Below are 132,500 nucleotides of genomic sequence, written 5' to 3' on the forward strand. Positions count from 1 at the left end.
ACTGATTGACACAGGCCTCTGGCTGAGCCTGCTGGCTCAGCCCAGATACTTGGGGAGCTGAGGCAGGAGGTTTGCAAGTTTCAAAGGCCTGCCTACAGATGGAGTTCATGGGCTACCTGAATTATTTAGCAAAACAAGAGAGCCCCCACAAATATAGAACACCCCCCCAAAAAAATCCAAAGCTCAACTCTTGAATAAGGAAATAAAGTAGCACCCCACACCCACCATGTGTGAGTGACTGTTATGGGTAGAAACATGGCTGGAAGTTACCGAGACTAGCACATTCCACCGTAGAGAAGGTTGGGTAAATTTTTATGTGTTGAGACAGTGTCTCTCACTGATGTAGCCCAGGCTGGCCTTGATGTCCTGAACCCCCTGTCTCAGTCTCCTGAGTCTGGGATTACAGGTGTGAGTCACAGGCCGGGCCTTACATGAACTTTATATATTTATACTTATTTAGGAAAAATAGTTTATGAGTACACACTGCCAAAGGGCAGTGAGCTGGCCAGTAATGAGAGTCCTGTGTGATCTTGTATGTCACAGAAAAGAAGGCCTACGTAGTTATAGACGATAGAGCTGAGGTCATCAAGTTGAGGGCTACAGCAAGGTGGGAACTCTCTCGGGGTTTGGGGGTTGTCTGTTTCACGTTCTTAGCTTTGGGTGTCCAACTTAGCTACACATGCCAAAACACAAGAAGGTGTTACATCCAGAGGGAGACGGGAAATGGCTATTTAAAGAACCTGAAGCTAGCCAAGGACATTTTGGCTGTTAACCGTTGTGGCCCATCTCTCCACGCTCAACCACAATGCTCTGCTCATCCGAGATCTGCTCATGAGAGCTTAGGCAGGCTGCAGGAGCTGGGCTTCCAGAGAGCAGCAAGCTGTGTAGAAAACGCCTACAGCTGAATGATTTAGGTGTGAGGAAGAGGGAGAAATGATCCAGACTTACGCTATTGAACCTAGAAACTGAATGTTGTGCAGGGCTCCATGTACTGCGATGCTGTCCTAGATTCCATCACTGCAAATACAGTGTTTATAAAAATATACTAATAATAAGCATTTATTAACTTATCCCAGTGACAAGCATCTCTCGAGGGACCTGTTATATCCTAGAGTTTCAGAGCCAGTAAGCACGGCTTTTGTTGTCCTGGTACTTCCATGATGACCCCGGTGGGTCATCTGACTCCTATCCACTTGCAGACTGTTGCTGGTGTCCTGAATCATCACTGTCCGTTCCCCCCCCCCCACCCCCGACTATGTTCTACAGCCAATGGCATTCTGGAGACCAAACAGCTGTCACTGGTCAGTTCACCTTGATGAGAACATCTTCCAAAGCATAGCTGGTATAGGACAGAATGAACTTCTTCCAGAACGTTCTGAATGTTTCTTGCCTGTCAGCCTCCTGCCAGGGTAGATTCTTTGGAAACTTTGTGGTCAGCTGGAACTGCCATTCCTCTCTGGTTAACCCTCAAAACCCAAGCCTTACTGTTCTGTCTTCCTTCAGGTCCTCCAGCATTCAGCTGTGTTGTCTTTTCCTGTTGCTTGGCTGCCCCAGTGTTTGCCATTGAACCCATGGACACCCTACTGTGTGCCAAACAAGTGCCTATAGAAATGCATCCTTCTTCTAGAAATGTATCCTTCCTGGGGGAAGCTCCTTTCTTGCTTGGCAGACACTTCAGACTCCTTCAGGGCTTTCTGCTGCAGCTCTCTGTGCTGCCCACTTCTCAGATGCCCCCAGGTCCAGGGCCATGTGGGGGCAGGAGAGGAGCGGCTGCTAAAATCTAGTGTGAAGCCCATTAATGTTGGAGGGTAGGCGCTGTCTTGCCTTTAGACTACTTCTGGATTTCATTTCTTTATTCTTTCTTTTTAAAAGATGTATTTATTTATTTTATTGATATGAGTGCACTGTCATGTCTTTAGACACACCAGAAGAGGGCATCAGATTCCAATACAGATGGTTGTGAGCCACCATGTGCTTGCTGGGAATTAAACTGAGGACCTCTGGAAGAGCAGTCAGTGCTCTTAACCTCTGAGCCATTGGTTTCTCTTCTCTCATTCACTGAAAGATTTTGGGAAATGGGATGGTTAAGAATCTGGGCTTTGGTGCAGGTGGTGGTGGCGGTGCAGGCATTCAGGAAGCAAGTGAGTTGGAAGCCTGCCTGGTCTACAACGTGATTTCCAGGTCAGTCAAGGCTACACGGAGAAACCCTGTCTCGAAAAACTAAAAAGGAGGAGGAAGAGGAAGAAGAAGAAGGGGAAGAGGAGGGGAGAAGGGAAAGGAAAAAGAGAGGGGGAGAAGAGGGGAAAAAAGGGAGGACTGGGAAGAGGAGAAAGAGGAGGAAAAAAGATGGGTTTGGAGTTAGGTGTTCCTAAATTCTCGTCTTGGATCAGTCATTTACTAGCTAGGGGATCCTGGGCAATTGACTCAGGCTCTGGACTTTGATTTTCAGTGTCCTTTTTTTTCTCTCTCCTTTTCTCTCTCCCTTCCCCACTTCTGTCTCTCTCTTTGTTTCTTTTTTGTTACAGTAGCTCATTCTGTAGTCCTGGATATGAACTCACATCCTTGCAGTAATCTTCCTGCCTCTGCTTCTACCTCCTGTGTGCTGGGGTTCCGTGCATGCACTGCCATACATGGCTTGGATCTAGAGTTTCTCAGATGTAAAAATGGCAGAACAATCCTGAGCACCGTGGAGAGAAGGAACTCCGTCCAACACTCTCTCATTAAACTAAGAACTGAATGTGCTAAAATAGGTCTACACTGTTAGGTGATTTGGGAGGGGTTTGGGATAAAGGATGCTGGGGAGAGGGTTCAGGGAGGAGCTGAAGGGAGAGGGGGATGATCAGATGAGATGAAGCCTATAGGACGGCCCAGCACCATGCTCAGCTAAGGTCGGCGATGGTGGCAAGCGCTGTTGCTACCACCTGCTACACACAGCGGCTGGCACTGAGTCTTGTGTGCCCCGAGTATGTCCTTCACCTAGCTTGTTAGTTGACTGGCTCAACTCCATGACTTTTGTAAGGCCCCCAGGAACAGAGGACCTCACCCAAGCCTCAGGAATTCTCGGCTACCCATTAACTCACAAGACACCGAACTTGATGTAATCAGCAAGACATATATTTGGATCAACATGTTGAGGTCAAGACCCATGACCCACGCAGGGGCAGTGGGGTCTGACCCCAGGGCTTTGGAGACAGAGAAAATTTAAAGCCAAAAACCACAACTCAGGGGGGAACCACAACCCAGGAGGAGTGAAGGAGGGCTATTGGAGAGTACCTGTGGAAAGTCCCAGCCCATTACTCAGTTTGTGACAGGGTCCAAGGAACAGTCATGGGGAACATTTTGTATGGGCTATTCTCTAAGAGCCTATTAGTAATCAGCCATCTATCTTGTGGTCAGCCAAGTTCCTGAAACACAGAGCTCACGACCAAGCTGACCTGCACTCTTGGTTCTGTTCAGTCTGCTGAGAGGTTTTGAAATTTTTTAACCCTTTCACTTTCACCTCTGTTCTACCTGAGGTAACCTTCTTGATAGTTATATCTTGGGCCTTGCATTGCCTAAAACCCTATCATTTCTTAAACCATCTACTCAGGCATCTCACAGGGATCCCTCCTACAGCCGTTCTTTAGAGTTATTAGAAATGCCAGCACCTACCCCCAGCCCAGCTGCTGCCTCTCTTTCTCTACACAGTCTCCAGACTAACAAATCCTGACCACGTCTTTGGTGATTGCCTGTCCTCCTTGTCCTCCTCCTCCTTGTCCTCCTCTTCCTTCTCCTCCTTCTGTTTATTTTCTGAGACAAGCCTTCTCTCTGAAACTCCCTCTGTAGATCAGGCTGGCCTCTTAAACTCAATGATCCCCCTGCCTGAGTCTCCCAGTGCTGGGATTAAAGGTGTGCGCCACCACCACCTGGCCTCTGACTGTTCTTCTTTATCCCTTTATATGAATCTGTGTTTGATGAGATCACAAGGCCAAGGTCTGCCTCTTTCCCCTCTTCCTTCTTTTTAAGATGGAGTCTGGATAGGCAGCTTTGGAACTTTGATCCTCCTGCTTCAGCCTCCCAAGTGTTGTGATTACTGGTGGCAACCAGCACGCTCAGCTTCAATGTAGATTTGTTTGTTTGTTTGCTTGCTTGCTTGCTTGTTTTAATGTTTATTTTTATTTTGTGGCTAGAGAGGTGGATCAGTGGTTAAGAACACTGACTGCTCTTCCAGAGGTCCTGGGTTCAATTCCCAGCACCCACATAACAGCTCACACCTGTCTGTAATTTCAGTTCTAGGGTTCTGACATCTTCCCACTGATGTACATGCAGGCAAAACATCAATGAACAAACATAAAAATAATTTTTAAATATTTAGTTTTACTTTTCAAAATGATGTATTACGTATACGTAGGGGCCGGTGAGATGGCTTAGTGGGTACTTGTCACAAAAGCGTATAGGAAGTCCAACCTCGAGACACATCTAAGACCGAAAGAGAGAACCAACTCCACAGAGTTGTCTTCTGATCCCCATATTTTGCTACATGTACCCTGAGACAATGCAGCAATAGTAAATTCATTTGTAATATTGTGTTTGTGCGTGTATCTGCTTATGGTACATGCACATGAACAGAAGTGCCTACAGAAGAGGGTGCCAGACGCCCTGGAGCTTTTTTGAAAAAAAAAAAACAAAACTTTTTATGGATTCTTTGTGAGTTTCACATCATGCACCCCAGTCCTGCTCACCTCTCTGTTCCCTCATATCTACCTTTTAACTTAGCACCGATACACACACACACACACACACACACACACACCCAAACAAAAACCCAAAGCATAGAAAAACACTGTGGAAGCTGTAGTGTGTCACAGTGTGCCCCACAGTGCATCCCTCTGTCCACTGTAGTGTGTCACAGTGTGCCCCGCAGTGCACTCCTCTGTCCACTGTAGTGTGTCACAGTGTGTCCCACAGTGCATCCCTCTGTCCACTGTAATGTGTCACAGTGTGCCCCACAGTGCATCCCTCTGTCCACTGTAGTGTGTCACAGTGTGCCCCACAGTGCATCCCTCTGTCCACTGTAGTGTGTCACAGTGTGCCCCACAGTGCACTCCTCTGTCCACTGTAGTGTGTCACAGTGTGCCCCATAGTGCATCCCTCTGTCCACACATCTTCACTTGCTGATAGATGTTCCTTGTAATGAGTCACTGGTCTGGTTCTAAATCTCTGGCTTCTGTGTAACCACCAAAACTGGATGTTCACCAGGACTCCCGGTTATCCGGATGTTGCCCTGTGTCATGGAAATCCTGCAGCTTAATAGACAGGACCAGCCCTTTCACAAGTCCCAACCATTAACCGATGATACAAATTTGGGGTGGGCCAACTCAGTGCCCTGGATCTGGGCCTGTCTAGTAGTTGAACTGGTCAGCGTACTGGCTTTCCCTCATCTGTACAACCAGTGCGAGCTCTCCAGCACAGCTCCAGCTAGGTCACCCAATGCCACCGTTGGCAGGAGGCAGGGTCAGCTAGCTTACCTGTCCTCCATGTCTCCAGAGCCAGCTCCACTGTAGCATTTATTTAGTCAAGGGATGGGGCCCACTCTCCCAAGTGCTATAGCCTTTGAGGGGCTGGGCCAGATCTCCTGCTCTAATGACCCCAGGGCCAGCTGTCTGCCACAGTCGATGGCAGGGGTGGGGGCATCACCCCATTCCCATGTCACCTCATGGCAGACCATGGCAGGGGCAGCTCTCCCAAGTTCTCACCCTCAGGATAGCCTCGTCTGCACCCTGCCACCACGGTCAGCTCTACTGTGCTGTCCAGGCCAGGAGCAGGGCCCGCTAGCCTGAGGGCTGCAGCTCTCCTGTGTTCATGGCTCTGTGGGCAGCTTTCCAGACCAATGGAGGTAGTGAGGGGTGAGGGGTGGAGGTTGAGGGTGGGTGGGAGGTGGATGGGTGGTGGGGGAAGGTGGGCATCACCTCTCTGCTCATGTTACCCCATAGCACAGAGCAGCAAGATCCCTTAACTGCTGAGCCATCTCTCCAGCCCCTACTGTATGGACTTCAAGGAAATACATTGTGTAGGCATAGACTGGGTTATTTGTCCCTACCCCATGTATCAAGTTCTCTGAGAGGAAAATATGAACTCTTGGTGTTACAGATATTAATCATCAACCAGCTATCAGTTGAACTGTGTGCTTGGGTTCCTGGGCTGGAGACAATTGCTTTCAGTTATCGTAACATGCTTGAATTAATCCCGGTGACGCCAGCTTTCAGGTCCCCTCTTGGCCTAGATAACCTATGTATCAAGTCTCCTGAAGCAAATGGAAAACAGGGCTATGAGAGGAACTGGCTGAGATATTAATATGCTCTAAATCACAGGAGCAGAAGAGACTACAGATTTTCACAGAGCATCTCCACAGCAAACGGTAACCCCGAGGAAGGAACTGTAAGGCCTCATGCCCAGGGCGAACAAACAGCAGGCTTTGTGAGAACTTCACTTCCCTCCAGCCTGGGGGAAGACAGGGAGGTCAATGCATCTTCTCTCTCTCGACTGTCTCCAAGCTGCTCTTGTCTTAGGGAGAAACTGAAGCCCAGGGGTCCTGGCTTTGGAGTCCAGCCTTCTCTTATATTCAATAGATAAGAAGATGAGGGTCCAGAGTGCTGAAATAACCAGCCTAAAAATTCAGGATTCCTGATTGTTTTTTAAAAATAAATTTTCCCTGGGTGTGATAGTGCACGCCTTTAATCCCAGCACTGGGGAGGCAGAGGCAGGTGGATTTCTATGAGTTCAAAGCCAACCTGGTCTACAGAGCTAATTCTGGGATAGCCAAGGCTACACTAAGAAACCCTTTATCTCAGAAAACAAAAAGAAAGAAAACGGTTTTATTTTTTTGAGTTTGTATATAAGTGCGTTTTACCTGTATGGATATCTGTACACCATGCAGGCCGTGCCCTTGGTGGCCAGAAGCAGTCATCAGATCCCCTGGAGTACAAATCATTGTTACCCAACATATGGGTGCTGGTCCTCTGGAAGAACAGCCATAGCTCTTAACCTCTGAGCCAACTCTTTAGATCCTTTTCCCCCCGCCCCCCACTGGCCTCAAATTCTTCTTGTAGCCAAGAAGGACCATGCACTCCTGCCCTTTGTAACTCCGCCTCCCAGATGCTGTAATTACAGGCTTAAGCCAGTTCTTTCCTCTAGTTTATGTGGTACTGGGAATGAACCCTGGGCTTCATGCATGCTAGGCAAACTCTCTGCCCACTGAGTGACATCACCAACCATTAACTTGTTTTGTTTTTATGTTTTTTTTTTTCCCCCTGACTTAAATCAAGGATGCAAAAATCCCCTTTGCATTTTGCAATAGGCGAAACTTCAAGCAATCAGGCCAAGTGCAGGCAACCAAAACAAAACCCGTGGAGTCCATCCCTATTCTCCTCTGGGAAATCTCAAGGCCCCTCTACAAGCACTGCACAGAGCGCATGCGCAAACCTGATCCGGCACAGCACCCTGTCAGGCATGGAATGTACTAGTTGCAAGTCAGTGCGCCCTGGCTGGAAGCTCTCTGCTCCCTCTCTGGAAGGGTGGCATCTTGCGTCTCATAGCTGTTGCCAGGATGTGTTAGATTCTGGCAGCGCGACGAGGCAAAAGGTTATAAATAAAATCAAAGCATCCCAAAGGAACGGCGGGTTGAAAATGCAAGACAGAAACTTCATCTAAATAGAAAATGCTGTTGATTATCATATGTGGAAACCCAAACCAACCATGGTGTCTACAGAGACAAGCTAATGAATCAGAAACATGGCTTCTTAAAGCCTTTTCCAGGCCCAGCTGAAGGGACACCGGAAAAATAAAGGTGCAGATTTTTGGATTTGTATCAACAAGAAAAAAATTTCCTTTCTTCTTGGTAGATACCCCCATTCTTATTTTCAGTTGCATTTTTATTTTTAGCATTACTTACAGAACACTCTGGACTTGCTGAGCACGTAGGTCTTTTACCAAATGAGTATTCAAAGAACACGGGTGGGATGGGAGAAAAACAAGCTTTGAGGCTTAGTCTGACTACTTACCGTGGTGAGACTGAAGGCAGTTTTCTCTTCTCTGCCTCAGTTTCTTCATTCTGCTTTCTTTCTCTCTGTTTCTCTGTGTCTTTCTCTCTGTCTCTCTGTCTTTCTCTCTGTGTATCTGTGTGTCTGTCTGTCTCTGTGTGTTTTAGTTTCCTGTTCCTGTGATAAAACACCCCGCCAAAAGCAACTTAAAGGAGAAAGGGTATATTTGGCTCTCAGTGTTGGGGTACAGGAATGCCTCAGAAATCTCAGTCAGACAGGGATAGTTTATTGAGCCTCTGCTCCAGGACTGGTTGACCAGGGCCATGGTCCAAATTTAGGAACTGAACCATGACCCCAAGTTGAGATCCTACAGGGTTTTTAAGCCCAAAATCCACAGACATCTGTGCCAAGTTATTTCACTGATCAGGATTTAGAGACAGGGAATTTCCTTAGGAACATGTCTCTGTTGTACACTTTTCCTGCTCGCCTCGGTTGGGGTATTCAGCTGTGGCAGGGGACTTGCCTTGTCTAACATTCATGTCCAAACTTGTCTACCAGGATGGGACGTGTCTAACATTCATGTCTTAACTTACCAACCAGGATGGCAGTTACCCACGTACATGTCTCTTTCAGCCAGGTAGGATGTCAGTTCCCAGGGAGGTCCTGGGAACTTAAAATTTACTTGACCACTACTCAAAATGGAAGTCTCATTCCAAATAGTTTCTTATATTGGAACAGCTTATACAATAAAAGCTTATACACAGGTGCAGGAAGTGTTGTTGGGTGATTGGTTTGGATCCAAGCTCATTGTGGGTAACTATACAAAACAGTTCTATTGACTTTTATCATAAGTGGTTTCCAAGGGCACAGAATTTAACAGAATATGTAATCAGTCTTGGCATTAGAAAGTTTCCTAGTAACAGCAGAAACATATGAGAAAGACTCCTTATAATGGCAGGCTAGGCAAGCAACAATTACCTAGGCCTTAACATTCCATCTAGGCCTTAATATTTCACATAGGCCTTAACATTCAGTTCCAGGCTATAATCCACCACTGTAGGGAAATGAAGGCAGCAAAAACACAGAGGAATTGGTCAGATCACATTCACAGTCTAGAGCAGACGACAATGAATTAATGCATGCGTGTCAGTGCTCAGCTTGTTTTCTCCATAAAGTCCAGAGTCCCCAGCCTAGGGAATGTGCTACCCACAGTGGGCATCCTCTTTCTAGCTCAATTAGCATACTAAAGATAGTCTAACACAGACATGTTCAACAAAGCCAACCGAACAATCTTTCATTAAGATTCTATTCCTAGCCGGGCAGTGGTGGCGCACGCCTTTAATCCCAGCACTTGGGAGGCAGAGGCAGGCAGATTTCTGAGTTCGAGGCCAGCCTAGTCTACAGAGTGAGTTCCAGGACAGCCAAGGCTATACAGAGAAACCCTGTCTCGAAAAACCAAACCAAACCAAACCAAAACAACAACAACAACAAAAAGATTCTATTTCCAAGCAATTTTATATTGTGGTAACAATAAAATTAACCACAGTGTGTGTTCATACATGTACATGTATATGTGTGTGTTCGTTTGTGTGTACATGCCTGTGTATGTGTGCATGTGAAAGTCACAGGTCAACCTTTGGCATTGTTTCTCAGGAACAATCCACCTTGTTTTTGGAGACAGTTTTTCTCACTAGGACCCAAGTCTAACACATTAGACCAGGCTAGCTATTGAGTCCCAGGGCTCACTTGTCTTCAGCTCTAGCACTGGGATTTCGAGTGTGTACCACCTTACTCCTGATTTTTTTAATTAATCTTTCATTAAGATTCTATTTCTAGCCGGGCAGTGGCTAGATTTTTTAATTTTTTTAATGGGTTCTGGGCCCAAACTCAGGTCCTTGTGCTTCTGTAGTGAACACTTTACTATCTAAGCAATTCCCTGTATCTTTAGCATTACTGTTTCTTGAAAGGTCTCACTATGTAGCTCAGGCTGCCCTCCAACACGTGGAACATGGCTGTCTGCACCAACTACCTGTGCTGGGATTACAGCTGTATGCCATGAGACCTAGTTTCTGGAAGATCTTGCATCTATCAGTGAAAAACAAAACAAAACAACCTCTAAGCGTCTTAACAAAGAGACAGGAAATCTCTCTGTGTATGATAGCTCTGATTTATGTCCCTGTCATTCTGTACCCAGATACTAGGTAGAGTGTCATAAAAGTCATTTGTTTGGGGGATGGAACCCAGGCCTTGTGTACAGTAGGCAAGTGCTCTCAGTCTGCATCTTCAGTCCCCTGAGAGTTACTCTTGAATGTGACCGTGTGCTAAGGAATGACAACTGGGGTCTGCTTATGATCAGCTGTCCCCATAAGCTGGCTCTGTTGGGAAGCCACACTAGGGCAGAACCCAAGCGGGGTCCTTAGCTCACAACCCCTCTTTCAGTATTCACGTTAACCTGGAGGTAGAATTATTCTCATCTTCTCGACGAGAAAACCGACAGTCAGAGAAACCCCAAGTATTCACTCAGTGATGCTCCCTGTGGACCTACTATGTGCCGGGGGGCTGTTCTAGGTGGCAGAGATGGAGCATGGAAGAAAGGGACAAAAATCCCAGCCTGGAGCTGAGGGCAGCCGGGTAGCACACAAGAAGAAGCAAATACAGAGGGGTGTCAGGGGCTGTTGAGTGCAGAGAGAAAAACAGGCAGAGATGTGCCCTGGTGGTGTGTTTTCTCTTGCTGTGATAAACACCAAGACCAAAAACAACATGAGAAGTAAAGGGCCTATCTGGCTTACAGAGCAAAGTCACCACCGTTCATCACTGAGTAAAGTCTGGGCGGGGACCAGGAGACAGGAACTGAAGCAGAGGCCATGAAGGAACATTGCTAACTGGCATTCGAAGCTGTCTTTCTTATACAAGCCAGACCACTTGCCCAGGGATGGCACTGCAGATAGCGCTGGGTCCTCCCATGTCAATCACCAATTAAGAAAATGTCCCACAGGCTCAGGGTCCCTCTACCCAGAAGACGCTAGCTTGTAGCAAAGTAACCAGACACTAACCAGCATACCAAGGGGTAAGCGAAAGCTGCAGTTTTGCATAAGGTGATGGAGCAAAGACTTGGAGGTGGGGAAGTGGGTTTGTGGAAGCTTCCTAGAGGAAGGAGAGCCGTAAGGCAGGCACTGGAGTTCTTTTCTTCCCTTTCTCCTCATCTGGGATCCTCAAGTGTGCTGTAGATGGCACCAAGGGCCTTGTGCATACAAGACAAGGGAACTGCCCTTGAGCTACGCAAAACTGGAGCCTGTTCATTTCGGGCAGCCGTGCCCCAAAGTCAAGGCCGGTGAGAGTGTTTCTGCGCATGCTTGTGCCCTTCAGCCTGTCCCTTGTGCTCAGAGAGAACCCAGCCCTCTCCTCTCTACTGACACCTTCTTGAGGCTGAGGCTTCTCACCAGTGGTTTTCATGGAAAATTGGCAGCTTTTCTAGTCACCCCACCCGGAGCCCTGCACCACATTCCAGTGGCCTTATTTGTGTGCCTTGGAGCCCTGCCAGGCAGGGCCCGGGACAGGTTGCCATGGTGATCTCTGCACATTCTCCAGAGAAGTTTTCAAGGATATTGTCTTCAGGTCTGAAATAGTTTTCACTAGCAGGGCGACTGCAGGATGAATTCTGCTGTGGTGAGCAGAGCTCAGAAATCTGCCCATTTTTCCTCAGTCTTTGAATTTGCACTCTGTAATGTGGGTGAGAAAGACGGAGGGAAGGGACATCAGACCCCCCCCCCCCCCCCCCGCCCCGTGTTAGGACCGGTGGTGGCTTCACTTTGATACAAGAAGTGCTTGCTTGGAGTGGTAACTTTCAGAGTTTGCTTTAAAGAGCTTGCTAAAGCAGATTTTTAAATTTTATTTTTTATTTTGTATGTTTTTGGTTCGTCAAGACAGGGTTTCTCACACCCAGCCAGCAAACGTTTTGGTCCAGCTTGCTATGTGATTTTGTGTGTGTGTGTGTGTGTGTGTGTGTGTATGAGTGTTTGTGTATAACACACACATACTTGGGCCAGAGAACGATACCCTCTAGTGTTTGCTCTGTCATTTCTCTGCCTTACTTCCTTGAGATAATATCTCTCACTGAAGCTCCAGCTAGACTGGCAACCAGGAAGCCTCATGAATCCTGCCTGGGTGCTGGAGATCTGAATGCAAATGCTTTTACTCACTGAGCTGTTTATTTATTTAATTTTGAGACAGGGTCTCATGTAGCTCAGGTTGGCCTTGAAGTCATAATGCAGCAGGGGATGACCTTAAACTTCTGATTCTCCTGCCTCAACCTTCTGAGTACTGGAGTTACGGATATACATTACTATGCCTGGCACCAGGCCATTTTAAAAATCAAGCATTCTTGAACAATTTTATCCAAAGATGTCAGAAGCAGAGGAAGCACTGAATGCGTGTTGTTGCCATAGGCATGACTGTGTCGAAGACCCCAATGTCTCAGGCCCACAGGAGTGGTAAAGCCTTCCCTGGCAAGCCCTCCCTCTGTGTTGTATCTAAGCACAGTGAGGTTCTGGGTTGAGGAGGCAGCCATCCCCATCTGACCCCAGCTATACCACACATGTATCTGTTTTTCTTCATTCCGTGGTTCCCCAGTCAGGGTTCCAGGACCCAAGCCATGAAAGCTGAAACACAAAGATCTACTAAACTGATACCATGCTGAGGGGGTGGGGGCAGGGAATTATGAAAGTCATTATTTACTTTCTGTCTTTAAGCCATTACGTTTCCCAAAGAGCAGAAAACTTAGTACGTATCCTGCAGGTAATTACACACACAGCAGTCTCGAGTCTCAGCAGTCATGTCTCGGGCAGCATTCGTGGGTGTCGTGTGGTGCGTGGGCAAGTGCCGATGGAAGTGTCTGTGTTCTGTGTTTACAACCAAGGCTGCAGTGAAGTCTCACGGTGCCACATGGTGGAGTGAAGGCTGCCAGAAACACCTCGGGTTCATTATGTTTGATTCCGAATTATTCATTTATTTGTGGTTGAGGGATCAAAAAAACTTCTATGGTTGCCATATTTTCCAAGGCCCCCACATTCAAACACAGAAGCTCCCATGAGGTTATGACCCACAGTTTAAGAAGCTCTATGTTTAGCAGAGCATGGTAGCACACGCCTGTAATTCCACTACTCAGGAGGCAGAGGCAGCTAGATCTCCATGTGCTCAAAGCTGGCATGGTCTCCATGGTGAGTTCTAGGACAGCCAGGGCAACATAGAGATATCCTGTATTAAAAAAAAAAGAAGGAGGAGGAGGAAGAGGAGAGAGAGGACAAAGAGGAAGAGGAGGAGGAAGAGGAAGAAGAAGAGGAAGGAGGAGAAGGAGAAGGAGAAGGAGAAGGAGAAGGAGAAGGAGAAGGAGAAGGAGAAGGAGAAGGAGAAGGAGAAGGAGACGGAGACGGAGACCGGAGACCGGAGACCGGAGACCGGAGACCTGAGATGGGAGACGGGAGACGAAGACGAAGAAGAAGTTGTTTAAGGAAATTACAGTGAGCATATACATGTGTTGGAAGGTGCATGTGTGAGTGCAGTTTCCTGCAGAGTCCAGAAGAGGGCACCAGATCTCCTGGAGCTGGAGTTGTGATGCACCTGAACGTGGCTGCTGGGGACTAAATTCAGGTCCTCTGTAAGGGCAGTATGTGCTCAATCTCTGAGCCACCTCTCCAGCTCTCATTAAAAAAAAAAAAAAAAAAAAAAAAAAAAAAAAAAAAAAAAAAAAAAAAAAAAAAAAAAAAAAAGAAAAAAAAAAAAAAAAAAAAAGTGTGTGCTGTGAGCACCCATATAGAAGCCATGAGTGGGCATCAGAGCTCATACCACTGGAATTACAGCTGTTTTGTGTGTCTCCTAAGGTAGATGCTGGGATTTGAACTCACATCCTCATGACAGAGGAACAAGTGCTCAAGTGCTCTTAAGTCCTAAGCCATCTTTGGCCTAGCAGTAGCTTCTTAACTGTCTCCTAGCTCTTATACCTGGCCTCTTTTCAGTCTGGTCCCCAGGGCATCATGATTTGGAACTTTCCAGTGGCTGGCCATCTGGTATGACCTCTGGAGCTCAGAGTCTCTTGCTGGCTGGTGCCCTGGACAGCATCCTGTGGCGTCCTCCCTTGGGACATTCTCATGGGGCTGACTCTCTTGTGTTTCAAATCTCAGGCCAGAACACAGCCTCCTCCAGGCCCCTTGTAGACAACATGGCCTGAGGCCTCCTGCCTCTTTCAGAGTCTGTTCCCTCACCCATTTGCAGTGTGTTACAGACTTCAGAGTCACCAGGGTTCAACCTGATGGTTTCCATTGATTTTTAAAATATTGATAAAATACACACAACATAAAGTTTACCTAATGTAGTTGTTTTAAGGTTGCACCACTGTCTACTTATGGGAAATATTCATCATCCCAAGCAGAAACTCTAGACCCACACAGTAACTTCCCAGACCCTTCTCCCCAGAGGCTCTGGTATCCGTAGTCCTATTTTCCATTTGAATTTGCCTATTCTGGGTCCCTGATTTAAGGAGAATCATACTGTATGGTTCCTTTTGTGTCTTCTGCCTTTTAAGGTTTATCTCTATTATATAATGTGTTTGAATTATATGTTGTATATAATATTATATATTATAGAATGGACCTTTTAAAGATCCATTAATATTTGATTGTATGTATGTATGTATGTATGTATGTATGTATTTCATGAGAGTTATCCATTCATCTGTTGACAGACCAGACACTGGGATTACTTCCTCCTTCTGGCTGTTGTGAATGACACAGCTCTGTATGTTGGTATGTGAGTGTGTGATCGGCTACCTGTTCACGATTCTGAGTGTATTACTAGGTATGATGGTTAATACTGATGGTCAACTAGATGAGAGGCTCTAGGATCATCTAGCAGACAGTGCTTTGGGTGTGCCTGTGAGGGAGTTTCTACACTGGGTTACTGGAGGTGGGAAGGCCATCCTGAATGTGACATGGGGTCTGAGGCTGCACACTGAATAAAAAGGAGACAGCTTAGCACCAGTGTCCCAGGCATTCAGCTTCCAGACTGTGCCTGTCTGTCTCATGGCCCTGCCCATGCCAGGATAGATTGTGTCCTGGAACTGTGAGCAGGAAGAAACCTTTTCTTCCTTAAGTGGTTACTTAAGGTCTTTGTTCAGAGCAGGGAGACCAATAACTAAGACACTTGTAGTGGAGTTGACCTGTCTGTGTTGGTTATCTCCTCTCTCACAAGCAAACCGCAGTCAGCAGCAGGCCCTCGGGGCCCGTTCTTGGTATGAACTGAGCATGCGTTACAACAGTAGCCTTCCGCACAGTGTCCAGAGGCTCAGGCAGAGCCACTGGAGGCCCAGCATCAGGCTCTGAGGACAACAATGTCATACCTCAGCGAACCTTTAGTGAAATTCCTGCAGCTGATAACTGCTTTTGAGTGTCTGCCCCCCATTCACTGCTGTCGACAAAGATTTTTTTTTTCCTTTTCTTGCCTTTTTTACATTCTGCAATTTTCCCAGAGTGGGAAGGACACACCAGTGTCAGGGTGAGGAGGATTCTGGAGTGGGAAGGACACAAAGTGTCAGTCAGAGGGATTCCAGGCCAGCCTGGGCTACATAGTAAGTTCCAGGACAGGCTGGTTGGCACCCACAGCAGGCTCTGGATGCGAAGCCATCTACCCATAACCACAGTGTTTGGGTCGTGGAAGCATGGAGGTCATGAGTTGAGGTTCATCTTGGCTACATATGTCATTGGAGGCTAGCCTGAGCTACATCTATGTAAGAACCCATCTCAAAAAATCAAAATAGCACTATAATTTTTTATAACACATAAATGCCTAAATCCAAAAAACAATGGACCATTTAACACAGTGTGAGGTGATGGTATCCATGGGCTTCTATGTCAGAACGTAAAGAGAGGTCGGGTATCAGGATGAAATAAGCACAAGCCTGAGGTTGCACTTTCCACATCTCTTAATAGCTTAGCTTCATAAAAAACTACTGAGAGGGTGCAGAGATGACTCAGCAGTTAAAAGCCCTTGTGGCTCTGGCAAAGGATAGGACTTTTGTTTCTAGCACTGATGGTGGCTCACAACTGCCTGTAACTCTCCAGCTCTAGGGAATGTGGCGTCCTCTTCTGGCCTCAGCAGGCACCTGCATGAGTATGCATATACTCCTACACAGACACGTACTGGAACACATTATAGAAAAAAAAACTCTTAATTTTTTGAATTAAGAATTGGTTGGAGGAGCATCCTCATAGAGGCAAAGGGGAAGGGGGAGAGGAGAGATGGGGTGGGGTGGGAGGGTCTGTGGAGGAGTAACTGGGAAGGGGATATCATTTAAAGATGCAAATGAATAAAATGATTAATAAAATAATTACCTTCTACAAAATTTAGCCTCTGCTCTCGAACCAGCAAATCTGTTACTAAGGTAAGCCATGACACTATGTGCTATCTGGTAAGCACAAAGCAATCTGTTAGCTAACTATCTAATTAGCCACAATTTTAACTTCCTATTGGCATAAACAAAGGATTCAAGTGGCCGGAAGTTATATCTAGTAGGAGAAGAAAAAAAAAAAACCGCAAGGTTATTAATTAGAGCTTGCTACCTCGCCTTCAGCTGTAAGTGCCTTTCAGACTAGCATTAATTACATTTAATTAGCTGTGCATACAGGGATATACAGGCTGAGGTTTGCTCTGGAACGAATAATTATGTCAAAAATAACCTAATTATATCATAGTTCAGTTGGTCATGAAATAGTTTTCCTAAAGGTGAAAACATTTCTTGTTCTTCAAGAATCTGTCTGATGGCTGGGAAAATGGCTTAGTGGATAAAGTGCCTGCTTTGCAAGCCCGAGGATCCGAGTTCAGATCCCCAGTACTGATGTAATAAAGCTGGGTGTGGCGGCTTGAACCTGTAGTCTCAGCATTGGGAAAACAGAGACAAGATGATCTCTGGGGCTTGCTGGCCAGTGTAGGAGTGGAATTGGTGAGCTCCAGGTTCAAGAGAACCTGTCTTAAAAAATAAGGTGGACCACCATTGAGAAAGACAACTCCCAGATTGACCTCTAGCCTTCAAATGTACACCCTCATGCAAACATGTACATACATGCCACACAATATAAAAGTATATAAAATAAATAAATATAAAAAGAAATTTTAAAAGAAGTTATGTTAAACAACTTGCTAAAAGCCAGGGATTTTACTGTTTAAAGCAACAAAACAAAGTAAAATTGATAAGATGTGGGGTTCAGGCCACTTTCAATTGAGGCAGCCCTGTGCAAACATGGGGTACCTGCAGACTCTCAGAGCCTTGGTGTGTGGGTTCCAGCCTACACTCACCACTTCCATTCCCAACTATGACCCAGCTATGACAGATGCCAGGGGACAGGCACATTTTGCCTCAGCTGGAAGACTGTCTACTTCCTGTTCAGGAACAGTCTCTTTGGGGACAGCTTAGCAAGCTCCTTTACCTTCTGAGCCATCTCAGTGGCCAGGGAAGTATTTCTGATACAACAACATCTGTTAAGTATAGTTAGGACAATTGGAGAATAACAGGCTATATAAATCACAAGAGAGGAAGTCTGCACTCATGTGCCTGAAGTCAAGATCCTAAAATAGGGGTTCTCAACCTGTGGGTCTAGACCCGTTTGGGGTTGCTGATCAGATCTCCTGCCTATCAGATATTTCCATTACAATTCATAACAGCAGCGAAATTATAGTTATGAAGTAGCAACAAAATAATTTTATGATTGGGTGATCGCCACATGAGGAACTGTAGTAAAGGGTCACAGCGTTAGAAAGGTTGGGAATCACTGCTCTGAAATAATCACCAGATTTGGAAGTACTATGACTCTAGTTAGGGTTTTTTTTTTTTTCCTCCTGGGGGTTCCTTAAATTTACTATGAAAAAAATGTTGACCATAAAAAAAAAAAAAAAAAGCAAAATAGCCAGGCTGTGGTGGCACACGCCTTTAATCCCAGCACTTGGGATGTAGAGGCAGGCGGATCTCTGTGAGTTCGAGGCCAGCCTGGTCTACAGAGCAAGTTCCAGGACAGCCAGGGCTACACAGAGAAACCCTGTCTCATGAAAACCAAAATAAATAAATAAATAAATAAATAAATACATAAATATTAATATATGTACTTTTTGAGACAGGGTCTCTACTCTGTAACCTGGCCTGGAAGTCACTATGTAGCTCATACTGTCCCTACTCTCACAGAAACCCTTCTGCTTCAGCTTTCCTAGTTCCAGGATTACTGATGTGTGCCACCAAAGCCTACAAAGAAACATCACTGTTTTCCTAACTTTCGAATTTCTCTCCTTCATCTTACACCAGAGCATTTAAAGCAAAAGAGAAAACCCAGAGACTAATTTCCTCGTGAACAGTCCTCATTGGCAACGCAAAGGCCTTTGAGTTTCTTTTTCTGCAGGTCGTTTAGTAACAGGACAGGGCACTGGAAAAGGTCTGCCCAGGGCTGATGGATTTCTGGGAGGCCGGGGAGGCAGGGCACATTCCTCACCGGCTGTGTAATTTGTTTTGCCTTCACCCAAGGCCTTCCTCTGCTGAACTATCTCCAGCTTCCAGCTTCTGCTGTTCCATTTTCTCAAATATTGAAAAATCCAGCATCTGGTTTCCTCTCACTGCAGACATCGGAGGAATGCTGCTTTAGAAACGGTTTTTGGTGTGAAAATGTCACTTTGGTTGCTTAAGGCTATTTGGAAGTTTTAAACGTTAATTAACAAGGGTGGGGCAGTTAAGTTTTGCCACCTGGAACCTCAGCAAAGGCCTAGCAGTAATTATTACACAGGCTTGCTGCTTCCTGCCAGGCTGCTGTTGTACCTGGTGCTCTTCCTGTCAAATGCTGGATGCTCTGGGGCGAGGATTGCATGCTGCTTATTCTATGAAGGGTAGCATAGCTGGTGTGGGGAAAAGAGTAGCTAACGGGGAGTGTCAACGAAGGGACCCTACTGGCTGCTTCTGCTCTCTCCAGCCTGCACATCTGGCCTGGGCTTTTTGGAAGACTAACATGCAGGGAGATGCATTAGGGTGTTTTGGAGAATTTTTCCACTTATGTGCCTCTAATGGGTGCTGTCAGTTAAGAGTCAAGTCTCCTTGTTTTACAGTGTTCCACACAGGGGATCAGGAGTCAGGCTGGGTGATCTGAACTCTTCCCAGACGTTAGACCAAGAACAGTAGGAGAGGTGGATGTTTGGAATCAGCCGAGAAACAAGACGCTGGGAAGGAGCAGGCAGGAGTCAGGGGTTCTTGGAGCAGGTTGGGAAAGGAGAGTCAGGAATGGACAGACTTCCAAGCTGTTAGATATGAATGAGATTAAGTTGGGCAGTCTGTCTTCATTGGGCCATGCTACGGATGGGCCACTTACCCCAGGTTCACAGAATATAGAAGCTGGAGATGGAAAAAGCCTACAGGAGGTTGTTGGTTCATAGCCTTCAATGAGACTCTCCCCTCACCTGGGTCCTGTCCTGTGGTACTGCAGATCTCCTTAGGACTAAGTGCAAGAGGTCTGAGGGACAGTGGGAGGTCCCAGGGGCTTTGTGATGGCTAGTACTGATTGTCAATTTGATGAGCTCTAAAATGACCTGGAAGATGGGCCTCCAAGAATTAAGGGATTATCTCAACTGGGAATACTTGCCCACTGTGGGTGGCACTATTCCCTAGGCTGGAGCTCCAGTGCTGTATAAAAGGGATCTAGCTAAGCCCTGGCACACATACACTTATCCATTGCTCCCTGTTCCTCACTGCAGTGGGAAGTGACCAGCTGCTTCAAGTTGTTGCCGCCTTGCTTTCCCTGCCATGATGGACTATTCCCCTGAGGTGTGAGCTAGAATTAACCCTTTCTCCCTTAAGTTGCTTTTGTCTATCAGGGTCACAACAACCAGAAAAGAGCCTCAGACAGCTCTCCAGCCCTCACAGGGGTGGTGAGCTGTACCAGAGAACTGTTCTTCAGACCTGAGGCCTCAGTCATCCGTTCTATAAAAACATTAAAAGTTGTCACCCCTTTCTAACAATAATTAGACCCATCTGCCAGAGAAGTTGAGGTCACAGAGCATATTGCTCTCCCTCATAGTGAAAAGACAGATTGGTGAACACAGGGACTTCATGGGGACTCGGGAACCAGTGCTGGGGTCCAGATATGAGTTTCAACAGATAACTCATGGGAGACTCAGTCTATCAAGCCAGAGAGAGGACTCCAGCAGATCCAGCTCTCCAGAGGGAGGACTGCAGCAGATCCAGCCCTCTGGGAGGTCCCTGCTTTTGTGAGTTTTACCTGAAGGCACCAGGCCCTGTCCTCACAGGGAAGAGCTGAGAAAAATCCCGTCTGACTTCAATAAGAGGAGAAAAGCATAACCAGTTTTTTAGCACATGAGGCCATTCTAGTCCCATCAGGACCTGCCCCTAGGACCTGCCCCTAGGACCTGCCCCTAGGACCTGCCCCTAGGACCTGCCCCTAGGACCGCCGTCTCACCAGATCCTAATCAGCTGAGGGAAGTGAGAACACATAATCCCAGCTGAGTAGTTTTCCTATCTGACCTTGGGGAGCAAGAGAGAAACTCATGAGGGGGGCGGGTGTGTGGAGCTCAGGGACTGGGACAGGTTCTCCCCAGCTTGAGATTCAGCTCAGTTGGCAAAGTGCTTACTTAACACTCACAACGTCCTGGGTTCAATCCCCAGCACACCATAAACTGGGTATGCTTGGAAACTATGGCAGAGGTCATCCTTAGCTACATAGCCAGGTAAAGGCCAGCCTGGGCTACATGAGACTGCCCCTCCCCCAAAGCCTAAGACCCAGTCCACACACCAGATAATATTTTTCCTCCCCCATACATTACTCTCCCCTTCAGCATTAAAAGCCTGCTTATTATTTATGACAGTTATTTTGTCTTGGTCTGTCTTTTCACAGTAAAACACAAAGGCCATCTAAAAGGCAGACCGTGCATCAGAGATGGAACAGACCTAAGAGTCAGGCTCAGGGATGTCTAGGATACTGGAATGATCAGATCAGGAATTTTAAAATGGAACCCACCTTTGATTAATGTACTGCAGATACCCCAGAGCAGCAGCAGGGACCAGCTTCTGTTCCCAAACTGGTTTGTCACCTGATTAAGACACTCTCATTTCCCCCAGGATAGGCTTTCCCATATCAGCTTCTTAGAGTGCAAACCCAAACCACGTCAACAGGGGGCGCTCACAACATGTTCCAATGTGGCTAATAGACTTCACTGAACCAGTCTGTTGTTCCTAGACCCAGGAAAGCGGCGAAGATTCCTTTTAGAGCTTTCGAGTTTGTGAACAGGAGGATAGCCCAGAAGGGAACGTTTTCTTTATACCACATTTTCATGGGGAAGGAAAAGCAAAGGAGAACAGAGTTGTGCAAAGTAATAATAAAAAGAAAATTTAGTGTCTGCTGGACAGGCCCTAGAAATTGCTTTTGATAGTCTTGTTTCATGTCTGTCTGCCTGCCTAGGTATCTATTCTTGTGTGGCAGGGGATGCATGTGTACTGAGGCACACATCTGAGGTCAGATAGCAACTTTTAGCAATTAGCTCTCTCCTCCCACATCTGTCGCTGCTGCAAGGACCCTCGTCTCTACTGTCTTGTAAGCTCTACGTGATCTGGCCTGCTGCTTCTGGAAGATTCTCCTGTCTCTGCCTCCCATGTTGATGTAAAAGTTCTGGGATGACATACGGCTTCTTCACATGGCTCCCAGGATTGAGCTCAGGTTATCAGGCATGGAAGGCAAGTACTTTTATCCAACGAGTCATTTTGCTATCTCCTATTTTTATTATTTATGCATGCGTGTATGTCTGGATGGTGCATGTGGGTGTGTGCACACGTGGAGTGCAAAAGGAATATCTGTGAAGTTAGTTCTGTCTTTTCACTTTTACATGAGATCCAACTCTGGCTACCATGTTTGCCTATGGAGCACCACAGAGGGGTCTCCCTGGGCCCCTACTTTTTAAATTGATTAATTAAAAGTATTTCCGAGGGCAGGGGTGGCACACACCTTTAATCCTAGCACTTGGGAGGCAGAGGCAGGTAGATTTCTGAGTTCAAGGCCACCCTGGTCTACAGAGTGAGTTCCAGGACAGTCAGGGCTACACAGAGAAACCCTGTCTCAAAAAAAAAAAAAAAAAAAAAAGTATTTCTGAGACAGGTCTTATGTAGTTCAGGCTGGCTTTGAACTATGTAGGTGAGGATGACCTTGAACTCATGATTCTCTCGTCTCCACCTCTAAGGTTCTGGGACTACAGGCATACGTCACCTTACCCGTTGGCCTTGTTTTATAGATGGGAAACTGTGGCTCAGACAAAGGAAAGGACTTTGTAAGACTCATGGCTAGTGGACAGAGAGGTATTTGCAATCCAGCAGTATCTGCAGGTGAGTTGGCCCTTGAAGTTGATGACCTGAGTCTGACTTTCAGAGCTCACACGATGGAAGGAGAGAACTCCCACAATTGTTTCTCTAGCCTCCACATGTGTGCCATGTACCTATGTGCACACACACAAATTAAAAAGCAATAAAAAATCTGATGGTTCCCCAAATTTTCACCAGGACCTTCCTCCCATCCTCACCCCACCTCCCCTCAGCTGAGACCTCATTCATCACCATGAAGCCCAGAACTGGAGCCCCTGGGGGCTCCCGGGGCCCACTGTACTCCACTGGGTGACAAGCTGCCAGGCTAAGGACTGGTTCATTTTGTCCCTCAATTCCAAAGGCATTTCAGGAAGCACAGGTGCTGCCTCTTGATGAGAATACAGATTGTTTTTTATTTCCTCCTTTATAATTTCCAAAATCATTCAAGATTTGGCAGCTAGAATCTTATAACCCCTCCCACATCTTATTCTCAATGGAAGAAATCAGAAGGCAGAGAAATGTCCAGTTGTGTACTGAGATCCACTGAGTAAGGCCAGCCAAAGTGTCCGTCACAGGCCAAATAGGCTCCATGTTGGAAGAAGGCCTGAAGGCATCAGTTACACTGCCTGGCTTCCCAGGTCACCTAGGCAGACTCCCTTCCTCCTCACCCCTCACCATGTCCGCTCATTGAAGTGCCCTCTCATCTCCACAGCCAAACTGGATTCAGCTATCGGGGGCCCAACACTGATCCACCCGATGTGGAAGGGAGTTGCAAAGCCCTGCATCTCCCAATCATATCGGCCATTGCCCACTTCCTCTGATCAATGAAGATACTTTCCTTGTACCCATTTCGTGAACTTTATTATTTCCTGCCTTGCCTGGCGACCCCTGCACCTGAGTCCCTTTCTGAGTGGGGCCTGTGTAATGTTTATCTTTTTAGCTTTGGGGCCATCCATCCTCAGCGCTGTGTATGTTATACTTCCGAAGAGTGACAGACATACAGAAAGGTGACCGTCCTATTTTAGAAGAGAATATATTCTGTGCCATGGGAGCATCTGTGGTATTAACCCACTCAATGCCAGTAAAGACTTCCAGTTGTCACAACTAAACTCTGTTAGCCTTGCCGACTGTCCCCTGCAGAGCAAAGGTGCCTCCCTCTGTGGCCCACTGATAGAGATTGATAAGGGATTTTCATAAAGCCCCGAGGAGTGGCTAGGAATGCCCATCTGATGGATGTGAAAGGCGAGGCTTGGGAAGAGCTTCTGTGGAAACTAAGTTCTACACTCTTGCTTCTGATTTCTAAGGCCAGGGCTCACCCCACATTCTGGAGTCCTCTGAGAACCCCAGCAAAATCTTTGCTTCTCCTCTTTGGTGTATTAGATCCAGATCTGTCATTTCCCTGTCCTCTCCCCTGTCCCACCCCCATAGCCTGTGCTAGGTTATGACCCCTTGGCTGGCCTGCTGGTCGGTGTAGTGTGATCTCAGGCTGCCCCCAGCACCCCCATTACTTCTTCTTTAGCTCTTTGGGCTCCTCCCCATGTTTGAACACGCTGATGGTGACCTGGCCCGTCTCCGAGCCATACTTGTTCTTGACAAAGATTCCATAGCGCCCGCTATCTTCGCTGGTGACCTTGTCAATGGTGACGGTGACCTCTGTACCCTTCACCTCCATGTGGTATCGGTCAAAGAAGGAGACAGGCTGGTCATTCTTTAGCCAAGAGATTTCAGGGGACGGGTCTCCTGAGATGACGCAGGTCAGGCACAGGGTCTGTTGTGATGGATGGGAAGAGAACAATTTTACATCCTTGAAACCTGAACTTGACATCCACCTTTATATGCACATGGAGGGCTACTAGTCCAGGCAGCTGCTCGGCACAAAGAGTATGTGCGCATGCGTGCATTCGTGTGTGTGTGTGTGTGTGTGTGTGTGTGTGTGTGTGTGTGTGTGTGTGTGCGTGCACGCTTTAAAAACAAGGTCTTATGTATCCTAGACTGGCTTTGAACTTGATAGGTAGGTGAGGATGACCTTGAACTCCTGTCTTTCTGCCCCTACATCCTTAGGGCTGGGATGCAGGCACGCCTAGGTTATGCAGTGCTGGAGGTTGAACACAGGGCTTTGTGCACACTAGGCAAGCACTCTACCAACCGAGCCATGTCCCCAGCTCTTCCGTGTGTCCTATTGTACCCCGCAAAGGGAGACATGTTTTATTTTAACCCCACCTTCTCCAACCCTCAACTTTTTACAGAAAAAGTTCTTGGTAGAATCTTAGACAATTCTCTATTAACAATCTAGTAGTGAGTTCCAGGGCAGCCAGGGCGACACTGAGAAACCCTGTCTCAGAAACAAAACTGTGTTTGAGTGTTTGTCTGCACATATATACATATGTTTGTAATATATGTATGTATGTATGTATGTATGTATGTATGTATGTGTAAGACATATGGACATATGTGCAGTGCCTGTGGAGGCCAGAAGAGGGCGTATGTATGTATGTATGTATGTATGTATGTATTTATGTATATATGGGTAAGACATATGTGCAGTGCCTGTGGAGGCCAGAAGAGGGCGTATGTATGTATGTATGTATGTATATATGGGTAAGACATATGTGCAGTGCCTGTGGAGGCCAGAAGAGGGCGCTGGATCCCCTCAAACTGGAGTTACAGATGGTTGTGAGCCACCATGTGGGTGCTGGGAATTGAACCTGGATCCCCTGGAAGAACAGCTAATGCTCTTAATTGCTGAACCACCTCAGCCCCTAAGATTGTACTGCTTACATACACAGGTTTGTGAACCAAGTTTGGAAGTTCTTGAGTAAGGCCTAAGGATAGCACACAGCACATGATGAGCTCTGGAACTGAGCCGCTAGGATATGAACCTCAGCTCTGCCCGTCAGGTTGTGTGGCCTTCACTATTCCTTTAACACCTCTAGGTCTCAGTTTCCCCTGCTGCCAAGTGGGACTAGGATTAATACCCTAGTTCCAGAGGTTGCCCCAATGGTGGGGGTTAGTGGGCAAAATCAGTGGAGACGTGTACCAGTGCATACTGGTAGCCAGCACAAAGCAAACACCAGACAGACTTTTGAAAACACTACAGCTTTTAGGGGTCACCTAAACTCTTGTGGGAGCCAGAGTCACGGGTGGCAGGCTCCCACCAAGGCTGTCTAAAGATGGGACAGAGCCAGGTTGAGCACAGAGGTCTGACTGCAGGCTCACTGGTTTTCCTTGATACACATGTCATCACTGAGCCATGTGACCAGCTGTGGCAGGTCCAGCCTCTCTGGCCAGCCTGTCACCTTTAGCACTTGACTCCATAGCGTTCCACTATAGTATGACCTGGAAGGGGTCCTCGAGGGAACACCAGCATGGGATGGCTGGCTGTGGGCCAGGAGGAATGGTACCTTATCTTCCATGATGGTGGCCACGTCTGGGAGGCCCCTCACCACTTTAGCCCGATCTGGAATGGAAAGAAATGTCCTGAGTGGTAGAGTCCTGCCAGCTGCCCTCCTGCCCAGCAGCTTTCCTCAGAGTGGAGGGTTTGTATCAGAGAGACTTCTTTCTAGTTCCGCCCTCAGCATCTTCTCCCGAACGCCTTGTCTCCATGGGTGAAAGACATGATACATGAGCTGTTTCTGCCATTGAGGTCAATGTGATTTGTGGTACCCAGGGATTACAGTGAATGGTTTCTGTCCTCAAGAGAAAGACTGTAAATGAGATAGCTCTGAACTGGAACTAACAGATTCTGACCCACAGTGGGGGTGAGACACCAAGAGGGGACTGGGGAAAGTAGCAACCTTTGGGACTCCCTGACTCTGGTCCAAGGAGGATCCTGGTGGTCACAGGAGGACAATGTGGCTATAAATGACTAGACAGGGAGTCAAATGCATCTCTGATACTGCATCGAGGCCATGGGGAGACCTAGACTATCATGTGTCCTAGATATGCAAAAAGCTTGGTGCATAAGCTGCTGTCCAGTGTGAGGAGAAGGACCCTGACTCAGACAGGGAAGGCCTCAGGGATGGACACAGCATGGGCAGGAAGTTGCACTAGCTTTCCACAGCTGAGGAGGTGATCCAGTTCCCTCCCTGACTCCAGTTTCTCAAGTCCCAGCAACCACATGGGGTCAAGTTCAGGTTCCTTCTATTGGGAGTCCAGGATGCAAGGGGACATTTGTGCTGGACATACAATTAGGTGGTGGTGTGAGGGTCCCTCTGGCCTGAGCACACGTGAAGCTGGCTGTGTTGTCTCCCCCAAGGTTGGCTGACCCTGCAAGGTGACTTGGAACCTGGGATGGTCAGGATTACATATCCAATGCCCGTCATTTGTGTCACTTGGGGACACTTAGGGAAAGGCACCAGCAGATCTGTGTTGATGGCCATGCAGTGTCCTTGGTGCTCATAGCTAACTAGGTCCCTCCCTTGTCAGGCTGGTAAGGCTGTGGGACTCTGCTCCCTCCTCTGCCCTTCACTGAACGCCATCACTGGGCTGTGGAGACCTGAGAGCTATACTCCTAACGCTGGACTGTTCAAAGCTGGCTGGGGGAGGGGGTGAGCTCATATATAGAACAGATTTGAACATGGATTGGCGGTGGCTTTCTGGGTGCTCTGTCACATCCCCTGGCTGATTCTGGGTTAGACCCACCATCACCTCCCCCAACCCTGGAAGACTTCAGGTTCCAGGCCACCCCCTTCCTACGTCCCACTTGCACAGGCTAGCCCAGCCTCGCTCCTCTCAGGTCTCTGTCATTGGGTTCCCACCAAGGGCCGTATGCACCTGCTCGGCACCAGATCCACATCAGTCTGTCCAACTGACTTCAAGTATCCTTAGGTTCCTTTTCCATCTGTCTTTTTATGTCCAGCTCCTAGATGTCCCCGGAACCTGCCAGGAGGCTGGGGTTCTAGAGAAGTCAGCCTAGACTCAGGAACACGAGGAACAAGACAACCAGGGGACTCACTCTTCTCAATGACAGCCAAGGCCCTGAAACACAGAAAAGGGAACAGAGTGTTGCCTTCTCTCCCCGTGTGAGGTGAGGAACCAGCTAACACTCCCAGTAGAGGCCTAAAAACAGTCACTCTACCCCTGAGGGGGCCTGCGATTCACAAAGAAAGGGAGGAGAAACTTACTTCAGTCTCTGGTGCTCTGCCAGGGCATCATCAAAAGCTGTAGGACAAAGAAGACAGAACAGGGCTGAGAGGGGACTGTCATCTACAATTCCCTCCCCACTCTGGGATTCTCATAGGGCAGTTTGGAATCCAGGTTTGGAGGGAGAGAGAACCTCCCAAAAGACCTTGGGATTTTCTTTTTCTTTTCCTTTCTTTTTTCCCCAAAGCTGAGGACAGAAACCAGGGTCTTGCCTAATAAGCGCTCTACCACTGAGCTAAATCCCCACCCCCCCTTTTTTTTTTTCTATATTTTTTTTGACACAAGTTCCCACTGTTTAGCCAAGGATGATCTGCTTTGAATGTGCTATCCTCCTGCCTCCACCTCCTGCGTGTTAAGATTACAGGCATGTGGCACCCTGTCTGACCTCATTGTGGGATTTTCTTTTAAATTTTTTGATTTTGGGGAAGGACAGGAGAGATGACTAGAGGGCCATGGGAATGAATGCAAATCTGCAACTGATTTGGGGTGGGGGAGGGGCATCTCCAGGAAGATGCAGAGACCTGGGACAAGGAAGGCATCCAAGAATCAATGGGGGCGACCTTAGCTGTGACTCACTACATTGGTGACATGGAACCTGAAGAGGCCACCTCCTGTAGCCACACAGGAACCCCAATGAAGCAATAAGGACACCAACTCACCCACAAAACTTTCAACCCCAAATTTATCCAGTCTACAAGAAATGCAGGCTCAGGGGATGGAGCAGAGACTCAGGGAATGGCCAGCCAATAACCAGCCCAGCTTGAGACCCATCCCATGGACAATCACCTATCCCTAACTCTATTAAGGATACTCTGTTATGCCTGCAGACAGGATCAAGTTGTCCTCTGAGAGGCTCCACCCAGCAGCTGACTCAGACAGGTACAGACACCCACAGCCAAACAATAGAAGATGGAGCTTGGGGACTCTTATGGAAGAATAGGAGAAAAGATTCCAGGCCCTGAAGGGAATAGGAACTCTACAGAAAGACCAACAGACAACTAACCTGGACCCTAGAGGGCTCTCAGAGACTGAACAACCAACCAAAAAACATACACGGTCTGGACCTAGCACCACCACCCCACCCACCCCTGACCCCCTACCCCGCACACATGTAGCAGATGTGCAGCTTGGTGTTCATGTGGGCTGGGCTGCCTTGTCTAGCCTCACAGAGACTTGAAGTGCCAGGGTGGGGGGATACCTAGAGGGACTCCCACTTGCTCAGAGGAGATAGAGGATGGGGGGAGGGGAAGAAGGACTGTGGGAGGGGGTGATGGTGGGCAGTGAGTGGGATGTAAAGTGAATAAGTAAAAAAAAATTTAATTATATTTTTTTCCAATTTGTTGTTATTGTGTGTGGCTATGAAGGTCAGAGGACAACTTCACAGAGTCGGGTTTCCTCTTCCGGTTTTATATGAGCTCAGGGCATCAGTTTTGTATACCAAGGGCTTTCAACTCCTGAGCCTTCTTGCCACTCCTCCATCCTCTGATGTGAGGCAAGGTTCCAGGTAGTCTGGGCTGGTCTCAAACTCACTGTGTAGCTGAGGATGACCTTGAACTCCTGATTCTTCTGCCGGGGTGCCCAAGCCTCTGGGATTGTCTAGACAGAGCTCTCAGCAGACAGACTGACTGACAGACTGACAGACAGACAGACAAGAGGATGGCTCACCTTGCCCAGACAGGTCTGCTGAGAGCTGCCGCACTTCCTTCCCAGCAGTGATCTCCAGGGTGTATTTGCCCTTATCTGAGTCCTTGGGGTCCAGGATATGGAGCCAAATTTCGTCCAGGGTGGTGCCCGCCCGTACCCGATCGCCACTCTCTAGACGCTTGTCTCTGAATGCAGAGGCACAGAAGGACTAGGGCGGATTGTGGGTCTGACTCCCTGGCTACCCACCAGACACTTGCTATGGATCCACTCATCCATTCACTGTGTAGTGCTTCGTTCATCGCTGACCATCCACCCATCCATCCACTCGGCATTCAGTTACTCCTCCCTCCCTTCATCTAATCCCGTGGCAGACAAAAGCTGGGTCCATGTCTGTGGTATGCCCTGCAGGCTGGAGCAATGAGCGGAGGGCATTCTTGGAGCAGTGACCTTCCTGTTCTTGGGGGTCACGTTCCCACCTCTTCCAATCTTCCCGGTGTTTCTGCCCACCCGTCTCTCCTAACTTCAGAAACCAGAGAAGGTTCAACTCTTCCCTTCTCTTCTTAAATTTCATCCCTAAAGATAACTAGCCCATGTCCCCAGTGTTCTGTTCCCTAAGCCTATTGTCACAGGACTCAGAGACTCTGGCTGGAGAAGGGACCCTGTCTTTCTGAAGCTTCCTGTGGCCTTCGAGCTCATTACACAGATTTTCCCAACTCAGTCCGGGCTTCCCTATAGAATGGGTGTAGCCATGTCGGCTCCACAAGGCTGAGGCCTGATGGCACAAGCTCTGGGGAGATCCTGTTTTCAGGGGTGACTTGATTGAATCTTTGTAGAAACCTTCCTGATCTTCTGCCCCAGCCCTCCCACAGCTCTCTCTGGCTGGTCCTGGCCCCTGGACCTGGATACTTGGCTCTGTTGAGGCTACAGGGGCTGACAAGTGTACATCACTCTAGTGACTGGTTCTTCCTGACTCCTGCATCCCTTCCTTCCTCAGTTTGGATACCAGAATCCTTCTGTTATCATGGAGACCTCAGATAAATGGCCCTACCATCTGCAGTCCCATCTTCCCTGGGGACTCTTCTATTTCTTTCTTCCCTATGGGCAGGGCCTGTGGAAGAAGCGTCCCCTCTGCTCATCCTTTGGCACTGGGACCTGTGGGAGGACTAGGTAGTGGGGAAGAGGAGAAGACTCCTCAAGGTGCAGGTACTGGAACCTTCCAACTGGCAGGGGCTCCATGGCCAACCTACTTGTGGAACCAAGCGGTCTTCATGTAATCCACGTTGTAGTATTTGACCTTGCTGAAGAGCCGGATCCCCTCCTCAGTCCCCTGGATTTTCAATGGGGTTGCAGACAGAGCTGAGGATGCAGAGGTGAGTGTCCCTGAGAACCTGGGAGTTTGGGAGCCAGCCTGCTTGCTGCAGCTCCAGAGAAGTATGGAAGGAACACCATGCTGTGTGGGGGCAGGGCCTTCTATTTCCCTCACCAGGGCAGATGCTAGACCCATGCCTGAAACTGCTAAGGCTGTTGGGGGAATCCTCAGAGACTTGTTGGCAAAAGCCAAAGCCAAGACAAAGAGGAAGGCATGCTCACTTACCACCAATCCTGCCCAGCTCAGTGAGGACGGCATCCAGGGCTGGAAAGAGACAGATGGTCAGCTGGGTAGGTTCCCTTAGGGAGGTCAGGGCAGTGGTGGTGGCTTTGGGGAAGGGTGAGGAAGCTCAGAACCTTTTGGAGGGTGGAGACTGGAGAATGACGGGGATGGGAGGGGCTCTTGGGTGTTGAGTGATGGATGGATCAGGCATAATGCTGCCATCTGATTATCTATCTATCTATCTATCTATCTATCTATCTATCTATCTATCCATCTATTCTACGTGTAGCCCTTGCTGTCCTGGAACTTGCTCTGTAGACCAGGCTGGCCTCAACCTCAGAGATTCACCTGCTTCTGCCTCCTGAGTGTTGGGATTAAAGGTGTGCACCACCACTGCCTGGCTCCATCTAATTTTCTTGTGAGCTGTGTCAACCAGCCTCAAGAAGAGCCAGGGCCCTTTGTGGGTGGAGAATCGTCAAGCCTGGATTAACCATGGCGTACCATAGCAGCACACATATCAGGTCCCTGTCAGTGGCTAGCTGTGTAACCTTGGGCAACTCACTGAACCTCTCTGTGCCTCAGTTTCCCCAAGAGGCACAGAGATCCCACACATCTTAGGCCACATGTCACACCACAGTCTCTTGCTCCTGTGTGAGCTTCCCACAGCCCTCCTCTCATCTCTGACGTCACTAGCTCCTACCTTCACCTGTGAGGTCCAGCACAGTGTCATCCTCCCCTCGCTCGTCAGAAACCACTGCTCTGTAGACTCCCTGGTCATCTTTGGAAAACTATGGAAGAGGACGACAGTGTGTGTGAGGGGTGACAGCGAGTCAGGAGGACCCAGGTCCCCACCCTGGGCTCTGTCAGCTCTGGAGTTGGTGGGTCTAGGGGAGCATGTGCATGTGTGTCTGAGAGTGTGTGAGTATGTGTGTGAGAGTATTTATGTGCATGAGACTGTTTGTATGAGTGTGTGTATGTGTGTGAGTGCATATGAGTGTGTTTGTATGTGAGTGTGTGTGTGAGTGTAAGTGTGAATGCATGAATGTCTGTAGTGTGTGAGTGTATTGTGTGAGCATTTGAGTGCATGTAACTGATTGTGTATGTGTGTGAGAGTGTGTATAAGTGTATGCGTGAGTGCATATGAGTGAGTGTTTGTATGTGTGTGAGTGTATGCCTGAACATTTCAGTGTGTTTGACTGTGTATGCGTGTCTGAGAGTGTGTGAAAGTGTTTGTGTGTGACTGTGAGTGTATATGTGTAAGTGCATATGAGTGTGTTTGTATAAGTGTGTGTGACTGATTATGTATGTGGTTATAAGTGGATGTGTGTGTTTGTATAAGTTGTGTGTAAGTATATGTGTGAGTGTATGTATGTGAGTGTATGTGTGTGTGTTTGTATGTCTGTGAGTGTGTGTACATGAGTGTTTGTATGAATGTATGTATGTGAGTGTTTTTATGTGTGTGATCATTTGTATGAGTGTGTATGACTGGTTGTGTATATGAGTGTAGGTGTGTTGAGTGTCTGTATGAGTGTGACTGTGTATGTGTGTGAGTGCATATGAGTGGATATGATTGAGTGTGTGAGTGTGCATGTTTGAGTGTATGCGTGTGAGTATATGAGTGAATGTGTGGGTGTGAATGAGTGTGTGAGTGGACGAGTGACAGTGTGTGTGGGTGTGTGTGAGTCTGTGTGTACTGAGGGTAGAAAGAAGCACATCTGGTTTCCCAGGTGGCTCCTTAGAATGCAGCCCAGCTCAACCTGTAGAGCCTGGGCAGAGCTTGTCTGTATAGGACATGAACTCTCCAACATGCTCCCCTCCCCGAGGCTCCAACGCCAGGACCTCCTGCATTTCCCCAGAAGGAAGCATGTTTTCCTTGGCTTAGAACATGGAGTCCCTCGGCCATGGGTTTGCAGTCTTGAGTCACTGAACTGAGAACATAATTGGATTTTTGAAAATGTCTGCTGATGATGGAACCTTGGCCATCCCATGTGCTAGACAAAGCACCTACTAAGCTCAGCCTCAGCCCATGGTTGTGCTTTTGGGTCAAGAAGCAGAGGTCAGAAGTGACTTCTTATCATAAGGCAGCTCCTTCAGGGATCCTTAAAGGTCCCTCTCACCTGGGCTACTTCCACACAGTGACTTTGGGGCAAGATACAAGGCAGAGGTAAGGTTTCTTCTAAAACTTTTTTTTTTTTTTTACCCACAGGTCATAAAGTCCCAGTTATACTGGGAAGTACTAGAGAGAGAGAGCAAAGGTCCCTAGAGCAGGCATTGGGGTGGACAGAAATTTAGGCATGCCTCAGCCTTGTGGAACAGACATGGCTGCACTCACTGGGGAGTGATTTCTGACTCAACTCTAGTTTTATGTCCTTGAACTTCATGTGCCAGAGCCTCGGTTTACCCTTCCGTGGAGTAGCTCTTGTGTCCTTGCTGTCCTTCAAGGACCCAGGGATTAACACTGTGAGAGCCAGAAAGCCCCACCCCACGAGACTCCATGAATATTAAACACCCACTGAATGTCACATCCCTTTTGAGGAGCATGTCCCAAACAAGATGTGGGAGAAGACCCTTGACTTATCATTTCCTTCCTAGTAAGAACCTGTGAACAACTGCCCAGTGTCCCCAGCAGGAGGTCAGCCTTGCATTGGGAGGTCTTAGTCCTCTGGGGGTATGTGGAGGAACCTAGGAAAGAACCCAGCTCCAAGCCTGCTTTCCCTGACTTGACTCACTGGGGCACAACGTTCCTGTCCTCAACCCCAGACTGGGCAGAGACCTCACAGAGAACAGTAAGGTCGGAGAGGGTCAGTGGCTAGCCCAAGGCTGCACATGCTGGTCCAGAACCAGGCCTGGATCCTGAGGCTTGAAAACAAATCAGTAAGAAGTAATACTGGGCCTATGTTTTGAAACATTTATGTCCTGGTTTTTAATGTTAATTTTGAGTTTTAAAAATGCATAAATTAGTTTGGTTTGTTTATTTTTAATTCAATTATATATATATATATTTTGGTTGTTGTTTTGCAAGACAGAGCTTCTCTGTGTACTGAGTGTCCTGGAACTCACTTTATAGACCAGGCTGGCCTCGAACTCACAGAACTCTTCCTGCCTTTGCCTCTCCAGTGCTAGGATTAAAGGAGTGAGCTACCATGCCTGGCTTATTTATTTATTTATTTATTTATTTATTTATTTATTTATTTATTGTTTTTTTTGAGACAGGGTTTCTCTGTGTAGCCCTGGCTGTCCTGGAACTCACTCTGTAAAGCAGGCTGGCCTCGAACTCAGAAATCCACCTGCCTCTGCCTCCCAAGTGCTGGGATTAAAGCCGTGCACCACCACTGCCCGGCTTGGCTTATTTATTTATTTATCTATTTATTTATTTTTAAGACACACAGCCTAGGCTGGCCTCAAACACTGTATGTAGCTTTCACACTGCATTTCTGTGGTGCTGGGGATCAAACAGAGAGTTTTGTGGATGCTTAGCAAGCCCTCTACCAGCTAAACCACACTCCCAGGTCCTAGCATTTATCTTCTAAAAGACATTCTCTTTAACAATTTTATGTGTATGAGTGAGTGTTTGCTTACATGCATGTCTGTGCACCGTGTGGGTGTAATGCCCACGGAGGCCAGAAGAGGGCGAACTGGAGCTACAGACAGCTGTGAGCGTTGGGTGGGTGCTAAGAACTGGAATAATTTAGGTTGGCAGCAACAAGAGTTCTGAACCCTGAGCCAGGTCTCCAAACCCTGTACTTGACGGGGCTCTGGTGCTCCCATGTGCCCAGTTCTGCTCAGACTCCACCCAGCGCTCTTGGCACCATTCGGTGGGCAGCTGAGCAGGGTGAACCCCAAGTCCCACCTGCACTTACCTCCTCAATGGAGAGACCCCCATCTCCGGTCTGTGGGTTGTACTGCCCACGGGGTGCCTCTTTCTTCTGGAAGAGCCACTGAAAGCGAGTCTCCTTCTTCGTGTTGGTTACCTGAGAAGGATGGGGCATGAGGGAACTCCGTCAGACTTTCCATTTTAAAATCAAACCCATATTCTTTTACACGGCTCCTCCCACATGGCCCACCACCGAGACTCCTGGTGCACTAAAGCCAGCTGCCCCTTTCCTTATACTATGTCTCAAGTGCTGGCCTCTGGGTCCTGACTTTTGCTAATGTCACTTCCTGCCTCTTGACCTCTTTCACTGTTTTTCATGTAAATACTTAAGCCTCTTGAAGTCAGATGTTACCTCCTCCAGGAAGTCCTCCTTGAAGTACCCCATAGTGCATAGCCCTGCCTCATAATTAATGAATTTCCTGAATGTATCTGATCAAAACATGTTGTTTTTAGTAATTCTGCCTTGTACTGTGATTTCCCAGAGACCTAAAGGAACTATGAGTGTGTGTGTGTGTGTGTGTCTGTGCGTGTACTCTTTCTCCCAGGGGCCACTTCCCAGACATGGGATCAGCCAGTCACAGGAGACAGAATCTCAGGGTGGAGTTGGCAAGGGCTTGGGGACAAGTCACAGGTTACGCCTCACTGGGCTGATGGCTGAGTTGGAGGTGGGGTATAGACTTGCCTTGCATGTCAGAAGCACTTGGCAGTCCTCTGTGACCTTCCAGGTCAAAGGCTCCTGGAAATAGGGACCTGAAGGGGAAAGAACAAACCCAGGAGTCATGAGCTTTAAGCTGAACCAGGGCGCCACCTGATGGTCAGTCATGGAAAACTAGCTGGGCCGTAGACCGCCAAAGACTCTTAAGACTGGGGCAAGGACTGCGGGGGTAGGGAGCAAGGGACCTGGGGGTCTCTTTTAAGAACTTTAAGGAGTCACTGGCTGGCCCTCATGCTCGGGAAATGAAGTTTTGTTCTGTTATCAGGGCAGGACTTGTCCAGATCATGGTGAACCTCCCGGGCTGGGTTGGTATTTTTCAGCACTGATCAACGGCTTACCCTGTTTTCTCTTCCAGTCTCTTCTCTTTGCGTCTGCCTTTCTCAGAAGCTTGTCAAAATCTGTGAATACATGGGGAGGAAACAGCATGAGTGGAGAGAGCAAAGGGAACTGGGGTGGAGTCCAGGGAAGTGCTTAGCAGAGCCCAGAGCACGGGAAGGATGGGTTCAAGCTGGTGGGGCGGGGCTTCGGAGAGAAGCGGGGTGGGGAGTTGGGGGGGGGCAGGCTGACCGTCATCCACGAGGGCGAGGGTGATCTGGTTCTTGGCTTTTCCATCTTGGAGCTGGGCGGTGTAGGACCCCTTGTCATCTTCGGAAAGCTGCTGGATGATAACCTCCACCAAGCCCTTCTCTCGGTCAAAATTGATCTTGCGGTTCTGGTGAAACAAATCCCTGAGTCCCTTTTGGGTATTTCCTGTCCTGGGAGCTCTGCTGTGGGGCACACTTCAGGATATGATCAAGATTGGGGGGCTATGTGCAGAACAGTCAACCTCCAGGGTCTGGGGAGGAGTTCATGGTAGCTTTTTCCTGCTTGAATAAACTGGGAATCCCAGCATACCATGTTAATTACAATTTAATAGTAAGCTTTGGAGCTGTACTGTGTCTCATTGTTAGTTCTTTTTCAATTTAAACTTCTTTTTCAATTTAAATAAAAAAAATTATTACATTTTAATTTGAGGTGTGTGTGTGTGTGTGTGGTACGTGCATAGGCCACAGCATATGTGTTGAGTTCTGAGAACTACTTGCAGAAGTCAGTTCTGTGTTTTCTTTCTTTTTCCTTTTTTTTTCGAGACAGGGTTTCTCTCTGTGTAGCCCTGGCTGTCCTGGAACTCACTCTGTAGACCAGGCTGGCCTCGAACTCAGAAATCCGCCTGTCTCTGCCTCCCGAGTGCTGGGATTAAAGGCGTGCGCCACCACCGCCCGGCTTGTTCTCTTTCTTCTGTGTAGATGCCACCAGGCTTGGTGGCATGTGCTTTACCTCCTAGGCCATCTCTCTCCCACCCAGAGTTTTATTTTTTATTTTCTGCATACCATGCACATGCAGTAACCACGGAGGTCAGAAGAGGACATCCGATCCTCTAGAACTGGAGTTAAGGAAGACTGTGAGCTGTCATGTGGGTGCTGGGAACCAAACCTGGGTCCTTTGCTGGTGCCCCTAACCACTGAGCAATCTCTCCAGCTCCCTGGGGCCCCCATATTTTTTGAAGCAGGGTCTTATGTACCCGAGGCTGGCCTCAAACTTGCCCTGTAGCTGAGGATGACCTTGACCTCCTGAGGGATGAGGTCACAGGCTGGCTTTACCCAGCATTCCCCCTGCACTGTAACACCCTCTGTAGAACTAACAGCCATCTACATTTCGCTGCACACTAACAGTGTAAAGGTTTTACTCTCTGCGTTTCGGTCCTCACTACCCTGGCTCTATTGCATGTGTGATAATAGAAGGCAAGGAAGGACCTACCTGGCTGATGACCCAACCAATGTCCACTGAAACCTCTAGACCAATGGTTCTCAGCCTTCCTAATGCTGGGACCCTTTAATACAGTTCTTCATGTTGTTGCTACTTTATAATTGTGAGCTTGCTATTGTAATGAGTCATAATGTAAACATCTGTGTTTTCCTCTGGTCTTCAGCCACCCCTGTGAAAGGACCATTCAAGTCCTCAAAGGGGTCCAGACCCATAGGTTGAGAACCTCTGCTCTAGACCTTACAGTGCCTACAAGAATGTGCAGCAAGTTCAGTGTGTACTCTTTACGCACAGCTTTCAAATATACTCTGTGGTCTGCTCCTTCTGATCCTGGGAAAACCTGCCCTGGTGTGCAGACACAGACACAGAGATGGAGGCAGAGAGAGAGAGAGAGAGAAAGAGAGAGAGAGAGAGCGAGCGAGACAGCGAGAGAGAGCGCTCGTGTGAGACTGGGCACCCACAGGGCTGGTCATGCATTTCCTGGCATTTGTCTGATACTTCTGACCAAAACCATCATCCCTTTCTCTGGAAGATATATTCCCTCTCCCTCCCTCTCCCTTCCTTCCCCCTCTCCCCTTCCCTCTCCCTTTCTTCCCCACCTCTCTCCTCTCCCTCCTCCCCTTCTGTCCCCTCCCTCTCTTCTTCCTTCCTTCTCTGGTTCTAACTCAGGGTCTTGCCCACACCAGGCATGAGCTCTAGGACTGAGTTGCACCCCAGCCCCAATCCATGAATTCAGATGAATGCTTTACCATCCTGGAGATGAAAGTCACAAATGATAGGACACTGTCATAAGACTGGAATCCACTGATTTTCAGGTAAAAACAATTGAATGTCAATAGCCTGTTCCAACAAACCTATTTACTGTCCTTAGGCATTAGAACGAAAACACTGTAACACTCTTGTACAAATATCATTCAAAATAAAACCCCGTGTATTGGCTGTAGATTCTTGGATGCAGTGTGGTACCACTGACCTATGCTCCAGCCCCTTGTCCTGATTTGTAATGAGGGGAAAGCAAAGGTTTGGAACAGGAAGACGAACAGCACTGTGAAGCAGCTCCTACCCTCCCCGGGTGTCTGTTAGACCTGTAAGAACTGATTTATATTTACATCTACAGCGAGGTTGAGGCTTGGAAAACTGTCGGCCCCATAGGCTTTTCCCATCTTAGGGATGCTGGGAAGGACATGTGAAAATGGCAGTGGGTGTGGAAATGTCCCCGTACTGGTTAGTAACAGTCTCTCCACGTCCCACCCCTGACCCCCTACCCCTGGTACTGAAAGCCAGGCGACCTCTCCTGCACTTCCCACGGCAGGGACAGCCAAACCAGCAGCTATTACTAAAGCGATAGCTGGCCCCAGGCCCCAGCTCATGGGTGAGGCCGCCTGCTTGGGGCAGGGGAGCCTCCCAGGGACTGTGGGCACCATTTACCGGGGAGCTGAAGATCTCCTTCTCATTGAAGATGAGGTGCAGCTCTGCGGCAGGCGACAGCTTCTCCACCTCCAGCCACAGCCGCACCTCACCTTGCTCGAGGATGTCCACGTTCCAGCCAGAGATCAGCTTGATGACTGGGAGACACAGGACGAGTGTGGGTGGGAGCCCTCTCCTCTCCCCACTCCCTCGGACCTGCCCAGCCCCTCTCTGTCTGGCCACGCCCACTCAGCCTCTGAGCCCCGCCCTTCCGCACCCTGCTCTGCCTCGCAGTGAATGTGGGTGGGTGGGTGGGGAAACACTTGCAGAGTCTGGAGGCCCAGAAGCTCTCTATAGACTGAACTGATTTCAGAACCGCATTTCTTCAAGGGACCTTAAACACTGTTGTCTGGCTTCACCCTGCCCGTTCTGACTTGTCTGGAGCCTGGCCTGGGCACGGGATTTGGAAAAGTTCTCAAGGTGATTCCAATATGTGATCAAGTGTTTGACTGGGCTTAAGGATTCCACTGTCCAGGAGACAAGGCAGGGAAGCCAAGGTTTAGATGATCTAATGTTCAGATATCTCAAGAGCTGATAGGGATAGTGATGATGGTGATGGACATGGAGATGGTGATGGAGATGGTGGTGATGCCAATAGTGGTGATAGTAATGATTGTGATGATGGTGGTGGTGACAAGGACAGTGATGGTGATGATGATGGTGGTGGTGACGATGGTGGTGGTGATTGAGATGCTCATGCTGATAAGACCTGCTTTGTTTCCCTCCTTTGTACCTCTCTGGCTCCCTGCAGGCTGTTCTCAGCCTCTGGTCTCTGGTTTTCCAGTCTGTGGCTCCCCTTTCTCTTACTCTCAAGTTACATCCTTTGCTCTCTGCCTGACTCAGCTCTGCACAACACAGGTTCACAGGCCGTTAGGAACAAGGTGGCGCCTCAGTGTTTACCTGGGTTTCTGATCTCGTGACTCAACTTCTTCAGCTTGTTCAGCTCTGGGGCAGGGAGGGGCGTGGAAGGAAACAGATGCAACGTTAGGTCACAAAGTTCAAATACAGCCAGCCTAGGGCCTCCATGCTGAGACAGTGCCATCAACGAGGGGCCACATGCTCCACAGAGAGTGCTGGTAAGCACATGGGCTCTGCTCCTGGGGGGCTATGGGAGATGCAGCAGCTATTCAAGACCACCCCATGGTTGCATACCCTCCCTGTCTCCTCAGAGGAACATCTCTACAGCCCAGGCTCTGCAGGAGGGACCACATTAGTGCTCAGCTCTGGGCGGGCTGAGCCTCAATGTCCACTTGGCTTCTGTGAGCACCGGTGCTTGGGATCTGGGTCAGGATCTGTTTCCCTGAGGAGGTGTCAGGGCAGAAGGCCGTTCACTACCTTCTTCTGTCAGTGTGTGGCTAGCAGAGGTGTCTTCGTCGGCATCGGGGACCACCACTGAGTAGACGCCCAAGTCCTGAAGGTCAGGTTCTTTCAGGATGACCTTGGACCTGGCGGAGAGAGGTAAGCTGCCCTCTGAGATGGTTTGAAAACACAAGACTCCCTCACAGCCTGTGGAAGAGGCATGTGGGGAGGGGAGGGGGACAAGTTAGCAGGAAAAGTTGAGGGACAGGAGCTCTGGTGACTTGTGCCCCTTCTCAGGTCCTGGCCAAGCTAGACCCTTGCACCCCCTTGAGGGCTCCTCCAGAGTGGCAGTGTGGTACACGGTCTACAACAGAGCAGCCAGTGACTCCATGTCTGCTTCAGAGGCAGCAGAACTCATGACTGCTTATCAAAACAGAATCCCAAAGAAGGCCTCCATTTCTGCTCCTAAGGCATCCTTCCTGCTCCTCTCTGAGCTGGCAGCCAGCACCCCATGGCAGACCCCTGTGTCTCCCTAACAGTTCTGCTGCCCTTGGGTGCTGTGTCCACCCTCAAGCCCCGCCCCTCGCACCTCTGCCCCTACCCCACTCACTTGTTAATTTCGTCCTCCACCTCCACCCTCTGTGGGTCTGGTGGGCCTTTGTAATCCTTGGACCATTGAAACTCAGAGAAATCAGGAGCTTCCGGGGCTTCGAAAGCCAAGTAGATCTGGCCCTCGTCGTCCACACCAACTTCAATCTCCTGGGCGTCTGGGGTGAGATTCAGAAAGGGACAGCAGGGATTTCTCTCAGACTTCTTGTGACCTCTAAAGCCTTTCATGATTCTCAATGCAAATGCCACCTCCTCCAAGAAGTCCTTCTTGACTGACTGCCCCCCACACGCTTATTTTCCTTCCCCTTCCTCCTTTTTCTACATGCTCCTCTTAATTCTTCTCTTTGACAGAGAATTTTGCTGCATTAGCCCGGGCTGGCCTTGAATTTACTCCATAGTCCAGGCTATCCACGATTCTACAACCTTGACCTCTGGAGTGCTAGGGTTACAGGTGAGTGTCACCACACCTGGCTCCTGCCTTTAAAAATTCCTTTTCTTTCTTTTCATCTCTACAATGCTGTGACAAGATCCAGAACTAGGCAAGCCTTCCACCACTAAGGGGTATCTCTGCCTTATTCCGGGCTATCCTAAGACTTCCTCATGGACCACTTTGCTATCTGCCTTTTCTGCCCGTCCCCCCTCCCCCCACCTTCCCCTCAACAGCAGAGCTCTGCTTCCTTATCCACAGCTGTGTCCCTGGTGCCCTGGGAACCTCCTCAAGTAGCTGTTGATTGAACGCTTAGTAGACGAGTGCTTAGTAGACGAGTGTTTCATAGTCACGAGTGTGGGTGAGTCTGTTGTCTGCTGCCTGGGGGCCTTAGCGGTTTAACTGTTTTGCACTAAAAGTGGGTGCTACTTTTAGTACCCACTAAAAGTACTTTTACTGTGTGAGGGACCTAGGAGCAAAGACTGTGGATTGCATAGCAGGAGAGACCACAGGCCCTGCGAGCTCAGTAGAGGCAAAGCCACATGGAGAGACTGAGGTGGAGCTGGGTTGAAGGATATGTAAGTTCATACATAAGGCGTAGAAGGCATGGAAGACTCCCTCATGGCCGGGGGAAGATGCATGTGGGGAGGGGGAGGAGAAGCGGGAGGGAGAGAGACACAAGCTATCCGGCAAAGTTGAGATGGCAGTGGGTAGGTAGAGTGGTGGGTGGGACAGAGCCTACTGGATCCAGGCCTCCAGCTGTGCCCCCAGGCTTCCCCATCTTCCCCTGAGCTCCTCCTGCTCCCAGGCTCCCTCAGTGTAGCCTGGTCCTCCCTGGTCATCCTACCTGGCTTGTCCTCCAGGAGCACGAGGTCAGTGGGCATCGATGGTTGTCCCAGACCAGCTGAGTTCATGGCCTGCACCCTGAACATGTACTGTTTTCCGGGTTGCAAGTCAGATACCTGGGGATAGGAGAATAAAGCCTGAGGAGTGGAAAGCTGCACCCTTGCAGACACTGGCCAGAGCTGCACCCTCGTGGACACTGGCTGGAGCTGCTGGAAGCCTCCTGGGCTGGAGCAGGCCAGGAACTTGCTCTTTTCCTGGAAGCCAGGGCAGTTTTGTCTTTGTTTGGAGAAAGGGCCACTCTATGCTGCCCAGGCTGGCCTGGAGCTCATCATTCTCTTGCCTTGCCCTCTGCTCCACAGGCTAAAGGCCTGTATCATTCTTGGCTTCCCAGTTCTGATTTTTGTTTTGTTTTAAGACAGGATCTCTTGCAACTCAGGTTGACTTTGAACTTGCATCTGTGGCTGGCCTGGAACTCCCAATTCTCTTGTCTCTGCTTCCCAAGTGCAGTCAGATCCAATCTTCCTCTCCTCTCCTCTCCTCTCCTCTCCTCTCCTCTCCTCTCCTCTCCTCTCCTCTCCTCTCCTCTCCTCTCCTCTCCTCTCCTCTCCTCCCCTCCCCTCCCCTCCCCTCCCCTCCCCTCCCCTCCCCCCTACCCCTCTCCCCTCCTATCCTCCCCTGTCCTCTCTTCTCCTCTCTCTCTCTCTCTCTCTCTCTCTCTCTCTCTCTCTCTCTCTCTGTCTTTCTCTCTTTCTTTCTTTCCTTTTTTTTTCAAGACAGGGTTTCCCTGTATAGCCCTGGCTGTCCTGGAACTCTGTAGACCAGGCTGATCTTGAACTCATGAGATCCACTTGCATCTGCCTCTCAGGTGCTGGGACTAAAGTCGTGTACCGCCATTGCCCAGCAGTTCCAGTATTGGCTCTCAGCTTTATTCTCTGGGCACTGATACCTGGAGCCCAATTAAACATAACTCACTGTCTTCCCACCTAGAAAGCCCTCCTTTCCCGTATCCCTCACCTCACAGATACTGCCTTCTCTTCAGAGGCTGAGGCAAACCGGTGTTCCTTTCTTACCCCTAAACAAATCATTTCCGTTCTTCCTATCAGTGGTCCTGGGGATTGGACCCAGGCCCTCAAACACACTAAGCAAATACTCTACCATTGAGTTACATTCTTTTTTTGTTTGTTTGTTTGTTTTTTTGTTTTTTGAGACAGGATCTCTTTGTAGTCCTGGCTGTCCTAGAACTCACTCTGTAGACCAGGCTGGCCTCGAACTCAGAAATCCGCCTGCCTCTGCCTCCCAAGTGCTGGGATTAAAGGCGTGTGCCACCACTGCCTGGCTGAGTTACACTCTTAACATTAAAAAAAAAAAAAAAAAAAAAAAAAGGCTGGACGTGATGGTGCATACCTGTAGTCTTAGCACAGAGGCACAGATTTCTGTGAGTTCAAGGCCAGCCTGGTCTATATAAGTTCCAGGCCAGCTAGAGCTATACAGCAAGATCCCAACTCAAAATTAATTAAATTGATTAAATTTTGGAGGCAGTCTCATGTGACCTTGAACTCCTGATCCTTCTGCCTCTACCTCCTGGGTACTGAGATTGCAGGTGTACACTGCCATGCCTGGCTTACATGGTGCTGGGGGCCAATACAGAGCCTGTGTATCCCAGGCGGCCAGTGAGCCATATCCTCAGCTCTAAAATTTTATTTTGAATCAGGGTCCCAATAAGTTGCCCAGGCTGGTCTTGAGCATGTGCAGTAGCCTAGGCAGGCTGTGAATTTTCCTTCCCACCTTAGCCTTCTGGGAAGCTGGGATTATAGTCTGCACTGCCCAGTGTGGCTCCTTAACCCGTTTTAGAGGAGGCTTTCCTGTCCGGGTCCCAGCTGTGCTTTGATGGAGACCTGATTTCCACTCCTTTGGTTTAGTTCAACAGTTCTCTCAAAGGTGTCTCTGCTCCCTGGATCTTTCTCCAGGCTGCCTTTACCTCTGCCAATCTGACTGTACCTAAATCTTCCAGTGGCCTTCAGGGGGGCAATTTTAGGGTCTGATGCTTATGACCTAACGTCTTCCAAGGCATCTGAGCCTCTGGCCTCTTACTTATAAGTGACCAGCGCTGTGCGGCTCCCCAGGGTCCTTGGCCTCTGCCCTTGCTGAGGTCTCTGCCCAGAGCACTGTACCCCAGTTCCTTCATTGTCTAACTGACTCGCTTGGTTCCAACTGTGGCTTCCTGATTCAGCAGTAGCCTGTGAGAGGATGCTAGGGAGTGGCTCCGACTTCCCTCCCGGGGGCTCTGAGAATCCCTCCCGATTCCTCTCCGTTGTAGCATTTAACATCAAATGGTGTCACCTGTTACAAATGCCCATGGCATGTTTAGCTTGAAAGGTCTGGGACCTGCTCCAGAACTGGCACTAAGTAGGTGTCAAGAAGTGGGTAGTGAATGACTGAGTGGCAGCCAAGATCCCAAGGTGGAAACCAGAGCCAAGTTACCAGGCCATCTGCCCTGGCCTGGGCCAGCACACATGGAAGAGCAAGGCCATTGGCCGAGCGTCGTCTAGCTCTGCTGTGGGGAGACTTACCCCACTCCCCCATATGTCAACCTCCTACCAACTTATTGATCTCACCTTACATCTACACGCCTCCGCCTGGCAGACCTAACATCATCTAAACATTTCAGCTTCGAAGCCACTGTGTGGTAGGGACATTTGTTGGTATAAAAGACTTTCCCTGTACATCTTTATGTGTTCATGAGGATCTTCTTTTCTTGGTGTTTGTTAATGCAATTGTATTCCAATCAATTAATTGCACAGCCAGAAAGAAACAATTAACCTAATGTTAACTTTATTAATGGTTCATCAGCTGTCATATTAGCTCTGATTTTATCTATCTATCTATCTATCTATCTATCTATCTATCTATCTATCTATCTTTGGTTTTTCGAGACAGGGTTTCTCTGTGTAGCCCTGGCTGTCCTGGAACTCACTCTGTAGACCAGGCTGGCCTCAAACTCACCAAGATCCTCCTGCCTCTGCCTCCCCTCCTGTGTGCTGGGATCAAAGTCATGTGCCACCACCACATGGCAGGATTGTATTGAATATAGGGTTTCATCTAGCCCAGGCTGGTCTCAAACTTGCTATGTAACCTAGGCTGACCTTGAACTCTTTTTTTTTGGGGGGGGGGGGGTTGTGGTTCGAAACAAGGTTTCTTCGTATAGCTTTGGCTGTCCTGGAACTTGCTCTGTGACTAGGCTGGCCTTGAATTCACAGACATCCTCCTGCCTCTGCCTCCCAAATGCTGGGGTTAAAGGGATGTATCATCACAGTCCAGCTGAGCTTGAACTCTTGATCCTCCTGCCCCATCTCCCAAGTGCTAGCATTATAGATATTTGCTGCCATGCACAGCGTAGCATCACTTTTTGACTGCCCCCCCCCCAATATTCTGACCCATGCAGATGTTTGCAGGTCACCGTCATGGACTCCCTTTCCTTTCCTGTGTGTACAGAAGCTAAAATAGGCATGGCCACAGTGGCCAGGGCTCAGGGCACCTCAAGATCGCTAAGTTACCCAGAGGGCTGAGACCTGCAGGAGTGTTTAACCTTTTGTCTTCTCTGGCAATGCTGGATGAAGAACTATCTTGAACTATACAATAAATGCAGAGATGTGCCCACAGACTATAGGTCACATGAGCAGACATCACATGTATTTTGCGTGACACTGTGATATGACAGTCTACCCTGGGCTACTGAAATTTTGGAGTTTGCTTCTCAGGAAAACCCAGGAACATAGATTGAGTACATGCCTGTCTGTAATCCCAGCCAGAACTTTTACTCTTATTACCAAATTAATTAAAAAGCATATATGCATGTTTTCTTATTCACATGTAATCATATGACATGGTAGATACATGCCGTCTAAGCACAGTTACTTTTTATTTTTCTTCCTACATATGATATATGTTTTCACATCTATCTATCTATCTATCTATCTATCTATCTATCTATCTATCTATCTATATTGACTACACCATCACCTCTCCTGCACTGTCTTGTTGGGTTCCTCTGAAGGACACACTATGAATTAGTTCAGCACCCAAACCCCCAGTGACAGACATTAAGTCACTTCTACGACACGACTGCCGTTATAAAGAGTGCACACCACTGTCCCTGGGTCTCTGCACACATGCCTTGTTATTTCCCTTTGGCTTTAATCACAGAAGCAGATTTTGGGGGTCAAAAGATGTGTGTGTCTAAATGCTGCTATACCTGGCCGTTTCTCAGGTGAGTTTTTAGGGAAGTATCTGTCCAGCATGGAGTAGGTATTGCCACCAACCAGCCAAACCTACTACCATGTGACCCTGGGCAAGTCTGTCTGTCCGTCTGTCTGTCTGTCTGTTTGTCTGTCTGTCTCTCTCTCTCTCTTGGGTCCTCTGCTGCTATTATGTAAAATGCCTTCTGAGAACCATTTAAGTTTGCATGCTGTATGCTTCTGCCAAACGCAGTGGCAGAGAGGACAGAGGGGCAGGGACTCACCCTGAGGTGGGTGTCAGAGGTGGCATCTGCAGTGACCGGCTTCCACTCCTCAGAGCCTTTTTCCTGGAAGCTGACATGGTAGCCTTTGACTGGCCCAGCTCCTATATACAGTGGGGGCTCCCACTGTAGCATCACGGAGGTGGCCCGTACTTCAGATACCCTCACGTCATATGGGGGACCTGTGAGGGAGGAAATAGGAGCATAGATGTGAATTCTTCAGCCAGGCAACAACTAGCCAACTATCTATCTACTGGATCAGCTTTCTAGCCAGACAGATGGACAGCCAGCTCAGCAGTCAGTGTACAAGCTGGGCAGATTGTCAGCTAACACTAAGTCTGGAAGAGCCCTCTTTGGATGAATGGAACTTGGCCAGCTTTGGTTTCACGCTATTTGACTTGGACATGAAGTTTGGTTAGCTGTTTAAATTACAGTCAGCATCACCTCCTCCCAGAAGCCTCCTTGACCTTCTCCACATCCCATCTGAGACAGCATGAACCCTCCCAGACATTCATGTTGTTGGTGTGATGAGGGAGGGTAGGACAAGTCTGAGTATTGGCTCTCAGGCTCTTACCTGGCTCCGGCATTGTCCACTCTTTGCACTCAAACAGGCTGCTGGGTGCCGATAGGTCCCCAATACCGGCCCAGTTCATGGCCCGGGCTCGGAACTCATAGAAATGGCCTTCATGAAGGTTGGTGACCTGCAGAGATGGAAGGTCAGACTGCAAACTGAGGCTGGGGCAGAGAGGGGGGAGGTGCACCATGGCAGCGGGCTAGCCAGAGCAGGAGACTCGTGGTAGCTTCCAATATGGCTGTCCCAGGGGCCCCTGGGTGGCAGCGCCTGAGGAACCTAGATGCTTCCCAGGATGCTTTTCTGCACCTTGCATAGCAGTAGTGATGGAGGCTGAGACCGTTATCCAGTCTCACCTTGCACACTCGGCTTGGGATGGGCTGATGGTTGACTGGGTGCCAGTCTGACTCCTCTGAATCATGCTGGTCCACGAAGTAGCCCAGGATCTTGCCACCTCCGCGCCTCTTGGGGGGTTTCCATCCAATGACCATTTCATTCTTCCCACAGTTTAGGAGTGCAAAGTCATATGGGGCCGATGGGGTGGCTGTTGGAGGCAAGGACAGAGGAGGGGGCCCCCTGGGGTGACTGAGCTGGGCAGTGGGACCCCAGGGAGCTGATGAGCCTCCCCTGTGGGTGCCCACCCAGATCTAGGAGTCCTCTCTGAGCCAGAAGTGTCTTGCTCCCTTAAAGGGTGCCTCGGAGTCTCACCTCTGAGCCTGGGAGAGCCTTCCCCACCTAGAGACACCCAGGATCAGTATACACAGTGGCTTCAGGCCACTGTCCCTTTCTCCTTGAAGGAAAGGGTGAACAGAAAGCTTCATTTCCCTCGACAGAGGATTGGAATCAGACCTTCCAAGGCATGGCCTTGGCTCCTGCCCACGCCAGGCTTCCCTGGGCATTGCAGGTGGGTGCAGTTCTGGACTCACCTAGAGCTTGCTTGACCCTGATGGGCTGTGTTGCAGCTGAGCTGTCGCCAACCCCAGCCTCACTGACCGACCTGATGCAAAAGTCATACTCCTTCCCAGTCCTCAGTCCTGGGACTGTGAACCTGGGAGAGAAAAGTTCAGCAGTCAGGGGCATCCAGACAGCAGACATTGTCTGAGTCACCTTGTGGGATAAATGGTCGCCAGCAGGATAGGAGCAGACGGTTCCAGGCTAAAGTATTTCCCCAGTATATAGTGATATGTTATGGAATGGCACGCGGAGGATGTTGTCCTTAGGGTTGTAAAGAATACCCGTTCTTCTAGAATCTCTCACCCACATGTGAAGATGAGAGGCTGGGGGATGGCACTCTTGGAAAAGTGTGTGCCACGCATGCCTGAGGAGATGGGTTGGGTTCCTAGCACCAACACAAAAGTGGAGTGTGGCTGTGTGTATGTACAACTTCTGCTCAGGGCGTATGCGAGGGCAGGGACAGGATCCCTTCGGTCCACCGAGCAGCCAGCCTAGTCAAGTAGTCAACTCCAGGTTCATCGAGAGACCCCGCCTCAAAGAATTAGGTAAGGTGCTGGACAGAGAACTCAACCTCAACACCTAAGTTGGGTTTCTGGGATCCATACGGTAGAAAGAGAGAACTAATTCCTACAGGCTCTGATCTCAGCATGCACCCAGCTTAATAAACAAACATAATTAAAAAACATTTCTTAAAGGCTGGGCTACAGAGATGGTTCACTGGGTAAAGACCTTGCAGGCCAAACCTGAGGACCTGAGTTTAGCTCCTCAGCAGCCACACAAAGCCAGATGTGACAGTCTGAAATCCTAGTACTCCGAAGCAGGGTGGGGAGCAAGGTAGGAGAATCACCCAGGGGTCACAGGTCAGCTAGCCTGGTGTGCACAGGTGAGCTAGCCTGGTGTACACAGCAGTGAACAAGAGAGATAGCCTGGTGTACACAGCAGTGAACAACAGAGATAGCCTGGTGTACACAGCAGTGAACAAGAGACCCTGTCTCAAATGAGTTGGAAGATGAGGACTGACATTAAAGGTTGACCTCTGACCTTTAAATGTGCAGGGTGGCATGTGCGCACACACACATGAACATGCGCACATGTGAGCACACACACATACACAGATTGACTGTGGAAGACATCTGATGTTAACCTCTGGCCGCCACACTCATGTGCACAAACCTACCCGAAAGCACACACACAGGCACACACAGGCACACACAGGCACACACACAGACACACACGGAGGCGTGCGCGCGCGCACACACACACACACACACACACACACACACAGAGCTTACAGCAGTGCCCGGCCTGTGAACCGGACTTACTTGGTGTCCTGGATGGGTTTGTTGTTCACTGTCTGCCACTCTGATGCTCCTGCTTCTCGGGAGTAGATGTAATAACCCAGGAGTTCTGAGCCACCATCCACAGGCTCCCAGGTAAGGGACACAGAGGTCTGAGTGTTTCGGAAAGCTTGAACTTGAGCTGGAGGAGGGAGAGTCGCTGGAAAACAGAGGAGCAGAGGGAGGACACTGAATTATGGTTCCAATACGTGAGGAGGGGGAGGAGGAGGAGCGTGGGGCATTTGGGAGGACTTCCACAGCAGTCAAGGCAGTGGCTCGACTCCAGATCAACTACAGAGCTTTGGGACACCCACTCTCTTGTCCTACAAGCCGTCTTCGATCCTAACTCGAGCTCTAAGGCCTTCTACACTAATCTTCCCAATCAACTGCTCTCTCCCCATCTCCCACTTCCTTCTCTCTTCCTCCCTCCCTTCCTCCCTCCCTCCCTCCTTTTTTCCCATTTAACTTTTCCCAATTTGGACAGCTTTCCCCAGTCCTTAATTTCAGTCTTAAAAGCAAAACCCCTAAATAACAATTTGGTTTTCATTTCTTGAAACTTCTGTATGGATTTTTATGGTTACCAATGACCAAGTTGCTTGAGCTGGGACTTCTGTGACTTGCTAAATGGATGGACAGATGTTTATTAGTATGTGTATATGAAGGTGTAAATGCATGTATGGCAGATGGGTGAATGGCTCTGTGTGTGTGTGCATGTATGCAGGGTGGGTGAGAGGGTGTGTGTGCATGTATGCAGGGTGGGTGAGAGTGTGTGTATGTATGCATGTATGGGTGGGTGGGTGGGTGTGTGTGTGCATATATGCAGGGTGAATGAGTGTGTATGTGTGCATGTACGGGTGGGTGGGTGAGTGTGTGTGTGTGCATGTATGCAGGGTGGGTAAGAGTGTGTGTGTATGCATATAGAGATGGGTGGGTGAGTGTGTGTGTGTGCATATATGCAGGGTGAATGAGTGTGTGTGTGTGCATGTACTCGGGGTGAGTGAGTGTGTGTGTGCATGTATGGGTGGGTGAGTATGTGTGCATGTATGCGGGGTGGGTAAGAGTGTGTGTGTGTGTGCATGCATGTATGCAGGGTGAATGAGTGTGTGTGTGCATGTATGTGGGGTGGGTAAGAGTGTGTGTATGTGTGTGTGTGCATGCATGTATGCAGGGTGAATGAGTGTGTGTGTGCATGTATACAGGTGTGTGAATGTGTAGAAGCTGAGATGGATGAGTGGGTAGGAGTTGATGATCCCGGTGCTCACTATTGTGACCCCCACAGGAGGAGCCATGAGGAGAGGGGCATTTCCTCCTGGCCTCTCTTCCTTGTCTATCCCTTCTCTTTCTTCTTTACTTCTCTCTCTCTGTTTTTATACAGTAAAATCTACTTTTATGATGCAAAGAAATATCTTTTATTTTTCTCTCCCTTCTCAACTTTCTTTTCCTGAGTTGTACCAGTGTCTTGTCCTGGTGTAGCCGCTGCGGGATCTAATCACAAAACATTCCTTGGTAAGGCCCATAATCAAAGAGAAATGTTGATGAGACCAGGATCAAAGCAAAATACCAATTGCCCACTAACCCATTCACATGTGCCACGGATACATGGACTGCAGTGATTTGAATGGGAGTGGCCCCCACAGGCTTATAGAGATGAATGCTTAGTCACCAGAGAGTGGAACTGTTTGAGAAGGATTACAAGGATCGAGAGGATATATATGTGTGTGTGTGTGTGTGTGTGTGTGTGTGTGTGTGTGTGTGTGTGTAATTGAAGGAGGACAAACCCAGGGCTCTGATGCTCTCTCCAGGCAAGACCTGCAGCCACCAGACTTTTCTGGGACAGCTTTTCAAGAGATGATGGCTATTCCAGGGAGCCTGCCGATCTGATCTCCTCAAAGGATGGAGAACTGTGGAATCCAGGCTTTAGAAGAAGAGAGGCCTTGAGAAAATAGGGTAGGATGGAGCTGCCATGGGGGACTCAGGAGGAGTCAAAAGTTGGGGCGAGACAGTCACCAGGGGCCCCAGAAGACTGAGCTTGGCCATTGACCACACCAGTTCTGCCTGGAGAGCCAGTTCTCACATGGTCTGGCCACTGTGGAGGGAGCAGGAGCCTGTGTAGGAAGTCCACCTATGTAAGAGGCTCAGCAGAGACCTTAGGACTGAGAGTCACCCGCTCACACTCAGTGCCTGTGCTAAGCTCAGCTGGACTCTGTCACCTGTGAACCAGTCATCTGGGGAGAACCCCCATCTCTCCCTAAGCCTGCTGCCCAGAGAGACAGGATTTTAAAACGTCATTGGCTGGAGGCCATGGTGCTTTTCAGGTGCAGTGGCGGGGGCGCAGGCAAGGCTCCTCCCTGAAGCCTGAGTTCTGAGCCCAGGTTTGACAGTCTAGATAATTTGTCCTTGTCTGCCATGGAGCAGCGTTACTTGGTACCTGGCTTGCCCTTCAGGGCGACAGGCTCGCTGGGTTCTGAGGGATCGCTCATGCCGTACTGGTTCAAGGCTCTCACTCTGAAGACGTACGATTTCCCCTTCTCCAAGTCCAGGAGGGCGAATCTTGGGGACTTGATAGGTGTTTCTGTGCTGATGGCCTCCCAGGTTCCACTACCTATGATGGACTGGAGGGCAGGAGAGGCTGGGGTTGGCTTAGTGGCCTCTGGAGCCTGGCTGTGGGCTGGGCCCTTCCCCTGCAGGCTTCTGGAGCAGCTGTCTGCAGCTTGGATGGCCCCTGGGCACCTGATCTCTCCTTCATCTGCTTCCTCAACCTCCCCACTCTGATGCCTGCTGAGCCCCTCACCTGAGGCATGGCCAGTCCCGATTCTGGCTCCACTGTGGCTCACACAGTGCTAATGGCATTCATACCTGCTGTCACTTGGGCCCAAACCCTCAGAACGAGAGACCCCAATCTATGCATTAGCCACAAAGCCAGCTGACACCACCTTTAAAACACATTCAGGGCCTAATTCTTCACACTTCCCACTTCCCACCACACCCTTGATCCAGGCCAGCTTCTCCAGTTGCCCGAATGCCTCCTGCCTCTCCTTTCTAAGTGCTGAGATTACAGGCATGTACCACCATGCCCCGTCTTTTCTTCACTGGCTCTCAGAGGGACCTTTTATAGCCACAGGCCACTGTCTGCTCAGAACCATCCCAAGCTCCCATGTCCTTCCCACCTGTTACCAAACACATCCCTGTGACTTTCTTCCAATCTGGCCGTAATCTACTTTCCTTTATTCACTACATGTGTCTTGGGTCTTCCTGATGCCTCCAGAGGCCCAGGTCCTGTCTCCAGGCCTTTGTACTTTGCTGGAGCCTATACCAGGAATGTTCTAGAATGTTCTCGGCTCCTATAGGTTCTTACTCAGAACTGGGAAGGCCTCCAATCATACCTAAGACTTCAGAAGTCTCCTGTTTTATGTCTTATTCCTTGGTACTGCCACGAGATGATGGACTCTTGGCATCATTTTTTTTTTTTTACAGTCTCAGTTTCTCAGGCCTACCCTGCTGCCCCCGCCTTGTCTCCCCCACCCCCATATCCCCAGGGCCAGGATTGGTCTCAGTTTATGGGAGAAAGGATGACTAAGGCAATGCATTTTCAGGAAAGCCTTGCAAGGTGGATGGATGGTAATTTCCACACCAGGGAGGGAGGGTAGGTGTTGTGATTTTTTGCTAACATGTCTGAACTTACCCATTAAGCAAGACTTGGACAGGGCATGTAAACTCGGGTGTGAGAGGTACTAGCTCAGCTCACTGCTATATCAGTAGCCCAGAAGGCAACTGCTCCCAAGCCTCTGGGAAGATGGAGGGCCAACAGCCACAGTACGGACCCTCTGACCCTGCCTCCCTGGCTCTTCTCCGAGGCCCACATGGCTGTCATGGCCAAGAACACACCAAAAAATCATCACAGGCTTCAGTGGATGCTACCATGTACCCCCTGTGTGCTGGCCTATGCTCTCTGCACATACAGGTGACACACGCATCAGGTCTATAAGGTGTATATTGATTGTTATTATGCATACTGTACCAGAGGAGAAACTGAGGCACAGAAGGGTGAACACAAGGGTCATACTGTTACTGACCAGCAGAGGCAGGCTTTGAGCCCAGGCAGCCTGAACCCGAGGTCAGATCTTACTGCCCAGGAAACAAATCTCTTTTGTGCATATCTTTGTGTGTGGGGATAGCACGTGTGTAAGTGTGCCTGTGTGTGTGTGTGTGGGGGGGGGCAGCCAGATGTTGACACAGTTGTTCACATTTGTTTTCTACCTTAGTTTTTGAGACAGTCCCTTACTGAGCTTTGAGCTTATTCACTGGCTAGACTGACTGGCCAGGGAAACGCCTTCTAAACGTGCTCACCAGGTTACAGGAGCCCACCGCCATGCCTGGCTTTCTATGAGGATGCCAGGTATCCAACAGTAAGTATTTTAACTGTCTTTCCAGTTCCATAAATTTTCAATTATCTCCAGTCCTCTTGGGCCAGAGAATTAGGGCTATTTACACATTAGTTGAAGAGAGGGCCTTTCTGGAAAATCAGAGATAGTGATTCCTCCCTAGACATTTTGAATTTATGGATTCAGTTAAGTCCTTATGGCATCTACTAACTCAGACTGTGCCTTCAGGAAGGAGTGTGAGCTGCAGTTACCAGCCCTGTACCGTACACAGAGCCCTGGCTATGTGAGATAGTCTCCCCCCTCCCAACCCTGTCTGCCTCAGGCAGACTTTCCAGTCTAGGATGGAGGACACTGAGTTACTGCAGAGGTTAGGAAATGGCTCAGACTCAAACGGCAGAGCCCAGATTTGACTGAATCCCTTCAGCGCTGTCCTCTGATTGGCCTTGTGGCCTTCTGTCTCCTTCACAGTCTCTCCTGCTTTGTCTCTGTCCCTAATGTTTCCTAGAGCTAGACATGACCCACACCCCTGTCTGATAAATACAAACCTCACTTCCCACCAAATATGGCCTTGAGTGGTGGCCCCTAAGTGTGACTCTATGCCATTGACCTGGGTGTAGGGAGGTGTCCAGGAAACCAGTGGATTTCATTATTGCTACAACTGTCTGACCCTAGGGTGCAGTATTTATGAGTATCTGGACTTTCACTATAAAAAGGCCATACATATAGTTTAGCCTCCTGCCTCAAAATAAAGCTTTGCTCAGGCCCTTCCAGGCAATAAATTCCCGTCTCTGAAGACCCCAAGGCTGTTCCTGGTGTTCTCCATATTCTGTTCCTCCTCCACAGATCCCAGAGTCTGCCTATTCTGGGGCTATTCCTAATTCCCATGCATACCTTTTCCAGAGTGTAAGTCAGCGGGGCTCTGCCCCGGGGATGTGGCTCCTCCCAGCTCAAAACTGCATAGGCCTCTCTGACCTCGCTGGCGTGGACATTGGTTGGGGCTGACGGAATGGTCACAGCATCTGGAATAAAGAGCCAATCAAGGGAGAAATGAGTGGGCCCTCAAAGACCCCCTAATCTCAGCCCTGCATTCCACAGATGGTGCTAGGAGCATGGGATGGTGGGGAGGGGAGGGAGGAGATTGTCCTAATGAATCCAGCAAACCTACTTAGAGCCAGCACCAGACTCCAGTTCCCCGAGGGCTCGTCCCTACAAGCCATTTATTCTACAGAAAAGCATAGCCAGGCAGTCTACAGCACCAACCCCGCCCCCCCCCCCCCCCCCCCCCCGCTCTGCTTGGTTTCCTCTGGCTAGACCCTCCTACACCCTGAACTTGAATAGCTCCCTGCTTTGCCAGTCAATGAATACAAGTTCCAGAACCACACAGAAGCTGGCTCCAGGGGCAGTCAGAGAAGCTCACACACACCTTCAAAATCATTCTTGCTGATGGTGATCTTACTGCCCAGGTCAAAGGGAATCTCTGGGAGGCAGGATGGAACATAAGGATTAGGTCAGAAGTCAGCGGGTCACCTCAGGTTCTGTATCCTGCCTGGTCCTGCTTGGCCTGGCAGCCCCGGCCATACAGCTTTAGGTATGGGCCTTTTGAGTCTAGCTTTCATGGAGTCCAAAGTGGGTCCTGTTGCTCATGGCAGATGGAGACAGACACGGGGGCTGTGTGCTTAGACTCCATGGAGTTGGGGCAAACCCAAGCAGGGTGGCTTCCAAGGGCTGGCAGAGCTGTGTCTTCAACACCCTCAGACATGGGGCTTCTGAGGGTACCTCAAGTAGCAGCTCTGGGGCTGGAGAGATGGCTCAGTGGTTAAGAGCACCGACTGCTCTTCTAGCGGTCCTGAGTTCAATTCCCAGAAACCACATGGTGGCTCACAACCATCTGTAATGGGATCTGATGCCCTCTTCTGGTGCGTCTGAAGACAGCGACAGTGTACTCATATACATAAATGCCCCTCCCCCCCTTTAAAGTAGCAGTTCTGGTTGGAGCTTGGACAGGTGTCTGCTAGGAATGGGTCTGGTGTCTTCCACCAGACTAGCTGTTTCTTCCCTCTCTGAGGAGGGGTTCCTAAAGACAGGACTGTGCCTTCTCCTTCAGACTAAGGGTACTTAAGTGTAAGGCTGTAAGTTTTCATCACACCAGGGCTAGGCACTGTCTTCTCTGTCTGAGATTAAGGGCTTCTGGAGGTTGGCTCAGGAGTCCCTGTGATGGTTAGTGCTAGACTGTCAACTTGATTTATAACCACCATGGAAACAAACCTCTGCATGTCTGTGAGGGAGTCAAATAAAATGGACCCTTCCTAAGCATGCGTCACACCATTCTATGGGCTGGGACCCTGGACTTATGAGCTGGGGCCCTGGACTTGGTAAAAAGAAGAAACCGAGATGGCCAGTGGTGGCCATGCCTCTCTGTGGGATCCTGGGCTCACAGTTCTTCTACTGTGATGGATTGTATCCTCAAACTGGAGCCCAAACAAGCACTTCCATTCTTATGTTTTTTTTGTTTTTTTTTTTTGTTTTTTTTTTTTGTTAGGTGCTTTGCTACAGTAGTTACAAGGGGAAACCAGGCCACTTCTTCCTGACTGAGGCATTCCCTTCTGAGTGCCCTGCCTGAGTCCCTACAATGTCCCCTTAGGATCTCACCCGTCTTCTTCTGGACTGCATCATAGTCACCCGTGACAACTGCTTCTGAGGCCTTGGAAGGGAGACTGGTGCCAGCCTTGTTGATGGCTCGCACTCGGAATCGATAGCTCTGCCCTTCAGTGAGGCCTTGGATCGGGCACCGGCAGGTTCCCCCAGGGGCCTGAAGGCAGGGCACCCACTCCTCTGAGTCACCCTGGCACCTGTGGAAATAGACCCTGGCTTTGAGCCCTTCTCAGTCTGTTTTCTGTGCACAGGCTGCAGCTGCCTTATGACCACGTGAGTCTTCTTCTCCCACTTAGAAGCCTTGCTCCAGCCAAGACCTCAAGGCCCTTCACTGTCTCCTAACACCACGCTGATCAGAAGAGCTTGCTGTGTCCCCAACACCAAGATGGGGCCTTCACTTCCACTCCCGTTTTGTTCTTCCCTGTCCTTGTCAATCACTCTACAATGGGGCATTGTAGAGAGACTATCTTGTGTATTGTATGGGTGTATCACCTGTCAATTAAAAAGACTATGGCTTAGGGAGAAAGGATTCTTGGATAAAGCCAGGAAAAAGAAGATGTGAGGAGACAGACGAATGGTACCTGATCACAAGCAACCAGCCTCGTGGCAGAATGAATGTAGGTTCGAATAAATGGGTTGTCTTAAGTTATGATTCTAGTCAGAGAAGAGCCTAGCTATATGGCCAAGGTATTTGTGAATATATTTTGAATCTGAGTCTTATTTCTAGGAGCATGGGACTGGGAGGAAGAAGTGGACCCTAACTTCTACAGGACATGCATACTTAGAGAGCTAGGAAACAGAGTGCAGGCTCAGGAACACATACAGTGGTCACTGGGCCCTCTACTCTTAGGCCTGGTTTTCTCGCTAGCTCCAGCTTCAGTGTTTATAGCACATGAAGGTAGTAGTGAGGTCTGTCTCTGCCCACCCTTCCCCACTCTTAGTGCATCCCTCTCGGGCATCTGACCTAACCACCAAATGCACAGGTACCCAGGCTTCAAAGTACTTAACAGTTTGTCCCAGAATTCTAGGCATCAGTGTGAAAGAGATTTGAAAACCTGGACACCTTTGCACTGTCCCCAGACTGTTCGTTACGGACAGGCCCTTGCCCTGTCCTGAGAACCAGGGACGAATGTGGGGGGCTGGTTCTGATGCTTTGACCAGGACTCTTGTGTTACCGATGCTGAAGGTCCTCACCCCCAATTGGTTTTTGATCTATCAATTAAGATGCCAGTGACCAATGGCTAGGTAGAAAGAAAAAGGCGGGACTTCCTGCAGGTAGGAGAGAGGAAGAGAATCAAGATACTTGGAAGAGAGATGGAACAGACCAAAAGCTGCAGGGGAAACTTTCCAAAATGTAGGCAGAAAAGGAAAGCAGCCCATGGAAGGGCAGTCTGAAAACATCTTGGGCAGCAAGACCAATGGGCTCTGAAGGTAACTGAGCAGCAAAGTTAAAGGTAGATTTGGAAGGTGTGTAGGTGAGTACCAGAGGGAAGGGCACGATAGCCTAGTCGCAGGAGGCTTAGAAGTGCCCAACCATTGAGCTAAAAGCATATTAAAAATAAACTAATGTGTGTATGTATTTTATCCACAGATCTGAGATAGCTCTTGGATGGGTACGTGCCTGCAACTCATCCAGAGCTCAAAGCAGTGTAGACAAAACTACAGGCTACAAATGAGAGTCCTAGCATGGAGCTTGCCTTTTCTACCTCTTGTGCCACTCCCCCCCCACCCACCCCCCCATCCCATGAGCTGTTTGTCAGTACCCTGCCCAAGGGGCTCTGCCACACCAGAATGCAACTCACATCTCAATGGAATAGCCAGTGATGGTGCTACCCCGGGTGTCGCTGGGTGGGACCCACGTCAGGGTCAGGCAGTCTCTATGCACATTCAGACACCGGACATTTAGTGGGGAGCCTGGGGCTCCTGGTTTCTCAGCTGCAGCATCTGAATCCCAGGAGGAAAAAAAGGGTTCATCCTCAGCCTGGGCCATTTGGGAGCTAAGATGTCTGTCCCCCCGTCTGAACTCCTCCTCCCTTGAGTCCTCAGTTCTGGCCTGGAGGGCCAGTGACAGGAGACTAATCTGGCCCCCACTAGACAGCAACGGCTGGTGAGGGGCGACAGTATCATTTATTAGGTGTCTGTTTTACACCAAGCACCTGTACAGTTGACATAATTAATCTGTGAGCTCTAGAGCAACCTCCATTTTGGGGGTGGAAAACTGAGTCTCACAAAGGTACAGCAAGCAACATGTTCAGGGGGATCCAGCTCACAGAGTGACCATGCCAGAGGCCAGGGTCAAGACACCAGATATCAATAGTAAGGAGGGCCTTCCAACACTGTACAGAGCCCTCCCTCCTGGTCCCGGCTACTCCTGGTCCCCACCACATCTCTGGGAGACTGTGAAGACTTGGCTGTGTCCTTTGGATCCATAGGACGCTACTGTAGAGACCCTTAGAGACCAACCTGACATCCTCATAGTAGAGGAACCCAGGTTCCGAGAGTGCAGGGGCCTTGGATGAAGTGGTCACCTTACCTCTTATAAAGACATAGGCACTCTGCTCCTGTGGCCCAAAGGGGGAGGAAACTCGGATTGTGTAGAGCCCCTCGTCCTCCTTGTAGGCACAGGACACCTTCACGGAGGCCTGGCGGTCTGCGTAGAGTATCTGCCTGCGTGTTGAAGACCTCAGAAGCCTGCCTGTGGATGGTAAGAGGGTCCAGTGTGAGCTCATGGGGGGATCCTGGTCTCCCTCAGGAGCTCACAGAAGCTCGTGGCTTTGGGGACCCTGGAAGGGGCATGAGAAGGCTGAAGGCCAAGACTCAGTGGGTGGTGGAGGTAGGGACTTTCAGGGATCTGACCATGTGGGCTCTAAGGTCTCCTCTGAGAGATCTGAAGGACAGGATCAGGGCTCAGTGAGGGTGGGGTTGAAGGAGAGTAATGGTTTAGGAAGGTAGTTAGCAGGTGAGGAACTAGGAGGGCTGTGGGAAAGGGGAAAGAAAGTTTCTGCTCCATGTACAGAAACTCAGCAAGGAGCCTCAGCGGAGAGAAGTAGTAATTTTTTTTTTTTTTGAGATAAAGTCTCAAGTAGCCTATGTGTCCCTCTGACTTCTGCTCCTCTAGTCTCTGACTCCTGAGTCAGAGCGACAGACATACGCTTTCACGCTCCATTTATGTGGTCCTGGGGATAGAACTCGGCTTCCTGCGTGATACATAGGCAAGCACTCTATCCATGTTGGAAGTGGGCCTTACTGAGAGATGGGAGCTTAGTAAAGGGCCAGGGACTCATACAGGGAGGAGGCAGAGGGGACAGAGGTCAGCAGAGAGACCTTGAGTGGCATTCTTGGAGCGGCCTTGCCCTGAGCAGCCTTGGAGAAGGAACCTAGCTCCTCCTCCCTGTCAGCACTCTGTTCTGAATGATAGACAGGTTTGGGAAAACACATCCGTCTTGTTATTGCAGCTGTCCCTCAGGCTCCCCCACTCTACTCTCCCAGAAGGTGCCACCTTTCTGGGCTGAAGGCAAGGGCATGAGGGAGGGTTGATGGCCGTGCTTCTTGCCCGTAGGTTGTAGGGCTGGTCACAGTCAGGCTCAGAGGGCCCCCTGCTCTCACAGAGTAGCCTGCTCTAGCCCTTTTCCTGGACCATCCAGGAACTCTTTATTCTGAACATATGTTGGGGAGAGGGGCATGGCTGACCCCTGGGGTGGGGATGGATATTGTCCCTGGGTTGGGAAGGAGCCTCAGAAAGGGATGGGCTCACCATCTCTGAACCACTGAATTCTCTGCTCGGCTTCTAACACATCATCTGAGAACAAACAGGTCAGGGAGAAGGGCTCTTTCTCTTGGGCAAAGATTGGCTTCAACACCGATGTAAACTCCACATTGGGGCCGAACATAGATCCTGGGTGGGGACAGAAACATGAGATCCAGGTCTTTGAAGACACTAGCCTGTCCTTGATCTAAACGGGGACAAGGACTCTTCTGCGTTGTCCTCACTCCTCTGGTCAGGATTCAGTTTGTTGTTTTCTTTCCTTTGAGACAGGGTTTCTCTGTGTAGCTCTGGCTGTCCTGGAACTCTTTGTAGACCAGGCTGGCCTCGAAATCACAGAGTTCTAGCTACCTCTGCCTCTTGAGTGCTGGAATTAAAGGTGTGCTTTAATCACCATAGTTCTTAAAGGTACATCAGTAGGGAGAAAGTCCTGGGGTGGGATGGGGGAACCAGGAAGTCAGCATGGCAGTTGGGGTCAGCACCTGTGACAGCTTTCCAACAAAGAATAGGCTTTGAGGGGAATGGTGACTCTTCTGAGAAGAACTGTGGGGATCCCCACGCCCTGCTCCCATCCTCAGCCCACTTACGTTTAAAGATCTCTGAGTCAAAGCCAGCATCTTTTCCCAGGTAAGCTGCCAAAACAAGACAAATGCAGCTGGAGACATCTCAGACCCCACAATTCTCCTACATTTAGGGACATGGTCATGGATGTGGGCTTGAGTTCTGACTTGTCAGTGGCCCCTGCAGCAGCTCTGAGGAAACCCTTTTATTATTTATTTATTTATTTATTTATTTATTTATTTATTTTTTGGTTTTTCGAGACAGGGTTTCTCTGTGTAGCCCTGGCTGTCCTGGAACTCACTCTGTAGACCAGGCTGGCCTCGAACTCAGAAATCCACCTGCCTCTGCCTCCCAAGTGCTGGGATTAAAGGCATGCGCCACCACCACCCAGCTGAGGAAACCCTTTTATGTTCCTGTTCCTCAGTTTCTTCTTCAGCAAAATGGGAGCCGTGATTGCTCCTCAACAGTGTGGGCTGTGAACAAATTGGGTTTCATGCATAAAGCCCCTAGTCAGTGTCCAGCACACAGTAGGTGCTTTATAAATGCTGATTTTCCTCTTCTTCTGAACTTGCTGATGGGACCATACATTGCCCCCAAAGGAGACACTGGCCAGAGACTCTGGAGGTGTCACCAATGATAGGGTCAGCTGGAGGTTCAGAGGGAAGTGGACATGACCCCCAGAGCCAGCTATGAGCAGCTGCCTCTAGCTTAACTCTGTCAACCCTCACAGATGGAGGAACTGAGGCCGAGTTACCTAGGCTAGCCCCAGTAGTCTATGATGTGCTTCTGGCCCCCAGAGTGAGGTTTGGAAGGGGTACGGGTGGGTTCTAGGGGATACACAGAGCTGGTGGGAGACTCAGTATTAGAACCTGGGGTCCTGTCTCACAGCACAAGAACATGCATAGAGACCCCTATGTCGCTATGGAGACAGACAAAGCAGTGTCCTTGAGTTCATGTCTCCATCGGGGATCTTTGAATTGCTGGCCTTGATGGAGGGAGGGAAAGGCAGAGGATGATGAGGGGGGGAGGTTGGATATCGAGACGCTGTGTGTGACCTTGGGCTTCACTCTGGACACAGCCTATGGCAGCTCAAATGTCTACACGGAGATCCTGGCTGGGCGACAGGGACAGCTGCCTCCCAGGAGCTATCTCAGGAATGCACAGACCTTAGAGGACTGCAAAGGACAGTCTAACAAGATTGTGACAGGCTAGGAAGGCAAGGCTGGACAGCTGCCCTGGTTGGGCAGGTGAGACAGAGAGAGAGAGAGAGAGAGAGAGAGAGAGAGAGAGAGAGAGAGAGAGAGAGACACAGAGACACAGAGACACAGAGACACAGAGAAAAAGAAAGGCAGAGACAGAGAAGCAGATACAGAGAGATAGAGAGAGAGACAGAGAATATACCATGTAGGACCTCTCACTCCAAAGCCCTGAAGGCCAGGTATGGCATTCACAGAGGGACAAAAGACATCATTGTCTCTCAAGAGCGACATGTTAATCTTATCTGCACCATTTCACTGACCAGCTACGAGCCTCTGAGGAGGGAGCAGGACTCCATTGTAAAGTAAGCCGAACCTTCAAGAGGTTAGGGGGCTTGTCCAGGCCCCCCACAGCAGCTAAGGCAGAGACAAGAGGGGAACTCAGGTCTGGCTGGAACCTGGGTATCTGGCCAGCTGTAAGCTGTGACTTTTGAATGTTCATGAAGCAACCTCTAAGAGGATGAGGAAAACACACAGGAGAAAGCCAAGAGAGGCAGAGGGAACGGAGTAAGGACGGTGCATCCTTTGCCCTCCCGGGTCACCCTTTCGGAGGCCCTCATCTAGGCCGGCTCCAACAAGCTATGGAGATGGATGTCAAGGTCACTTGGAACAGTTGGCTAGGGTCTTCACGGCCGTCTGTTAGGGGGTAGTGAAGCCTGAAACCCAGTCTGCTCTGTCCTCCATTGTAGGACAGTCCCCCTTTCTGATCCATTTACCTAGTTCACACAAAGTTTAGTGACTGAGCCATGCCAGTTATGACTCTACAGAGCTAAGTCAAGGCCAGCATAGGACAGAGACAGACTGTATATACATGTATATGCATGTATATGCATGCATAAGGAGTGCTGAGGGGTGGGGGGATGACCCCCTTCTCCTCCTGGTGGCTCTCCATACACTCCTCAGGGACAGAGTATATATGTCATCAACTCACCTAGTTGGCCTTGCTAGTCTGAGAGAGGAGGCTCTTTCAGTCCAAAGGCCCCCAAGTCCCCAGTCTCAGCTCATGTGCCATCTTAGGTTCATGGCTATCTGCTGGCCATGGGCTTGTGGGCCCCAGCCTGTTGGGGATGGACAAACTTACTGCGGATGAGGACTTTGGCAAAGGAAGAGGCCTGGCCGTAGGCATTCTTCACCAGCACAGTGTAAGTGGCTGAGTCTTCAACTGTGCACCTGAAAAGGAGGGAGGGGGAAATCCCACAGGATGCTCAGCTCCATGAGGAACACAGCACCCCCACCCCCACCTCCTAAATATCAACCTAAACCAGCTCAAGGGAAAGGGCTTTGAAAACATCATGTACTATACTGTGTTGTTATTACTGACTGTAGAAGATCAGAGAGGTAGAGGGATTCTCCCAGAGTCACACAGCAACTGAAATTCAACCCAGTTGTCTGTGCCTCTTTCCAGGCACTGCTTCCTGCCCTACTGACATCTCCACGTCAAAAATCATGAACGGGGTTTCTTCCGCTCACACCGGGCAGCAGACTTGTTGAGGCCTAGTGCCAGTCCGTGCCAGAGCCAGGCACAATGCCCAGATCTTCTGTTTCAGACCTGGGTCTCACCACCAGCCAGAACAGCCCCGTGTGTGCCCCAAAGAAGCTTGACTGGTTCTCACCCAAGGTACCCTGATGGAGGAGGTGCCTCTCTGGCCCCATCAGCCAGCCAAGAGCCCCTTGGTGCCCTGCGTTCCCTGGCACCTCAGGCAGATCGCTCTTGCTGGATCTCAAGCTCCCCCTGGCCCCTAAGGCCTTCTGAGGATGACTAAACCAGGGTACCAGAGCTAAGTTCAAGGCCAGCATAGGAGAGAGACAGACTGTATATACATGTTTAGCCTCAGTGGTATTGGGACCCGAGTCGTGGGGGATGGGCCACGCTCTGTCTGTGCTTTTACCTCCTGATCTCCAGGGTCAGCAGCCCGTAGTTGTTGGTGATTCGGTACTTGCCGGCTGGAAAGAGACGGGGATCGATCCGGATGTCGTTCTTGTACCTGTGGAGACACAGTCTCTGTGGTAAGTCAGGGGAACGCAGAGTGTCCATGATTCCAGACTCAGCAATATGTTGCTCCCCATCTGGCTACACCTCTGGTGGAACTTTTACTGCCAGCCTCAGTTGTCCTCACCTGGAAAATAGGAGCACACAGGGCTGGCCCTGTACACAGGGTTGCCTCTACAAGGTTGCTGTGCCCCTGAGGTGGGGTAACACTTCTTTGGTCCTGCCCATTGTAGATGCTCAAAGACTCATTCCAGTCTGGGGTAGCTGCCAGAGGTGTCCCAGGGCACACCAGGGACAAGGCCTTGTGTTTGGACTCCTCTTTGAGGGGCCTGGACCAATGAAAACTCCAAATCTTTCTTTACAACTCCCCAGGGCAGATGCTTATAATTACTACTATTTATTTATTGAAGTTTTGAGATTGGGTCTCAGGTAGCCCAGGCTAGCCTTGATTTAGAAATGTAGCCAAGGATTACCACAGGCCACTAATATCCTGCCTCTGTCCCTCAAGTGCTAGGGTCACAAGTGTGCAGCTACCAAGCCTAGTTGCTGCTGCTTCCTCTTTCTCTCCTCTTCCCCCCTTCCCTGTCCTCCTCCACCCCCTCCTTCCCCAGCTCTTCCTCCATCTTCTTTGGAGACAGGTGTCACTATGTAGCTCACATGAGCCTTGGATTTGAGACTCTCGGGGCTCAGCCTTTGAATGCTGGGGTTACAGGAATGCACCCCCACATCTGGCTTTCTGTCCCTAATTTTAGCTCTTAATAAAATCACCCAAGGAAATTGAAAGGTCTTTGCCTGGAGCTGGGGTACAGGCTGGGCTGGGGACATTTGCCTAGCATGCGCCAGACCCCGGGTTGTATCAACAACACGGAAGCATAGGCAGTTGAGGTTGAAGAGAAAGATGGTCCTTCTTGCAGACAGAGGGCACCCCAGCCTCAGGCCCAGCCTTTCTTGGACCTGGCCTGTCTCTTTGGGTGTCCTGTTTATCTCCATGGCCATGGAACAGAGACACATCCACTCTGTCCCCAGGCTGTACCCATTTAGGAAAGGGGCCCAGCTAAGTCTCCTGTGGGGAGGGCAGTGTCTAATCTGGGCACACATCTCACCAGGCTCCGAGGGCCAGGCCCCTAGCCCACACCTGTCAGAAACATTCCAGACACCTCAGGCTGTCCAGGCTCTGCCTCAAGGCGCAGCAGCTGCCAGGCCCTAAGCCTTATCTTGCCTGCCCCTCCAGCCAGAGAGGCCTCAGGAAAGTGACTTACTATTTGCCTAAATTTCCCAATGTTCTCTGAGATATTGTCTCACTGGGCAGCTCAGGTCAATTTCAGACTTGTGACTTCCTGCCTCAGCCTCCGGAAGCCAGGGTTCACAGGCCTATGTCTCTATGCTTACTCTCCTGGGATATTTTGATATCCTATTCTATCTGTCTGTCTATCTATCTATCTATCTATCTATCTATCTATCTATTTATTTTTGTTTTTTTTGAGACAGGGTCTTACTATGTAGTCTTGTCCTCAAACCTTACCTTTTTTTAAATTAGAAAAAACTTACATGCAGGAGGTGTGTGGGGAATTTTGTATGTCAATGCAGAACCCAAAGGAGCCAGAGACTTTGACTTCCATTGAGCTGGAGTTACAGACAGTTGTGAGCCACCAACATGGGTGCTGGGAATTGAACTCTGGTCCTTTGGAAGAGCCGTATTCACTCTTAACCATTAAGCCATCTCTCTAGCCCATATTCTATTTTTAAGGGTATTCCCAGCAGTTGCTGTCCATCTCTTTGCCTCTCCTTGGCACCCCTCTGAGCACTGAGCTCCCCCAAATACCCAGGGGTGTTCTTGGGTTTCTTCTTGCTCATGCGCAGTTCCAGGTGTGCACCATCCTGAGAACAGATCCCCCCCCCCCCCGCCTGCACCACACAGCAAGTCCGTCCTCAGTGACTGTGACAGTACTCAGTGTGTTTGCCTCCTGAGTGGACTCTCCCAAGAAGCCTGGATCTTAAGTAGGAACACACCCTTAGAGACCAGTCTTAGGGTGCTGCTCTGGGATCATCAAGCCAGGAACCTCAGGGGTCACCAACCAGTGGGTCTGGCCTTGGCTTCTACCCTTTCAGGAATACTTGGCTCTGTGGTGCTGGAGCAGAAACCAGCCCCCCTCCTAGAGACTCCTGTGGAATGCCTTAGATGTGGGCTTAAGTGCCAGGGTGGGTGGGGCTTGGCTGCAGGTGGACAGCCAGCAGTTCTGACCCCCTCCATCCCCACCTCTGCGGACTTAGCCCAGACCTGAGTTGGAAGCAGACCTCTTACTGGGGCCAGCCGCTGGCAGGTGGCGCTGCCTTGGCCACCACAGCACCCATTGCCCAGCACACTGTCCAGTGCATGACTTTGAAAGTGTGCCAGCTGGAACTGGCCAGCCTGGAGGCCAGCTTCCTTCAGATGTCACTCGTGGCTGCGACCCGCCTCCGTTTTTTCCATCTGCAGCTACTTAGCACTTGTGTGCTTAAAGTTAAAAACAAAACTTAAAACAACAAGAGCAACCCCCAAAGACCTAACCTGCTGCTCTCTTGCTCTGTGGCTATCAGGAGAATCCCCAAATCTGAATTCTGCTCCACTTTGGCTATGTGCCCTTAACTAAGGCTCAAATGGGACAAAAGTGGCCGTCTGTGTAAAGGGGGTCCCTTTACTTTTACTTCTGTTTTTACACCATGTGATATTGACCCTCCAGCTCCCATGCTATCTCTTCTGAGAAGCCTTCCTGGACATTTCAGGCTTGGATAACCATTTCCTCTCTTCCCCTCTCTCTGTTGATCTGAGCAGGACCGTGAGAACACTTCTCCGTGGCCAGTTCTCCCTGGGCAGAGCAGTCTTTAAGGGCGAGTCCCTGACAGGGCCTGGGACAGTGATATTGGTAATGAATATTGTTGAAAGTCCTTTCTTATCCTGCAGCCTGCCTGGCAATGGTTCTAAGACCTAGTAATCAGGGACTCCATTACGTGGACAACATGGCTCCCTAGGAAGTGGCCACATACCCCATCTCCAGCACCTTGCTCAGAGCATCCCCCAGATATAAGGCTTCTGGGGTGCTGTTATGCTTCTAGAAATGTTGTCTCCTGCTTTCTCAGCTCTTCCCACTTCTGTTTCCTAGCTGTGACTCTCCTGCCTCAGTCTCTTAAGGGCTGGCTTAACACGCATGTGCAACCTTTATGCCTGCCTCTTTCCCAGCCCTTGTCAAGTTCTGAGGACTTCCTCTGTGGGGCACTAAGCCCTTAGTGTGAATCAGCTGGGTAAGGGTCTTCAGCCTATTCTCTGAGCTGGAAACAGAAGCAAACTGAGAAGCAGATCCAAGGGGTTAAGTCATCTACCTGTGGCCACACCCTGATTCAGTGGCAGGTGGAGAGAACACTAGGCCTGACTTTAGGCTCACATTCCAGACCTGAGCCCATCCTCTCAGTGGGGTCCTGCCCTCCCCACCTCTTCCCTAGCTTCTGGGCTTTCTGTTCTGACTCCCAGAACATTCTCGAGTTCTGAAGATGCCCAGCTGGGAGCAGCTGTCTTCTCAGGTCACGGAATCATATTTTTACAAGGGCTGGCTCTCCAGGGGGCTCCAGTCTTCCCCACCCAAGGCTAAGAATAACTAAGGCCCAAGCCAGCCTGAGGCTCCCAGGCAGCTGTCGTTGCTCTGTGTGTAAGGTGGGTGGAACTCAGTCTGTGGGGTATGGCCTTGCTGAGGCAGAGGAACCTTGGGTGAAGATGGGGGACCCCCAGAGAACTCCAAGAGAGATGGAGGGAGAGCAAAGACTCTACCTCCAGCCCTAAGGGCTTACCAAGTGACCTGGAATGGAGCAGAGCCCTGGATGGTGCAGGTCAGCAGTACTGCGGTGTGCTCCCAGACGGCATGTGATCGAAGTGGGATCCAGAACCAGGGGCCTCGGCCAGAGCACAGCTCAATCAGTTCCTTGGCCTCCCGGACCTTCTCCTCTGTCTGAAGGTGAAGAAGTGTGTGACTTCAAGGCGCCAGGGATGGCTTCCCCACCATGCTGCCCCCTGGCATTCAGACTCTGGCTGAGCCCTCATCTACACCATCTTGAGGCAGTGTTGCTCAGTGGTCAGGGAGTGTGCTCTAGGACCAACCACGGGATTACAGGCAGAGCCTTATTCTCCTTTCCTGTAAAATGAGGATGGTTAAGATAATTTATTTGTTCACCCCTGTAGGGGTTTTGACAGGGAGTAAGTCAATCCGTTAAGAACATGGGGGACAGGGGTTTATGTAAAGAAACCCTGTGAAGTGTGACCTGGGCAGGGGGCAGGGAAGGGACCTCAGACCCAACACAATTGTGAAGGTCTTCTAGACACTGGGAAGTCATCTACAAATCTAAGGTCATTTAATTTCTACCTCAGCACAGAGCTGCTATAACCACACCCGAGTCACACATGGGAAACTGAGGCTCAGGAACAGCCTGACCTTTTCTCAGGTTACCCAGCTGAGGATAGGGGCATCAGAATTGGAATCTAGGGCCCAGGCCTTTTCCTGGATACCTTTGGAGAAGGGGGAGGAGTAAGGATGCAGCATTGGCGGGGGTCAGATTCAAGGCTGGGGTCTCCCCAGCACCTGCCTCACCCGTTGCCGCAGCGCTTTCCAGTCTCGTCTCTGACGCAGCAGCCTCTGAGTCCGTAGAAAGGCCACCTCCATCCGCTCCAAGTCATTGCCAAAGCCTACCCGCTTCTGTCCACGCTCCTCCAGCTCCACTGCGGTGCTCTGGCACCTCAGCTTAGCTTCCCTGTAAGAACGGGACTCAGACATAGCCATAGAGGCTGGAAGAGTCCACGCCCCCAACCCCACAAGCTAGTGGTACTTGGGAGTGTGCCTTAGGCACAGCCCTGTATTCTTGTAGCTGGCAGACACACTGAAAGGCGACTGGGGTTTGGTACCATCATTGTTTCAAATGTGCCGAGCTCTTGGGTTTGATCTACAGCACCGTGTAAAACACACACTTTCAATCCCAGCACTCAGGACGCAGGAGACCAAAAGTTCAAGGCCACCTTTGGCTACGGAGCAAGCTTGAGGGCTAGCCTAGTCCACATGAAACCCTGTCTCAAAAAAGTTTGTAGGTAGCTATGTGTGTGTTGCCAGGGATGACCCTCCTATGACCAGAACTTAAAGTGTGTAGTTAGGACTGGAGAGTGAGGCTCCTTAACAGACACTTGGCCAATTTTTGATGTGTTCAGATGTGTCTCACAGGACAGGAAACCGAGGTCCAATGACTTGCTTGAGGACAGCAGGACTGTGTCCCAGACATCAAGCCCAGGGCTCTTCCCTAAAGCTGTGCTCCCTCTGGCCACACTCAGTCATGCAGGGACCTTCCCTTCCTCGTGTGAGCCTTGTGATTGTTACCAGTCTGTACCCCATGGCCAGTTCCTCTCTTACTTGTGAAACGTTGTGGTAATGAGGATGGCTGCTTGGGGACAGTCCTTTCCTGCTGTGGGGACTCATCCAGGGGGTAGTGTGAGGCTTGGCTTCACAGTGTCTGGTTTGCATTCTGCCTAGCGTTTCTGCAAAAGGAACTTTGGCCAGATCCATTGTGTGTCAGTAGGAGCCCATGGAGAGGTAGGGGACAAGAGACCAGGGACCAGGGTCAAGGTAAAAGTCCTTCTGCATCCAGTGACAGTCATGTGACTTACCAGGACAACTCTGAGGAGGCTGTCAGGGCCAGGGCAGCAGCCAGGGCGTAGTCTTCAGAGCTGAATTGATGCTCCTCTTCACTGACAGGGGAAAGGGAGGTCAAGGATCTGGGGAGATTTCCTGGGGTCCCCAAGACCATGACTGGACATTAGGGTACCAGAAGGCAACCCCAAGCTCCTCCCTCATACTGAGCCTCCTTCTCAATGTGGGGGGGGGGGCGGGGGTCTCAGAGAGCAAGGCTATCTCCCCACCCTAGACAGGGCTGTGCCTCCTGTTAGGGTCTGGATATGAGGCATCCCCTAAAGGACTTGTGTTGAAAACTCAGTCCTCAGCTGCTGGATCTACTCATTGAGAAGGGGCTGGGGCACAGGGGGCACAAGGGGCACAAGGGGCACAGGGGGCACAGGGGCCACAGGGCCACAGGGCCACAGGACCACAGGGACCCCAGGGACCACAGGACCACAGGGGCTGTGTTCTCATCATCAGAGTCAATCCATCCCCTGCTGGGTTCAGTTTGGTGGTTTTATCGGGAGCAGAAGAAACATCTAGAGGTGTAGGCAGTAGGTTACAGGGAATTTGCCTTGCTCCAGGTTCACTCCTTTTCTTCCTTTCTTTCTTCCTCCCTCAGTCCCTCCTTTCTTCTCTCTTTCCTTCTCCCTCTCTCTCTTCCTCTCCCTATCCCCCCCCCCCCCCAATCTCTCTGGCTATCTTGCCAGCATAATGTTTGTTCTGCTTCACCTCAGCCTCAAAGCAATAGAGCCAAGACTGGAATAAACCCCATAAAGGGCTAGGCAAACAAACAAACAGCAACAAAAAATCAACAAAACCAAACAAAACCAAAAACTCCACTCTTCTTCTAATGTGTTTTTCTCAGGTGCTTTGTCATGGGGACAAAAAGTCCTCAACACACTCCACGTGGGACTGTGACTCCTCTCAGACAGGGTCTGTAGAGGATTGCCCCTCGTCACTTTTATTCAGATGGGGGTCTGAGGTATCTCAGAAGGTGGGCCTGTGCTACCCGTCTAAGATGGGAGTCCCTGGACAGCTGGGCTATGCATCCCCTCCTGGGGTGGAGCCACGGTGGGGAGGGGCCTCAGGACCAGAGGTGGGGTCACAGGGCCAGGGGTGGAGCCACAGCGGGGGAGGGGCCATAGGACCAGGGGTGGAGCCACAGTGGGGAGGGGCCACAGGACCAGGGGTGGAGCCACGGTGGGGGATGGGCCACAGGGCCAGGGTACTCCCACCTGCTGCGGTAGGTTCGCCTCTGCACAGAAGAACCCATATGCAGGCTGTGCTCCCGCTGCTCTTTCTGCTCCTCCTCCTGCTTGTGCTCCAGCCTGTGGACCTGTACGGTCTGGGAGGCTTGGGGCTCCCCAGCACTTCCAGGACTGTGGGGCAGAGTCATGACTGCGAGCACAATAACCTGATAAAGCCAAGGTGTATATGGTCAGTCGTCTTACCAAGCACCCATTCTCCTTTCCTTCTGGGAGCATGCAGGAGCATTTTTTTTTTTTTTTTTTTTTCTAGAGCAGTGGTTCCACCCTTCTGGCCCTTTAATACAGTTCCTAATGTTGCGGGGACATACCCCCCACCAACCATAAAAGTATTTCACAACAACTGTAATTTTGCTGTTAGGAATTGTAATAGAAATATCTGAGATGCAGGATATCTGATATGTGACCCCCAAAGGGGTTGAGAACCACCGCACTATAGGAGCATAGGGATGGAGGCCTGAGAAGGTGAGGGACCATGGTGACAAAGGCAGAGTCTGGCTTCTCTACTGTCCCTCGTGCCTTGGGAGTGGGTGAGCAGAGACCCATTGGAGAGCAGAACCCTGGCTGCCGGCCGCAGTCCTGTTCCCTTCATCCCTTTCTCCAGGGCTTGGCTTTCCAGATGATGACAGACTGCACGCTGCTGTCCCAGGCTGGGTCTAGTGTCAGAATGGGCAGATGTCCCCTCTCTCTGTCTAGTCCTACCCATGAGCCTTTGCTGGTTTCCTCACTCCAGCTTCTCTTCCAAGCCATGTTAATTCACAATATGGGGACTGTGAGTCTGTGAACTGGTGCAATCCTACGACCCTAGTTTCTCCTTCCTGCTTCCAAGTGCGTGCTCTTGGACTTTATATCTTGGCTCTCTCATCGGTAAAGTGTGTCCACCACACTCCTGGGATGGGCGGTCATAAGGTTAACTGAGAGCCTGGAGAAGCGAGTCCCACCTAAATGTCAGACAGTCCTACCAACTTCCTCCGAAGCCTTGTAATAACACAAGAGGCCTAGAACTTTCTCCTCTTTAATCCCTTTGGTATTTTTAATCTGTACCCTATAATTTGCTACTCATTTAGAAAGTGCCCCCTCTTCCTGCTTAGTTCCTACCTGTATGTAGGCTGTGTGACTTGCTGGTGGCGTGGCTTAGCTGCTGAGGGTCAGCCATGGGCACGTATGTATTCCATTTCCTTCAAGTTTGGTTTTCTGTGCTGCCCCAGCCGTGACCATCAGGAGGTCAGTGGCTTGCAGTAATCAGCAGCCATTAAGGGCTGCTCCCAAAGGTCCCTCGGCTCCTGACAAGCATCTCAGCAGAGCCAAGAGTGGACAGTTGCCCACTTAGGCCAGGCTCTGACTCCTCCTGGCTAGATAGCATCTCTGCACGCAGAGAACTAGCCAAGCTTGTTCATGCTCTCCTTCTTCCCCAGCCCACAGGGTTGATCCGAGGAGCAAGACTCGGGCCAACAACGAGGGTTCCTGTGCTCTGACGTCAGCACTGGCCCTCTCTCTGACGCTCTGCTCTAATGAGAACAGCGGCCCACTGGCATTTGGCCTCCAGACCCCCTCCTCTGCGGTGAGCCATGGATGCTTTTTAAAGCACTGACTAAAGTGTGGGATTAAGCAGCCCAGGTTTGTGGCCTCCACTGCCCTTTCCCACAGGATGAGAAGCAGTACTGGCTGAGCGGGAGTGGGTGCTCCCTGCCCAGTGGGTTGGCACAGGCTGGGACAGGCATGGCTCCCCAGCTCCGCCAAGGCTGTGATGATCTGGCCTGGTTAGTGGAGGCTGTTCCTGTCCCAGCAGAGCCCTGTGTCCTCATTCCCTGTGCGGGATGAACCTGGCAGCCCCAGGATTTGGGACTGCAAGGTCTATGCTTTTTCTCTGCCTGTGAGGCCAAACAACCAGGACTCAGCCTGCACACTCCATCCCTGCTGGACTTGCTGGACCTGCCAGCTCAGGCTCCCTGACTGGTTGTTGCTCCACACAGCAAAGACTCTAGTTCCAAGTCTAATCCCCAAGCACCCTTTCTTTTCTTTATATTTAGCTTCCATATCAAGGAGGACTCACATCAGAACACTCAGAAAACCCAGGGCTACACAGAATAGTGAAATGAGGCAAGGGCTGGGATACCCTGTTTTCACTTGGGGTACCACCAAGCTCAAGTCTCCCAAACAAGCCACTTTCCCAACACAATTACATATATACATTACAAACACACACACACACACACGTGTACACACACATGCATACACACACATAGATATACACACACCCTACAATACACACATAAACACATACCCTACAACACACACACACATACCCTATAGCACACCAGACACATAGCCTATAACACACACACATAAACACTATACATGCACATATCATACACACCTATACATATACCCCACACACTATACTATAGACAGACATACCACTATAGTCACACAAATACATTACACAATAGACACACACACATCATAGACTTTACATGTAAACCTATGCACAGACCACCCCCCACATCATATACACATACACAAACCCATACACCACAGACACACATACACTATAGTTATGTACACTACACATGCATCATAAATACCACTCCCCATAGGTTATTCACTGTGGAAAGTTGGGGTGTCCCTTAGTAGGGCTCCCTCAGCCCGAGATCCCTACATGTGACTCACAGAAACAGCGGTGTCCACTCGGGTGTCTCTAGGACAGTAAGAAGCTCCCTGGTCTCTTCCTGCCCTCAGCTCAGTGAGGACGGGTGAAGAATGTGTTCTGGGAGCCTTGTAACCGTCTTAAATATAGCAGCGCTGAGACAGTGCGGTGACAATGGATGGGTGGAGGCAGAGGGGAGGGCTGTCTCTTCCTGCCAGCGCTGCTGGGCAGCAGCAACAGGTGGGGTGGCCCTCACCCCCTCCTGCTACTCCTCCCCCACCTCTGGCTTTTCTACCCCACCCTGCCTAGAGTAAGAACCATGCCTCGGGCTCCAGCCTGGCTTGGGGAAAGTGGACACACATGTTCTCAGCTATAGAAGTTGAATGGCAACTGTCCTTCCAGTTGCAGGGCACCCTGGGGAAGGTTTTCAGCTTTTCCAATCTGAAATCCTTCCTGGGAGACAGAGAGTGTCAGGGTACCCAGCTGGCTTCATGCAGACAGCGCAGAGAGTGTGACCTAAACTTGAGAACTTCCATTCTCTTCCGCTAAGGAGGAGATGCGTGGCTTCTTCCTGTCTATTACCCCAGCAGTTACTGGCACTGCTCCCGGTCGGCCCATGGTTGTGCGCCGTGAGACAGGGCCAGAACAGGGGCTAGGGAGCCATGAGGAAGGGACACAGCCATCCAGAGCATGTGCAGATCTGGGAAGGCTGTGCCAGCTCCAGGTCAGAGAATATGGCTTCACTACCAGCCTCTTCCTCAAAGCACAGGCACTAAGGTCAACGCTGCCAGCTGCTCTTCCTACAGCTTCGAAGGCTGCTCCCTGGGGAGAGGGAGTGAGCAGGCACTGAGCTCTCAATCCTAATCTTAATCTCCTGCCTCACTTGAAAAGCCCTTTCTAAGCTTCCCTGATTCACCTCTTCCCCAGGCCAGAGTCCTGTAGCAACTCCGGGGGAAGATGCTGGCATATTCCACTCAGTTGTTTCTTCCTTCCTTGCTTGCTTCCTTGCTTCCTCTTTCTTTCTTTCTTTCTTTCTTTCTTTCTTTCTTTCTTTCTCTTCCTTCCCTTCTCTCTCATCTCTTTCTTTCTTTCTCTTTCTTTTCTTTTTTTTTCAAGGAAAATTCACGTATATGCATGTTTTGCTTGCATATATGTATGTGCATCACATGCATGCCTAGTGACTGCAGAGGCCAGAAGAGGGCATTAGATCCCCCAGAGCTGGAGCTACAAATGGCTGTGAGCCAGATACCCTGACACACTGTCTCTCTCAGGAAGGAATTCAGATCAGAGAAGCCGAAAACTTCCCCAGGGTACCCTGCAACTGGAAGGACAGTTGCAAACAAACTTCTAAAGTTGGGAACACGAGGAGTCCACTTTCCTCAAACCAGGCTAAAGCCCAGGCAGTTCCTGGAGGCAGGGACTGGGGTGGGGAAGGCTAGAGGTGGGGTAGGACCAGCAGGAGGGGGGCCACCCCACTAGGTGAGAGGCTGGGAATCAATCTTGGGTCCTCTGGAAGAGCACCCAGTGTTCTAACACTGAAACCATCCCTGCAGCACTCAATCATACTTTTGGGGGTTGTTATTTTGAGACAAGGTTTTGTTATGTAGCCCAGGCTAACTTGCAACTGACAATCTACCTGCCCCAGTCTTGACTGCCACGATTTCAAGCATACACCCCTACCCTCCCCATTTTCTGTTATCCCTGTCAAGAAAGAGTTTCTCTGAACTCAGAAAACTGTGTGATGGCTAAGTGTGATATGCCTCTGTCCAGTAGAACACAGTCCCTTAAACAGGCCCTGGTTGTCCCTCCCTCTGAGGCAGACTAACGAGATGAACTCAGGCACATGTCAGAGTTGTGGGCACCTCAGATCCCGTTCAGGATCCCTTTCAGTCCCTGGCTTTATAGCTTAAGCAAGTCACCTTGTTGTGGTTTATCTATACTCCAGGGGACAGTAATGACTTACAGTCTTCTGGTAGGGCATGGTGCTGCAGACCTGTAATCTCAGCATCCAGGAGGCTGAGGCAGATGCATCCAAGCATCCAGACCCAGCGTAGGTTACACACTGAGACCTTGTCTCCAACTGGATCCGCTGAAAGAAAGGGTCCCAGTAGAATCCACAGCCTCCCCCACAACATCAGACATACTATAGACAGTTGATAGACCAGGGCTATACTGGGCACTCCCCAACTCTGGGGATATTGAAGGGCTTACCTCACTCCATCCATCTGGGCCTGGGGTATGCCTCAGCTGATCACGCATGGTGATGTAGCCCCATTTCACTGGGTCCTTTGTAAGTACAGTCAAACCTTAGTCAAGAAACTGAGCAGACTAAGAGGATTCAAGTAACGCAGATCTTTGCTTAGATGTTAGGCACAGGCACTGCTATTTCCAAATGAGGACCTGCTCTCCTTTCTTTATCATCATCATCATCATCATCATCATCATCATCATCATCATCATCATTTTAATTTGAGACAAGTCTCACTATATAGCCGAGGCTGGCCTCAAACCCATGATCCTCAGTACCTTGAGTGATGGGATTACAAGTGTGTGACATCAAGTTCGGCCTCCAGCCTCCCAGCCTCCATCCTGAGCCTCGGTTTCTTTAAATGTAGCCTGGAGAACGTTTTAGATATCAGGGGTGTTGACTTGTCTTGTTCTCTCTGTCCTTACCCCAAAGGAAATAATTCCTGCAATATAGCTCTGTCCTCAACTTGACTTTACAAATGAATGGAAAGCCAGGCATGGTAGTGCATGCCGCTTGGGAGGCCAAGACAGGAGGACCAGGAGTTCGAATTTTCCCTAGACTACATAACAGGGTTGAGATCAACCTGTGCTACATAAGACCCTGTCTCAAAATAAATAAATCAAAATGAGTGGATAAATACTGTCTCAATCGATTTGGTCTGGTATAGACCAGGTCATTCTTAAAGGATAACATTTTGTGCCGACAGAAGGAGGCTATCATCCTTGCAGCCATCTTGAGCCATATACCCTGGCAAGAGACTTGATTACATCAGCCTACAACAGCTGAGCACATTCTGATAACATCTTGCTTTAGATACCCAGGATCTTCCCTTGGGTGTGTGAGACTTAAAGGTGTGATTTAGAAACTTAAGGGAGTGACTTAGTGATCAGATTTAGAGATAAGACCTAAGGGCATGACTTAAGGGCATGGCTTAGAAGTGAGACATATAAAAGGCGAGAGGCAGACAGAAAAGTTGAGTACAACTTGGAGTAAGAATTAGGCATTGAAGAAGACACTTGGACTAGAGAACTCAGAAGAAATTATTAGTAGGTAGTAGGCACTTAGCACTTGGAGAAAGAACTTGGAACTTGGAGGCACTAGGGACTAGGGACTAGGAACTAGGGACTAGGAACTCAAGACTTGGGACTTGGAGAGAAAAAGAGAGACTGAAGAATAAACGGGATTGAACCACACTCTGTCTGGTCTCCATTCCCCGTGTCAGTCCTCACTCTCTCTCTTGCTGAACCCCGACCTGCAGACTGGAGCAGCTTGGGGCAGTATGAGCCGGAACAATTTAGCCCCCAAGGCTTTTGGCAGTGCGGGTTCCAACATTGACAGAGCGGTCGATCCGTGACATTTTGGCGCCTAACGTGGGGAAGCTCGGGCCGCAACATTTTGGGCCCCCAAACGTGGGCCAGAGTGGTTTTTAACAACATTTGTTACCATTCTGAAGGCACAAAAGTCCAAGGTCAAGTCTCACTTTCCATATGTCTTAGTTAGGGTTTCTGTTACTATGATGAGACACCATGGCCAAAAGCAAGTTGGGGAGGAAAGGGTTTATTCAGGTTACAGTTTCACATCCTAGTCCATCATTGAAGAAAGCCAGGACAGGAACTCAAACAGAAATCTGGAGGCAGGAGCCAATGCAGAGGCCATGGAGGGGTGCCACTTACTGGCTTGCTCAGACTGATTTTTTTAATAGAACACAGGACCACCAGCCCAGGGATGGCACCACCCACAATGGGATGGGTTCTCCCCCATCAACCACTAATTAAGAAAATGCTCTACAGGTTTGCCTACAGTCTGATCTTACAGAAGCATTTTTTCAATTGAGGCTCTCTCTTCTCAGATGACTTTAGTTTAGTAGACATGAAACTAACCAGCTCACCACACCTCAGACAGTTCTTCTGGTTGGGTCTTCATGTGACAGAAGAGCTGAAGAGGTTAGGACATGCCACCAACCCCCTCATCATGACCTAATCAGGCTATAAAGACCCCAGCGCTTGACCCAGTTGTGTTAACGGTTAAGTTTCAGCATCTGAGAGCTCTGGAGATGGTTCAGTGGGTAAACTGCTTGTAGAGCAATCTTGAGGAGCTGAGCCAGGCATGTGGCTGTAATTCCAGCATAAGGAGGCAGATACAGGAGGATTCTGGGATCTTGATGGTCAGCCAGTTTAGCCAATCAGTGAGCTCCAGGTTCAAGGAGAGACTCTCAGAAAATAAGATAGGGCATGATTGGAGAAGACACAAATGTTGACTTCTGGCCTTCTCACAGTTGCCTGTGCACACACTTATACACACACACGCACATATACACATGTGCACATGCATCACATGTGTACACACATACATACACATGCAGGGCACATGCATACACACATGACACATGCACACACATACACACATGCACACACACATGTTGGTGAACTTTTTGCACTACTTTGTTGGGTCCTTATATCTACCACCCTTATTCCACCCTAATCTCTTCCAACCTCCCAACACTAGGTAGAAGAGAAAGAAGGTTAGAGGGGAAAGGGAGAGTTGATCTCTTTTGATTACTACCTGCTGATTAGAGACATCGTGTACCTTGGGGGAAGGTTCAGTCTTAGTCATTGTAAGGATATCTACAGTTTCTTCTTCTCTTCACTTTGCTCACAATCACTTGACAAACCACAACAGGAACCAGCTGCAGTGGAAGTAACAACCTCCTCGGAGTGAGCTTAGCCCCTCTGGGGACTCTGGCATTTATACTCTCTTGAAAAGTTCCCAGAATTCCAAACATTACACACTCATAGAAAAGATCTGCAGCTGGCAAAACCACACCCTTGCTAGAGCACGAGGCAAATCATAGTCACCTGCTGTGAAGTGGTCTCTTAAGCCGTGCCTGGGATTAAAGTAAAAACACATTCACATAATATAGCTGGGTTTCTAAAAGAAACCAGAATTCTCATTACACACACACGCACACGCACACACACACACACACACACACACACACACACACGCACGCACGCAAGCGCGCACATGCATGCACACCATGGCTACTTGTCTTGCTGAATGGTTGTGAGACTAAATTGTGATCAAATGCAGGAAATGCTTGGCTCAGCCTCTCAATTCTATTTCCACCTCCCTACTCTTCCCTCCTTTGTCTTTTATTTTCTTGGTCCACAACCGATTTTTCCCAAAGAGCTGTCCATGGCTGATGGCGCCAACTTCGGGTTGCCGTGGAGACGTGCCTACTTAGATGTCTCCTTCCTGCAAGTCCTCTGAGATTCTGGGTCTACTCCAGTCTCTTCCTGTGCGTTGTAGCTCTCACTCTGGTTCATTCCAGCTGCCGTCCTCCTTTATGCAGGGGAAGCATCCTGGTCTCCTTCCTTCTTATATCCAAAGGAAAAATGGATGGAAGTAGCAGGGGACCTCATATCCTGACTCTCAACACAGTGAGGATCCAAAGGAAGCAGGGCGCCCTCCCTCCCTCCCTCCCTCCCTCCCCCCCCCCGCCCCTTTCATTATGCCTGACTCAGCTGCTGTCCTGTTTCATCCAGCCACAGATGTACCTCCTCCTGTAGTCCAGTGTATCCACTCTATGCTACACACCGCATCATTCAGTCAGACTGGCTTTGGTACTTAGTATTTGTGTTAAGTAACTTTACTGCACTTCCTACATTGCCGTTCCATTGTTTGTTTGTCCCTTCCTGCCTGCTTCACAAATTCAGCTTTATCACAGAGCAGAGCGTGTGCAGGATCGGTAGCGTCTGTGGCTTCAAAGCATCGTCTGGATGAGACACTGTCATCTTCACACTTGGAAAACCAGACAACTGCATCACCAAAACCAAACCAAACAAAACCCACAAACCATGCTGTTTTAGGTGAGTTTACCATTTATGTTGGGCTGCACTCACAGCTCTCCTTGTCTGTGCATAGGGGTCCAGGGTCTTGGAACGTTCCCTGGAGGATAAGGTTGTGGGGATGCCGAGGTCACTATTCTTTTATCCCTGGCTCTGCCTTTCCTTGCTAGGCAGGTGATTTGGAGACTCCTGGGTAGGTCAGGGCACAGCAGTCAGGACTGGAGACTTTCCAGGCTACTGGGTCAGAGTATAAGGCTCTCAGAAAAGCAGAGCTTACCATCTAGCCCTGGTGGGACTTTGACAGCCTGTCTTGTAGCAGGCAGGATCCAGCCCAGCTATGGGCCTGGGATGACAGAGGAGGGGTGTGTGTGGTGATCAATCTGAGAGAGGCCCTCAAAAGAAGGCTGCAGGGGTCCTCCTCAGACACTCCAGCTTCTCCCTCATTTACGTTATGGTTGCCACACATACATCCCTGGGAGCTGACAGCCAGTTTATAGCCTTCCATAAAAGTGCTCTGTAACCCTGGTTGTACTGACCAGGCGAGAACAGGCCAGCCATTCAGTTGTAAACAAAGTGAAGAAGGTTAACCTTTGGCCTGAGATTTGGAGTCAGTGACCTTGCAGGGAGGTTAAATATTAATGACATATAGATAAGAGACCCACCTGTCACCCTGTATCATTAAGGGGATCTGGTGGGGAAAAGAAGGGGAAACACAGGTGAACACGGCAGAAGGACACAGTGTACCTCTGGAGGACCACGATGATGCAATTAGAGGAGTCTGGTGTTACCTCTCAGAAATCTAGAGCAAGAAGGTGATGAGGAGGGCACCTATCTCTCCTTAGGGCCTCCCTACTTTGTGTTCTGCCAAACTCAACCCCTCAAAATTCAAACAGGACAGAAAGCATCCACCCTTGGCACAAAAAGCCTTGTGTTTGCCTGTAGACTCCCCAGCAGGGCCTTCCATTGGCCTGGGCCTTGGGTTCCTCCTGGTAAGTCCAATCTGAAAGCGATATGACAGATACAGCTTCCTGACAGCAGAGAGTAAAGGCTTCTTCATGCTGTATGCAGGCACAAGCCAGAGGGCCAGGGTGGTACAAAGCCAATGATGTGTCTTGAGGTGGGGCAGACAGAGGCCTGGGGCTCCCTCCAGGCAAAGAAGGCCCTGTGAGATGGCCTCTGCCCAAACAGCTTCTACCTGCAGCCTCAAAGAGAAGGCTCTGTGCCATTCATTGCTTCTCTGGGCCTGTTTCCAGAAGGCTTTGTAGAGACTCCTCTTGTCTTCCCTAGATAGTCCAGTTCTTGCCTGCAACAGTCTCTACTTCGTGAGAAAACGCCCATGAACCCATGTGAACAGAAGGAGGCCCTCCTTGTGTTTCCAGATTTAAAAAAAAAATCCCAGTGGGAGATAGCAGCCAAGTGGTGGTCCCCACCCATGTGCTGGCCGCCACAAAGCAATTCCCAGACATGAATGCCCTCCTTGGCACCGCCTCAGATGGTAAATATGATGATACCCATTTCATTGATGGGGAGGCTGAGGTCTGAGCTCATTCACTTGCTTGATGCCCTGTACATGATAGGTGAAGAGGCTGGAAATGTGAGCCCAGACAGGCTGAGACTCCAAAGCCTTTGGGTTCCAAGGTGCCATGTTCCTTTCTAATGCTTTTCTCTGGACCCCTGCCTGCAGAAAAGTTTTATGTGACATCACTCACAATCCCCCTGATGGATTGAGGAGTCACTCCTGGGTGAAGGCACCCACACCAGAGCAAAGAAGGGTTCCCTGACTGGAAGGGAGCCTCTACCACCTTCTACCCTCAAGTCTTGTCTCTGTGTGGCTACGGCTAAAGTGCCTGTTACACTTGGTTCCCCAGCTTCCAGTCCAAGATCCTTCAGAGAAGATGGACACCTCACTCTTGGTTAAACTAGATGAGGGGGCTGGATGGCTCTTCAGACTTCCCTGCATTACCCCACTGTCTGTCCTGCCAGCTGGGCTCTGTAGCACAGGCCATTTGCACATGCCACCTGCCTGTAGCTTCTTCACTAGTCTTCACCATACATTTGTATTCCCATGTGGGGCCCAAATCTTCCTCTCATTCTCTCCAGGGCACCCACCCAGGGCTGGGCCTTAGAACCTGTGGCTTAGTGGGTCTGGGGTTTTTAACTGGGTGGGGTAGAAGAAAACCTAGGCCTGATTGCTCTGATCTTCCTTCAGGATTCCCATTGCACAGTTAGGGCCAAGCCTTTGAAAAGAGAGTCCAGTTCTGTGGACTGCTCCAGGTCAGAGGCTGGAGCAATGGGGTGCATGGCTTCAGTCTCAGCCACTGAACCCTCATCCTTTGGACACACCAGGGAGTCCAGCAGGCCCCAGGGACTTGGTCCTTCATCTGCGGGGGAACATGAGAGGGAATGGGTGTTCAAAGGGAGGGAGACAGGGTGGCCCTCGATTTGCACAGAGGACAGGAGGGACAGCGTCCCCTTCAGGTACCGTGGTGTCTCTGGTTCCTCACTGTGCAGTGTGTGAAGGTCAGGGCCTCTGTCTGTGCAAAAACCCAGCGGTGGGGGGAGTGATTTTGGTCTCTGTACCTCCTCAGCACTCAAGGAGGTGACTTCCTGCAGAGAAAGGTCCCCTGGGAGACAGTTTCTAACAAGTGTGTCTTCCTGGAGCTGACATTTTGGCTTGAGGTGTTTGGGACTGGAGAGGATCCCTGGGGTGGAGTCTTTGCCAGAGTCTTCCATGCACACAGCATAGGACTCGGGCCAGCTGTCCAGAATCTCTTGCGGGTTATAGGTGGCAGGGCCAGTCTTCATCCCCTGCTGTGGTGAATAGAGCAGAGCTTTGGTATCCGAGGCTGCCTGAGGTGCATAGGAGGGGGGCTGGACCTCAGGGATAGCCTTCGGAGCGTAGGATGGTGGGGACAGTGTCTGATGAGCTGGCACATTGGTAGGCTGAAGGATGGAGACATTGGACTGTTCTACGTAGGTGAGGTCAGACAGGCTGTGTCGCCGCACAACTCCAGGTGGCTCCTTGGGCCTAGACACGACCACTTGGGAGTACTGGATGGGCTGAGGCAGACTACTGGGGCCACTGAGGTCCAAGACAGGGATCAGCACATGTTCCTGGATAAAACGCAGAGGCTGAAAAGTCAGGACACGCTGGACATTCTGTGGGGAGACAAGAATCCACCCTTTAAGACATGTTTTGTCTTCTTTCTCGCTCTCTTTCTTTTGTTTTAAAATGTACTCTGGTGTATGATGTGTGTGCTCATGGCCACGTGTACTTGAATGTATGTGCAAGCACATGTGTGTGGAAGGCAGAGACCCAGCATCTTTAACTATCTTCCATCTTATATAACAAGGCAGGGTATTGAGCATGAGTGCAGAGCTCACCAGTTTGGTTGGTGTAACTAGCCACCGTGACCCGAGAATCCCCCATCTCTGTCTTTAGGACACTGGGATTCTGGATTTGGTGCCACACCCTTCTGCCTTTTCTGTGGGTTCGGGGATCCTAACTCTGCTCCTCACGATTGTGTGGCAAGTGCTTTACCCACTAAGCCCTTTCTCCAGCTCCATGGTGGTTTTCTGCTTGTTTGTTGGATATTGATATTGGCAGGCAAGGCCTTCTGAGAAGGTTGTTGATGCATTTCGAGCTCCATTCAAGATGTACATAATGTACACACCCTTGCCCACAGACTTCCCTCCAAATGAACCCAGTCTCTGAGGCACCTGATGCAGAAGGATCTTGGTTTGGGGTCAGCATGGACTACATAATGAGACGAGGTTTTAAAAAACCGCATCAAACAAGTAATGGACATTGAGACATCTGAGGCCCAGGTTACACCAGGCAGAGCGATTTAGGGTCCACTTGTTCAGATGATTGACAGGCAGGGAGTAGAGGGCCCAGATTCTGGGCTGCCTCAAGGTTGTGGCTTGTTCTGCTTTGAGGGACCCAGGTTGGAAAGGATAAGGATATAGGGAAGGCCAGAAGAGGTTGGGAGACCATGGTAGCCAGAACTGTGGCATTATGGGTAAAGCCCTCAACCCTTCAGGTGGAGAGAGTTGTCTCCAGAGCCAAGCTGCTCAGCCTGAGGCTCTGAAGGGGACCTTGCTGCTGGGGCAGAGGCAGGGCCCATGGCTGTGTGGGGCCCGCTGATGAGACGTGTTGACTCCCTAAGGGCTTAGCGCTAAAACTAGGTGTCGGTTATCCGAATATTGGAGGTTTCACATTACTGTCTAAAGCCGGATTCTCATGAAAAAACAAACAAACAAACAAACAAACAAACAAACTGGCAGTGGGTGACCATGCATAGGGGAGTTTTGTTTGGTTTTAAATCTTGTTTTTGTTCTGAGACAGGGTCTCACTATGTAGCCCCAGCTGTCTTGGAACTTGCTATGTAGACCTGGCTGGTCTCAAACTCGCAGAGATCCTCCTACCTCTGCCTCTTGAATTCCAAGGTGTGCGCTGCCATGCCTGGCTATTTTTTGTTTGTTTGTTTAGTGTGTGTGTGTGTGTGTGTGTGTTCCAGGCTAGCTATGAACTGGATATCTAGCCAAGAATGAGCTTGTGTTCCTAATTCTCTTACCTACATCTTCCTCTATGACTGGCATCACAGTGCTGGCATCACAGTGCTGGGGTTTGTCAAACCCAGGGCTTTGTGCATGTTCGGGAATCACTCTACCCACTGAGCTGCACTGCCAGCCCTTGTTATGGTTTGTGAGACAGGCTCTCACAATGTAGCCTCCACCCTCTGAGTGCTGGAATAGCCACCACTATCCTGTGTTTTTGGTTTGCTTCCTCTTCTTCTTCCTCCTCTTCCTCCCCTCTCCTTCCTCCTTGTCCTCTTCTTCCTCTTCCTCCTCCTCCCCTTCTTTTTGTTTTTTGTTGGTGATGGGGAGGGGGTGGTGAGCTTTGTAAGACAAAAATCTCCCTATGTATCTCAGGCTTGCCTGGACCTCAAGACTCTTCTGTATCTGCCTCTAGTCTTGGGATTACACAGCCGTGCCCACGCAGTGAGTGCTGGCTTTCTAAACAAATAGGTGCTCTGCAGCCCCGTGGAGTCCCAGGGCTCAGCCCTCAATGCTCCCCAAGACCTGCATCCCCACCTGGTTCTGATGCTCTCAGGGCATCCTTGCTCAATCCCACTACCCCATCACATGCCTTCCTTCCACACCCTGGCACCTGCCAGACCACCTTGGTCACCCCAATCTGCTCTGTGTGGTACATCTTTGCACTGCTCAGACTCTCTCCTGTCTTCTAGGACTTGGAGGGTCTCTCTCCGAGATGCCCCTCTCTTGGCCCAGGTGGGTGACTCACCAGGGAGTTAGGAGGTACAGGTGGCTTGGTGATGTATTTGTAGCCCAGATAACAGAGCAAGCCAACGAGGAAACCCATGGAGAAGAGCACAGCGCCCGAGAAGGAGTAGGCCCACGTCCGATCTGCAAAAGAGGACAGAAGAAGGGCTGTGTGAGGCTTGGAGGCCTCTGGGCTCTGTCCCCAGCAAAACTGATGTGACCTACACGGGTCAGGGTGAGTTCTCCACCATCTTGAAACACAAAATGCATTGTTAGGGACGTAGCTCAGCAGGTGGTGTGCTTGCCTGACATTCACAAAGGCCCGGACTCCATAAGACACCTCATGAACAGGGTGCAGGCTTGTAGTCTCAGCACCTGGGAGGCAGAGACAGGAGGACCAGAAGCTCGAGGCAATCCTCCCCTCCCGTATGGGGTGAGGTCAAGGCTATTCCTGACTGCATGAGACACTGCCTTAAAAACAACACTGAGATAGAGTGAAGGCCTCTTGGAGGTCCTCAGAGTGGCTCCAACTCTCATAGCCAGGGGCCTTAGCTGGACACGCATGTCCCAGCCCACAAGGCTAGCTCCTTCTGACTCCACATCTGTATACTTTCTAGTCACCCTTTGGGCTCAGAACCTGCATATTAGCCAGTATCTGCCTTCAGCAGGAGGTGAGCCTGCTCAGGGAACAGGCTCTGTCATAGACATGGGGACTTCCTCTAAGTTCCTGCTATTCAGTGTGGTCTAGAAGGATCTACAACAGTGTTTCTCAACCTGTGGGTGGTGACCCCTTTAGAGGTCCAACAGCCCTTTTACAGGGGTCACCTGGGATCACATTATGATCCTAACAGTAGCAAAATTATATTTACGAAGTATCAATGAGATAGTCTTTCTGGTTGTGGGTCACCACAACCAGAGGAACTATGTCAATGGCTTACGGTGTTAGGAAGGTTGAGAACCACTGCCCAGACAGCTCTGTCACTCACTGTTGGTCGGGGCTTTTCCATCATGTGTGTCAGAGGAAGAGCTTCCGGAAGGAGGGTGGCGAGCAGGCAGGGTCCCCTGCAGCTGGGGTCTGAGGGACATCTTTCCTCCCCAACAGGGGTCAGAGGGTAGACTGAGGAGGACCTGTGCCCTCTGTGTAAGGTAAGGAGCTCAGTGTTGGGGGATACCAGAGAGCCTAGAGGGGTAACAGGCCTCTGAAAAGCAAGGAAGGCTGATACTGTGACTCTGTGGTGGGGGACTGGCACTTCTGACTCTGTGCCTCCCTGTTGTCTTGGGACAGGCTCAGAGGGTTCTTGTCATGATCTGTCCTGTCGCCAGTCTGAATGGCACTTGGGAAAGGCTTGGGAGGCAGAGCTAGTAGAGCTCCAGTGACCAGATATTTACATTATCTAGGGTCCTGCCCCCTCCCATGTTGCCTCTTTCTCTTCATGACTCCCCTGTGACCCCAGCTGGCCTCAGTGAAGGGGGTCACTGAGATCTTAGAACCCTGACCTTGAACTGCAGGGCCTTGGGGGGGGTGGTCTGGGTCAGCCTGAAGTAATGGACTGGCCCCCTGTCACTGGTACCCTTGTCATTGCTACAGCAAGAAGAATCATGTCATTTGAGTCAGGGTGGGATATGATGATGGCAACTTGAAGATAAGGAACAGGGACATCAACTCTGAGCATCTCCCTGCTGTGCATGATGGTCGAGCATCTGTAGTGACCGTTGCCTGTGGTTACTGAGCTCTTGCTGCATGCTGAGGCTCACCGAGCAAATCACCAGATCACACAAAGGGAGTGGGATGGTCTCCTCTTCCAAGCAACAAGGCTGGAGCCCAGAGAGGTTCAGTGATTTGCCAAAGGTCACACAGGTCCTCGGTGGATGAGTACAGTCCCAGAACATATCTCCACAGACAGTGTACATTCATGCCTCAGTTTCCTCAGTTGTAAAAAACGATGAAGTGAGACAACTTCAAGACCCTTTCCTCCACCAAGATGCTGGGATCATATTCTGTAACTCCCAGGCATCCTTGAAAAATTAAAGCAAGGGGTTCTGGGATCTGGAGAGAGGCAAAGCCTAGACTAAGGTCGAGGGCAGAATGATTCACTCTGGAATGGAAGCGCATGGTAAGCCTGCAGCAGAGGGGGCTAGCGGTGACCAGGCTGTAAGGTGATCGGTACAGTCTGGCTTTAGGACCAGACAAAACTAAATGGGTTTGCTGACTAGCTGTGTGGCCATGGACAAGTTACTTAACCTCTCTGAGCCAGATTTCCTCTCACATAAAATGAGGATAATGCTGCCAACCTTTTTTTTTTTTTTTTTTTTTTTTTTTTTTTTTGTTGGGGGAATTTTTTTAAAAATTAAGTATTATATGCAGTTGTGGGATGAAAGAGCTTATATAGTATCCAATATGCTGGCAACAGTGTGCTGCTAACAGCAGGGAGTGTTGGTAACATACTTCCATCTTTAGGAGAAAAAAACATCTTTAGGACAATTAGCAAGGAACTCCCAAGAAAAGCAAACTTCAGATGAAAGCAGAGGCTGTCTCAGGTGAAAGTGGTATTCGCCTGTTATCTCAGTCTTCAGGAGGCTGAGGCAGGAGGATCAGAAGCTGGAGGCTAGCCTGGGCTACAGAGGGAGAGCCTGTCTTAAAACAACGACAAAAAAAAAAAATTTCCAAACCCAAACAAAACCTGTGTGACGATTCAGGCCAGCTCTCGAGAGGTCAAGCCCACAGGAGGGTAGGTGAGGAGTGGCCAGTTCATCATCCAGAAGCAGGGTGGGGTTGGGCCGCCTGGGGACAGGTGACACATATCTAACAAGTTGGGGTGAAGGTCAGAGATCACATTATACATGCCCCAGCTTGGCATCCACAGAGTGGTTTCTGTTCCTAGACCCCTGCTTGCCAGGTTCTATTCTGGTGCCTGGGTCCCTCACAAGGGAAGGGCATGCCTCATGCTTTCGGCCAAGGCTGGCTCTCCTCCAGCCTCGTCTCCTGCCAGAGAGTGCCCTGGGGTTCAGGCAGAGAAGCCAGTGTCTTGTGGGCTCAGATGGTCTGAGTTTCCAGATAAAGCTGAGGACAGGGACCATTTTCCACCCAGGGTTATGCACTGTTGTACAGGTCTCAAACTGAGTTCCCAGGAAGTCACCTGAACATGATGGTTTGGGTGGGTCCCATCCTCATAGACATCCCTGCCCCCTGACCTCATTGTCCTGCCCTAACTGACAGCTTGAAGTGTCACACATCTTCTACTTGCTTGGGAACATAAGCCTAACCAAAGAGCAGATGCTCCTTGGAGAGAGGGGGCTTTTGTGTGTTGGGGACAGAACTCCCAAGCTTTGCCTGTGCTCTGTCACCGAGCCATACCCCCAGCCTGTTGAATGGAGGTGATTGAAGTTCCCGCCTCCCAGGCTGTGCGGGGAGTCGTGGTTCATAGTGTGCTCCCTGGTCAGCCTGGCAGAAACACGAGCCTTCATCATCACCCGTACGGTTCCTTGGCTTTGAAGATACTAAGGATCATTCTATCTTCTGTATCCCCACCCCCTCACACCTCCATCCCCCAGTGTATGCTCCTTTAGTTGATAATATATATGTTTGCTTTGCCAGAGTTTACACAACTCGGGCCAGAGGGGAAAAAAATCCAGGCGTTGGCTGAGAGAGGTGATTAGACATTCTCTAAGCGAGTCCATCAGAGGCGCAGCTACGGATAAACAGACATCAATCTTAATACGACACCACCCATCTACAAGGGTTCTCAGAGCACTGCTAAGCATCCCCTTGGTTACAGGGAGGGAGGCGTGGGGTCCTCACTGCAAGGCCTCAGTTGAACTCACCGGGCAGCGTCTTCACTCGGCACACGTAGGGGGCGCTCTCCTTGGACAATATGGGAGCCAGAATTGTGATGGAGCCAAGAAACTCTGTGTCGGGAGTCAGGCCCAGGAACTCGTACTCTCTCTGTTTGCCTTCAAGGTGCTGAAGTGGACAGAGAACCCAGGGTGACTGCACAGACACAGACACACAGAGACACAGACACACACACATACACACACACTCACTCAGACAGACAAAAACAGACACAGACACTCAAACAAAAACAGACACAGAGACATACATACACAGACACACACAGACACACACACATACACACTCACTCAGACAGACAAAAACAGACACAGACACTCAGACAAAAACAGACACAGAGACATACATACACAGACACAGACAGACACTCAGACAAAAACACACTCAGACAAAACCAGACACAGACAGACACTCAGACAGGCAAAAACAGACACACAGACACATAGGCACACACTCAGACAAAACCAGACACACAGACACACTCAGACAAAAATACACACACAGACATGCACATAGACACACAGACATGCACATAGACACACAGACACAGAGACATATACAAACTCATAGACATGCTGACATACACATACACACAAGTGCACACACACACACACCTCATGCGCGTGCACACAAACACACCACTGTTCTTTCCTCCTCCTGACACTACTGTGACCATGTGAGCCAGCCAGGCTTCACAGCCCTCTGGCGACTTTCATTCTGCTTTCCCATCTTCTCTTATCCTCAGTTCAATAAGCCCTCAAGCTCTTCCAAGCCTCTCAGAGAACCTGGCCTGTCACATTGCGTCAGCCTGTGGACACCAGCTGCTGCAGCGACCCACGTGGAGGGAAGAGAGAACAAACCCCTAAACATTGTCCTCCAATCTCTATACTTGTGCCAAGGCACCCGTGCACATTTTGCACATACACACGTACAAAACCCAGAAATAGACAAAATCTACTGAATAAACAAGAAATCTCAGTAAGTATAGGTACTGGAAACATCAGAGTTGAACAACACAATATCTGGTTTTTAAAATGCAGAGAGGCCTTAGCAGTTTGGGAAGCAGGGAAGACAGAAAACTTGAAGACAAATCAACAGGATGAGGCAAGGTAAGCAGGAGGATGGTGGGGCACTCCGAATTCTGCATCTTAAAAGGGTGAACTTGGTGGTGGTGGTGTACGCCTTTACTCTTCCTCTCAGGAGACAGAGGTGGGCAGATCTCTGAGGCCAGCCTGGTCTACACAGTGAGTTCCAGGACAGCCAGGGCTATACAGGGAAACCCTATCTAAAAAAAAAAAAAAAAAAAAAAAAAAAAAAAAAAAAAAAAAAAAAGAAAAAAAGACAAAGGAACAAACGGGTAGATTGAGGTCTGGGCATGTGGCCCAGGGTTGGGGTGCTCACTAACACTAGCAAGGCTTTGAGTTGATTCCATATATTACACAAATGGAAAGAAAAGAGTGACTTTTTATGACGTATAAGTTGCCTCAATAAAAAAGACCTGCCGGGTGGCTCAGTGGGTAGAGGTGCTTGCCTCCGAGGCTGACAACATAAGTTCAAACCCCATGATGAGAGAGAGTTAACTCCTGCAAGATGTCCTCTGACCTCCACACACACGCTGTGACACATGAATGCCCACTCATATGCACACAGACACAAAATAAATCTTAATAGAGAACCTCTGTCAGAATATTGTCTGCATAAATGCATATTTAGATATCAAGACGTAGGTTAAAGATGAATGTTTATAAAAAAAAAAAACAACACCAGGGCTGGATAGGTTTTATATATATATAAGCTATCTATAAAGATAGCTCAGACATTGAAGGCTAAGGTTTACAACCAAAACCAAAACTCCAAGAGTTCCATTCCCAGGACCCATGTCAGAGCCCATGTCTCCAGCTTCCCTGTAGGGCCTGGAGAGATGGCTCAGCAGTTAAAAGCACTTGCTAATCTTACAGAGGATCCAGGTTCAGTTCTTAGTACCCATATGTCTTATCTTACAGTTCCAGAGAAATCTGATGCCTTCTCCTGACCTCTGACCTCTAGGGGCACCAAGCATGCAAGTGATACACAGGTATATATGCAGTCAAAACACTCATACACATAAAATAAAACAAATCTATATCTATATCTATATCTATATCTATATCTATATATATATATTATACACATATTCACATACACATATACACATACATATATGCACATACACATATATACATACAAAAGCACACACATATTATATACATTATAAGAAGATTAGAATGACAATATTCATATCAGATTTAAGTGGACTTCAACAAGAAACAAAAAGGGGGATTCATCATGATCAGAGGCCAACTTATAAGAAGATATGATAATAATGAAAGCAAATGTTTAATAAGGGTTTCAAATGTGCCGGGCGGTGGTGGCACACGCCTTTAATCCCAGCACTTGGGAGGCAGAGGCAGGTGGATTTCTGAGTTCGAGGGCAGCCTGGTATACAGAGTGAGTTCCAAGACAGCCAGGGCTACACAGAGAAACCCTGTCTCGAAAAAACAAACAAACAAACAAAAAAAAAAGGGGGGGGGTGTTTCAAATGCATGAGAGAAAACCACACAGAACTAAGGGGGAAATATAGGTGTTAATTAAGATCGTAGTCTGTCACTGACTGCTGTGTGCAATGAGGACTCCCTTTGTTAGTAGAGTTTCCCCTCCTCTGACCTTGTCCAGGAATTCCAAGCCCATACACACGCCTCTGCCTAAGGAGTGCCACAGCCTCAATTAGTTTATAGGATCAATTTCTTTTCTCCTGACAAAACCTGTTCAGCCAGCACCTGAGATTCCTGAAATGCTTCCCTATGGTAATGAAGTAGGTCAGGTACCTTAAGACCCCAGCCAAAGACATCCTGGATGTCCCTACCCTCAATCACCCAAAACTTTATAAGCTTTCAGTCACCCTAGGTAAACTTGATCTGCCTACTGACAAGTGGTCCCGGTGTGGCCATTCACCGTGTGTACTCACAGGGCATCCGAGCCCTGTTCAGTATCTTTGCTCCCACTGTCCTCATGGGCTGTATCAGCGGGGATTGCAGGAGAGCAAGGAGACCCACAGGGAAAAATAACTGATATGCATAGCTAAAGAGTTCAGTATTCTCATCAGCTGAAAGAAAAGCACACACAAGCACATGCTCGTGCACACACACACACACACACACACACACACACACAGAGAGGAATCACATGTATCAGGACACACACACAGCTGGGAGGAGCCCCATTAGCCTCCAGTATCTAGTTGGTGTTTGTAGAACATATTAACCGCACCTATACCCTACTCCAAACACACTTGCTTTGTTTAGAAGCCAAGCAGATGGCAGGCCATAAAATAAACCTTCATGAGTTTAAAACAACTAATTCAGATAAAGCAGGCTAGTGGACCGCAGGCTGAAGGCTGAATTAAATTAAAAATGAAGACTCATAAAACCTTTAGTCCAACCCCAAATATTTATCCGAAGGAGCTGCTTTTTTTATGGTGAGGGCTCTCTTCCTGTTGTGGTCTCTAGCAGTTCCCATGACGACCAAATAGATTAGAATTCCTTCACCACCTGCACCCCAGGCCTCCACAACATAGTTCGTACAGGATCTTCGAACTGTGTCCCATTGTCCCTCCACACCTGAGGTTCTCAACCTTCAATGTTGAGGGAGGAGTCCCCTGTAGGCTGGTCACTAAAATCCAGGTCTCAGACAGGCAGCTGTAAACATCTGAGTGGACTGGGAGGGGCTGTTGATGGCCAGTGTCATCAGCTTGATTGAACTGAGAGCCACCTAGCAGACTAGTGAGGCCGTCCCTGGGTGTGTCTGTGAGGGTGTGTCCCCAAGAAAGTGGATTGCCAGTGTTCTGACCTAAAGAATGGATCAGTCCCTTGATGGGCTGGTAGTCTGATGGCCTCACTAGGAAGCAGCAAGGGGTGGGAAGAAGTCTTCTGGAGGCAGTATGTCATGGGAAGTGTGTCCTTGAAGCCTGAATCTTGTCCTGGCCTCTTCCTGTGTCCCCCTTCTGTGTTCCCTGCTTCTATGATCTGCCTCATCCCTCCTTGCCAGCTGACGCCTCCTAGACGCCAAGCCAAAAGAAGTCTTTCGTTCCTCAAGTTATTTCTGCCAGGTGTTTGTTTGGCCACGGCTGTAAGAAAACTAGTACTAAGCACCCAGGAGCCGTGATTTGAGCCAGGACCCTGGGAGGTTCTGATGCCACCGGTCCAAGGCAGAGGGAGGACAATTGCCTCATATGGCTTCACGCTCCAGCCCTGGTGGCCAGCTTAGTGCTTTTGAAGAACACTGTACATGCTCCTGCTTTTTTTCTCTGATCACAGCACAATGCCAGCAGGTCCACCAGGGTGAGTGAGAGCATTGATCTCATCTCAGTGGTTATCGGCGGAACACGGTCCAGCGAGTGGCTTAACCTCTCTGACCTCTGTATTCTCACCTTGGAGATGAGATGGAGACACTATAGCTCCTGCCTACGGAACTATGACAGAGATAAGTAAAATCCTTGTATGCCTCAGAAAGTCTTGCTGACACCCCAGAGTTTCCCACAAGTCTCCTGTACTGAGTAGTCCCGCAGCCTCACCTGTTCCCCAGAGTTTCCCACAAGTCTCCTGTGCTGAGTGGTCCTGCAGCCTCACCTGTTCTGATTCTTGGTTTAGCACCTCCCCCACCCACGAGGTCATAAACTCTTTGAGGGATTTTTCAGAACTGCAGAGGAGGAAGTAAACCCAACTGAGTCACAGATTAATGGGACCTGCTGGGGAGTGTACAAGACGGGGTCATTTGCATACCCTTTGACAGTTGTGTCTGCCAGTAGGACCTGTCTTAAACCATGCCCTCACGTGGTGAGGCTGATGTTAAATTTGCTGCCTGAGAATGTTCGAGTTCCTGATCCTCCAGCTTCCACCTCTGAGCACACACTTGGTTTCTATGGTTTTGGGGATCAAATCCAGGGCTTCGCACATGCTAGGCAAGGTCTCTATTAATAGAGCTACGACCGCAGGCCCACAACACTGTTTTCTGAAGAGAGTGACTGGGGATATTAATAGAAATGTACTGCTCTCTGGGGTGTTAAAGGATACTAGGTAAGAGCCGATAAAGCTTTCTGAACCAGTGGTACATGCCTATAATACTAGCGCTGAGACAGGAGGATTGCTATGAATTTGTAGTGAGTTCCAGACCAGCTTAAGACAGTGATAATCTGCCTCAAACAAGCAAGCAAACAAACACCAACCAAGATACCAACCAAATAAAAGCAATATTGTCCAATAAATATGAAGATTTTGCACGGTACAAAATTGAAGCCTTGACCCTGTCAGGCTCGTCAGAGCCTTGAGCAGGCTGCTGTGTGTGTGAGCTTAGAGAGGGAGGTCCTGGCTCACAACCCTCCTAGCATCCTAGAGCCCCACAAGGATAATTTTTTGGGAAGCGCCATTTCAGATAATGTATCATTTTTTGCTGAAAGCAGCCCAATATGCTTGGGAGGGAATGGGGTTCCCGAGGAGGATGGGGCGTGGCCTATATTTACCATCTGGTAGGTGTGGTTGACGTGGAGTTCTAAGCGGTAGAACAGGTCATGGAAAATCTCCTCCAGGGTTAGCTGGTGGCCATCTTCCGAGAGAACAGGTGTGAGTGTGGGGTGGACCAGCATCTGAATGGACCTCACTTTAGGGATACAGGTCACATCAGGTGGTTTGATGGTAGCTAGAAAGGGGAGAGAGAAAAGCCCAGAATGCTTTGGGGAGCAGCAACTAATTCAACATGTGAAAAATGGCCTTTGAGTGGCCAGTGTCTAAGAACAAGGCTGGCCTAGGGGTGACAGAGGATGGATGGGAGGTACCCAGGCGGGAAAGACACCAGCCCTGACAGGCGACACCCTTAGTTTTGCCTCATGCTTCCTATTCCGGGCCTCCCTGGTATGAGTGCACCTGGGACACCTGTCCCTTTAGTCTGCTGCAATGAGAACTCTGGGGGTGTCAATGGCTGATGAGTCCAGAGAAGAGTCTAAATTATCCCAGGTCCAATGCTATCGCTTCTGCTTGCAAGACTCTGCTCTCTCAAGATGGAATTTTCCAAACGACCCTCACTGTTTTTATAATACCTTAAAAGTGTATGTGTATGTCTGTGTGTCTGTGTGTGTAAGCCAGAGGATGATGTCTGGTTTACTCTATGTGCATAGGTATTGTGCCTCATGTCTGTCTGTATTTTTATTTTTACTTTTCTACATGGAGATTTATAGATACACAGCAAGAGCTGACTGAACCATGTCCCCACTCAGCCTCTGCATCCTTTTTTGATAACATAAGTGATTACTATGGCTCTTTACTCCATGACAACGTAAACATACAAAACATCTTGCATCCAATTTCAGGGATTAGTGTGTCCCACTCACCCAGAATTTAATTTGTACATGCCTAACAGTGATTTGTTGTCCTCTAAGATCTAGAATAATCTAGCCAAAGAATGTTTACTCCAATAAAATTGAAAAGTGGAGATAGGGCTGGCAAGATGGCCCAGTGGGGAAGGGTGCTTGCCACCTAGCCTGATGACTTGAGTTCAGTCCCTAGGCACCACGTGACAGAACGAAAGAACAAACTCCTGAAAGTTGTCCTCTGACCTAAACACACAGGCACACAGATACACATACACACAGGCACGCACACATGTGTGCATGCATGCTTACACAAATAAGTAATAAATGATAAATGTAAAATCTTAAAAGAAAGAAAGAAAAAGATAGGAAGTAGAAATAAATGTCCTTTAAAGGGGAAGCAAATTAGGATTCCATTCTAGAATGAGTTGTTTCACAGCTATGGAAAATCAGGTTGTGGAAAATGTTTCACAGTATGACAAAGTTCACAACACCATTACATGGAAGAAGTGTTTCCAAAACAAGATTGTGACACCAGATCAAGAGGCTGAGGCTGAACTGGAGCATCAGATTGGCCTATAGGCGTGTCTGTGGGGCATGTTCTTGGTTGCTAATTGTTATAGGAGCGTCCAGCCCACTGTGGGCGGTTCCAACCCTAGGCAGGCAGGCCTGGGCTATAGAAGAAAGTTACTGCCTTTCATAAAGCCTATGAACAAGTCAGAAGACAGTTTTCTTCCATGGTTTCTGCCTTGAGCCCTGTGTTCCGCAGTGATAAATTGGGATCTGAATGTGTAAGCCTTAGAGAAGCCCTTTCCTCTCCTTCAGTCAGTGTTTATCACAGCAACAGAAAGTAAACTGGGGCATTACTATTTTGAAATTAGCCTGGACTACAAAGTGCTGTCCAAGTCAGGTAGGGCTACAGACTAAAAGCCTATCTCAAAACACAGGAAACTGTGATGTCATAAGTCAGTTAGTCAACATCACCACATGCTTAGCTTGTATAGGGTTTGTCACCTGCTATTCATTCATTCATTCATTCATTCATTCATTCATGAATCGTGTATAGAGCCTCTTCTATGTACCAAGCGCTGTGCTCACGTGTGGCTGGAAACATAGTGGGTCCTGCAGACTGTTCTGAAGTTCATGTCTTTGTCAGGGAGGTTGAGAATATAAGTAAACATGGTCTTTCTTTCTTGTGACAGCATCAACAGTGTACAGGGTCTCTTGGTGTCTGTGGGACTTGGTTCTGGATTGCCTCACCAAAGCACAAATCCTTTGTTGTCTCAGTCCTTTGTGTAGAGTGGCCCAGTACTGTGCCAATCCAAACATGTCCTTTGTATACTGTTAATGGCTAATGCCTCATACTCTGTAAGTGCTATGTAAACAGATGTGTATCACCTAGAGATATGTGGACAGATGCAATGCAGATGCAATATTTTCCCCCTAATAATCTTTATTTGCATTTGGTTGCATCAGAGGGCCGCTGGGATAAAGAACACATACAGATAAAAGATAACTAATGATCTTAGCTGGCTTTGACTGACTGAGATCAGGTGGTCAGGGCTAGAGGCAGGAACTCTCTTTGAAATCTAAGTTTAGCTAAGCCCTCAGACCTGGGGGTGGGGGCAGCGTAGGTGTAGAAGCAGGGGCCAGCAGAGAGTGGGACCCCTGAGGACAGAGTGTTTCTCCTGAGGACTGGACTAAGCAGGGCTGCCGGGCCATGGGGAAGAAGTGAATCTTCTCTAAGACTCACCAGCAAGGTGAGGGTTGGTGGGCTTTACATCCTGAGAGGATGGGCAGGGTACCACTACAGTGGAGGAATAAAGAAGGAGTCCTGCCTTGGGGTGGGGGGAGCATCCTCTAATCTAGAAAGTTTTGAGTAAGCATAGAGAAAAGAAACAACCCTCTGGAGTGTATTCTGGCCTTAGGACACCTTCTCAGAAAGCCATCTCCTCTACTTGCCCAGGTACAGAGACCTGCTGGGTCCCCATCCATTCTAGAAGATCTGAGGACTCCCCCTTCACCCAAAATGTCATCTTCTCCCCTCACCTCAGATGTTCAGGGCTGCTACTTACTGTGCTGCAGTGAGCTGAAGCGATCAGTCATCTTAGTGACCGGTGGGCCTCCCGAGCTGACCGCCGTGACCTGGGCGTAGTAAAATTCGGTGTGGTTGCGGGTCTCCAGTGTCAGGTTACAGAACTTCTGGGTGATTCGCTGGCAGCCTGCCTTGGTCAGCCACTTTCTCTCTCCGTACCTGTAAGCGAGAGCAGGAAGGGTGCCCAGTGAACGGACAGCTCCACTCGGCCTGTGGTTTATTATTGTTGATAAAGGAGCCTGGCATTTACGAGGCATCAAGGCTGTCTATGTGGACAATGAGGTCATCTTTCATAATGGTCCTTGTAAGGGTGTGTGTTGTTCTCAAGGGACCAAGCTATGCTCAGAGGAGAAAACTGTGTCCAGTGCTTTGAAGTGGGCATATGACGAACTAGACAGAAGCCTGCCAGCTTAAGATCATGTTCTGTGTTCCTTGCTACCCAGCTCTTTCACAAGCCCTGTGAGTTCTAGTCTACAGGAGAGGAGACTGGGGCTCAGAAATAGGGAGTGAGTTGCCACACATTGAAGTGACAGGACCAAGAAGGAACCTGGGCTTTGCAAATACCCTGGAGCTAGACACAGGCAGGAGGGGTTGGGTGAAGTTTCCATGGACCTAGACTTCCTTTTGTTTATCAGTTATCAGTACTTTATCAGAAAGAGGGCACACATGCTAGTGACATCATCTTTCTCCATTTGAGATCCTGTGGTGAGCATACTGACATTATCCACACTGGACAGATGATAAAAGCGAGGCTGGGAGAAGTCTCCCTGACTGCCCAAGACTACATGGTTAGAGCTGGCTCTCACACCCAGGCACTGTTAACTACTGTTAACTCTAATTGTATCTTCCCACTATGAGGGGAATGTAACAAAGCTCTGTGTGGGGACATTTGAAGTTGGGATGTCCTGGAAGAGCTTGCGGCAGAGCAGGGTCAGGAGGGGGTCAGGAGGGATGAGATACTTGCTTCTTATATTCCACACTGTAGACCGTGTCGGGAGTGCTAGCTGTCCCACCATCCCACGTCAAGATGTTTTCAAAGTTGCTGGACTGGAATTTCACGTGTCGAAGGAGACCAGATGTGTCCTCAGTGGTGTGAGCTGCAAGAGGTGGAAGTGCAGTGAACCGGTGGGTTTGCAGACTGTGGGCCCCCACCTCCACCTTCAAGGAGAGGGGTACCTCATTCTCTAGCATGGTTTACACCCCTTGACATCAGCCATGTAAGTGTTCTGGTCAACGTCTTCTGAGAACCTTCCCACCCCGCCCAGCTGTCGGTACTACTTAATTCTAGAATATTTTCATTATCCACAAAAGAAATTGCATATTTGGTGGTCACAACCCATCCTCCCTCCCTTGTCCCCACCCCTACTCCTAGTTCCTGGCAACCACAAATCTATATCATTTCTCTTAGGATTTTCCAATTCTGGAATGTTCATTTACTTAACAGCCTGGCTCCTCCCCTCCCCCCCCCCCCATGTCTGGCTTCTTTCATTCAGCAAGTTTTCAAGTTTCATCCACAGCATGTGTCATACACTTTTATTTTTTAAGACTGTATAATACCCCACTGTATGGGTGTGGATGTATCAGGTCTTGTTTATCATCAGTTAATGGACATTGGGTTTTTACTCCTCCCCTCCCACTGCTTTTAATGCTTATGTGACCATTTGTGGAAAAAAAAAATTAAGTGGACGTTTAGGTCTAATTCCCTTGGGTATTCATCTGGAGTGGATACAATTTGTATATATATAACTCTCTTGGGTACACATCTTGGTAGTTCTATCTTTAACTTGGTCCCTCCCTCAGTCCCTCCCTCCTTCCTCTCTCCATCTTCTGCAGTGCTGAGAATGGAACCCAGGGTCTCCGGCATCAATAGGTGAGCTAATAGGTCATCAATAGGTGAGCACTCTGCCTCTGAGCTCCAGCCTCAGCCTTAGTTCTTAACACTTGAGCCAATTACCAAGGTGTTTCCTAAAGCGGCTACAGTGTAGTCAACCCTAGCCCCGCTTGCCAGTAGTAACTGGGCTGTCAGATTCCTTTACATCCTTGGGAACACCACCGTCTCAATTCACTTTTTAAAAATCTACTATTTATTTATTTATTTATTTATTTATTTATTTATTTATTTATTTATTTTGAGACAGGGTTTCTCTGTGTAGTCTTGGCTGTCCTGGAACTCACTCTGTAGACCAGGCTGGCCTTGAACTCAGAAATCTGCCTGCCTCTGCCTCCCAAGTGCTGAGATTAAAGGCGTGCGCCACCACTGCCCAGCTTACAATTTATTTTTATGTCACATTCATTGGTGTCTTCCCGCATGTATGTCAGTGGAAGAGTGTTAACTGGAGTTACAGACAGGTGTAAGCTGCCACGTGGTTGCTGGGAATTGAACCCGGGTCCATCTAGAAGAGAGCAGCCAGTGCTCTTAACCACTGAGCCATCTCTCCAGCCCTTCACATTCACTTTTTAGCATTGAGGTTGACATTCTTAGTCCTATTTTCGAGTTCTCCAAGTACAAGCTCTGCACGTGTCCAAAGTCATTCGCGTCACACAGGGATGTAGAAGGGACTGGGAATTCTGGTGAATTCCTTCACATCATTCCCTGCCTACTAGTCAGCTATGTTGCCTCCTTAGAGACAAAGACACCTTAGAGGCAAAGACACCTTCTACACGCAGACCTTGTAGGAGGCAGGATGCTGACATATGGACTGGGTCATCATGGGGGTAATTATTTAAGCAATTTGATCTCGGCTCTTCAAGTCTAGAATGGGGACAGCTCAACTTACTTAGCAACAGGGCAATCATGACAACAGCAGTCACTGACACTTGGGAAGGACCTGCCAGCTGCCAGCCACCAGCCCAAACCTCTTCATCACGAATGTTCTCACCCTCTCTAGATGTCCAAGGCCATTGTTCCCATTTCATGAATGGGAAAAACCGAAGCTCACCCAGGGCTGCTGAATAGTGTCACGGTTAGCATTTGATGGGGTCCCAGGGCTACACAACCTGCATAACTGATCAGCGAGGCAAGGCCTGTTAAGGTGTCCAACACTTCACAGGACTCTGTCCCCAGTGTAGGGAAGTTTATGGGAATAGTGTCCCTTTCTACCCCCGAAGAGCGGGTATTAGTGTTCTGAGCCCCAGTAGGGGACCAGTTCAAGGAAGGTGGGAAGAGAGAGGAAGAGAGAAGGCAGTCTAAGGAATTTACAACAGAATTGGGGTGTAGCTCAGAGTACAGCTTAATACACAATACTCTTGGCTTCAGTCCTAGCACCCAAAACCCCTAAGCTCAAAGCAAAACTAGAACCTATCCATTGGCTATTGTGTCTAGCCTGGGCTATTTTGCTCAGACTACTTCAGCTTTAGATAAAGAGAGTGCTGGCCAGGCCTGGCCCCAGGGTCACCAGGGAGGGGCTTGCTGCCTCTGAACCAATGTCCCTGTCCATGAAGAGCCCTTGGCTCACAGTGCCCTTCCTTCAGTCCAGACCTGGCCTGTGGTGAGAAAGAGCAGGCAGATACTGGCAGCAGGGTTGCCCTGGCTCTGACGGTACTCAGAACAGCCTGGTTGGTAAGGGTGGGAAAGAGACAGGTGTGAAGCTCTGTGAAGACCTTGAGAACATATGTGTTTGATGTGTGTATTTCCTCCCCCCCCCCCCCACACACACACCCGAGACAGCCACCAGCTGCCGGAGGGGCTGAGAGGAGGATAGCTATTCCTACTATCTGTCCAAGTCTGCACGGTTCTCTTAAGAGGGATCTGTAGGCTGCAGGGGTGAAGTGGGCGGAAGACAGGAATGGCCCGTCCCTGCTGCTGCAGGTCCCCTGGTCACACCTCCCTGAATCTGGGTCAGTCTGGGGCAGCAGCTGTGACCATCTTTGTTTCCCAGGCCTCCCTGGAGCCCACACTGCAGGACCTTGGGGACAATGTTCGAGTGTTCCCACCGCTATTACCCAATGTGACAGCTGTGCTGAGGAGATGTGACTAACATTCCCCTTGGATCCCAGGCTGGGCAGATCCTAGGCCAGTACTAGCATACTCTGCTGGGGCTCGTAGGCTGGGGTTAGGGAGACCAGCGGGAGGACTATAGGCTTGAACAGTGACTTTTGAGTGGACATGAGGGTAAGCCCCAGGCAGGAGAGAGAGGGTAGATTTGAGAAAGCTGGGGTCTGTCTGAAGTGAGTTTAACCTCCCTTCCTATGGTTAGACTCTGCTATAGAGCACACTAGTACTGGGGACAGTCCTGAGTAGGATGTCTGGGCCAAGGGAGACTGGGGACTGAGGCTTGCGTAGCCCAATAAAGAATTGGAAGGTGGCAGAGGAGGGGAGGAACGGAGGTGGGCTTTCTGAAGTAGGCTAAGTGATCTTGGCAGAGCCTCTCCTAGCTTAAGGAGCTACTGAGGCTTCTCCCTTCCTTTTCCCTCTTTAAATCTGTCTGCTTTCCCCGCCTGTGTCGTTCCTACACTTCCTGGTTGAAAGTCTACATTGTGAAACCTGGAAAAGAAGACCTGCAGTGGGGAGTCTGGCTGTCTAGCTGCTTTATAAAAGACAGGTTTCACATCTGTGTGGAAAAACAATGTATCAGCTGCCCTGCGAGCTAAGGAAAATGGTATCATCTACAGTGACCTGGAGCCAGCCAGAAAGCTGGGCTGGGGCTGAAGCCTGTGTCTGTGGCGAATGTTAGGGAGCTGCCCCCCCAGGGATCCTTTCTGCCCGTCTTCTCCTCTGTCTTAATGGGTCAGGAGATCCACGGCTCCACACTGGGATGTAAAAGAACACACTTTGGAGAATCTGGATGTTGCATCTAATCTTCAGTCTGTTGTAGGCTGGTTTCCAGGGAAGCTTTGCCGATGGTAAGAACCCATATATACTGTTTGGGGAGTAGGAACCAGAACAGTGATATTCTCTCTCTCTCTCTCTCTCTCTCTCTCTCTCTCTCTCTCTCTCTCTCTCCTCTCTCTTTCTTTCTCTCAATTTTCAAGATAGGATTTCTCTGGGTAGCCCTGGCTGTCCCGAAACTCCTTCTGTAGACCAGGCTGGCATCAAACTCACAGGGCTTTACCTGCCTCTGCCTCTGGAGTGCTGTGATTAAAGGCATGTGCCATTGCCTCCCGGCTACAGGTCTGTGTCTTCAGGGATTGTGTTATGCACTAAGCAAGAAGGTCCACGAGACGGCTGGACCACTTCCTTCCACCACGCCTCAGCTCTGCCTCCTGAGAGAGAACCCCTGGATTCCATTCAGGAGAACAGATCAAGCCCATGTCTCATGTGAGGGATTCTCTCTCCAGCCCCCGATGTGAAGGTCTCACAGGTATGAACCCCAAAGTTCATTCAATAAGACCTCACAGCTATAGTCCTTAGTCAAATTCGCACAGACACTCTGGTGACTTATTGCAGCCTTCTGGCCGCTGCTGGATATGTGAGTTTTTACTGATCCAGCCTGAGGGGCCTGAGGAGACACGGATGGAGATAGTAGTTTGACCCCAGCCTGTTGTCCCCTCCTTAGTGATAAGTGGAGCATGAAGTGGCACCCGGAGGCCAAGACTGTACCTATCGGGGGAGAGTGAGAACTCAGCACCCCCAGTTCAGACAGCTGGTCAATTGATGTTGGCGTACTTGAAGGTCAACTGAATCCCTTTAGGAAGCCAGGTCTGAGGCACTCTATCCTCTCCAGCTACCTGGACTAGGTCATCTTCATCTCCAGGAAAACCCGCCACCCAGTCCAGTGCCAGCCAGGAAGAAAATGAAACTGCCTGCCAAGAGACTCATGGGGTAGGAGGAGGCAACTGTGCTCCCTAGCTGCTGGGGTAGGAGAATCTGAGGATAGGCCAAGAGGTACTTACCGGCCAAGGATCCCACAGTCAAGATGGTCAGTAGTGTCTTCATTGGGCCCCTCCAGGGCCCTTTTGGGCCTCTGCTCTGGACCCCTGCACAGAGGCTGCAGTGTGTGTGTGTGTGTCAAGTCTTGCCGCTTTGGCAGCTGGCTCCGCCCAGCCCAGGGCGGGGAGAGGAGAGCAGAGTAAGACCTGAGCTCCTGGTGGCAGAGGTACAAAGGTGCCTAGCCTGGTGCTGAGGAATTCCAGGACCTGGGCAAGATCCAAGGGAGGTTCCTTTCTTGGGTGCAGACAAGGCACTGGCAGCACCCAAGCAGCGGAAGGGCTTGTTTATCTGGTCTGGTGACTGATTCATCCCAAGGCCCCTGGTGGTGGGCAGGAGTTAGGAAAGGCGAGACCAAAGTGCAATCTTATCAGACCGCAATTGGCTCGTATCAAAGCCTGCCCCTGGTGCGTATCGTCTGTCCTAATAATTCCATTACAAGAGGATTTATCCCAAGGAAAAGAACAGGGCATGATTAAGAGTATACCTTCAGCAATGACCTCTTGGCTTGATTCTCGCTGGAGGAAATGCAAAAAGGGAGCTTGATGCTCCCTTTCCGGTGCCTGCCCTGTCCCCTGAGGCTGAGCAGTGCAGTTGGAACGGCCTCCTCTTGGCAAGGCTGCTGAGGTGGGAAGCCCAGGCAATCTTCAGCCTGAATCTTGGACAACGAATCTACAAAAAGAAGGGGAGAAATTGGAGTCCAGATGACCCAGTGGGTAGAATGTTTTCAAACAAGCATGAAGACCTGCGCTTGGACCTCTGGAACCGAAGTAAAGGCGGATGGACAGATGGACGTGCTGCCCTAGTGTCTCATCCTGGCACTCTTGTGGGTGGATGGAAAGCAGAGACAGAGGGAATCTCTGGAAATCATGGTTCTCCTAGCCTGTGTTTTGCAGCAGTGAGCAACAAGAGATGCTGTCTCAAAGACAATGGAAGCTAGTACTGACGCTGATGGTGTCCTCCAAGCTCCATGTCTGCCCCCACTCACACAAACCTGCACATGCATGCACAGAGAGAGTTAATGGGGGCAGGGGGGGTTCTTCCTGCTGCGTTAGAGGGGAGGCCAGACTCTGGCAGTACCATAGGACTTTAGATTGGGGGAATGAAGGAGGAAACTGCTTCCCCCAGCTCTCTTCCACCTGGAAGAGCTGACCTTGACATCAGTGTCCAAGGACACGGGGGCAGACCTCATGGTAACAATGGTGTGAGTGTTTAAGACATGTTTTTCTCCTTGCTGCGCCCCAGAGATGATGTAAGAAGCTATTTGGGCTAGGTTTAGGGTGCACATGATAAAGGACCATGCCTTGTAGCACATTTTGCCTGGCCCCATTATCAACTACAGAACCAGGCCAAGGGGATCAACGGATCCACTTCACGTGAGACTGCAGTAAGTCACACTGAACTGGGCGTTTTAGGCAGAATGGGTTCTGATACGTGGGAACTTGTGCCTGGTTTTCTTTTCTGAGTCATAACGGTGAGCGCTGAAGCTCTGCTTAAGTTTATCTAACCTGAGAGCCAGATCTTCGCTCTCCATCACTTGTAGAAACCACATTTCTCAGCTTTGCCAGCTGTCTCCTGATAGGCTGAGCCCAAGGGAGGCACTGGGGAGCTGGAGAAGCCAGGTGTTTCTCATTCACTGTGACCCCATCTGGGTGGCACCCCAGCAGTGGCTGTCTCCTCTGGAGCCCTTCCAATCTTGGTTTTTTTCCAGCCCCGTCATGTAGCCAGCCCTGGTACTGTCCTAATTTGTTCTTATGCTGTGATAACCACTGCAGGTAAAAAAACACCTTGGGAAGGAAAGGGTGGGAAGGAAAGGGTTTCATAGCTTACAGGTTACAGTCCAGCACTGAGGGAAGCCAAGGCAGGAACTCGCACAGGGCAGACACATGGAGACCAGAGCTGACACAGAAGCCATGGAGGAGTGCTGCTTACTGGAACTCCTGATGGAGAAATCTCTGATGGGGTTATTATTACCATGTTTGAGGTTCCCTCCTCCCAAATGACCGTACTTTATGTCACATCGACAAACAAGCAAACAAAACAAAACAAAACAAAAAACAACAGACCAAACCCAAACCCAAAACCAAACAACCAAACCAAACAAAAACAAAGTAAAAACAAACAAAAGCAAACCCAAAACAAGCAAAAATGAAAACAAAAGCAAATAATAACAAACCAAACCCCAAACAACCAAAAACCAAAAACAAACAACAACAAACCAAACTCAAATCAAACCAAAAACAAACAAAAACAAAAAAACAAACAAAACTAAAAAACAAAATTTAAAAATCCCCAAAACCAACCAACCAAAACAAAACTCAAAAAACAACTAAGTAGTACAGGAACCATGGCCCTTTTGATAGCACTTTTCTGTGGGGAAGCTGGCTGCTTCCTAGTTATGACTGGACCCACAGTCTCTTGCTACTTGAGAACCAACTCTTTTGTAGTAAAGTTCCTTGGGAATGGACCCTGTGGAGAGAGGGGCTTTAATGATTTTAAGGACAAGCTACAGTAGGAAGATTGCATTCTGAGGCTTGGGTTCCAATGTGACAAGAAGACCCATGGTGAGAGGAGACAGTGGTGGTCCAAGATGACTGCCCAAGAAGACAAGCTGCAGCTACATCAGACATGTGGAACAGGAAGTCTTTCCTTGGGGTTTCTGTGGTGCAAGAGAGGAAGGAATCTAATGTCTAGCTCTGTCTAGGTCTCTGTGCAGGAATGAAGAGAGGTATCTCATTGATGTCTGCTCAACGTAGCCTAGAATCATCTGAGGGAGTCTCAGAAGGAGTCTCAGAAGGATTGCCCAGATCTGATTGGCCTGCAGCCATGCCTGTGAAAAAATAGTTTGGATGATGAATGGTATAGGAGAGCCCAGCCCACTGTGGGCAGCACCAATCCCTAGGCAGGTGGGCCTGGGCTGTATGAGAAAGCTGGCTGAGCATGAACCAGTGAGGAAGCCAGCACCCAGAACTCAAGTCAGGACTTCAGGGATGGGCTGTGACCTGAACTGTAAGCTGAAGTAAAGGCCTTCCTCCCCAGGGTGCTTTTGGTTATGGTTTTCATCACAACAACGACAGAAGGCAAACTAGAACAGGAAATGGAATGCTAAGGAGTTTGGGCACTGGCAAAATGGCTCTGCAGGTAAAGGCACTTTCTGCCCAGACAAACAGCCTGCCCAGACAAACATACTGGGGCTCACATTGTGAAAGCAACTCACAGAGAAAGAAGCAACTCCTACTGAACTGCAAACAGGTGCCGTGGTGCACATGGCTCCCATAGGCAAACAAGCAAATGAACAGCATAATTTAAAAATGAATTGGGAACATTTGTGTGTGTGTGTGTGTGTGTGTGTGTGTGTGTGTGTGTGAGAGAGAGAGAGAGAGAGAGAGAGAGAGAGACAGAGAGAGAGAGAGACAGAGAGAGAGACAGAGAGAGAGACAGAGAGAGAGACAGAGAGAGAGAGACAGAGAGACAGTGGACAGACAGACAGGCAGACACACAAGACACACACACTCACAGACAGAGAGATAGTCACAGACAGAGACAGTGGACAGTCAGACAGGCAGACACACAAACACAAATACACATACACACACAGACAGAGACAGAGAGACAGAGTCACAGAGGGATAGAGACAGGACAGGCAGACAGACAGGCAGACACACATCCAAAGTGCAATGGTTACTCTTGATTGTCAATCTTGTTGGATTTAGACCCACTGTGATGGTTGAAGGAGATTACCCCATAGTCACAGATATTTGAACGCTTAATCACCTTGGAGTGAAACTCTCTGTTAGAATTAGAAGGATTAGGAGGTGTGGTCTATTGAAGAAAGTGTGTGTGTGTGTGTGTGTGTGTGTGTGTGTGTGTGTGTGTGTGTGTATGTGTTTTGGGGGGGGGTGCTTTGAGTTTTCAAAAACCCATGCCAAGCCCAAGGCATGTTCTCTCTCTCTCTCTCTCTCTCTCTCTCTCTCTCTCTCTCTCTCTCTCTCTCTCCTCTCTGCTTGTAGATCATCAGGATGTAGCTTTAGCTACGTTTCCCATCATGAACTAACCCTCTGAAACTGTAAGCCAGCCCCAGTTAAATGATTTCTTGTATGAAAGCTGCCGTGGTCATGGTGTCTCTTCACAGCAACAAAACAGTAACAGACACCATGGAGACAAGCCACTGCTCACGCCTGTGCAGGAGCTTCTGGATTGATTAGCTTCTGGATTGATTAGCTACTGGATTGATTAGCTTCTGGATTGGATGAACTGAGTTGGGAAGAACCACCTAAGTGTGGGCAGCACCTTTTTGTGGGTGGGGTCCCAGACTAAATAAGAAACAGAAAGTGAGCTGAACCTCAGCTTTCCTGGTCCTTGCTTCCTGACTCACTGTGACTGGTCACCCGCACTCCCACCACGCCTTCTCCACTGTGCTGAACGGCACCCTCACATGAGGAGCCACTGTGAGCCCTTCTTCCCGTTTGCTGGGTATCTTGTCTGAGCAATGGCTAAAGTAATCAATACACTGGGCAGTGGTGGTGCACGCCTTTAATCCCAGCACTTGGGAGGCAGAGGCAGGTGGATTTCTGAGTTCAAGGCCAGCCTGGTCTACAGAGTGAGTTCCAGGACAGCCAGGGCTACACAGAGAAACCCTGTCTCGAAAAAAACAAAACAAAACAACAACAACAAACAAAAAACAAACAAACAAACCCAACAACAACAACAAAAAAGTAATCAATACACAAAACAAACATAGACTTTGCAAGAACAGTGGTGGGAAACAGCTGCGTCCTGGTAAAGATTCGCTGACCACTGAAACGAGAAGCAGCACAGCACCCACAGACAGCACCCAGCCCCAGCCTTAGCACCTAACCCCAGCATCTACCCTCAGCACCCAGTCCCAGCACTCACCCTCAGCACCCACAGACAGCACCCAGCCCCAGCCTTAGCACCTAGCTCCAGCACCCAGCCCCCAGCCCCCAGCCCCAGCACCTAACCCCAGCATCTACCCCCAGCACCCAGTCCCAGCACTCACCCTCAGCACCCACAGACAGCACGCACCCCCAGCACCCAGCCCCAGCCCCAGCCCCAGCATCTACCCTCAGCACCTAGTCCCAGCACTCACCCTCAGCACCCACAGACAGCACGCACCCCCAGCACCCAGCCCCAGCCCCCAACTCCACTTTATGTTCTTCCCGTGAGACAGCTGCATTTTCTAAAATTTTTATTGTCTTAGTTACTTTTCTGCTGCTGTGATAAAACACCGTGACCAGAAACAACTTATGGAAGAAAGAATTTATTTTGGTTCACGGTTCGAGCGGTAGATCCATCACGTGTCAAGCAATGTCACAAGCGGCAGGTAGGCACAGAGGCAGGAACAGGAAGCTGAGAGACCACATCTTCACCATCAACATGCAGCAGAGAGCAAACAGGAAGTATGACCAGTCTATGACCTCTTAAAGCCCGCCCCCAGTGATGTACTTCCTTCAGCAAACCACATCTCCTAAACCTCCCCAATCAGTGCCACCAGCTGGGGCGCAAGTGAACTTGTTCAAACGAGCTTGTGGGGGACATTTCTCACTGCCACCATTACGAGGAGCCATATTAACTTCTGTAAGGGAAATACAGGGTTACTGGACAGACAAACAGGTAGCCAAGAAGGGCCTTTGCCAGTGCTGAGACTTTCCTGGAATGTTATTTCCTCTCCCTTAGCCAAATTCTCACTTCTCCAAAGCCACCTGGGATTGTTTCTCCTCTCTAAAGGTGCAGGATTGGCAATTTCAGCCCCAAATAATCTCATCTTAAAAATCCTTCCAGAGACTCTAGAGAGATAGCTCAGTGGTTAGAGGTATTTGTTGCCTGTGTGTTTGGGTCCCAGTAACCACAACCATCTGTAACTTCAGTTCTGGGAGATCTGATGCCCTCTTCTGGCCTATGCTGGCATTGTATCCATGTGATACACAGGCATACATGCAGGCAAAACACTCATACATAGAAAATAAAAGTAAATCTTTAAAAAATCCTCCCGGAACAGTAGTCTACCCTGCATGTACTACTGTCCAGTATAACTTGCCGGTGTGACACACTCATGATTGAAGAAAGATGCCTGGGTTGGGGTGGAAGGGAAATACTGGAGCCATTTATAAACATTTAGAGGCCGCTGAATGCGGAGAACCCTTTCTGTATAACCAGTTTCAGAGAGGAAGTGGGGGCTGTCGAGGGGAGACATGATCTCTCCCTTTAAGGAGCTAGTTCTCCCTAGCAAACCAGTTGTGCTCGGAGCCTAATGGGACAAACATCTCTTGTAGGGTGCAGGGTTTTGGCTCTATATGAGATCTCTGGATGTTTTCACTCCTGGGTCTCTAGAAGCAGATGGTTCCTTTGTCCCTGGGCAGGAAGTGTCCTGAGAGCAACAAACAGCCCTTGGCTGAACTCTAGGAAAACAGGTGCCTGACATCAGTTAGGACAGACTCTCCTTGTGCTGATTCCAGCTCAGGCAGTGAGGAAAAGCCCTTGTCTTGTGTCTGATGTCTCTATCACCCCTTTCATTATCTTACCTCTGAGCCTTTGGATGAGATGTTCCCACTGCCTTTCCCTGTTCTACCCCCTTTCCCTGTCTAACTCTTGTTCATAATTTAAATCTTCCCCCAGCATCACCGTGTGAGCCGCCACATGCTATAAATGTTTTCAGAGCCTAGAGAGCACACCACTGTTTTCTGTTCCCTTAGTGCTGACTTGGGAAGGAGGCCTGAGACGTGCTGTCCAAGCACACCTTTGCATGGGGACTGACACAGAGCAAATACTTGGTTATATTTGTTGATTGACTGAGTGTGCTGGGGAGGGGGTTGGGGGGAGGCTTGTCATGGCTAGTCCTTTTTGAAACATTAAGCCTCAGCTATAGAAAAAGCTTCTCTTAACTGGAGGGCTTGTGCCCATTATCCCAACACTTGGGAGGCTGAGGCAATGGGATTTTGAGTTTGAGACCAGTCTGGACTATTGTTCCAAGGCAGAAGGGGCTATATTATAAGACTCTGTCACAAAAACAAAACACGTAAAAAATATGTCCTAAAATTACAAATACTCAGAAATATTTGTTTCTATCCCTTTCCTCAGCTCCCAGAGACCTCAGAACCTCCTCTTCTGAAACAAGACATCAGAAAGAGCACCATCTTTGTGGGTACAAAGAAGGCATCACCGAGCCTGGGGTATCCCTAGAGATGAGGTGCAGACACAAGGCTTTGGTACCCTTTGTACTTCTACCTGGGGTGTCAAACGCCATCGATCTGACTCATAGCAATCTGAGTCCAAGGCTGGGCTGCATCAACCAAGAGCATCCAGATAGACACCTCGGCTTCAAAGCCTGGGGTCAGTTCCTGCACACCCTTCTCGGTGACCACGTGCTGGCCTCAGTGGCTACATATGTGAGGAAGGCTTGGTCTAGAAGGCCTCCAAGGGCCCTCGAGGCTTGATCAGCCTTGTTTCAGTGTTGCTGTGGGTAGGTAACGGGTGAGTGCAGGTGGCCATGCAGACAGACGGGGGTTCAAGCCTTGGCTTTCCTTCTTCTCCTTACTCTCTCCCTCTCAACTTTCTCATCTTCAACATGGAAATGAAGCTGTTTACTCCTTGATAGCTGTGCTGTTGCCTTGGGCCAATTTTTGAGGGGGTGGGCTCTTGGGGTGCTTATCTCCTTCCCCTGGCTAGTTTTACGTCAACTTGACACAAGGTAGGGTCACCTGAAAGGAGGGAACCCCAGTTGAGGAAATGCCTCCGAAAGATCCAGCTCTAGGGCATTTTCTTAATCAGTGATTGATGGGGGAGGGCCCAGCCCATTGTGGGTGGAGCTATCCCTGGGCTGGTGGTCCTGGGTTCTAAAGAAAGCAAACTGAGCAAGCCATGGAGAGCAAGTCAGTAATCAGCACTCTTCCATGTTTATGTATCAGCTCCTGCCTTTGGGCTCCTGTCCTGACTTTCCTTAGTGATGAACAGTTACCTGGAAGTGTAAGTCAAGTAAACCCTTTCCTCCCCAAGTTGCTTTGGTCACAGTTTGTCTTAGTTTGGGTTTTATTGCTGTGAAGAGACACCATGACCAAACCGATCCTTATAAAGGCAAACATTTAATTGGGGCTGGTTTACAGTTTCAGAGGTTCAGTCCATTATCATCAGAGTGGGAAGCATGGCAGTATCTGGGAAGACGTGGTACTGGAGAAGGAGCTGAGAGTTCTACATCTTGATCCAAAGGCAGCTGGAAGTCCCTCCTCTGCACTGGGCAGAGCTTGATCATAGCTTGATCATAGCACCTTGAAGCTCACCCGCACGGCGACACACGGCCTCCAATAAGGCCACACCTCCTAATAGTGCCACTTCCCATGGGCCAAGCATATTCAAACCACCACATAGTGTTTCACCCCAGCAATAGTAACCCTAACACCCTCATTACAGATGAGGAACCAAGGACTAAGACGGACTTTGGTAAAAACTCTGGTGAAGGTCGGGCTTAGTGATACAATTCATCTGGGAGGTCAAGTAGGAAGCTTTGCTTTCTGAGGCTAAGTCCGGGGGTAGGACATGCTTACTAAGATCCAGTGGAATCATTACTTAGAATGGGCTTTCTTAAAAATTTCCCATCTATGACCCCTTTCCTCCTGAGAAGTTTTTATATAACCCTGAGTGGTGTGTGTGTGTGTTATATACATTAAAAGTTTACTAATAGAAAAATCATAGAGACATTTTAAAAAGCAATTCTCTCTCTATATATATATATGTATATATATGTACATATGTATATATATACCATCGACATTTGTTAGTATACAAAGGTAAATTTGCATATTAATGAGATGGACATGCTTGCTTATTTTTATAGAAATAATTAAATCTTGGTCAAGTGTCTGCTACTGCAGGGTCCAGAACACCTTCAGTGTTTGTCAGAATCGACTTGCAAGCTTATCATTGTCAATGCTGAGAATATCACCCTTCATAAATACATAGAACAAAACAAGCCATTTTCTTTTCTTTTTTTTTTTTTTTTTAGGGCCATTTCAGGAAGTCTTGGAAATGGAGTCCCAATCCCAAGACAAAAATTCTTTAACATTTTAAATGAACATTTTAAAAATGAAACTCAAATCAGCAATTCAAACATTAGTTTTTAAAACCAAGCAGTCTGGTGCTGGAGCAACGGCTCAGGGCTGAAGAGTCCTGGCCGATCTTACGGAGGACCCGAGTTCAGTTCCCAGCACGCAGGCTGGGCAGCTCACACCTGCCCAGAACTCTGGCTCCAGAGATCCAATGTGCTTTTCTGCCCCCGTGGACACCTGCACTCACAAGCATGTACTCACCTCCACAGACTACATATAAATAAAATCAAGTCAAATCAAATAAATCTTAATATCAAGTATGCTAACACGACACAATCCAAAGATGTGATAACTTCATACCTGCTGAGAGATGATGCTTGGAAAATACTGCTTTTTTTCTTTTTCCTTTTTATTGATTCTTTGTGAGTTTCCCATTATGCACCCAATCCCACTCATCTCCCCGTCTGTTTGTATCCACCCTCCACCCTTGCAACCTTCCTGCCAAATAAATAAATAAATAAATAAATAAACAAAAAATTAAACAAAGCACAAAATCCATCTTGTAGGGTTAGGAAGCTGCCGTGTGTCACAGTGTGTCCCACAGTCTACCCTTTTGTCCACACATCTTTACTTGCAATCGCTCATCGCAAGGACTCGGTCTGGTTCGAGGCCTCTGGTTTTTGCTACACTATCAATAGTGGCTCCTCACTGGAACTCCTCTCAGATGGCCTGTTGTTGCCCTGTGTCATGGAGACCTGCAGCTTTGGACCTGGAGACTTGTCCTTTCACACTCTCCAGTAGTCCACAGATGAGGTAGCTGTTGGAATGAACCAACTCAAAGCCCTAGATCTGGGCCTGGGTGGTAGTTGAGTTGGTCAGCTTGCCAGATTGCCTGAGCCCACATTACCAGGGCCAACTCACCAACACTACCCAGGCTAGCTCACCCAGCACTGCAGCTGGTGAGGGGCAGGGCCAGCTCTCCTGCTCTCACACCCTTGGGGCTGGCTCACTTGTGCCTTCACCATCAGGACCAGCTCTACGGTGCTGCCCAAGTGAGGTATAGGGCCCACTCTCCTGAGGGATGCAGCAGGGAGAGCTGGGGCCAGCTCTTCGAATCCCTTGCACATCGACATGGTCCCAGGTGGCAGCCTAGAACAGGGCATTCACATGGTCTTTAGTGGAAATATGAACCATGGACTCTTGTGGCTGCATGGCCACAGATCCAGACCTGACCCTCAGTGTCAGCACAGGCTGGGACCTCACCATGGCCTCAGGTGGCAGGGCAGGCTAGTCACATCAGGCTGCTCCCCTCCACCCTCTTGACTCCAGTTCTGTCTCTCTTCACGGTGCTCAAGCTGTGCCCCTTCTCTCTCTCGTCCATCTCTCTACCACGAACTTACGCATTGTAGTAGCTCCTGCTGCAGGCAGGCCATGCAGCACAAGGGCCTCTGGGTGTCCCTGTAAGTCTTTTTCTCATAATTAAGCCACTAAGTTTCTCTAAGAATAGAACACTTCTAGTGTATATAAAAAAACCCTGTATTATGTGGCCAGCGAGATGTCTTAACAGGGAAGGGAACTTGCCACTAAGCTAAGCTTGACCAACTAAATTTGATTCCCGGGACCCATATGGTGGGTATAGAGAAGCAACTCCCTCAAGTTGTCCTCTGACCTCCAAACTTCCGTCATAGTGTGGTGGTTTGAATAGGAATGGCTCCCATAGGTTCATGTATTGGAATGCTTGGCCATATGGAGTGGCACCATTAGGAGGTGTGGCCTTATTGGAGGAGGTGTGGCCTTGTTGGAGGAAGTGTGGCCTTGTTGGGGGAAGTGTGTCACTGTGTAGATGGGCTTTGAGGTCTCCTATGCTTAAGCTCTACCCAGTGTGGAATTCCAGTCCTCCTGGTTGCCTGCAGAAGATGGTCTCCCCCTAGCTGTCTTCAGATCAAGATGTAGAACTCTCAGCTCTTACAGTAGCACGTCTGCCTGCATGCAGCCATACTTCCCACCAGGATGACAATGGACTAAACCTCTGAAACTCTAAGTTGACCTCAATTAAATGTTTTTCTTTATAAAAATTGCCTTGGTCATGGTGTCTCTTCACGGCAATAAAACCCAAACTAAGACACACAGCTATACAAATAATTACAAAGTAAACCCTACAATTAATAACTTATATGTGACCTGACATGTTTCAAGAGGTGATTACTGGCACTGTGTGGCATGATGGCATGCATGGTGCCAGGTGCCAAGGCAACAACACACACAACATAGCTGGAAACACCTCAGATATGATACACGTTGCATGTCAGAAACTCTACTGTTGCCAATATTTTTGCAATTCTCCTCATTCAATGATGTGACTCCTTCACACAGGGTCATAACAGTTTAAGATGCTGAAATTCTGAAAAGGGGAAACTTTGTTTAAGGTTCAGAGATGGTAATGTGGGACCGCAGAGCATTATGGGAATTTGGCTTCCCAGAGAAACTGGGGCTGGAATATTATCAGATAATACTCTAGGAGGCTGCCCTCCATCTGTTGATGGTCTTATGCACCAGAACAGGGGCTGGCTCATGCTTCCTTCCTCTCTAATTCACATAAGGCAGTGGAGGGTAAAACAAACAAACAAACAAACAAACCCACACCTGACTCTGCACCTTTTGTAAACATGTCCTCTTACACTGAGAAGCCTGCTTCCTGAGCTGGACTGGGTCCCAAGCTGTCTTTGAGCAATGACTCATAGGGTTGACTCATTCAGTTAGATATAGAGAGAACTAGGATTTGGGTTCTTTAAAGGGAAGATGAGATCACTTTGCACACTCAGGAATAAACTCAGGGAAGATGGCCGCATGCAGACATGATGGAGCTGTGGGTCGTACAGCCAACACTATGTTACAGGTCCCAGTCCGAGACCTTGAGTCGTCTCCTGCTCCCTCTACCTGTGCTGTGATTACTGAGCAGCTGACACCCCACCCCCACCCCTGTCCCTGCCACCCAGAACAGGTGAAAGAACATACTCACCTATGTGAGACAGGACTTGGGGATCTCAGCCTGTCTGATATGTAAATCATCCCCAGATAACTGTCCCTCCCCACCGGTTCATCTATGCACTTACTTTGGCATGTGTATGTAGGGCGTGTGTGTCTGGCTATTACACATGTGTGGGAGTATGTGCACTTGTATATGTTTACATGTAGAGGCCTGAAGTAGTTCATCCTGGAGCTAGAGTAGCTGGCCAGCTTGCTGCTCAGGAAATTCCCTGTCTCTGACTCCTGAGTGCTGAGATCACAAAGGGCCACTATGTCTGCCTGGCTTTTAATGTATGTGCTGGGACCCAAACTCTGGTGTAGTCAGTCTTTGCTGTATTGTGGGTTCTTTCTTCCACTCCTCTCCACACCTTTTTGTCCACCCTTTCAACCCTATAACACTAGATATGAGAGGGAAAAAAAAGGAAAGGAGAGAGATCCCTGAATAAAGTCAGGGGTCAGAAAGAGAGCGATGTCATCATTAGACTACTTCCTGGTAATATGGGGTGTTGAGTTACTTGGGGCAGGCTTGATCTTTGCCGTCAGGATATCTAATTTCTTGTTTCTTCTTCGCTTATGACTACTAAACAGTCCACCACCAACCAACATCCCACCCGTCAGGGGCCCAAGCAATTAACTACCCTCTGAAAACTCCCCAGAATTCCAAACATCACACAGTCACAGAAACTATCTGCACCTGGCAAAGTCACTCCCCTGCTAGAGCACGAGACAAATCATAGTCAGCTGCTGTGGACAGTCTGAAGCAGCCCCCATATCCCACACCTGGGATTAAAACAAAAACACATTCTCATAATATCTCTGTGTTTTTCAAAGAAACTGAAGCTCCAAAATTGTCACTACACTGGTCCCTGTGATTTTGTGGCATTCTCCACTGAGCCCTCTCTTCAGCCCCTCAGTCTAAAAGAATTTTGGGTGACTCACAACTTCTTATGACTCCAGGTCGAGGGGTGGAGGGGATTGGATACTTCTTCTGACCTTCCTGGGCTTTCTCTCTCTCTCTCTCTCTCTCTCTCTCTCTCTCTCTCTCTCTCTCTCTCTCTCTTACACACACACACATGATACACAGATATACTTTCAGATACACACATATACATAAGACAAAAATAATTTATGTTCACTAGTCTTGAAGTTGGTCTGCCATTGTGTTTCTTTCTTGTCAACAAAAATGAGTGAACAAGTTAGCAACATGGAAGAAAGACAGCAAGAAAACTGAGATTTTGGGGGAAAAATAGAAAATTTGGAAATGAAAAATTTCATGAAGCAAGCAATAATAAACCAGTGGGATGTGTCACCAATACACTGGGTGAAGCAGAAGGGAACCTATCATGGATGGAGGAGGTATTGTTGACTTTCTTCTCTGGGCCTGCTTGTGTTATACTCTTTCAGGTCATTCACAGTTTTTGACCAGGAAACTTGTGAATCACTCACCTGACATTTGACCTAGTTCAGGGTGTTTGAGTTTGACTGCTGCGGAGCTCCTGGGTGAGCCGAGCCTTCTTGCTTTTCTGCATTCTTGCATTTCTGTGTTTCGAGTTTTGTATCGGATGTTCTGGGTTGACTTGGTTTTGGGGAGGGGCTCATTGAGAAGCCTTCTCTTGGAGGCTCAGTCCCCAGCACCACATGGCAAGAAAACAAACCATTGTAATAGCAACAATAAGCTGTGGAAATACCCTTAAAGTAGGTGACAGCCCACCAATACATCACCGGTGCCCATGGGAAAATGTAGAGTACTCTTGAGAGGCCAGACCTACTCCATCTTGGGATGGGCTTCCATCTTAAAGGAAAAAGAGCCCAAGAACTTGACCTGCAGCTGAACCCAAGCTGCACCCAAGTATCAGGAAGGACCCCATGGCTGTCCTTGGCCCATACCCCAGAGTTACTCCCTAACTACTTCCTAGCAAGAGCCAATCAAGATTAGCCTGCTTGTTTCAAATGTTCTTTCAGACCATTTGTGATTATTCATGGTTTCACTTCGGAGAACTCCTTGTCGGCTTACAATAGTTACTCAATTAGATGCTTGCCAGGCTGGAAACCTCCTTGCTTGCTAGCCATTTCCTATAAAGCCTTGTCCTGCTGAGGCCCTGGGGCTTCACCTGCCCGTCCTGCTGCATAGGGTCAGCATGAGTGAGCCCAAGCTTGAGTAAAAGAGACCCTGGTGCGCTTGCATCCGAGTTGGCTCCTCGGTGGTCTTTCGGGGCTTGTGAACAAGGCACGACCTTCTGCAGAGTTAAAGGTTAGTGAGGACTAGCACAGAGAGTCACGAAGGGGCAGGGAGCTGGGAAAGTCAGATAAATGCAAGAAGGGAACATCAAATAAAAACTAAGATTTTAAGAAGAGCAGGAAGGGGTGGCAAGATGGTGTTGGGGCGATCTTTTTGTGTACTGCGTAATATACTTTGTATATTCAGATATTGATTTCTGTGCCAGCAGAGAGCTGAGTATTCTTACAGCTCATTACGGATCATGTTTTGTAAACACTCTTCCTCCCTCAACTTTTGATGGCTTAATAAAGAGCCAACGACTAATGACTGAAGCAAGGAGGGAAGGCAGAACTTCCGGGCTGAGATAGAGGCTCTAGGGGAAGATTCGGCAGTGTGACGCCAGAGGGTTAGCCGAACTTTGGAACCCTTTCTCGTTATGTCATGTTATGTTGTTTGTTTATTTATTCTTTGACAACTTCATGCATGTACATAATGTATCTTGCTCACATGCATCCCCAAGCCCCTTCTTCCCCCCTGAGCACTTCCAGCTGTCCATCTACCCTCTTCATGTCACCCCCTTTTCCTGCTAATTGCCCACTTTGTGCTGCCTACTGGCTTGGTGACTGGTCTTGCTGGATTCATCTTGTACAGGTAACCAAAGCTGCGGTGAGTTCAAGTCCCAGTGAGGCCATTACGTGGCACTTTTCCTCCAACCCCTCCAGCTCTCAGACTTTTCCTACCTCTCTCTGCAGGTGTTCCCTGAGCCTCGGGTGCAGGGTGGGACATGGTGTCTCATTAGGGCCGAGTGCTCAATAGATACCAATTCTCAGCACTTTGACCAGTTATGTGGACTCTTAGTTTTCTTATGGTTGATACTGTTACTGAGTGTGACCTGGACAAGAGTCTGAAGTCCCTTGGAGCTGTCCTTGCACCAATGTAGTTCCTTCTTTGCATCCACAGGGTGTGTCCTAGCTTGGGGTGTGTCCTGAGAGTGTTAGGAGTGTGAGAAGCTAAGGTTGGCATGGTCAAAGGACCCGTCTTTGTATTTCCAAAGCTTCCTTTAAAACCACCAGTCGAGGAATGCTGCCGTTGGATATCGTGTACACCCCTGGGCTGGAATTTCAGAGTTCTTGGCCTAAAGGAGGGACAGACAAATGAACATGCCCAGGGCCCAGAATCTGATGGTCTTAGATCACTGGTCTTATCACTGGTCTTAAGGTCAGAGCTATCAAACTCTAGGGCACAGGTTCTTAACCTGTGTGTCTCTGCCTCTCTCTGGATCACCTAAGACCATTGAAAAACACAGATATTTACATTGTGATTCATAAGAGTAGCAAGATTACAGCTATGAAGTAGCAGTGAAATATTTTATGGTTGGGGTCACCACAACATGAGGAAGTATATTAAAGGGTCACAGTGTTGGAAAGGGTGAGAACCAGTGATCTAGGTTGATTCTCAGTTGATGTGTCCCCAGCTGCAGGGTGAGGCTATCTCTCCTGTGTTTCCTAGCCTGAGCCCACCCTCCTGCTGTCTGAGCCCTGGGGCCTGTCAGAGTCTGGTCTTCTGACTTTCTGTAGCTATCTCTTTACCCAGGAGCTACAACAGGCTAGGCTGCTGCTCCCGGACCCGTGGGTTATCTTAAATAATAAAGACTCCTTCCAGAGTCATAGAGAAAAGAGCTGAGATGGATTGCAAGTGAACACCCCCTTAGTAATGCTTTGGGGTAATCTGGGAGATTCAACAGCAAGGCAGGCACAGACATCAGAAGATCCACAGGGATGTGGAGGCCCCATCTCCAGTATCAGGGACCTGTTTAATTTTATACGTTCACTGGCTGGTCTTCTTCTCCCCACCTTGATCCCCTACATCGTTATGGTGGCCTCTGGAAGCTATATGCCCCCAGACCCCTTTCTCTGCATCTCCTTTTGGGGGACGCAATCCAAGATCTCAGTATTCCAAACACTTTAGTTTAGAGTGCACTAAACTATTTTTAGTTTTCTCTAAAAATAGATCTCTTTATTGGAGGTTTTCGGTATGATACTGACAGATATTAAAGTATTGCTTAAATAGGGTATAAAATACAGTGCAAAAATTTGACAAAAAATACAAACATGCAAGAAAGGTAATACAAACACGTAAGAAATATGTATAGACTCCATGTGCTGAAGCTTCACACCACAGCGACTCCAGACAGTCACTTTGACCTTGATATCCTTGAGGTCCCCAGAGACTGTCCCTGTACAGGGCTATTATGTAAGTTAAGTGCTGAACACACATTATGAACTTCTGGGTCGCTCCTCCCGCCCTTTCCTGGGCTTCCCACAGGTCTTCTGTCAATGACCTAATGATGGCTGAAAGGAGCTGGGATTAAGAATGATCAGAAAGGAAACATTGGGACACACTGTAAACAGTAAGGTGGACTGTCGGAGAGTAAGCTTGGAAGGCGAGGCCAACACCATCATTTCAAAGGATTTCTGACAGAGCCTCCTCACGGTGCAGCTCAGCTGGGTCTCAGCAAGGACAGTGGCCTTGCTGGGACATTTCCAGGAGCTGCTCCAATGCTATGTCCTTCCTCACGCATGCACAATTGTTCTCCTGGACTCAGCGATGTGGTTAAGAATCATTGCAGGGAACCCCAGGGAGGTAGTTGTGTGTGTGTGTGTGTGTGTGTGTCCCAGAGGTACTCACAAAGACCTCCTGTCAGTCTGATGACTCTGGGAACTATTGAGGACACACATATTGAGTCACTAGGACAGCCTTGCCAGGTGACTTCAGAGTTTGTTTGAAACGATACATCGAGGACAGTGCTTTGAGGTTTGGTTAGCTGTGAACCCCTCTCAAGACACCTTCTATGCAAAGCCATTGTATGTACATTAGCTCAGTGAGGCCACTCCCACTGAAGTGGGAGGATCCTGGAGCCCCAAAGGCCTTTGGGAATGAGCTAGAGAACCCTTGAATCAGATGCCCTTAAGGTGGTGTTTCTCAACCTCTGTGTGGGTCATGACTCCTTTGGGGTGGGGGGGTCCAATGACATTTTCACAGTGGTCGCCTAAGACCACATTATGTTCATAACAGTAGCAAAATTACAGTTATAAAGTAGCCATGAAATGATTTTATGACTGGGAGTCACCACACCATGAGGATCTGTTTAAGGCTGGTAGTGTTTAAGGTTGAGGACGGCTGCCTTAAGGGGTGCCTTCACATGAGTTCTGTAAGGCCTGGCTTTATGCCAGCCTCAGAGCCGCACAGCTCTGTAAGTAAAGGGGCTGTGAGCTCTTTTCTGCAACATGGACTGTTCAGATCCTCAGCCACAAAGACTTTGGTTCTATGGGTGACACCTGCAGACCAAAGACACACATTGCACTCCAAAAAGGACAGTCACCTGTTTCAAAAGACACTAGCTTCTCAGATATTAGGACCTCATTATGACCAAAACAGATAAAAACAAACAAACAAACAAACACCCCCCAAAAAAACTTAAACCCTGATACAATACCATTCTAAAAGGACACCAGGCCAGGAATGGAATTTCTGCCCTGACCCAACCAATGTCACCCCTGGAAGGTGAACTATGTTTGAGAAAGAAGTTGGTTGGGCTGTGGTTTCAGGGAGCCCCTGACTAGAAGGTGACAAGGAAGAAATTGGGTGACCTAAAGTGTAGACAGGGTGGAAGGTGGGCGTTTTGTCATTCTTGGCTTAGGGGTTGCTGGTGAGAGATGCCTGGGGTCTCCCAGGAGTCTGGACTGGTGGAGGAGGGTTCTAGTGCCTAGTCAGTACATGTGATACTGGTAGCCTCGTGTCACCTGTTAATTGAAAACTCCCCAAATCCTCACTATACCCCCCATGACAGCTGCAGAAGAGGAAACTGAGGCATAGAGGTTAAGAGCCACTTGCTAAGTGACTACCAGAAACGGCAGAGCAGTGATCTGGACGGAGATTTGTTTTGCACAATGCAATGTGAGTTACCAACTAGGGCCATCCTTGGTGTCTATCCTTGGTGTCCACAGCCACCTGGCTTCACCTGTTTCATTTTGTCCGAATATGGTTTTCCACTAGGCCTGTCATCCCTGGGACAGTGGGCAGACTGGGAACTCAACTAGTCTCTGACCACAGCTCTACCTGGCTCACAGGTCACCTACAGCAGGTGGATCACTGGAAATGGTGACATCTTACGGCTCAATCCAAATGACAAAATGCCATAAAGATCCATAAAGAATGGCCAGGACCTTGGCTACCACTGAAAGGGACATGACTCTTGGAGGTGTCTCTGGTCCAGGTAAGTGCAGTAGAGATAGCATGAACCACCAGGGCCAGCTCACCTGACCATGTAGCCTCCCAGCATCCCAGCCCTGACCTCTGTCCTCTGCAGGCTTGAAGTGCCCCAAGAGCCAGAGTTGCTGCCCTTAGGTTCTGATTCCCAGTCTTCCTCCTCTTCCTCTTCTTCCTCTTCCTCCTCCTGTTCCTCAGGATTGCTGTCCCAACAGAAAGTCAGTGTCTTTAGAGAAACTGGGGGCTCCACAGGAGCCAGATCTCTCTTTGGGGATAAAGAACCCCAAATTCTCCACCTGGAGAGGTCATCTTTCAGAAACTCTTCCACAGTGTCCAAGTCCTCAGAAAATTCCAGGCATGGGAGAGGCTCCTGGTGCCCTTCCTCATAAGGCTCCTGGTCCGGCTCCTTCTGGTCCAAACAGCTGAAAGATCCAGCTTCATCCTTGTACGAGGGGTTCCCTGTGCTGGACCAGCTCCTGTCTGAAGAGTCCCATGAGGATGAGCCTTCACTCCCAAGTGGGGATGTCCAAAGACCCCCTGAATCCACCCCAGATTCCTCTGCCTCCAAGTGCTTCATAGACTGGAGCTTCTCCCGGATGAAAAGGGGCCGTTCCAGGTAGGGCTGGATGCTGTCGCCATCGTCTGTGTCCTCATCTTCATCCTCAGTACTGTCTTTTTCTGGTCCTGCCTGTAGCGTGGCTGGGTCTCTGACCTGAGGGACTGGTCTGATCCTTATGGTCAGTTCCTTCTGGGGACAGAGGATCAAGTTATTTGAGAATTCAGGTCCACTGGGCTGAAAGGTTGCCACTCGGTATCTGTATTCAGAAAAGTCCTGATGTAAGAAACAGAGGGGAGAGGTGAGTTTGGCTTCTTGAAGCATGACCGGTTGAATCTGCCCCCTCCCCGCCAGCAATAGTCCAGATGGGTTCAAGTGGAAATTGTTCCTTTGGGAGATGTTTCCAGGAAACACCAGGGCCAAGCGCAGGTGGTGGGGGCTGGGGGCTGAGGGGTGGGGGAAGATAGGAGTGTTGCAGCCTCTACAGGCCTTTAAAACTACTCCCTTCTGGGGCACAAGGACACAGGGAGTCTGTCCTCAAGGCTTCTCACTCCCCAAGTATTTAGAGAGCTGCACCTGTGGTCCAGCTCCTCTCTGACTTCTCTTGGCCTCTCCCTTCCCCCAGCTAGTTCCTGGATCTGACAGAGGAGTTAGCACCCGAGATTGGCCTGCAGATGCTTGGCCTTGGTCAAGTTGTAAACCAAGCATCTGCATCCCCCCTGGACCACCGCCCAGCCCTTTCTCCTGGGTCTCAGGGCCTCATGCTCCTCTTTGCACCTGACACTTCCCTTAGCAGAAGGTGAAGTGACTCCACAGAAAGGGACTTCGGTAGTTCTCCCTGGGAGCAAGGTTTGCTGTTGGATTTAGGGCTAAAGGCATCCATCCCCAGAGGTGGGGATCTAGACACTGAGACAAGATGGGTGATGCTACTACAGTCTGGGCCAGTTCAATATTCTGTCTGAAGCACTGGAAAGTCAACCTTACTTCCTGCTACTCAATACCTCACTTTTATATATCCAGTCATGCCTTCTAGACACTCCAGATATGCCATACCAGTGACCGGGGTGTCTTCAACTGCTGAAACCAGGGGTTCCCTTCCATTTTCTTCCACGCCACAACTGCTGCAGCCGCTGCTATCAGTAGAAGCAAGAGTAAGGGCATCGCCAAGACAGCCCTGTTGGCCCCTAGGGAGGAGAGAACACAGAACAGAACAATGGCCCCAGTCCCTCAGTGTAGCAAGTACTTCCGGTGACAGGGTCCTGCTCACTCGTAGGAGACTAAGACCATTCTAGTGGAAAGCCAAGGCCCAAATTGGTTATGAAACTACCCAAAGACACACAGTCCCTGTGGCTGAGTTGGGATTTCCATCTGTGAAGCTGTCTCTCAGTTTATACTTTCAACCATTCGATCATGAAACTTGTGGTGTCCCGGGGTGGTGGTGCGGTGGCGGGGAGAGGAAGTCCTCATTCCAGTGCTGCTTTGCACCCACCTGGGGCTTCTAGGACGATGCAGCTGGGCTCAGAGAACAGGCTGTACTTAATGTCAATGAAGGTATAGACGGTTCTGGCGCTGAGGCAGTAGCGTCCATCAGCACCTTGCTGGAGAGGAATCTGCACAGGCTGGGCATAAGGAGTGTCAGGAAACAGGGTCTGTTTGGAGAAGCAAGAGGCAATGAGCATGCGCAGAGCTACTGGATGCGCATGCGCAGAGGTGATGGCTCCCCGTGGTGAGGTGGCCAGGTGAAGTAGGGTAGAGACCACAGAGCTTTTATTTCTCTTATATTGTAGAGCAAGTACTAGGGGGTATTTTCTACAACCTGGTTTCTTCTCAGCCGAATCTCCTTGTGCAGATCGTTGGGGTTCAAAAGCAGCCTGCTACTTTGGGTCACACCAAGGCCTGGGAGGGTCCCCACGTAAAGAGGAGTTTCTACAGGTTTCCAGCCCTCAGGCCTCCCGGACCACTGGGGCCGAGGGTCAGTCAGTCACCTCAGGCTCAGTGCTGCCCCAGCTGCCCAGTGCCGTACAAGGCAGGGGTGGGTGACTAGTGCAAATGGAGATATGCCCCGAGTACAAAATGCTTATCAGTTTCCAAAGATGGAGGAGGAGAAGAAGGCAAAACAGCTCAGCGGTTGTATTATTTCCGGGGTTGACACGACAGTATACTATGGGATAAAAGGAGGAGGATCTCTAGTTTCTGACAAAATACTAAAGTCGAGCCACGTGGTTCATGTCTATAATACCAACACTTAGGAAGTGGAGGCAGGAGGATGAGGGGTTCAAGGTCATTCTTGGCTACATAACAAGTTCAAGGCCAGCCTGGGCTTTAGGAAATTCTATCTCAACTACCTCTTCTCCCCGAAAACCTAGCCAGCTTTAACTTAATGGGGAACATTTAAAATGACTTGGGGTCACTTAGTCCCCAGGAGATGACTTAGTGAAGTCCCTTGCTGCTAAGCCTGGTGACTTGGGTTCAGCCCCTAAAAACCAGGAAGTGGAGGAGAGAACCAGTGTCACAAAGTTGTCCTCTGACCTCCAGAAGCAGGCTATGACACACATGCCTGCCCCGCCCCCACAGTTACACACCAAAATAAATATATGTAATTTAGAAAACTGAAACAGCATGCATAACTCTTGTTTCTGTTGGACGGTGCTGGTTAGGATATTTACTTCTGACTGACTTACAGAGATTTACTCCAAGCATGGTAGCATATGTCTGTGATCCCAACATTCATTCAGGAGGCTGAGGCAGGGGGATTGACCTGGACTACATAATGAGACCCAGACTTGAACAACTTGTATGTGTTGATGGGGTACAGTGTGATGTTTTAATAGTCATGAGATTCTGGAAGGCAGAAAGCACCTTACACTCACATCCCTAGGCTCAGAGGCGTGAATGTAAATGAATAAGAGACCCTACTATGTCACTTCGACCCCACAGCCTGATTTCATAAACAGGAAAGATGTGCTCCTGTCTGTATGTCCACAAGTGGCTACTTTAGAGTTACAGCCGCAGAGCTCAGACCCTGGAGCCACCGTGGCAAACACACTGCAGGTGTTCTGACCTGCCACACATGAGTGAGTATTCAGGCCTGCTCCTCCTATATGCTAGACACAGGTCTGAAGCTGGGCGTGCAAAGAGCCATTCATGGACATCTCTGGGCTTTTTCTTTGCTTGGAGCTCATTTGGACTTTCAGGACTTTCTGTAATGAATCTGGTGACTCAACTTCCTGCAGCCCAAACTATGTCAGTCAAACTTTTACTGGAAGTCGGGGGGAGGAAGAGCTGGGGAGAGAGTCAGTGAAGTGCTTTCTGCGCAAGCGTGAGGTCCTGAGTTCAATCCCCGGCACCCACATAACAAAAGCTGGGCATGCCTGTAATCCCATTGCTGAGGAGGCAGGGTCATAATCTCTGGGCTTGCTGGCCAGTTAGGCTAGCTTAACCTAGAGTGCCTGGTTCACTAAGAGACCCTGCCTCAAAAAGTAAGGTGGAATATCAATCCGAGCATTCAGATTTTTTTTTTTTTTTTTTTTTTTTTTTTTTTTTTTTGAGTTTTAGGCCAGCCTGGTCTACATAATGAGTTCTGGGCCAGCCAGGACTACATGGCGAGATACTGTCAAAAAAAAAAAAAAAAAAAAAAAAGAAGAAGAAGAAGTGGAAGTATCTGATAAAGTAACCTTGCAGCTGCCATATGAACACACACACACACACACACACACACACACACACACACACGCTTCAGAGCGCCTCGTGCTTCATCTGCTGTGGAGAACACTCCAGCTGCATGGGAAGCTGCACAGGCCGTGGGTGTTGCACACCATCCAGGGCTGCCTGGAGTCAGGAAACCATGGAAGGCCTCTTGGAGGAATGCACAGGAGGCTGTTGAATCGGGGGATGGGGGGTAGACCCAGCTCGGGACGCACGGGCTTTCCTACCTTGCTTCCCAGGCCCTCCTTCCAGAATTCCACCTGGTACTTCAGTTCCAGCGACGGCATGCAAGGCGGCAGCTGGTAGGTAGCGTTGACCATTAGGATCTTCTCCATCTGGATGAGCACCAGGGTGGGTGGGGCTAGCTCCACTGTAAGAAACAGAACCGGACCAGTCAAACCACCCCGGGGCCCAGTCTCTATTCTTCCGTCTCTGTCCAGTCCAGAGAACATCCCACTAGCGTTTTTCAAATATCGTCTGTGCTGCAAGCTCCTTATTGCTCTTTTGTCTCCCACTACCCCTGGGAGGGAAGCATCACGGTCTGGCTACGTGTGTGCATGTGTATGTCTGGATGCGCATGCCTGTGAGTGCTAGTGCAGAGGTCAGAGGTCAGAGGTCAGTGTATGCTGTCATCTTCCACTGAACTCCACAGCATGTTTTAAGTCAGGGTCTCTCACTGAGCCTGGGGCTCACTGAAGCATTTGACTTCTGAGCTCTCTCCCAAGCCTTCACCAACTTCATTTTAAAAAATAAAGTAAGACCCTAGACCAGTGATTCTCAACCTTCTTAATGCTGTGACACTTTAATACAGTTCCTCATGCTGTAGTGACCAACATAAAATTAGTTTTGTTGCTACTTCATAACTGTAATTTTGAATTGTAATATAAATATCTGATATGCAGGATATCTGATATGCGACCCTGTAGGGGTCTCAATCCACCGGTTGAGAAACACTAGAGTCCTAGAAGCTATACCTTGTCAGGATATCCTGTTCGCAGTGGGTGGATGATGAATGGGAGTCTGGATCCTTCTGATTTTGTCAAGTCTGGGTGAGGAAGGGTGGTCATGGGGACTGTGAGCACCAAATAGCAACCTCACAAAGCTTAAGCTCTGTCTTTTGCTGTCTCAGAGAGATGAAAGATGGGGTAAGGGAGGTGGGTTAGTCAACGATGTCCAGAAAAGCAACCTAGCACGATTTACCTACACATAACACCGGGTGTCCCCCAGGGGTGGCTCTCCAAGCAATCGCAAGAGACCCCATCATTCTTGAGAACTCATCGATCTACAGAAACATTGACATCTTTGTGTATAAAATCAAAGAAAGCTGCTGAGGTCACTTCTGCTGACACGGTAGAGGCTGGTAAAACTCCTTGGCTGCAGGTGCTTGTGGTCCATGGTGGTGGAGGAAGCCTGCCTTGGAAGAAGAACCTCCTAGAAGCAGGAGCTCAAAGGTCTTTTCTGGGAGTCCAGGAGAATTGTCCCAGAATGTCAACCAGAATGGCATTTGTTTGCCCGGCTGGATTTTACAGCTAGTTTGGACCAAAGCCCTGGTCTTCTCTATTTTTATTACCTTCTCCCCCCACATTCCCACATCTTATACAGGGAACAGAGATGGTGTCCTTCAGCTCACCAGATCATAGGTGGAGATGAACTGTGTGCCCAGAAGCCATACTGAGTGGACCATACCTCTGCGACCTGACACTCTGCTTCAGACACTGCAGGGGAAATCTTGGAACCTGAGTTGATGTTGTAATAACAGGCAACTTTGGGGGACCTTGACATGGGGGTAAGTGAATTCTGCACTTGCAAAAGTTGTGACTTTGGGGCCTGAGAAGAAATCCCACGGTAGGCAGAACCCCCACCAAGGATGTTCCATCTGGATCCCTGGATTCGGCCAGCCTGCCGTGCCGTTGTTGCGTGGATAAAGGAATTTCAGTTAAGATTTAGAGCCGGAAAATGACGAGTTGACCCTCGGGCCATGCGATGGGTCAGAGCCTTCAAGAGCAGAGGACAGGGTGACGAGATGCCAGATGTGACAGGGACCCAGTTGTGTCACTTCCAGTTTGAGGAAAGGTGGCGGGGGGAGGGGCATGAGGAGCAACACAGGTATTCTCAGCAGCTCGGAGAGGCTCCTAGCTGATAGGAAAGGAGGGCTCAGAGACCTCAGCCTGGCAATCTGAGTGAGTTCATAATCCTTCCGCCCTGGACGGCTATGGTGAGATCCGGGCAGAGGGCAGTTGAGTTCTTGGATCTCTTGCCTGGAAAAGCCAGTCTGGCCTATCTGGTAAGTTCCAGATTAGTAAGAGATCCTATGTGGAAAAAATGGTGGGATGTGCCTGAGGAATGCCACCTGATGAGCCCTGCAAGCACACATGCATACATGTGCTCACACATGAACACATATGCACATATTAACACACACGATTGTTTTGCTGTCCAATGTTCTCAGTCAGCCTCTTCATTAAAAGGACCTGCTTTCAGTGTGTGTGTGTGTGTGTGTGTGTGTGTGTGCGCGCGCGCGCGCGTCAGAAGAGGTGTCAAATCCCCTAGTACTGAAGTTACAGTCTGTCGTGAACCACCTAACATGGGTACTGAGAACCAAAGGCTGGTCCTCTGCAAGAGTAACAAGTGCTTCTTCAGCCTCGGGACTTACCGTCAAAAAGGTATTCCAGGTACCCGGACTCCACCCATCGGGACACGCCATGTGCAGAAGCTGCCTGTACTCGTCCTTTGAACTTGTTGTACAGGTCCAGTTCCTTCAAGCACACCATCAGGGGACACACCAGAGCCTTGATGCCTGCACAGTGCTTCACTTTTCGCCAATAGGGCTTGGTAGACCTGGGGTAGGGGCTGGGGGACCAGAAGAGGGTGGACCATGGTTAGAGGACCTCCCAAATATAAACTCCACCCTTCAGCCAGAAGCCATTGGTCCATCTGCTCAGCCAGGCAGCCATTGGCAGACAAGTGTGGAGGGGAGTTCCGCCTCTTTCCTTGATATCTCTGGGTCCTTCCATGGGGCACTTCCCTTCAAACCCAGTTTCCTATATGCAGTTCTCCTCACAAGGCTTTCATAGAACCACTGTCACCAATCTTAGTGGATATTTTCTGTTGATTTATTTCCTCAGGTATCTGTAGACCGAAGGCCTGTTATATGCCAGAGGCCATGTTTGGTGCTGAGCGGATGTCAGAGGGGAACACGCAGGACTGCATGGGACTGCAACATCCTCACAGCACGGAGCTCAAAGAAGTTATCTATATCCAGGCATTATTTCAGGTACCAGTGAATCAGCAAAGCATGACAAATGAGGTCCTGCCTCCCCAAGGTACTCAAAGCTGATGGGAGGGAATAAGGGTCAAGACAAACCCAGCAGCTAGTAGATGCAGTGATAAAATAATAAAAAACGAAGTCACCACTTTCAAAGGGAGGCTCAAAAAAGGCCAGAGAGATGGAACTCCCCAGTGAGGAAGAAGAGGAAACTGGGTGGTGGAGATGGAGTGGGAGAGCAAAAGAATGAAGGCCTGGGATGGCCTGCTGGGTAGTTTTTATCTACTTACTACAAGCCAGAATCATCCAGGAAGAGGGAACTTTAATGGAGAAAATGCCTCCATCAGATTGGCCTGTAGACAGGGCATTTTCTTGACCAGTGATTGATATGGGAGAGAAAAGCCCACTGTGGGCGGTGCCATTCCTCAGCAAGTGGCCTGAGTTGTATAAGAAAGCAGACTGAGCAAGCAATGAAGTGTGAGCCAGTAAGCAGCACTCCTCCATGGTCTCTGCTTCAGTTCCTGCCTCCAGGTTTCTGTCCTGCTTTGAGTTCCTGTCCCAACTTCCCTCAATGATCAACCGTGATCTGGACATGTAAGCCAAAAATACCGTTTTCTTCTCAAGTTGCTTTTGGCCATGGTGTTTATCGAAGAAATGGAAAGAAAGCACACTGGGACAGATGGGAAGGAGTTGGACATATCCAGAAAAATGCAAGAAGGCCAGAGAGCCAAAGCCCAGGAGGTAAGGGACGGTGAGGCCAGTGAATAGGGGATGAGGGAGACTCGGAGGTGGTGTCATGTTGGGTCTTGGTTAGGATGTGACTTTATCCCAAGTGTGATGGGTAGCCACCAGACACTTAGTGGAGACCACTACAGTTTGAAAGCATATGTTCCTCCAAACAAATGTTGGAACTGAAACCCAACTTCCTGGTTATTAAATCATGAGAATAACATGGTTCGTGAGGATGGCTTTGTAAATATGGCTTCAGAGAGCTGCTCGGATGCTCTGTCTTTTTCTCATATGAGGTCATAGGGTTGGCCTCTCAGTCTCGCGAGGGCACAGTGAAAAGGCATAATCTTAGGAGTGTCCTTCTCCAGGCACCAGATCTGCTTGTGTCGTAACCTTGGCTCCCTAGCCAAGAAATATAAGAAATAGCTACACTTCTAAATCACCAGACTAAGGTACTCTGTTAGAGCATCAGGAACAGGCTGAGGTCCACTGATGTGATTTAACATATCATTTTAAGAAGTTATCCTTGGAGTTGGCCAGTTGGTTCCACGGGTAAAGGTGTGTGCCACACAACCCTGGCCACCTCTGTGCAATCCCTATGTAAATCTCTGTGTAAGCCGCATGTAAAGATGGACATAGAGGCTAGGTATGGTGTACGTGACTTTGATGGCAGCACACACACAGGCTGATGCTGTCCGTGAGTTTGAGGCCCACCTGGTCTGCATAGAGAGTCTCGGGTTGGCCAAGGATAGTGAGACCCTGTCTCTAAAACAAAAACCAAACAAAAACCAAACCAAACAGGCAGTTGGGAGGTGGTGGCGCACTCCCTTAATCTCGGGGAAGGAGCCCTGTTTCAACAGATAAAATAAATGTAGGTCTTTGATCTCAAAAAAAAAAAAAAAAAAAAAAAAAAAGAACAAAGGCAGGAGACAGGGAAGAAGCTCAGAGCTCAGTCTCAGCGGATAATAGTAATTGTTTAAGGTTCCTTTAATTGATTTCAGTTGTGTTAATTATCAAAATATAGGTGGTTGTAAGTTTGGTGATTATGGTATTATAAATCCGCTGTGAGAGATCAAAATAAACCAGGCCTAAAGAAAACGGAGGCTTCTAAGTTGAATCAATCTATATTTTTGATGATTTTGGATTGCTGGATCAAGGACATGCTATTTTGGGAGAGAGACTCTGTATTTGTGTTAACAGGAGAGAAGAAAAGGCTTTGGACCACTTCCAAAGTGATATGGATCAGATACAATAGGGGAAGACCCACTAAGCATCTTGACTACAGACAGAAAAGAAAAATTCAAGAAGACCGAACAGGACAAATAACATGATATGCTGATCCCTCCGCAGGAGAACAGCCTGAAACTGGCTTAGACAGAAAAATGTCTCTAGCCAAAACTTCAGCTAAAATTAGCCAATAACTCTTGTTGGTTACGGAATTCTTAAGATCCATCATGTCATCCTTCGCATGGCATGAGTGAAGATTTATTACAACTGGTTATTGATCAAATTAACTCATAAAAAAGACAGTTGTCTTTCACTTGCTCAAACAAGGAGTGAAAATTTATCTTTAAACTGATCTGTGCACCTTACACAATTCATACAAATATCTCTATAATACTAAAAATTTGGTCATAAGATTCATATATTGCAGAACAAAACACCGAGATGCAGCTCTGACAAGACTCACCCTCCAGGACGCTGACATGGCCTGCCAGTCCAGTTCCCTTCCTCCCGAAGCTGTTTCCAGAGACTTGCTCCCAGAACAGCTTCAGGACTAGCTACTGATTCCCAATGACCTCGGTTCATCCAGCCTTTCAGATGGATCCAGTCAGAACTTCAGTCAAACCCTGAACTTTCTAAGCATATAGAGACTGGATAACAAATGCCAAAGCTAGCTTTCTTAAGTCTAACCAATTTTCCCAATTTTCCTACCCCTCCTTATCCCTAAAAATAATATATATATATTATATATATTTATAATATAAATATATATTATATAATATATAATATAAATATATATTATATATATTTATATATATATAAATTAAAAATATATATATATATATCTTCATCACCACTATTCAGGAGGAAGAAGCCATGGAGAGTCATCATCCCTATTCCTTGGGTTTGGGTGTCTTGCTATGGTTATTTTATAAATTATAGATAGGTTGTCATTTTAAGGGATAATTTGGGAATGGTTATAATTTTGGACAGGGAGGAAACTAAATAGAGCTTAGACTTGTGGATTTCTGTTTTCCCTTCCCTCTTCTCTACCCTTTCTTTCTTAGGTACAGGGAAGATGGTTGAAAGGGAAAGGGGGATAGAGTAATATTATAAGACATTAGATATATGAGATGAAATACTAAATTTACTCTTACATAAAACATTTTATAGCTGTAATCTTACATTGGTAGAAATCTCTAAATTTTGATGCAGAACTGAAGTTATATTTTCTTACATTGGTATAGAATTTATATGTTGATACAGGTTTAAAGTTTTCATTGGTATAAATCTTTGTGTGCTGATACAAATTTAAAATTAATTTTGCTGCTCTTAGATAGGCATTGTGTCTGTGCAAATCATTTGAGGATAAAAGGCTTAGACCCAGTCCTTCTAATAGCTGCTATTACAAACTGTTTAGGATGGTTAAGTAATGCCAGTTAAGGGCCACATAGTAAATGCCTGGTAA

General features: G+C 49.1%; 3 protein-coding genes and 1 long non-coding RNA gene across 7 annotated transcripts in view; 1 reads left to right on the forward strand and 3 right to left on the reverse strand.

Moving 5' to 3' along the window:
* Positions 1-22,799: 22,799 nt before the first annotated feature.
* On the reverse strand, positions 22,800-73,497 carry Myom3 (myomesin 3). The gene is made up of 37 exons (XM_034501696.2): positions 73,414-73,497; positions 70,714-70,892; positions 69,469-69,549; positions 68,408-68,567; positions 67,614-67,771; positions 63,694-63,789; positions 62,886-62,974; positions 60,575-60,619; positions 59,979-60,119; positions 58,758-58,919; positions 58,027-58,168; positions 56,222-56,421; positions 54,996-55,049; positions 54,464-54,591; positions 51,619-51,802; positions 49,176-49,350; positions 47,826-47,947; positions 47,256-47,443; positions 46,903-47,029; positions 46,332-46,510; positions 41,814-41,928; positions 40,541-40,697; positions 39,967-40,076; positions 39,532-39,576; positions 38,593-38,729; positions 35,932-36,076; positions 35,703-35,762; positions 35,332-35,399; positions 34,636-34,746; positions 31,476-31,563; positions 30,779-30,817; positions 30,432-30,540; positions 29,206-29,369; positions 27,522-27,558; positions 27,353-27,375; positions 25,800-25,855; positions 22,800-24,166 (listed from the first exon to the last, which is right to left on the reverse strand). The coding sequence occupies exons 2-37, from the start codon at positions 70,872-70,874 to the stop codon at positions 23,903-23,905; spliced, it is 4,320 nt and encodes a 1,439-aa protein (XP_034357587.1). The 5' UTR covers positions 70,875-70,892; positions 73,414-73,497; the 3' UTR covers positions 22,800-23,902.
* Positions 73,498-79,142: 5,645 nt separating this feature from the next.
* On the reverse strand, positions 79,143-103,086 carry Il22ra1 (interleukin 22 receptor subunit alpha 1). 2 transcript variants are annotated; one of them, XM_076933971.1, is made up of 7 exons: positions 102,947-103,086; positions 98,079-98,211; positions 97,095-97,273; positions 94,177-94,352; positions 88,595-88,733; positions 84,795-84,916; positions 79,143-82,600 (listed from the first exon to the last, which is right to left on the reverse strand). In XM_076933971.1, the coding sequence occupies exons 1-7, from the start codon at positions 102,987-102,989 to the stop codon at positions 81,692-81,694; spliced, it is 1,701 nt and encodes a 566-aa protein (XP_076790086.1). In that variant the 5' UTR covers positions 102,990-103,086; the 3' UTR covers positions 79,143-81,691. The 2 variants fall into 2 exon arrangements, with proteins under 2 accessions (XP_076790086.1, XP_034359091.1); XM_034503200.2 differs by having other exon boundaries at positions 79,143-82,645.
* LOC143442318 (uncharacterized) lies at positions 101,569-114,049 on the forward strand. Of its 2 annotated transcripts, XR_013110386.1 has the most exons (4): positions 101,569-101,956; positions 102,225-102,414; positions 110,079-110,460; positions 111,997-114,049. It is a non-coding gene; the product is annotated as an uncharacterized LOC143442318 (long non-coding RNA). The 2 variants fall into 2 exon arrangements; XR_013110385.1 differs by lacking the exon at positions 111,997-114,049 and having other exon boundaries at positions 101,571-101,956; positions 110,079-111,507.
* Positions 114,050-119,253: 5,204 nt separating this feature from the next.
* Ifnlr1 (interferon lambda receptor 1) overlaps positions 119,254-132,500 on the reverse strand; it is a 23,221-nt gene continuing 9,974 nt past the window's right edge. For both annotated transcript variants that reach the window (XM_034504156.2, XM_076933972.1), the window contains 5 exons: positions 128,468-128,664; positions 126,042-126,184; positions 123,599-123,758; positions 123,163-123,293; positions 119,254-122,385 (listed from right to left, as the gene is read on the reverse strand). In XM_034504156.2, coding sequence (XP_034360047.1) covers positions 121,600-122,385; positions 123,163-123,293; positions 123,599-123,758; positions 126,042-126,184; positions 128,468-128,664 — 1,417 coding nt within the window. In that variant the 3' untranslated portion in view covers positions 119,254-121,599. The remainder of the gene's footprint in view (positions 122,386-123,162; positions 123,294-123,598; positions 123,759-126,041; positions 126,185-128,467; positions 128,665-132,500) is intronic.

This window comes from Arvicanthis niloticus, chromosome 5 (assembly GCF_011762505.2).
Source record: "Arvicanthis niloticus isolate mArvNil1 chromosome 5, mArvNil1.pat.X, whole genome shotgun sequence".
In the NCBI taxonomy this organism is placed as follows: domain Eukaryota; kingdom Metazoa; phylum Chordata; class Mammalia; order Rodentia; family Muridae; genus Arvicanthis; species Arvicanthis niloticus.

Coding starts and splice junctions, on each gene's coding strand:
- Myom3 (XM_034501696.2), bottom strand. CDS start 70,874: ATGACTCTGCCCCACAGTCCTGGAAGTGCTGGGGAGCCCCAAGCCTCC. Junction 56,422..58,026: donor ACTGGCTATTCCATTGAGAT/GTGAGTTGCATT, acceptor CTATTTCCACAG/GTGCCAGGGTGACTCAGAGG. Junction 35,763..35,931: donor CCTCGCCCTCGTGGATGACG/GTCAGCCTGCCC, acceptor ATGTATTCACAG/ATTTTGACAAGCTTCTGAGA.
- Il22ra1 (XM_034503200.2), bottom strand. CDS start 102,989: ATGAAGACACTACTGACCATCTTGACTGTGGGATCCTTGGCCG. Junction 88,734..94,176: donor TCAACCACACCTACCAGATG/GTAAATATAGGC, acceptor TGTCCACTTCAG/CACCTTGAAGGCAAACAGAG. Junction 84,917..88,594: donor CCGAGTGAAGACGCTGCCCG/GTGAGTTCAACT, acceptor CCTCTTTTGCAG/ATCGGACGTGGGCCTACTCC.